The 133033-nt window shown below is 44.0% G+C and overlaps 5 protein-coding genes and 1 pseudogene across 10 annotated transcripts; 4 read left to right on the plus strand and 2 right to left on the minus strand.

Moving 5' to 3' along the window:
• The first annotated feature begins 5280 nt into the window (after positions 1 to 5280).
• On the plus strand, positions 5281 to 51430 carry RTF1 (RTF1 homolog, Paf1/RNA polymerase II complex component). 2 transcript variants are annotated; one of them, XM_072623843.1, is made up of 18 exons: positions 5281 to 5969; positions 18887 to 18997; positions 30444 to 30591; positions 31222 to 31426; positions 33651 to 33765; positions 36115 to 36226; positions 36745 to 36880; positions 37833 to 38010; positions 39216 to 39298; positions 46483 to 46570; positions 46671 to 46778; positions 47361 to 47438; positions 48135 to 48256; positions 48436 to 48493; positions 48709 to 48786; positions 49229 to 49324; positions 49902 to 50013; positions 50434 to 51430. In XM_072623843.1, exons 1-18 carry the CDS (start codon positions 5775 to 5777, stop codon positions 50442 to 50444), a joined length of 2034 nt encoding a protein of 677 aa, XP_072479944.1. In that variant the 5' UTR covers positions 5281 to 5774; the 3' UTR covers positions 50445 to 51430. The 2 variants fall into 2 exon arrangements, with proteins under 2 accessions (XP_072479944.1, XP_072479943.1); XM_072623842.1 differs by having other exon boundaries at positions 50514 to 51430.
• A 4753-nt stretch (positions 51431 to 56183) lies between these two features.
• LOC140514976 (carbohydrate sulfotransferase 8-like) lies at positions 56184 to 61745 on the plus strand. Its single transcript, XM_072625516.1, has 4 exons — positions 56184 to 56371; positions 58633 to 58792; positions 59100 to 59219; positions 59889 to 61745. The coding sequence occupies exons 2-4, from the start codon at positions 58756 to 58758 to the stop codon at positions 60713 to 60715; spliced, it is 984 nt and encodes a 327-aa protein (XP_072481617.1). The 5' UTR covers positions 56184 to 56371; positions 58633 to 58755; the 3' UTR covers positions 60716 to 61745.
• Positions 61746 to 68886: 7141 nt separating this feature from the next.
• On the plus strand, positions 68887 to 80319 carry ITPKA (inositol-trisphosphate 3-kinase A). 2 transcript variants are annotated; one of them, XM_072623874.1, is made up of 8 exons: positions 68887 to 69523; positions 77085 to 77141; positions 78289 to 78385; positions 78526 to 78742; positions 78887 to 79091; positions 79228 to 79329; positions 79468 to 79539; positions 79643 to 80319. In XM_072623874.1, exons 1-8 carry the CDS (start codon positions 69020 to 69022, stop codon positions 79844 to 79846), a joined length of 1458 nt encoding a protein of 485 aa, XP_072479975.1. In that variant the 5' UTR covers positions 68887 to 69019; the 3' UTR covers positions 79847 to 80319. The 2 variants fall into 2 exon arrangements, with proteins under 2 accessions (XP_072479975.1, XP_072479976.1); XM_072623875.1 differs by lacking the exon at positions 77085 to 77141 and having other exon boundaries at positions 68895 to 69523.
• Positions 80320 to 80838: 519 nt separating this feature from the next.
• Positions 80839 to 90976, minus strand: LTK (leukocyte receptor tyrosine kinase). 3 transcript variants are annotated; one of them, XM_072623870.1, is made up of 20 exons: positions 90844 to 90976; positions 89516 to 89659; positions 89088 to 89253; positions 88667 to 88817; positions 88391 to 88537; positions 88072 to 88231; positions 87783 to 87965; positions 86743 to 86841; positions 85785 to 85937; positions 85004 to 85102; positions 84656 to 84851; positions 84214 to 84304; positions 83711 to 83775; positions 83292 to 83421; positions 82990 to 83087; positions 82653 to 82745; positions 82418 to 82519; positions 82065 to 82199; positions 81865 to 81955; positions 80839 to 81499 (listed from the first exon to the last, which is right to left on the minus strand). In XM_072623870.1, the coding sequence occupies exons 1-20, from the start codon at positions 90884 to 90886 to the stop codon at positions 81116 to 81118; spliced, it is 2730 nt and encodes a 909-aa protein (XP_072479971.1). In that variant the 5' UTR covers positions 90887 to 90976; the 3' UTR covers positions 80839 to 81115. The 3 variants fall into 3 exon arrangements, with proteins under 3 accessions (XP_072479971.1, XP_072479974.1, XP_072479972.1); XM_072623873.1 differs by lacking the exon at positions 88391 to 88537; XM_072623871.1 differs by lacking the exon at positions 82065 to 82199.
• Positions 90977 to 95801: 4825 nt separating this feature from the next.
• On the minus strand, positions 95802 to 123548 carry RPAP1 (RNA polymerase II associated protein 1). 2 transcript variants are annotated; one of them, XM_072623869.1, is made up of 25 exons: positions 123445 to 123548; positions 112308 to 112575; positions 111857 to 112005; positions 111540 to 111632; positions 111209 to 111329; positions 109488 to 109655; positions 108943 to 109119; positions 107824 to 107939; positions 107404 to 107505; positions 107106 to 107207; positions 106702 to 106869; positions 105197 to 105367; positions 104896 to 105030; positions 104633 to 104803; positions 103133 to 103290; positions 101893 to 102063; positions 101548 to 101749; positions 101014 to 101123; positions 99432 to 99627; positions 99091 to 99243; positions 98645 to 98787; positions 97735 to 98491; positions 96708 to 96884; positions 96425 to 96484; positions 95802 to 96294 (listed from the first exon to the last, which is right to left on the minus strand). In XM_072623869.1, the coding sequence occupies exons 2-25, from the start codon at positions 112486 to 112488 to the stop codon at positions 96145 to 96147; spliced, it is 4131 nt and encodes a 1376-aa protein (XP_072479970.1). In that variant the 5' UTR covers positions 112489 to 112575; positions 123445 to 123548; the 3' UTR covers positions 95802 to 96144. The 2 variants fall into 2 exon arrangements, with proteins under 2 accessions (XP_072479970.1, XP_072479969.1); XM_072623868.1 differs by having other exon boundaries at positions 96410 to 96484.
• LOC140513896 (ubiquitin-conjugating enzyme E2 N-like) lies at positions 115255 to 115704 on the plus strand (annotated as a pseudogene).
• Positions 123549 to 133033: the final 9485 nt, after the last annotated feature.

Raw genomic sequence — 133033 nt, forward strand, 5'->3', positions numbered from 1 at the left:
GCAGGAACTGATGCTGCTGAGTGAATTGGGCAGAACCAGGAGAATATTGTACTCAGTAACAGCAGTATTGTGAGGGGATCCACCATGACTGATTTAGCTCCTTGGCAATACAACGATCCAAGCCAATTCAAAGACTGGTGATGGAAAATGCTAACCAACTCCAGAGAAAGAACCGTAGAGTCTGAATGCAGATCAAAGAGAAAAATTTGGAACTCAAAATTTTAGAAAAAAATGAATGTTGAAAACTATCTTTATATGTAACTGGAAAAAAAATAAAATATAAGAAGGAGGAGAAGGAAGAGGAGGAGGAGAAAACCATCACTTACCTTTCCAGAACCCTCAGGAAGACTTCCGTTGTTATGCTCCAAAATCCTGTACCACCTTCCCTATCCTAGGTACTATTTCCCTCTTTGCCTAGGATCCAACTCCTCCTAGCCGCAGCACTGACCTTATCCAGGGTAAACTATGGATGTGAATAATTACAATGTGACAATGGCTTTCATATATACGTTTGGGAGGTACAAGCGAAGTTACATGGCAATTCAGAAAAAGAAGGGTTTACCTTCAGCTGGGGAAATCATGGGAGGCTTCATGGAGAAGATGACATCTGAGCCAAAACCCTACCAGATTTTTCTTTGTGTATGCATGCTCCCCCCACATATGGATTCTTCCTTTGCATCTTCAAGAATATTCAGTACAGATGTGAGACAAAGGTCTTCCAGTTGATGTGACAGTCATCTAAGCTACTTGGTTGCCAGTGTTTAGTAAATTTATTGTGCCTTACTGCTATATTATAATTCAAGGTTAACTGTAACTCAAGGCAAGTTTTCCAATATACTTCCAGATACTTGGCACCAGCCTGCAGAGTCAGTTACTTTCTCAGAAGACTATGACAATGACTACAAGAGAAATATTTTGTTGCTGGTCAGTGGTGTCTGACTCTTCATGACCTCATGGACTGTAGCACATAGATTCTTCTATGTCCTGAAGTCTTCCAGACTCATGGTCATTGTTTCCATGACACCATCTCATCCTCTGCCGTCCTTTTTCCTTTTGCCTTCAGTTTTTCCCAACATCAGAAGCTTTTCCACTGAATCTTGTCTTCTCATTTTGTGGCCAAAGTATTTAAGCTTCAACTTCAGTATTTTTCTTTCCAAAGAATAGTTCGAACTCTTTTCTTTAAGTGTTGATTGTTTTGATCTCTTTGCTGTCCAAGGGACTCTCAAAAGTCTTTTGCAGTACCACAACTCAGAAAGTGTTGATTCACCTTTGCCAGTCAGGTGATGTCTCTGCTTTTTAGTAAGCTGAGATTTGCCATGGTTTTCCTTCTAAGGAGCCAAGCATCTTTTAATTTCATCACTGCAGTTGCCATCTGTAGTGATCTTTGATCCTAAAAATACAACATGAATTTAATGCACATAGATGTAGTGACACAGTGGAAAGAGAACTGGATCTACAGTCAAAAGACCTGGATTCAAACCCTAGCTCTATTTATTATATGACTGAGTAAGACCTCTGAATTTCATCTGTAAAATGACTCAGTTAGACTAGATGCCTGCAGGTGACATGTCTTTTTGGGCTTGGACTGGGCAGAATTAGTAGCAACAGCAGAGTATCTATGGGCTAGGGTGACTTTTTCTTGGTGCTCCATACCCAGGCTGACCCTAATACAAAGAGGACTTCCTGGGTCAGTGGGCAATCCTCTACTTTGGCTTCACTTACTGTCTAGACATCTGCCCTGGGGAACTTGAGAAGCTGGCTAAAGTGACAAGGCAGCTATGAGCCAAGCAGGACTGTCCTGCTATTCAATCTTTTTATTATCATGAATCCCAGTTGGGATGTCTTGGCTATCATGTACCTGATTTCTATCCATGGCTGCTGGATCTGACTGGCACACCTTAGCAGATAGACCAGGCTAGATGGGTTGACTATGTCTACCTCAGTGTCCCACTTGGGATGAGGACCAGGTAGCCAGGATTACAGATGTCCACCACTATACCTGGCCTTTTTTAAATATAATTTTTTAACTAATAAAATTTTATATTTTCTCTTTTCTCCCCTCACTCTCCATTGAGGAAAAAAAAAAGAAATACAAAATCCTTGTAACTAATACATATAGTCAAGCAAAACAGAATTCCAGGTTGGTCACATCCAAAAATATAGGTCTTATTCTGCAACTTGGGTTCAACACCTTTCTGTGGAACAGATTTTTCCATAAACCCTGAGTCTACGGTTTGTCCCTGGGAGAACAATGGGGCAAAAACATACCCCTCGATTAGAATACAATAAATATTATTGGCAGAGATATTTGTGTGTATGAAAAGCAATGTCCCTTCTCTTAAGTAGCTACACTGTTGTCTGGTCAACCAAATATATTTATTGTATAAAAACAGTGCCTTACACAACACTGCTCACCATAATTTTGGGAATGGAATGTTCCATAAGTGTATCTGCTACATAATGACATGACAAACTGTCACAGCACAAACAACAAAAAGACTGAATTCATACCTGAACAGGAATCCCTTCTACAATATATAGGGCAAATGTTCAGTCAGTCTGATTGAAGATCTCTAGTGAGAGGGAATCTACTACCTTGTGATGCTGCCCATTCTACTTTTAGATGACTGAATTGTTAGGAAGTTTTCCTTTACCCATCAAACCTCAATCTTGCCTGTTTGTAGTTTCTACTCATTGCTCCAAGAATTGTATGAGGCCAAGAAAAATGAGTTTGATCCCTTGCAAACAGCTGTCAGGTCTCACACCCCTTTTAAACCCACACTCCTTTTAAACCTCTTTTCCTAGCTAAGCCTTCAACTTCTCCTTACATGGCATCATCTTGAGGACCTCCTGGTTGTCCAACTTATGACTTTCTTCCATTTATCGATGTACTGTGATGATCTGTAAGGACTATTTCAACTCTAAATCTGTGATCTTATCATCCTTCCCCCAAGGACCAACTCCCAACTAAATACAATACTCTAGATCTGATCCGTCCAGGACAGAATACAGCAAAACCCTAGCCCTAGAATACAGTAATTGATGTGCAACCATTAGTACCTATTATTCTTTTAAGTCCATTTTCAAATCCATTTATTTGTAGTTGGTCTAACTCAAATTTGTCCTTTTTGCCAATATCATCAAAAGATTTTGCTTTTGTAAATATATGTAAATAATAACAGTTAGCATTTTTGGAGCACTTTTAAGTGTTTTGCAAATATCTCACTTTATTCTTAGCAACAACCCTGTAATGCGAAGGCTACTATTAACCCCATTTTACATATGGGAAATGAAGTGGTTTATGTAGCACCACAAAGTCAGTAAATGCCAGAGGAAGGACATAGCAAGTCTTTCTGAACTGAAGGTCAGCATTCTACCTATTATGCCAATATTTGCTGTTGCTCAGTCCTTCAGACATGTCCAACTCTTTGAGACTATATAATGGGGTTTTCTTGGCAAAGATACTGGGGTGATTTGCCATTTCTTTCTGTAGTAGATTAGGTCAAACAGAGGTTAAGTGACTTGCCCAGGATCACACAGCTGAGTATCTGAGGCCACATTTGAACTCATCTTCCTGACTCCAGGCCCATCACTGAGCCACCTAATTGCCTCTATGCCAACTACTTGCCTATATTTAAGTTATTTTCCTTATTTATGTATCTGGTAACTGGCAATAAAACAAACAAAAAAAAACCAAAAAAGAAAATAAGATGAAATGACCTCTTCTTGATGAAACCATTCTGCTTTCTTTTTCAGATGTTCATTGAACTAAATAAAAGAATAGAAATATTGTGGTGTACTGCCATTTTTCTAGCGTATATGCAAAATACTTCTGAGAAATTTTAGAGTTAGTAGGTGGATGGTATCAGAATTGTATGAGATGTGAGGATATTTATTTATTAGGTTATACATATGTAGTTATGCAAAGTATATTTCCATGTTAGTCATGCAAAAGAAAATACACCAAAAAAAACCCCCAAGAAAAATAAAGTAAAAAAAGTATGCTTTGATCTGTATTCAGACTCTTATCATTTCTTTGTCTGGGGACAGGTAGCATTTTTCATCATGTCCTTCAGAGTTGTCTTGGATCATCATATTACTAAGAGTAGCTAAGCCATTCGCAGTTGATCATCATACAATATTGCAGTAATATTCTTCTGGTTCTGCTGACTTCACTTTGTATCAGTTCATGTAAGTCTTAGCAGGTTTTTCTGAGAGTATCCTGCTCATCACTTCTTAAAGCTCAATAGTATTCCATCATATACCTCAACTTGTTCAGCTGGTCCCCATCAAGGGCATCTGGAGGGAAGGATATTTAGGGTGATACAGTGTATATAGCATATTGAACTTCTAAGCAAAAGGCATAGGTTAGAATCCTACCTCAGATACTTATTTGCATTAGAAAATTTGACCAAACCCTTTTTAGCCTTAGTTTCCCCTTCTGCAAAATAGCACTTTACAGGATTGGTTAGAGGATAAAATGAAACAATTTATGGTATAATAGCTGAAACTGACACGGTGCTTTAAGGTTTACAAAGCTCTTTACATACATATCTCACTGGAAAAGCACTTTGCGAATCTTAAAGGGCTACGGAAACATGAGCTATCATTATCAGTTTGGAGTACAGGGGAATGAATGGGTTAGCATGGAAAAGACTCTAGTGCTGCTTCCTCTGTCTTCCCTCTTTCAGAACCGAAATAGTGGAAAGTACTCAGAAAGATTCTTATTTCAAAATATTTATTGTAGCACTATATTTAATAGGAAAAAAACTGGAAACAACCAATCAACTATTGGAGGATGGCAAAACAAATTGTCATATATGCATATAATGGGATGTTATCATGCCAAAAGAAATAATTAATGGAAAATGATGTTTAGAATGGTGTAGGAAGTGATAAGAATGAAGAAAGCAAAATCAAAACATTTTATAAAAATAGCAGTTGCAGCAAAAAAAACTTTAAAAAACACGCAAAGCACTGTGAGGGAACTTTTTTGAAATAATGCAATTCCCAGTTTCGTGCAGACCCACTGTATTTGTGTATGTTAATTTTTCATTGTCATTAAATTTGGAACAAATTGGCAATCCGTGAGAACACCAGACCAAAGAAGCTGAGTTGAGCCCGGTTCTGAAGATGGTGATGATGATCAGCTACGATACATTTAATTGTGCATATGCCCAGCACCTGTATTTTTGAGGGCAGCCAGCCTTATTCAGCACTCCCCAGCGCAGGCATCGTGGAGAGCACGGGGTGGGAGGCAAGAAAAGCAAACCTGCTCCCCCAGAGTGCGCGTCCTACCGGGGAGGCAGCCCGCACACCACCGCGCACACGCAGGAGACACGCGGGGCAATGCCAAGTCAGCCCGGGGAGGGCACGGGGGGCACCTCGGCTGGCCCACCCGCTCCCCGCCTCACCCCATCCCCGTGCCAACACGTGCACTCAGAGTCAGCTCTGGCAGTCTTCCTGGCTCTTTTCGGGGGTGTGAACTCAAAGGGTCTCCCACGAATAAAAGGCGCCTGCAGCGCGCCCCGCTTGCCATTGCCCTGAAAGTGCCCCGTGCAGCAGCACGCGGGAGCCCGCGGAGCAGGCTCCCCACGCCGCCGGCCCCGCCCCTCGCTCTCCGCGCCTCCTCTCTCCCTCCCGACAGCCCCCCCCCGCCTGTCCCGCCGCGTTCCGTCGGGTAAAGGGGGTGGATCTCACGGCGACAGCGGGGCGGGGCGAACGGCGTGCCTCGGAGGGGAGGGGGCGGGGCCTGGCGGCGGAGAGGAGCGCGCATGCGCGGTCGCCTTTGTGTGGGTCGAGCGGCGGCGGCGGCGGTGGCGGTCGCACTGGCTGGCGGGCAAGAGGGGAGTCCGGGCGGCGGCGTCCGGCGCGGGAGCCGGGGTGCCACCATGGTCAAGAAGCGGAAAGGCCGCGTTGTGATCGACTCGGACACGGAGGACAGCGGCAGTGACGAGAACCTGGATCAGGTAAAGGGGCAGGCCGCGGCGGGGGCGGGAAGGAAAGGGCTGAGCGGGGGGCGGCCGGGCCGGGGCCAGGGCCGGGCCGCGGGGCCTCCACCTCCGGGCGCCCGGCCCTCCCTCCCGTCTGCCGGCTTCCCCTCCTCCCACCCGCCTCAGCCCTTCCTCGGGGCTCCCGGGGCCGGGAGGAGCCCGGCCCGGGCCTGAAGCTGGAGTCCCCGAGTACTTGGCGCCGTGAACCTGGGTGGTGGGGCGGGGACGGGAGCGAAGCGCCCCGGGCACCAGGGGCCGGGGGAGCTGGGGGAGGGGTCTGTGTCCGGGGTACCGGCGGGCTGGGGGCGGCGAGCGGGAGGGGAGGCCGGCCCCCGGCTCCCCCCCGGGGGGCTCGCTCCGGCCAGCCCCGAGGAGAGAGTTAGGAAGTAGCGCTGCGTCTTCCTCCCCGAGGCTGGGAGGTTTCTAGGAGTGAGTGCAGCGTGTGCGCGTAGAGGATCGAGTGGGGCAGGCCGGGGGCCGGGGGCACCGGGGGCACACTCGGGACTGGTTCTGGGCAGGAGATGGCGGGGTCCCTCTGCATGTGCCAGGCAGAGAGATGAGGTGGGCTCGGTTCGGGAGACCAGGGCCATTTGTGGTTGGGAAGGCCCCGAATGGGATGTCAAAACAAAGTTAACAGTAACGAGAGAAGGAGAAGGAAGCAGGTCAGATGCTGTGTACAGCCCTGGGCAGTTTTGTAAGGTGGCATGGAGGGCCTGTGACAGAGGCCTGATGGGAGGACCTTTTTACTCAGGCATCCCAGAATCCTTTCCTACTTGGGGTTTATGCAAGAGAAATGAAAAAAACAACTTTTAGCCTAATGGCTTTCGAGTTACCTGGGCTGGTTCTTTCGTCTTGAAAGTGCTGTGGGGAGAAAGCAGTCACTTAGGCACTTCCATTGCCAGCTGTGATGCCAGAAGCCAAGCTGTAGTGGAAAGAGCATTTTCTGGGTTTTATTAACAAATGCTAGAAAGAAAGAGAAGTTGAAAAGTGAGCTTGGCTAGTGCATTCCCTAGTGTATTCCCACAATGGATTCTATAGAAGCTTAGCCTTAAAGTAGGGGTGGACAGTCTGTCTGTTTTGTTGAGGCCCAAACCCAGGACTAACGCATATTAGGAGAGGAAGCTCTGGGATTACAGGGGCTATTGAAGAGAGGAAAGCAAGGGCTATTTTGGAATTGAAAGTGAAGGAATGCAGGGGGAAAAAAATTTATTTGGTGACATAAATGGAGGGGAATCTCATATTCAAATAGAAAAGAAGTCCTATTTTGTTAGGATTGTCAGCAGAAGTTTGGAAAATGCTGGTAAATAGAACCTTAACTGGGAACCAGGAGGATTAAAGATTCTCCAATTGTAAAATCAAACTGTTTGTTGTAGTGTCTATAAAATATTTGAACCCTTCAGAGGAAACTAGCATACTGAAGAAGATAGTTCTAAGACACCCAAGCTCTTTAATAAACACTTGCTAGATCCTGTCCTTTTGGTGAATGAACATGATACTTACTGTGGGAAGTAGAGGGAGCAGCAGAGGTGTGGAAGGCCAGTTTCTCTCTCTGTCTCTGTCTCTCTCTCTCTGTCTCTCTCTGTCTCTCTCTCTCTCTCTCTGCCTCTCTCTCTCTCGCACGCACACATTTTATTTTGTTATTTTTGCAAAGTTTTGAAAACTTATATGAAAGATTCAAGAATGTGGTAGTGGTACTACTAGTAGAGGCAAGAATTGTCCAGGACATCCGGAAGATGGGCCTCAAGCACAGATAACTTCTGGGTAGGCATTGACATGTAAACTCATAGGATTTAGAAATTTAACCCTCACCCCTGTTTTACAGATGAGGAAACTGAGAAGTAAAATGATATGTCCATTTAATTCAATCTCCTCAGCTTCCACCACTATTAACCTTCTTAAAAATCAGTGATCAGAAGAAAATCAAAATTCCTTTCCCTAGTCCATGTAGCACTAATAGAGGTGCTAATGAGTAGTATATCAGTATGCATTTATTGAGCTCTTTATTGGATACCCAGCAAGAAGCATTCATCAAAAAGGCCTTCAGGAAGGAAAAAGTCTGAATAATCTGCTTGGGGGAGTGCTATAGATTGCAATTTTGAACTGTACTTTCAGTGCTTTCAACAATTTGGTACTTTACCTTATTTTTGTATCTTAGGCATTCTGGGCATTTCATTTGTTAGTGTGATACTTTTATGTCCTGGTGAACTGAACAGTTTGAGTGGCAGTTGTTTTGTGTCCTGGTCCATGTGGAAAAGGCAGTGAACCATGAAGTATTACTAAGTATTTAGTGTCAAGATCAGAAGAAATCTGTGCTTCATGAGGGAGGGCTTGTTCTCTGGGGGAAGAATGACTCCTTTAGGTGAATATTTCTCCAGTCATACTACTTCTGCTTTTCCTATCCTGCTTAATGCTAGGGTCCTCCCTCTCAGATTATCTCCAGTTTTGTCTTGTTTCATTTTTGTCGGTACCTTGTTTGTATATAGTTGTTTGCATATTGTTTTCCCCATAAAACTGTGGACTTCTTGAAGGCAGGGACTGTTTTTTTCTTTCTTTTATCCCCTGGTGGCTAGCATGGTGCCTGGAACTTAGTAGGTGCTTAATAAATGCTTGTTGACTTGACTTTTACCAAAGAACCCTAAGGCCAGTGCTTCCTAAATTCTTTGATCTTGGTGTCTTTTTGTTTGCTCACTCCAACCAGTAGTTGAATAGTTTTTGAAGGTTTTTGTAAGCAAATTGGATTTGAAGGAAACCCATTCAACTTTCTTTTTTTTTGTTTAATTTTCTTCTCAGCTTGTTTGCTTCAAGTCTGTAGGGACATCAAAGTGTAAGTACAGAAGTAACCTGGCAAATTGATGCTTAAGCTTCTATGATTGTTGGTCCTTCTGTGACTACTAGAAGGCCAACTGAAGTTAGAGGAGGTTCTTGTTTGGGTAGACTCAAATCATAAATGTAGGAACTATTTTTTACTTCAGTTTCATCTGTCTCTTTTATCTGTCTCTTCTGTCTATTTCAGAAAGGGCCGGGGTATGAAGCTGAAGTGTAGAGAATTAAACCAGGATAGCTTGAAAATTTTAAGATGGGGGGAGTTAAAATGTTTTTCAGAAATTCCTGCTATATAGCTTGAAAAAACTAAGCATAGGGAACCTTAAACTCTGCCTTAGTAAGCAGTAATCAGATAGACTGCTTATATGGCCATATTTAAAATTAGGCAAATCTGTAAACTCTTTAGTTGGATTCTTTCAAAGAACCTTTGCACTTTGAATAAAAACCCCTGGTCTTCTGGCTTCTAGTTATACCAAAATGGTGTACCTCCCTTTCTGGCTTGGCATTTTGGCTTCATGTCATTATGAAATAAATAGCATCAGAGGGGCTAGGAAAAAAGAAGCCCAAGTTATTTATTTTAGAGATCAGTGCAGTGTCTGGTGGTGTTTTTATAAATATGCTAAAGTCTTTCCCAATATTTTAGAGTATGAGACCTAAAATTTCACAGTTCCAAATATACACATTCTTACACTACTTGCAATAATTACATGATCTCTCTCTCTCCCCTCCCTCCCCCCGCTTCCAGAAGTCTGAAGTCCATAGGATGGGAACCCATCCTGTACTTTTATTTATACATTTCTTGTTCTTTATGGTTTTTCTGTACTCCTTGCTTCTGCTACATGCTAGGCGCTGTTACAGGACTATGGATACAAAATATAAATAGGACCCTTCCCTCAAGGAGTTTATAACTTGCTGTAGCTTCGGTTACGTTTACCTTTGAATAGGCCCATGAGTATTTTTAAGACATTTTCTTGGATAAAAATACAAGAGTCTTCCTGCACTCGAAGAATTTATAATTTCTAATAGTATTAATTACATTTCCTTTAAGAGACTAGGTCCATAAATATTTTAAGTAAAAATTGTTATTTCTATAAACTGGCCAAGAAAATAACCAAAAAGTAATATTATTAAATGTCATTCATGTTTGGGGGAGAACACATTTTGAAGTGCATTCTGAAGATGCTGTGTATGAGAAGTGTCATGGCAAAGTTTTACATTTTAGTCTTAATGTTGCATTAGTGAAGCTTATTTGCTGATTTCATTTGATTTTTTTTTTCCTGGACTAGCAGTGCAAAGGGAGGAGAAAGCTAGTTGGGTTTTGATATATAGGTATTTGGATGGGATAGTGGCTGAATACAGTTTTGTTTTTAATTCATATATAGACCCTATTTTAGTAAATAAGTACTAAACAAATGATTCTTTAATTAGACTGTATATTGGAGAAAGAAGGATAACTAGAAAATATAGTGGAGTCACTTATTTTTGCATTTTTCTCTTGGAGCTCAGTTTCCAACTTGTAGCTTTGCTGAAGAATGTTTCTATGTAAGTTCAATTCAGCATATATGTGTTAAGCATCCACTATGTCGAATATGCTGAACTAGATCCTAGGGATACAAAGACAGAAAGTGAAAAAGACCCCTGCCCTTCTTCTGTTGGGATGCAACATATACCCAGATAAACAAATGTAAATTAATTTCAAGAAAGAGAAAACACTAACAACTGGGCATATCAGAAAAAGCAAGATGGCATGAAGCTATCAGTTCTATCAGGCAGATTCTTATAGGAGATTGTATTGTAGGGGGAGGAGGAAGATTAACCTCCAAACTTAAATGTATATAGTTTATAAATTCCAACAAAAGCTAGCTAATTATACCCTGACACTAGCTGTACTGTCCACCATACTTTCAAATCAGGACAGTTTCTGCTGTAAAGGAAGTAATAGTTGTTCTGTGTTTGCCCTGGTCAGATCAGAGCACATCTGTAAGTATTACTTTCAGATCTGAGAAGCACATTTTAGGAAAGACATTGATAAGCTGGAGGGCTTTCATAAGACAACAACCAGGGTGGTGAGGGCTGAAAGAAATTTAGTTAAAGGAATTGGCAGTGTTTATTCTGGAGAATAGAAGACTTAAGGGCAACATAATAGCTGTCTTCAGGTATTTGAATGGTTTATCTCATGGAAGAGGGATTAGATTTGTTCTGCTTGGCCCCTAATACCTCCCCCACCAGCACATTCCATTTTACTGTAGGGTCAACACTATCCTTCCAAACCCCAAGTCCCATACTCTTCCTCTCATCCTCAATTGTTACCCCCTCCCCACCCCAGGTTGTTACCACAGTCTGTCAATTTCACCTTTGCAACATCTCTGAAATACTCTCCTTTCTCTGCTTTGACACTGCTGTCACTCTAGTGCAGGCCCTTATCACCTCATGCCATAATTATTGAAATAGCCTGCTGGTGGGTCTGCTTCCCTCAAGTCTCTTCCCATTCCAATCCGTCTTCCATTTAGGTACTAAAGTGATTTTCTGAAAATACAGGTTCAGTCATGTCACACACATCCCCACATTCTCCCCACCCCTTTCCTTTCACTCCATAAACTCCAATGGCTTCTTATTGCTTCTAGAATTAAATACAAAATGCTCTGTTTGGAATTCAAAATCTAGCCCCCACCTGTCTTCCTACATCTGGCGTCTTAGCTGTTCCCATTAAAAAACACATTACTATCCCTCCACTTCCCCCTTTCCCCCAGTGCCTGGAATTCTCCCTCTTAGACACTGACTTGTTTCACTGACTTCCTTTAAGACCCAACTAAAATCCCATCTTTTATTGGAAGCCTTCCCCAACCCCTTTTAATTCTAATGCCTTCCCTCTGTTAATTATTTCCTATTTATCCTGTGTGTAGCTTGTTTGTACATATTTTTTTGCTTGTTGTGTCTCATTAAATTGTCAGTTCCTTGAGGACAGGGACTATTTTTTGCCTCTTTTTGTATCCTCTGTGTTTAGCATAGTATCTGGCACATAATAGTTGCTTAATAAATGTTGATTAATTGATTTTCTAATACAAAAAGAACAAAAGGAAAAGATTAGATATGAAACTATAAATGTGAATACACAAAAAAGAGCAAAAGAGAATTGTGCCGGAAATGATAGTAAACTTCTCTTATTTGTCTACAGTTTGTTTTTACAAGTGCATATTAAGTGTGTTCGTCCTTCATTGCCAAAGACCATGCTATCAGGGAAATAATCACATAACTTGCATTTGACTTTGTTTTGAGTGAGGGCTGTGCAGGTCACCAGCCTCACTTCTCCTCCATCTGAATCCAGTGACTAAATATTTATCAGGATGACTGGAGATGACCCAGGATGAGGCTATTGGGGTTAAGTGACTTGCCCAAGGTCACCCAGCTAGTGTGTGTCAAGTGTCTGATGGGAGATTTGAACTCAGGTCCTCCTGAATCCTGTACTGGTGCTCTATCCACTGCACCACCTAGCTCCCCCAATAAGTGCATATATTTTATAAAGTAATAGCAAATTTCTTTTTTGATTCTTACCACCCTGGTTGTTGTCTTATGAAAGCCTTCTAGCTTATCAATGTCTTTCCTAACATGTGCTTCTCAGATCTGAAAGTAATACTTACAGATGTGCTTTGATCTGACCAGGACAAACACAGAACAACTATTACTTCCTTTACTGGGGACAGCAGAAATTGTCCTGATTTGAAAGTAAGGTGGACGGTACTGATAGTGTCAGATTATGAAGGACTTTTAGGGTGTAATTAGCTAGCTGTTGTTGGAATTTATAAACTATATACATTTAAGTTTGGAGGTTTATCTTCCTCCTCCCCCTACACTACAACCTCCTATAAAATATTTGAACTTTATTTTCCCTGTATTTTTTGTCTTTTTTTTTTTTTTTTAAACATCTATCACTTCACACTGACTCAATCTCTACTTCTCTTATTCAACCAAAGAGAACCCTCACTTAGAACAAGTAAGTATGGTAGACAAAACAAATCAGCACACTGATCAACACAAATCAACAAAATGTATGTCTCATGCTGTGGCCTCTGTGCGAAGAGTTGGGAGACATGTTCACCATCAGTGCCTGGCATGTAGTAGGCATTTAATAAATACCTTGTGACTTGATTTCTTAAGTCTTTGCTACTACTGTGATCAGAATTCTGAAGTCTTTCAAAGTTGTTAGAATTGTGCTACTGAATAAATTGTCCTCCTGGTTTCACTTCTTTTGTTCTGTATTCATACAGGTCTTCTCAGGTATTACTAAATTGTTCATACTCATTATTTCTTGCAGTACACTAATATTCCATGACATTTGTATGTCACAGTTTGGCTATTTTCCAGTTGATGGATATGCCTACTTTGTTTCCACTTTGCTGTTGTTTTTTACTTTACCAGCTCCATTAGCTTGAATTCTTTTTCTCTGAATTCCCATTGGTGCTTATATTTACTGAATCACACAATTTAACCCTTAATTATTTACTGTCTTGTATTGTTGCCTACTTATTTCATGTGTGTTCTTTTGACTCACCAACAAGATTGTAAATATTTGAAAGTTCGCAGTTTGTTGAGTGTCAGGTCATGTCTAAATATTCTTGAGAGACCCTGTTTCCATAGAGACATTCATTTTAAATGTATTTTAAAATCCCGTTTTCTTTGGTATTAGAAGTAGTTTGTGTTTAGAATAGCAGGATCCACATCCCACTTTTTTATAGTCAAGGAAGATATACTTGAGAAGATGAAATTTGAAATTCTTTTTGGAGAAAGAGAAATAAATTTTACTAAAGTATGGGAGATTATTTCTAATATTAAATGTTTATTTTTATAAGTTACTTGCAAAGGAAGAATAGAAGACCTTGTAAAGTAAAGGTATTAAAATTTGTTTTCTTCACATGTTGAGACTTGAAGGAAGCTAAGGGTTCTAAAAGGTGATGGTGAGAAAGGAGTGCATTGGCTTTTGTAAAGGTAGAGAAGTGGTAGATGGCAGCCATATAGAAGGTGGTTTGACTGGTGATGGAATATGAGGACAGAGGTGCTATGAAATGAGTTGAGGTGGAATATCACTTTATTGTGAGTAGAATTCTTCAAGGATTTCATTGGTGGTAGAATTCTTGTCTTGCCATTTAATGATAAATATGATTCATTATTGAGTATAACTCCTTGACTACATCTTAGTCCTTGAGCTACCTAGCTAAAAGCTCATATGTTTTATGTAGATCTTCAGTTTTTCTGAATGTTATCCACCTACTTTGCTTGTCTCTTAAAGGCATGTATAGATCTTTGGATAGCCTGGTTGTTGTTGGATAAACCAAAGTGAAGGAAGTGCAGGCACTGGACAGAAGAACCCCTAAAGCACATAAATGATTTTGTCAATGTAGAACCTCCTGATACAGAAACTTCCTCTTCTCATGAGATCCTGACCCATCTATGGCTTAGTAGATAAGTCCTAGGGAGTTACCTGGAGCGCATAGAGGTTGTGATGTGCCTAGGTCACACCTCCTGGTAACTGGGTTTTTAATATTTGAGTAGAACTGTTTTGTAGCATGCAGATGGGATTCATTTCTGTATTACTGACTAACCAGTAACAGAATTTTAGGATATGTTATATTTCAAGGAAAATGATTTGACTGGCATTATACAAATCATTCAAGATCCAACAAGTGTTTCTTAAGAGACTGTTTTGTGCCAAGTTCTGTGCTTGGAGCTGGGAAGAATAAAAGAAGTTTAGATAAGATGAAGAACATCTAGAGCCATCGTAATCATCTGTGTCATGCTAGAGTTTTACTGTGTTTGTATACCTCCTGAAAGGGATTATTTACTGGTTGCTTTTTTCTACTTGCCTCCAAGGTTACAGGAGTTATTTATTTGTCCATATGATTAAAAATTACAGCCATGGCTGAGAAAGTGCTGGACCTGGAGTTAAGAAGATCTGAGTTTAAATTCAGTCTCAGATACTTTGTGATTCTCAGCAAGTCATTTGGTCTGCCTCAGTTTCCTCATCTATAAGATAAGGATAATAATATCACCTACCTCATAAGGTTATTGTGATTACCTTTGTAAGCCCTTTGCAGATTTTAAAGCACTATATAGATGCTAGCTCGCCGATATTATTTGCGGCCTTCCTGAAGAGATTGCATCCTTACATAGAATACGTCAAAGCTTTCAGGTATAGCAAAAGCCATGAACATCCCCGGACACTGCTCTGATTTGGGTTTAGGTGTCTAGGGATGATTTTGTGGTAAGAGAGAGTGGAATATTCTTTGGTCCTGTTTCTTTCCATTGAATTGGTATACCAACTCTGATATTATAGAGGGTAACATTTCAAGGCTTATAAAAAAGGAAAGAGAGAGCCCTTGGTATTGACCTGAGAAGGTCATTTTGTTACCTTTCTCACCAAGAGGAAATGACCTGATAGTTAGGAAACTATGAAGGAGGGAAGAAATAACATTGTCCCAATTTATTATCTTTCATTTTGTGTCATAGAATTTGATATGCCACCTGTATGGATGGGCTCCAGAAAGATATGATAGTTGTGGTGAATGAATTGTGATACTCTTGGCATATCTGCCTCTTTTACAGATGGATAAATTGAGGCAAAAAAGTCAGTCACCTTTCTCCAACCTTGAGTATAACAGAACCAAATTGGAACATGCTTCAGTCGCTTTTTTGGTGCTTATGGAAAGAGAGTGGAGACTACGTAGGTGGTGACATTGTTACTGAAAGTGTCACTCCCCCACTAAACTATATTTCTTCACCTGAATGAATATGGTGAGAATGTTGTTGAGATTGCCAGTTTGGGTCTCAGAAATAGTGATAGGATCATCTTTCAAAATTGAAAGAAACTTCAGAAACCATCTGATCCATCTTATTAAAGAATATTTTTTTACTGATAACTTGTTTTTAACATCACCTTCATTTTAAAATATTAAATATTTTAATATTCATATTAATAAATAAATGAGAGATTTATATCATAAATGCTAAAATTATAGTAAAATATTAAAACTTGAAATGTTAAAATAAATTAAATTAAAATGTTAAAATATTAAAATCTTCCTCTTCTGCCCATAGGGAGAGCCATCTCTATTTTTAACAAAAAATTTAAAAAGAGAAAAAAATAAAACAAAACCACATTGACTGAGACCATTATAAGTAATGTTTCACACCCATTGTATCCCACCTCTGCAGAGAAAGGAGGGAGGTACATTTTCTTAGTACTCTGTGGCCAGGTTTGTTCATAATTACATAGCCTTCAAGTATGTGTACTTTCCATTTTCATAGTTGTGACCATTGTGTATATTATCTTCTTGGTTTTCCTTACCTCATGTATCTTTTGATACCTATTCCGCTTCTTCATAGTTGTTTTTTATAATTAAGTAACATTCCATTAAATTTACGTACCACATTCTGTTTTACCATTATCCAGTTGATAGGCATGTGCTTTGTTCCTACTTCTTTGCACAAAAAAAGGGATGCTATGAATATTTTGATATATATATATGGCACCCTTCTGTCTGGGATACATGGGTCTGTTCTCTGTCTTTGCAAATTACTTTTAGGAACCAATTCATACTTGAAAAGAATCCCCATCACACCATATTTGATAAATGTCTGTCTAGCCTTGGCTCAGAGAGCTCAAGTGAGAAGAAATCCACAAACTTTGAAAGCAGCTCAGTCCATTTTGGAATATTTCTTAATTGTTTGGAACTTTTTCCTTATACCACAACCTCAATTTGCCTCTTTGTAACTTCTGTTACTCTTCTTCATTCTCCCTGTGACCAGACAGAACCAGTACAGTTCCTCTTCCAGCAGAAGGACTTTCTTTCAAGTATTCTAAGACAGATATCACATATCACCTCCATTCCACCCAGCCACCCGCCCCCCTCCCCTTCTCTTCTCCAGGTTAAACTTTCAGTTGTTACTCAAGTGGCATGAACTGAAGGCCCAATGTCTTTGACTGCGTGGTGGCCAGAACTGAATACAAGGTAACTTACATGGTCTGACCTGGGCAGAGTACAATGGTACTATCACCTCCTTATTCCTAGAAGCTGTACATCTCCTGAAGTCACTCAAGATAGGTTTCCCTTTTTTTGGCTGCTATACTATTCTTGATACATATTGGCCTTACAGTCCACTAAACCACCAGGTATTTCTTAGATAAACTACTGTTTAACTTTCCCTCATCTTGTACTTTTGAATTCAGTTTCTTGAATCCAAGTGTAAGGTTTACATATAGGAATAGAAGCTAGACTGTGATTTTAATCGTATGAGGAACTCCTAGGTGAGGAATTACCTTTACCAATGCAGTTTGGCACATTCTCATAACTTTGAGAACAGTGAGAGGTTAAGTGACTTGCCCAGGCTCTTTACATATATTCTTTTTAAATTTGATCTTTCTAGAATTAGCCTAGGTTTCTAGCCTGTCATTGCCTTTTGGCAGCCTAACTGTTCCTCATTATGATAGCTCTCTTTCCCCTCCACCTTTGTACCCCCCAGCTTTATGCCATCTGCAGATTTGATTAAATGCCATCTATGCCTTTATCCAAATCATTCATAAAAATATTAAATAACGGAGTCAATCAGAGATCCCTGAGGAACACCACTGGAAAGAAACCTTAGAAGTTGACATTGAATCATTTCATGAATAATATTTGAGATCTACCATTCAACCATTTCTAAATTCTCATTGTATGAATATCTAACCTATATCTCTTTTACACAGTAATAGTATGAGATATTTTATCAAGCACTTTGCTAAAATCTGGGTAAACTGTATAGCTTTCCCTTGGTCTGACACTTTAGTAACCTTGTCAGAAAAAAAAGGAAATGGGATTAATCTGTTCTTGATAAAGCCTTTTCACCGTCTCTTATTATATTAGATTATATTAGACTTTTCCCAGAAGTGAAAGTCAAACTTTTACTGGCTTATTGTTTGCAGTTTTCATTCTCTTTCTCTTTTGTGCAAATTCATCAAGAGCAACCAAGTTCTCTTTTGCTGTCTCCTTACTTATCTTAGGCATCCATTCCCTGTTGGATGTTTTGTTTTTTGTTTTTCTGTCCTTCATAGTCAAAAATCATTCTCTTTGACAGAAAGAAGCAGAAGCTAAGTAAGAATCAAATAGTCTTGTATCTTCTTTGACTCTTTTCTTCAATATACCTTAAAATAAAACCATGACCAGACACCCCCACTCCCCCTCTGATTCCTTTTCCTTCTCTTCCCTTTCCTTATCTCCTCAGCTTATAATGAAGTTGAGTATCCTGATACTTTTCTTACAGGGTCATGCCATGCTTTATGTTTCTTCTTCTGTTACCTTCCCTTTTATCTTCAGAAACGAACAAATCATGAACACTAGTAAATTAGTAAATTTGTCAGTTTACTAAACACCTAGTATGTGTAACACTGGAAATAAGAGAATCTTGAAGTCCTGAGTCCTAGGCCTCTGATTTTATTACTAGAACAATTAAGTAGCCTCAAACTTCATTAGATTTGTCAGTAAAGACAGTCCATTTGGAATAGAACTGACAAGTTATGAACCCCAAGCAGATGATTACTATATGCCATGGGACTTTTCTGGCACAGGAAAACAAGAATTTGTCTGAAAACTAAAGCTCATCTTTGTGGTTTGCTAAAGTTCCAGGTTGTAATGAGATTAACAGTCATAGAGGTCATGGTAACTGTGCTACTTAGAACAATGAGACCAGTTTTATTGTAAAGCTTGGTCCAGTAAGATGTTGATTCATGCCATTGCCTAGGAGGTCCTCAGAAGAGAGTGACATATTTGGAATAACTTCCAGCTTGGTTTCCCAACTGCTTTTTCTTTTTTAGACACATAAGACATATATAGACATACAAGACCTATGCAAATAATTTAAGAGAAACTTGAGAGCATTTCTGTCCAATCATTTGGAAACCCAGTTATGTAGCAGTTCCTAAGTGGTATTCTTGGATTAGAATATTTAAATATGAATAGTTCAAATAATGCATATATTTTGCCATTTGCAGATAGTTTTCTCTGTTGAACAAAGCTCATTATTCTTTCTGTTCCATCTAGGAGCTCTTGTCCCTAGCCAAACGGAAGCGTAGTGACTCTGAAGAGAAGGAGCAACCTGTTAGTCAGCCTGCAGCTTCTTCAGATTCTGAAACATCGGACAGTGATGATGAGGTAGGTTACAATGGTTATGATGCCAGTGAAGTCCATTAATTTTAATAGGATCCTTACTGTCAGGTTCTCTTTTTTTTTGGTAGTCATGTAGTATGCTTCTAAAGTGGGAAGCACAGTCTTAGAAATAGGACAGTATTTTGGCAGAAAAGTTAAATGACTTGTTAAGCAAACAAGAAGGGATTTGAACCTGTCTTCTTACTCGAAATCCAGTAATCTTTCAAATGCAGATAATAATCATGTCTTTTCTTCAGGTTAAACATCACTTATTCCTTCAGCTTGTCCTCATGTGGGATTATGTCATGATCATTGAGCATCCTGGAATTCTTCCTCTGGACTTTCCAGTTTATTGGTGGCATCAGTACTAGAAATTTTCTATAGTGGGCCCAAGACTCTGCTAATCCTGTTATATACGGTATATCACTAAGAAAAAAATGATAACACTTTTAAAAAATCATCTTTTTACTGAACCTCCTAAATCACTTTGGAGGAAGGAAGGGATAGAGTTGCTTAAACGATCCTCCCTATTTCCCCCCTGTAAAACCGAAAGCATTTCTTTCTTATTAATTGATTCACTGGAAGCTCTGTTTCATCTCTGGGTCCCACAGATTGGGACAGTATACTTTTTTAATTTCAAAAATAATCCATTAAAACAAGGTAATTAGAGTTTGTCATAATGGGATTTTACAATCAATCCTGTGCATATGCAAATAAAGATTGCACTCTGATTAGGTGTAGTGTTCCAGTAATTTTGAATCATTTAACAAACAAAATTGCTTTGCATAGTGATGGATGTTTCCTAAACTTAAATAAGAGATAATTATAGCCCTTCAATTAGCAAAATAATCCCATCTGTTAGGAAGATAATAAGGTTTGAGAAATCAGATACCATTACATTTTAATACTCTGATGATGTTTTTTATCTATACTTTTGTGCAACATGTTTGAAGTCTTTTTTTAAAAGTTATTTTAAAAAATACAGCTTAGCATGCTGTTATATTACCAAAGAGGAAGTGTAAATCCCAAGACAGGGTCTCTATGGGAACTGAGAGGGGGCAAGGTGAAAAATTCAGCCAGGACTCCTTAACCTACCCCACACAAACGATGCCTATGTGTTCTGTTTCTGTGTTAAGTCTCTGTATTGGCCCACTGGTCTTCAGTAGGGTGTGGTGTTTTGTCATTCCTATATGCTATAGGTGAACTAGACAGGATACACAACCTGCTTTGACCTCCACGAAAGCAGAACTCCTGGGGAATGAAACTTCCCCTACTTATTGAGCTAGCCCTTTAGTCTTTTAGGTCCCTGACTTTGCTGAGTTGTTTTTTCTAGTAAAGGTGTTGCCTGACCTAACAGACAAATCACACCCTACACTTTGTCAAATAAGCCCTGATCCCTTACTGCCATTACCAATTCTGACTCTGTTGACTTCCAAACACCCTCCTTTATCCTTCCATCTTTCCTTTCTCTCTCTCCCAACCCACTGAGGCTTCACACACTCATCTGGCTTAACTTTTTGCAAAGTAAAGTTATTAACTATTTATCAGAGATCTACTCTGTGCCAGACTCTGTGCTCAGGATTCAAAGAAAGGCAAAAACAGCTCCACTCCAGGAAACTTTCTAATAGGGAGACCACATGCAAATAACTGTATGCAAATAAGATGTAGACTATAAATGGAAGAAAATCTCAGGGAAGTTACTAGAATTAAAGGGGATGGGAAAAGTTTTCTTGCAGAAGGTGAAATTTTATCAGCCTTGAAAGAGGCCAAGAGACAAAAGTGAGGAGGGAGAGCATTGCAGGCCATGAGGAACATCTAGTGAAAATGCATAGCTGGGAAATGGAGTGACTTGTTGGAGGAACCACAGGGAGACCCATGTCACTAGAACAAGCGAAGGGAAGAAAGATGTAAGACTTGGAAGTATGAGGTGAAGGGACCAGGTTCTAAAGGGCTTTAAAAGCCAAATAGAGGGTTTTATGTTTAATAGTGAAGGCAGTAGGAAGGGAAAGGGGGATGGTGTGTGACTGAGACCTGCATCCTGTACCAGATCCCTCTTGTATGTCGCTTACCCTTCTTCTATGCCATTTACCTGGGATCCAGTAGCTACTGATTTAGCAAAGCATACTTCAGAAATTGAGGATGTGTCCCAGTCTTTTAAGCTATACAGTGAGAAAGACAGCTCAAGAATGACTGTTTTTAAAGCCCTTTATGACCAGTGAGGTGCTAAATTATTTTGTTAACACTAATTCTCCACATCCTTGGAGACTCTGGGAGGGAAAGTTGCTGTCTGAAAGAATCTCAAAAGATTTAGTTACTGGAATCAGGACCCTTTTGTTCCCTTCTCCTTTTTTTGTCAGGCAGGAGCCATGCCTTTTCATGTGGCTGTGGTTGAGCAACTTAAACTCTCTGGGCTTCAGTCTTCTTATATGTAAAATAAAGACTTTGTATTAGATGAGCAGTTACTCAGGTCCTTTGCTAGGATAATTGTCTGTACAGCAGAAACCTGATTTCCAAAAGTGAAAGTAGACAGTTGCATACTGAAGTTCTCCTTTATACCTCTCATTTGTATATTTTAACCCTTCCTCAAGACAGCTTATTAAAGCAGTTAGGTGTTAAAGGGTTAATGAATACTTTATCATATGCTAGAGCAAGAAACCACTAGCTAATGCTTAGAAAGAGCAAAGTAAGGGGGAAAGCAAAAATCGTTTAAAATACTTTTTCTTTGAGGATGAATGGATGCAGAGAGCATCATATACCCAGGTTTAACTAGGAAGCAAATAAGGATATATTTCAAAAGCATTAAGGTTTTAGTGCATATATGTGTAGATATTTTTAAGAAGGAAAGTTTAAGGGTAATTATGTTTATTGTAGTTAGAGAATGATAAATTTTTATGGCTTGTTCTCTAGAGAGGCTCATTGAGTTGTTTTGTTGTTTCTTTTAAACATACCTGAAAATACAAAATAAGAAAGCCCTGAACCTCTTAAAATAAAAGATTGAAATGTTATAGCACTTTGTTTTGTATATTTGATAGAAACATTGTTTATGACTAATAAGATGAGGTCCTGGTGGTCACAGTCACTCTATTAGGCAGTTTGCTTAACTTTTTTATGGGAAGGCTCAGTGGGAGAGTGCTTGGGAAACGATGGTGGCACAACCAAATGTATCAGTAAGAAAGAAGGAGCATAAGTGACACAAGAACAAGTACAGGAGGATGTATACACTCTTGTACCTGGAAGGAAATCTGAGGTCTCCTGGTTCAGACCCCTCCTTTTGTAGAGGCCAGCAGAGGTGGAGTGACTGACCCAAAGAGCCATGCAGTGTGTGGAAACCAAATTTACTTGGCATTAAAATGTAAAACTCTTATGACAACAGGTTTGCAGACATCCAGCCTTTAAAAGGCTGTAGTTATTTGCTTTATGAACTAAAAAAAGTGAATTAAGAGCCAAACCTAGATTCCCCCTTCATGCCCCTGGAACTTTCTATTAGCTGCAACAATTTTAGCTAAATAATGTTTCAAATTGAAAATACAAGTAGGTTGGACTCTAGGAAAAATGGTTAAACATATCTGTCTGTGTTGATTCCCTGGGTTCCCAGCATCTTATTTTAAGGTAAAATTAATGTAAAGAGAAACTTTGATAACGGAATCCTGTGATGGAATAGGATAGTCAGTTCTTTCTAATTCCTCTTCTTTTATGTCTTTGCTTCCTTGTGTCTTGCAGGCCCTTTCTTTTCTTTTCTCTTACTCCTTTGGTAATTTCACTTTCTGCTGGTTGCTCTATAGTTACTTTCCTGTCATCCATATCTGTTCTAGGTGTCCACTAGTAATTGTCTTTGCCCTCTGTTATTGGCCTCAACGTTTTTAGATTCAGTAAATCTTCAATAATTTGACCTAATAGGGGATGGGAGGGAGAGTGGGATGTGTGTAGGAGGTTCCATCTAAATTAGTGGCAATTATGAGTAATAGAACATTATTTTAGCTTTGTTACTTATTAATAACAGCAATGATAATGTTGATATAGGGAATAAGCCCATATGTAGTAAAAGAATCTTCTAAGTACTTTTAACACATTTAACTTTTATATGCATTTATATTTAACACGTTGAAAGCAAATGCTGCTTCTAAAGACTTAACTCTTAATATTTTCCATTCTTCTGTTTATTCAGCTTTTTTATTTGAAAGAAGTATTTACTGTAAGGTAGTACCTTATTTATCCAGTTCCCATGAATGAGATGTCAAATAACATTTTTTTCAATAGCTGATGCCCTTTTAAGTACCTAACTTTTTTTGTTTCCATTGTTTCAGGAGTAAATATTGAGACTATAAAGCTTTTTGCCCCAACCTTGAAGTAGTTATGAATTGTTGTACTTTTTGAGTTCTTACATCTAACTTTGATGTTTTTATTTATGTCCTCTGTCTATTGTCTGTTGGCATGGTTGGCTATTCATTATCACTGCGCCTGCCTCCCCTCAAATTTGTTGTTTCTCATCTGTTTATAGTCTGAAGGAATACATAATGAAGCTTGTTAGAAACTGTTTAAAGGTGAAATAACCTCTAAGTGGGATCTGAGAGGGTCTCTCCTGAGTAAAATATATTGGCTTTTAGTAATGATCATCTAATCTGACTCCCCCTAAAACTTTTACTTGTTGGTTAGTCCTGGATAGTCCAGGTTGCAAGATAAAGGAGGTGCTACTGTATCCACTGACAATCCTATTCTGCATGTTAAGGCTGCTTGCCCGACCTTCCTGCTTAATGCTGTTATTCTTGTTAAAACACATTCTAACGACTGTAGCATATTGATAGTCTAGACTCTGTACCAACCAGTTTAGCATTTAAATGGTAGACTATCCTTCATCACTTGAGTTTCATTTATATTAGTCTTTTTCTCCAACTAGGTTGTACATATCTTTTAAGGGCAAATATCGTTACTTCTGTTTTTCAGCTACCTCTGTGTTTTCTGAGCTCTGACCTATCCCTCCCAGCTATTATTAAAACAATTATTAAATTCTTGTTAAGTGGAATAATCAACGGCACTTCTTTCCTTACTTCCTCTTTTTAGTTAGTACCTTTGTAGGTGTTAAGTAGCATTTATCTATTAATTCCTTGGACCTTTCTCTAATTGACCACCCATTGTGGAGAAAGAAAACATTTTAAAGCACCAGTAATGGACATACAAATCCAGAATGTGAAACAGTAAACCTTTAGGGGTGCTTGTGGAGAGAATGTCTTCAAGGACTTTTCTGTCTCATAAGATGGAGAATCACAATGATTGAAGTGGCCTCATCTGTAAAGTACTTTGCCAAAGCTTAAAGCACTGCATAAATTGAAGTTGTTAAAAGATATGAATGAGATCAATACAGTTTTGTTTAAGAAATTTTGCACTATTCACAGCATGACTGATGTGGAAATATGTTTTCCATGATGGCACGTGTATAACCTGTATCACATTGCTTGCCATCTTATGGAGGAGAGGAGAGCTGAGGGCGGGAGGGAGAAAATTTGGAACTCAGAATTTTTTTTAAAGTGAACGTTAAAATTTGTCTTTATGTGTAATTGGGAAAAAAACTATTTAAAAAAAAGAAATTCTGTACTACTAGGATGCATGCTTTGAAAATGGAAGTTTTAATCCAAAGCGAACTGTCATTAACACTGAAGTTAATAAACTTGAGTTTTTATCATGAGGTAGATAGTTTGAAAATATAGGTATGGAGGTTGAGAGAGGTAGATATATTCATGAAATAAATCCATAACATCTTATTAAGAGATTTTAGGGCATGTTTGAGGAATGCCCTTTTTTGGGCATTGCAAAAGCAGTGCAGCCATGACCTCTCATACACTTCAATCAGTCAGTTAATATTTATGAAGTCCTTACTGTGTTCCAGGTATTACAGTAAGCACTGGGAGTACTCGTGAGTACGTACCAAACATGCAAAATGAATTCAGGGTAGTTGTGAGAGGGAGTGCGCTGGTAGCTAGGGAGTGTAGCAAGAGAACAAGACTCTACAGTTTGCTGATTCATTTGTCTGTGCAGAGGACGTGAGAAGGGATCAGTTGAACCTAAAAAGAACCAAGGCTCAAAAACCCAGAGAAGAGAAGTATCAGAAGGAGAAAGTGGTCGATAGTGCCCAAGTCATATCAAGGAAGATAAGGATTTAGAATAGGCTCTTGATTTTAGTGATTACTATCAGTGATATAATGGACTTTATGCAGAATATTGGTAATATTGATTTGTTTCAGTATATGTTTTATCTCTTCTTATGATTGGCATCTGTTTTTTCCTCCAGTTTTATCTGAGCTCTTCTTTTCATTTGCTAATAATGTACTATTGAGTAGGTAGGCCACTTTCTGTTTCTTTCCAGGTCCTTCAGACTGAGAATGCAATGTCTCTTGCCCAGTGATAGTAGGTTTCTTTCTGGAGAAATTTCCTATCCTCTAACCTAAGACTGTCTTAGGCAACCAAAACCATCAAAATAGTGTTATGCCACATGGCTCGCCTTTTCCATCAGGAGTGAGTAGACAGCTGTTTAGGACCGTCTCATGGTGAGTTCAGGGAGATACTTGTTCTACTGATCCTAATTATGCTTTGGGATTATACCAAACACCAATGGGAGAGGGTGGGGAGAAGGAAGGACAGGAGAGGAGGAAGTTGGCCTTGATAGTATGCACAGGTTACCGCAAACCGTTGTATTTTTACTGTTCTTTCACTTGATCCTGCACTATATTTGAGCTGTCATAGTTTCTGTCTTTCCTGCTTTTTAAATCATAGGCAGATTCTTTGAAAAAAATAGCATATAGTAGCTTTCCCCAGTTCCTTATTACCACTTACTTTTAAACCCCTTCCAATTTGCCTTCCAGAACCACTGCCCTAAAACTGCCTTCTGGTGATCTCTTAAGTGCCAGACCAGGTGATCTTCTCTTTCTCCACTTCCTCTTCTTTATTTTGTACACCTTGGACTACTCTTTTCTCCTCTCTTGGTTTTTGAGACACTGTTCTCTGTTGGTTCTACTTCTGCCTGTATGACCATTTCTTCTCAACCATCCTTGCTAAATAATAATGATAATGATAATGCTAACAGTAATAATAGTGCGCATTGATATAGTGTTTACTGCACCAGGCACTGTGCTAAGCACTTTACAATTATTATTTTACTAACTTGACAAAACAGTAACATGATAAATGCTGGAGAAGATATGGGAGAGTTGAAACACTAATTCATTGTTGGTGGAGCTGTGAGCTGACCCAACCATTCTGGAGAGCAATTTGGAACTATGCTCAAAGGGCTACAAAAATGTGCATACCCTTTGATCCAGCAATACTGCTTCTTTTTATGAAGAGATCATAAAAATGGGAAAGGATCCCACATGTACAAAAATATTTATAGCAGCACTCTTTGTGGTGGCCAAGAGCTGGAAATCAAGGGAATGGCCATCATTTGGGGAATGGCTGAATAAGTTGTGGTATATGAATGTAATGGAACACTATTGTGCTATAAGAAAAGATCAACAGGTGAACTTCAGAGAGGCCTGGAAAGACTTATATGAACTGATGCTGAGTGAAAGGAGCAGAACCAGGAGAACTTTGTACACAGCAGCAACCATAGTGTGTGAGGAATTTTTCTGGTAGACTTAGCCCTTCACAGCAGTGCAAGGACTTTAAAAAATCCCTATGGAATTGGATTGCAGAATGAAGCAGACCATTTTCTCTTGTTATGTTTTGTTTTGTTTTCATGGTTTCTCCCATTCATTTTAATTCTTCTATGCAACATGACTATGGTGAAAATGTATTTAATAAGAATGTATGTGTAGAACCTAAAAAAAAAACCCAACCAATTATTATTTTATTTGGTCCTTACCACAGCCCTGGAATCTTGGTGCTACTATGACTACCATTTTACAGATGAAGAAACTGAGGCTAACAGAGTTTCAGTGACTTGCGCAGGATCACACAGTGTTTGTCTGAGGCAGGATTTTAACTTAGATCTTTTGACTTTAGGTCCAGCATTTTATCCACTATGGCAGCTAGCTGCCACCTAGATCAACACGCATATCTTGCACTCTAAATGTAGGTGTTTCTCAAGGCTCTGTACTGAGGTCCCTTTTCTTCTTTCCTTTTACTCACTCAGTTACTACTCCCCTTTGCCAGGAAAATGACTCCTGTATCTATATATCCAGGTTTAATCTCTTGAATTTAATCTTTAATACTACTTTCTAGACAGATGTCCCATTAGCAGTTGGAACACACAGCATATCCAAAACAGTCATCTTTTTCCCCTAAACCCACCCTTTTCCCAAACTTCCATATTTCTCTTGGTGGTGCCATGATCCTCCCATTCATGTAATTCAGTCATCTTTGTACTTTATCTTCTCCACCCCACATTTAGTCAGTCAGTCATTGCCAAGTTATTCGATAATAGCTCCAGATTTTTCACTCCTGTTGCCTTCTTTTAACTCACATGGTCACAGCCTTAGTTCAGCTTTCTTCACCCATTCCCTGAACTATTCAAATGACTTCTTAGTTGGCCCCTAATCTCCCCTTTCTAACCCTTCCATGAAGTTGCCAAAATAATCTTCTTAAGGCGCAGGAATGACTTTGTAATATTACTGCTCAGAAACCTTCAGTGAACTCACTATTTCCTTGAGGATAATATACAGTTTCTTTCACTTTGCATTAAAGGTCTTCCATAGGTATACCTGTGACTCTTCAATTTCAGCCTTGTTTCACAAACTGTTCTAGCTGAACTGGAGTACTAGCTGTGACCTGATCTCTACATACCATTTTCTATAGTCTGTATTCTTGAATAATAACCCCCAAGAGAGTCCACATCTCTTTCTCAGAATGTTTATCCTTCTTCAAGGATTAGCTCAAGTGCTACCTTGCTTCATGAAGTCCTTCATGATCTTCCCATGTAGAATCATAAGACCTAGAGCTGGATGTGTATTTGTTGTTCAGTAGTGTCTGACTCTCTGTGACCCTGTGGACCATGGCACACAGTACTGTTCATAGGGTTTCCTTGGCAGAGATCCTGGAGCCGTTTGCCACATCCTTCTCCAGTAGATTAAGGCAAACAAAAGTTTGGTAACTTGCCCAGGGGCACACAGCTAGTAAGTGTTACAGCCAGATTTGAGTCCAGGTCTTCCTGACTTCAGGTCCAGTGCTCTATCCACTGCACTATCTAGTTGCCTCTTAGGAGGGGTCCTTAGGTATTGTCTAGTTTAGACATTTGCATTTAATGGTTTTTAGAAAAGTTCGAGACAATGGTCAAAAGGAGTTTAATGCACAAAAAAAAATTTTTGTAGTACCTTAAGCAATAAATAAATGGCCCAGTTATAAATAAATAAATAAATAAATATTCCTCTGTGACAAGAAGCATGTGTCTGTTTTAAGCATTACAGGTTTGCTTCTGCCACAGTTCAGAACCATTATGATCATATGCACAATGATTGTGATATTTGTTCAGTGCTTGCAGCAGACTCGGGTCACTTCTGACCAAGTACAACACGCTCTTGCAGTTTCTCATCATCTGTCATCAAATTGTTTGCAAACTTCCGCAAGGATTCAGTAGTCAAGCACAAACTGATTTCCAACAGATCATAGGATGCGTGCATATACTCTCATTTGTGTTCTGTACGCGGCCCCAGAGTGTGAAATTCTATGATTATATAATATAAATTTTAATTTGTCATTGTAGTTAGTGTAAGCACTTGGTGAATAAATACGAAAGAATATTAAGAATAGTACATCAGGTTATCCAGAGGTTTTCAACATATTTTTTTGTTATTACAAAGGTTCCACTGATCTAGTCTGAACTCCACCCTCACTAATGGTGAAACTGAGACCCAGAGAGGTAAAAATCACTTTCCTAAGCTCCCACAGCTAATAACTAGCAGAGCCCAGACATGAACCCAGTTTCTCTGACTTTCAAGTCTAAGCTTTTTCATATACTATATTTCTCTTAAAGAAGTTTCATGATACAGTAGATAGTAAATCGAAATTCCTTGAATTCAGGGACGATTTGGTTTTAGTTTTTGAGTTCCTGGTGCCTGGTTCATAAATATTTGTAGAATTAAATTCTGAACCAACTTTGAGGTATCAGAATAAGCACTGTACTGGGACTCAGGATCAGGTTTTAGTTATAGTTTTGTCAATTACTGATATTCATCAGTAAACCTTTCTGACCCTCAGTTTTTTCATCTGCAGAATGGAAGTTATCCTTACCTTTTCCTTTTAGGGTTCTTGTCAGAATTAAATCAAGTAATGCATATGAAAGTACTATTCAAATGTAAAGCTGTAGTTGTAGGAGTAGTGGCTGTGATAGAGGTAGTAGTAGGAGTGGTGGTAGTGGTAGTGGTATCCTTGGGGCCTTCTTCACCAGTGGATACCCAGAATATTAATATAGCAGACTTCTTCTGGTTTCTCAGTTAAGAACCTTGCATCCAGTCTGCTGCTTGAGTTGCAAGTTTCATGATTGTTCTTGGTATACACTTGTAAAACATGTCTTATCTCAATGTATTTGGTACTGGCAAATACATAGACACAGTAGGGCTTCTTCTAGGAATATTTCATGAAAATTGTTCCCTCTCACTTTCCCAGGCCAATCTTGAGCAATCCTTATTCAATAATACTCTTCTCTTTTATCCCCTCCCTTTTATTTAGGGTTCAGATATAAGCTGCACACATTGTAATTTTTAAAAAAATTTCACTCCCACTTTACTCATGTTTAATATCTTACAAGTCTTCATTTGGGTTTTATGTTCTCAGGTTAACAATATAAGAAGATGTGTTAAAGGCACAAACCACCTAGGTAGTTTATTTCAGGATTACTGTGACTTCTCCTCATGTCCCCTCCACAATGAGAGATGAACTTCCTTTCAGCCCTGTCCTAGATTCTCCGACTTCTCCACTTAGGCTACTGTTGAATTTTGTTTCACTTCCAGTTAGCAAACCTTTATCATTACTTCCATTTGAGCAGTCTGTGGTACAGCCAATCTAGCCTCGTTAATCCTCACACATGACACTCCATTTGCTTTTGCACATGCTGTCCCCCATGCCTAGAATGCATTTGATTCTCAGCCCTTTCTCTTAGAATTCCTACTTTCCTTCCAAACTCGGCTCAGGTACCATCTTCATCACAAGGCCTGTCCTGATAATGCTCTCCTTCTCTCTTTTCTCCTCCGTCTCTCCTCTTTTCCCTAGCTTTCCTCTCAAAATTACCTTGTATTTATTTTGGATATATTATAGATATTTGTGTACATCATGTCTCCCCCAAAACAGTGTCAGCTTCTTGAGGGAAGAGATCGTTTCATTTCTTTTTGTTGCATCCTGAGTCTAGCACAGTGTTTGGCACAGAGCAGGTACTTAGTTTATGTTTCATTCTCTTGGTGTAAACTATGTATTTTTCTAACTCCTTTGCAAATTTGAATCCTTCTGTCATTTTTTCCTCTTTTCCTTGCAGTGGACAGTTGGAGGCTCAAAAAATAAGAAAAAAGGAAAAACTGGGAAGATAGAGAAGAAGGGAACCATGAAAAAACAGACAAACAAAGCTGCTTCCTCAGGTAGCTCTGACAAAGACAGCTCGGCGGAGAGTTCAGCCCCCGAAGAAGGTAAGACAGGAGTCTCCAATTAGGATTGTGATAAATATTCTTATCTACAGATGCTAAGAAAGTATGTTAGTTGAGCTCCATTTCTTGATTACTGAAGACATGAGAGAGAGAAAAAGTCCTTAAGTGACACACAAACATACGCACAATAACTTTTAGAATTTCTTTCTTGCAAAATCAATTCCAAGAATCATTTGCCATAACTAGATCTTGATATGAAATTGCTAAGCTAGAATAATAAACTTAAAATTTTCTTCAAAATGACTTTGCAACTTATAACTCACCTGGGCACAGACTTCATCTTGATAAATTTCTAATTTAATTTGTGCCTTTTTTAATATCTATACATTGGTTAATTAGGTTCTCTCTTCCTTTTCCATGCCATTCTTCTTATCCTATTCTGTTTTCGTGTCTTTTAACTATGGCTCATTGAGAACTCAGGTTTGTTCTCCTGTGTTTAAACTTTCTTTACTATTTTTCCAATGATCCAGAACTGGTGTTCGAGCTGTGAACCATTTTTATTTTGTATAGTGCTGGACTAAAGGACAGCACATGGACATTCATACAATAGGTGTGATTTCATCAAGTTCATTCAAGTAGGTTCTACTTTTGACATGTAGGATTTCATTCCAGGTGAAGTATCTGACTCGGACAGTAACAGTTCCTCCTCCAGCTCAGATTCGGATTCTTCCTCTGAGGATGAGGAATTCCATGATGGATATGGAGAAGACCTCATGGGAGATGAAGAAGATAGGGCCCGTTTAGAACAAATGACAGAGAAAGAGAGGGAACAGGAACTGTTTAACAGGATAGAAAAGAGAGAGGTGCTGAAGAGAAGGTAAAAGCTATGGTTATATGTCTTTATTCTCTTTTCTTCCTCCTTCTCTCCCCTCTCCCATCAAACCCTACCTCCAAATAGAAACTAGTCCTGGGAAATATGACTGTGGCTATAAAGCATTTAGATTATGTACTAGTTATGCTTTGAGTATTAGCTATATCTTATAGATGAGATGTATTCTGGAACCTGGTCTAACTTTGCTAACCATGTCTCTGGGAGGAAAGGCAAAGTTGCATCCTTTCTGCATGTCAGAGAGTGTGTCATAGCATCTTGTTTTGTTCCTTGTCTTCCTTACTGCTTTTCCTCTATTACAAGTAATGTTCATAAAGATTCTTATGCAGAAAGCCAGTCTTCTGTTTAGAACAGAAATTGGTGGATATATTTGACTCGCTAAAGAAATTTATGAGAAAATAATAAGACATATCTTAATTTTCAGGTATCAAAAAAAAATCTTTAAAACTCAGAACTTATGAGGTGAATATGCAGGCAAACACATCATTATATTCTGGGAATCTGCTTGCCTTTGTGGTATTTCATTTTATCAGTGGCTTTGAGTGAAGATATAGATGGCATGCTTATCAGATTTACAGATAACACAAATAACCAACCAGGAGTTGGTCTGCCAACCCACACAAGTGATGCATGGATAGATTTCAAGAGGTTTGTTAACTTATATGGGAGAAAATAATACATCTTTAATTTTCAATAATCTTTAACTGGAATTTAGCATTTTCTTCTGTTGTGAATGTATGCAATAAGTATCCTTCTGAGAAGGCGTCCATAAGCTTCGCTAGACTGCTAAAAGGGATCCATGACACAAGAAAGGTAAAGAGCCCTTGCTTTAGAGGGATACCTAACATGATAGATGACAGATTTTGACAAGGTAGAGCATTAGACTGAATCTTATCACGGTGAGGTTTAATATTAATAAATGCAAAATTATTCTCTTGGTTTCAAAAAATCAACTTCAGGTACAAAATAGAAGAGACTTGACTGGAAGGTAGCAGTTCTGTCAACGATGAAGTGGGGCAGGCCTTTAGTGAGCCACAAGTTCAGTGTGGGTAGCCCAAAAAAGCTAATATGTTCATAGGCTACATTAAGAGGCATGGTATACAAGACCATGCCATGTAAGAATCTATTGATGTGATTAGGGATATTTAATCCAGAAAAGAGAAGAGAGGACTATTATAGCTGTTTAGGAGCAATTGGCAAAAGTTATAAAAATGCAGATTTCAGCTTGATGTGAGGAGAAACTTCCTATCAGAGCTATCAGAAAATGGAATGACTCAGGAAATGGTAGTAGTTTGTTTGCAAGCAAAGGTTAGACGAAGATGTCAGGTTTATTGTGGAAGGGATTTGCGTTCAGGAACTTTATGGACTGGTGAGATAATTTCCACTTTAGAGAGTTTGTGAAATTATCTTAAAATAAGCAAAACTTCTTTCACAGTATTTGGTTTTACAAATTGGCTTTTGAAGTGCTTGCATTGTAAGTTATAAGTGCATTCTTTCCCAAAATTTAGAGATTTAGCCCTGATGCTTGAATTTAAGATTTGGTAGTTCCCCTTATTGCTTATCTCTGGAATAGTTGACTGCCTTCCTGGCCTACTTTCCAGTGTATTTAAGAGAGAGGATGAAATATTTTTCATATTAATTGAAAATTGATTAGCAAATGCTTAGCTGATTCCCAGGTCCCCTTTTTAAAATTTGAAAGTATTATCTCCTAGAACGATTTTAAGGCAAGACTAGATTTAGGTCTGGTTTCAGTAATAAGGGGATCATAGTGTTAGAATAAATGTGAGGGACTTTAGAAATCATTTAGTTCATTTCACAAATGAGGAAACTAAAGCTCAGAGGAGGTAAGGGACTTGCCCAGGATTTTCTGTGTTGCTTCTTATCTAGTGAAATCCTTTTCTGTGAAATTGAGTTGAAACTGGAAAGAACTGGGTATTATAAAAATCTAAAGACAAGCGCCTCCAGTTTCAGATTGTTTTGTTTGGTTTCCTGGGATTTTTCTCTTCATTCCTTAAGTGACTTTTTAAAGTGACTCCTTTATTCGCTAATTTAGGTAGAGGACAGGTATCTGAAGACCTTTTTCTAAAGGCCAAACCACTTATTAGTATCTCCCTACCATATCAAAATTTGCATTTCAGTTCATGAACATGTTTTATTAGCTTTTATTTATATTTTATAGATTCTTAAAAATTCTTGAATATCTTTTTACTAGGTTTGAAATTAAGAAGAAATTAAAAACAGCCAAGAAAAAAGAAAAGAAAGAAAAAAAGAAAAAACAGGAAGAAGAACAAGAGAAGAAAAAACTCACACAGATTCAAGAGTCCCAGGTAGGAAATTCATGTACCCTCTGTGTCCTCCAAAAGAGTGTCTATATTGTTTTGTAAAGACAGTTGCTGAGAAATTTCCATTAAGAAAGATTAATGTTGTGCCTGTGGTATGTTCCATTTGGACCCTTTAAAGTATTTTACACCATTTTTGTCTTGAGTTTCATTCAGCCCTGGAGTTGTCTGGATTTTTTCTCATTCCCATACAGTGTTAGCTCTGGCTTTGGAACTGTCCTTTAGGATTTCCTAGGATAAATCTAGGACTTGGGACGGTATCGTCTTTTCTTTATGGCCTTTTCTCAGAGTAAGATGGTATAAATTTTTCCTCACTTAACTTGGAAAGATTTTTGTTGTCTTGGCTTAATGACAAAAAAATCAGGAGTCAGCAAATTATAACTTGTGAGACAGATCTACCCTACTGCCTGCTTTTATATGGCCTGAGAACTAAGAATGGTTTTACACTTTGAAGTAGAGTTTTATTGGAACACAGCCATGCTCACTCTTGGTTTGTTGTTGCCTGCTGTTGCACTGCAGTGGCAAAGCTGAGTAGTTGTTACAGATTGTATGTGGGACTTTCATTGTGTCACAATGCTGCTCAGTGCCCTACAAATCCAAGTGACACAATTGTAACTCAACGGTGTTTCAGTGCCATGAGGATTGTCATTGCATGACATTTTATTTTAATTACTCATCCATACCTATCAAGTCAAAACAAGAAAAGAAGTGTGTGTGGAGGGGGAGTTTTATAAATTTTTTTAAGCATTGGGGCAAGATTGATGTTTATATGAATAAGAAGAACCACCCTCAGTCACTATCATTGAATTGATTGGCTTTGGAAATTAGCTTTTGCTTCAGTCTTGATGATGTCTCTTAATGGATTTAACAGTATAGTTACCCCTTGTACATCAGGGCTTTCCCCATTGTGGTTTCAGTGTATCGTGGACTGAAATAAGATTTATTTATTGACATAAATGGGAATTTGGGGAGTTTTGTGGAAGCTGCAGACGACACAGAAAAAGTTTAGAAACTCTGAAATGCATAAAACTTATGTATGGTGTTTTGTAATATCAACACGTAACCTTTTAATACCATAATAATTCAGACTTCTTCTCTGGTACGAAGGGACAAAGCCAAAAATTTTTACGTGAATTTTCCAGATTGTGGGGGCATCACCCCCCTAACCCCCACAATGTGAAAGGGGTAACTGTAACACATGCAAAATTTTTATTGAGGTAAAGTCAATTCTATAAGAACTTACATTTGAATCAAAAGCAGTGTCGAACAGTTTTGTACATTTCTCCTGCTGTCAAAAGTTAAGGCAAGAACAAGCTCTCCATTCCCACAGACACTATCAATGAATATATTTTCTGAGCTCAAACTATAGTTCTAGCAGCAATTTTTAAACCTAAATGCAAGTACAAAAGAAATTTCCACATTCCAAAATACTTTTAACTGTATAACTGAGGATCTTTCACCCAACTTTCAACTGGAAGTTATTAATCTGAAAAGTAATGACTTGATAAGAGGCAAATATCAAGAAAAGAATCTAAGGGCATTCTATAAATGCCTTTCAAACAGTGAATGTGCTTAGTTAAAACCATATGCTTACGGGTTGATACCAATATTTGGCAATACCTTTCTCTGTGGAGAGATATTTTCAAAGTTGAAGTTATGTAAAATCTCATTACAAATCAGCATTGGTAGATGAACTTTTGCAATCAATTTGGATGATAGGGAATGCTGACTTTGAACCACAATTAAGTGAAAAGTTATCCCCAAATAAAGGATTCTGTCCTGATTAGTACCTCCAGTATTAACAAAAATTGTGCATTATAATAATAATGGTTATTATTATATTTTAATTTTGTTAATAAAAACTCTGGAAATTTGTTTTATCTCATTATACAAGTACCTGTATAATATCCTCAGTTTTGCCTCTTGGCCTGCAAAGCCTAAAATATTGACTGTTTGGCCCTTTACACATTGACCCCTGACATAGATTTATTTTTCTATTCACTACAAAGTCTATATTTAACATTATCAGCACTCACCAAGTCACAACTAAGCTGGTTTTCTGATTCAAGTTTCTGTTTCAATCTAGAAGCTGTTTAGAAATTAGGAACACAAAAATGACTTGTGAAACACAACAGAAATCTTTATTATTCTACCTCATTTGTCTATTTGGAGATGTGCTTCCCATTCAGATAAATCTTAAATTAAAAAAATAATAGTAAACTCAGTATGATTTAAAGTAAAGGAATATGACTCAAGCTATGTATGTGGAAATTATCCAGTGAGCTGCTAATGTAAAGGCAGGAGACATTATGCATATTCATCCCATTAATCTCCTAGGTCATGTCCCATAACAAGGAGCGACGTTCCAAGCGGGATGAAAAACTAGACAAAAAATCTCAGGCCATGGAAGAACTGAAAGCAGAGAGAGAAAAACGGAAGAATAGAACAGGTGAGACAGAGTCAGTGATGACTTTGAGCCTGATTTGACTTTGGGTAGGGATGGCATCTTTTTGACTCTTCCATCAGAGCATCATTTCCAGGTCTAGTTAATTTCCCTACTTCAATTCTCCTAGATCTCAAATGAAATTATGATCTTGAGACTTGAAATTTTTTACCTCAACTGATCTATTGGTCAATTTTAAGTGTCTTGAGTCCATCAAAAACAAAGAGAACACCAGTATAAGATGATCAAATTATACTGTGGTCCGCAGAGACTTATTTTCTAGAAATTCGTTAATGTAGATAGTCCTCAGTGCTTAGCAAAATACCAAAGGGTCCTTGCATCATATCTGGAGATAACAGAATTGGAGTGGTTTTGAGAATCTGCCTCTTACTTTAATTGTGACATGCTGACCAAAACAGACATCCCTACTCCCTTCCCCAACTATGAATTTCTGTAAGAATGAATGATATTTCAGCCTCCAGTGTCACTGAGAACCAGGCCAAAGATTCTCCTTTTCGTTTTAGCTGAGCTGCTAGCCAAAAAACAGCCATTGAAAACAAGTGAAGTCTACTCTGATGATGAAGAGGAGGAAGAGGATGATAAATCCAGTGAGAAGACTGATCGCTCATCTAGGACAACATCATCTGATGAAGAAGAGGAGTGAGTGGACAGTATCTTACCTTAATGGGCTCTAGTCAAGTGTGTCTGATCATGAGGGAGACCCAGGATCTTCCCAGTAATGTGAAAAAAATCTCTTTAACCTGTGAACTTCCTGTCTGAGCTTACTTATGTTATTAACTTGGGCTGAGGTCTGCCTCTGTTCCTTGCTAATACACCAAGCCACTTTGCCATCTGGCTACTAGTAGATAAAATAACAGATTCTAAAGCATTTCAACAAGTTTCTGTACTTTTCCTTACTCTATCAGATCATCAGCTCTCTTAGAACAGTCTGCTTTTTCTCTTGTTTTACTGGGGAGCCCCCACTGGGGCAATTTGTGATAATTTGTCCTTTCTTTACATCTCCTAATCAGTGACCATTTTCCTAAAGCTTGCATTTTTGCAAAGAATTACCAGGTTTTTTGATGAGGTTAATTTTGAGTATACATTCTATTAAATTGAATTTATCTATTATCACCTTTTTTTTTAACCTCTTCTATGTACTTAATATAGTTTTCATCTCCCTCATTCAGTGATAAATTCCTTGAGGGCAGGTACTTGGCCTGGTTCAGTCTTGGTCTCTACCATCTAACAGGGTAACTCTGGATAAAGCACTGGACTTGGAGGCAGGAAGACCACAGTTCAAATCCAGTTTCAGACACTACCTGTATGACCCTGAGAAAGTCACCTAACCTCTGCCTGCCTCTTTTTTCTCATGTGTAAAATGGGAATAATAATAACTTGCCTCATAGTAGTGTTACAAGGATCAAATAAGATCATATTTGTAACGTTCTTTGCAAAACTTAAAAGCGTTATGTTGATGCTAGTTAGCTATTATTATTAACATGTTTTTTTAAACATAATAGGAACTTTTTTGTTTGATTAAATTTAGGGAGTTTGTGTAATGCATGATCATAGTGAATATTTCTATCTGCTACTCCTTTATCCATCTCAGAAAGGAAGAAGTCCCTCCAAAGTCACAGCCAGTTTCTCTGCCTGAAGAGTTGAACCGAGTGAGATTGTCACGGCACAAGCTAGAACGGTGGTGTCACATGCCTTTCTTCGCTAAGACAGTTACAGGATGCTTTGTACGAATTGGCATTGGGAACCACAACAGCAAACCTGTCTATCGGGTGAGCATTTGTTTTATTGGCTTTATGGGGTCAAGAAGCAACCCCACAACACTGGAAATGGCTAGGGTTTTTTGCCTGAAGAAAGTTGGGGCATATGCAGTGTGTTAAGATACTGGTTTGAGTTGGTTGGTGACAAATGGTATCCACATCCCACAAAGGTTTTTATTTCCTTCTAAACCAAAGATAGGAAATGAGTTGTTGGTATTTGAATAAAGAACTGTGCAGCATTATCCCAGAGACTTCTCTTTTTTGTTTAGTGCTCAAAAATTACTGGATCAGAAGCTGTTGCTACATTTGTGCCTTAGTTGGGATGGGTCATTTTATCACTTCGTTGTAATTGTAAACTAGATTTCAGAGTTGTTCTAAGCTGCAATGCCTTATGTTCCCTTCTACTGCCCAACCTTACCTGTGAGCACAGTAGAAGAAATTAGCTTTAGATTTGTCCATAAACAAACTAAAGTAATAAAAAAAAAAAATTGAGTACTCAGTAGAAATGCCAGAAGACCTCTTTCTCTCTTGCTTGCTTAACCCATGCAGTTCTTGAGGAAATTCCTTTCTGCTAGCTTAGGTGCCACATAGGCCTCTTAGGATCCAGGGATAATGTCTTTAGTTTTTTATCTTCAGAGCAAGGAGGAGGTATGTCAGAAATGAGCAAAGAGGACTTTGTCCATTTGGAAGGAAATAATGAAATGTTTTTTTCTCACACTGTGCCATAATGTCTAAAGGTCTGACTTTGGAGGCCAGACCTGAGTTCAAGTGTAGCCTTTAACATTTACTAACCTGTCACTATCCAGTCATCTCTCTTAAAACTGAATTTCAGATGAATTGCCAGTCTGTATTAGTGGAGGGAGTTTCTACACAGGGAGCTTCATATCAAAATGAAATCATAGGTCTAGACTTCTTAAAAAATGAAATAATGAAGAATTACCTTATGATATAGATCAGGCATCTGAGACCCCAAATGAATTCCATCAGTGAAATAAAAATCACATTACAGCTGAAATACTCAAGTCCCTGAAATTTGATATATTGGCTTAGATACATTTTCCTTAAGTTTATTTTCTGTTTATAATAATTGAGGGATCCAACTCCATTATGTTCCTGTCAAAATGGAGTCTAGCATCTATTTTCTTACATATATGCTAGGAAAATTGGCTATCTAGGCTTTTACGTATATGTTTTTGACTGTTGTTTCCTTCCTTTAGGTTGCTGAAATCACTGGCGTTGTGGAGACAGCCAAGGTTTACCAGCTGGGTGGCACCAGGACAAACAAAGGATTACAGCTAAGGTAAGAGAAATAGGGTTTGTGAGAATTGTCCTTCTCTTGTCACGTAGTAAGTGCCTTTTGTCATTTGTTTCATTCTTTGTTTAGTGCTGGGAGTTAAAATTCAAGACAGAATAGTGGATAGTATTCACACAGGCACACGTGCATGTGAGTGTGGCGGCAGACAGCTTCCACTTCCTTGTCTACCTTTCCATAGAGGTTTGTGAGAAATTGCTTATTCACAGCTAGGGAAACTGAGGCATAGAGAAAAACTTGACCCATGATGGCACAGCACGCCATTAGTGAAGATTAACAGTAACCCTTCCATTGCTTAGCTCAAACTCTCAATGTTTTCTTGTCTGATTTCCCCATCTGCCTTAAAAGAACTCATGTAGAGTAGGGTAAAGAAAATACAGTAGACTTTAAGGAAGATGGTGGACTAATCTATCTGAAGAGAATCTGGCTCTTCATGCATGATCCCCCTATTAAAATAGCAACAGAAGTGCTGAAAAGAAACAGTTGCTAGAAGTTTTTATAAGAAAATTGAAACTGACCAGAATTATAGTTAGCAAACCAAAAGAAAGCTTTGGTATATTTTAAATTATTGTTTAAGAGAGTAGAAAAGATGTCAGAAGAAGGAATGCTGAGTATTAGTATCAGAAGAGCTTCAGCAGAAAGGAATTCCTAAGAGAGATGCTCAGATGGATAATGCAGTGAAAGAATTAAGAGAAGAATCCAACTTGTCCAAACTAAATGATAAAAAGAATTTTTAAAAAGTGGATTTAGTTAAGAATCTTGGCAAGAGAAAATTTGGCATTTCCATTGGGTGGAACCAAAAAGTGTGGAAAATTATGACGTGCAAGAGGAAAACAAGCTCAGACAATAGCTTTTCTAGCAAAAGATTTAGAAGCAGTGCAGAAAAAAGTTAAATGTTGGAGAGACATATCCATGAAAGGAAACCTCAGAATTCTTGATTCCATAATACTTTTTTTTAAAGAAAATATTGTTACTATTATATTATTGTTAGGAAAAATTTTCCCAGAACCATTAAAAACAAATTATACTTTCCAAAACTCATAAAGAAAAATTAAAATTGAACTTGTCCAAAGTGTATTATCCTGAAACTTGAATGTAGGGACAAGGCAAAAAATTCTTCAAACTGCCAGGAATAAAAAGGTACTGCACATCAGTGAGGATCCATCAGGATCTCACCAGAATTGTCTCTTCAAAAAGCAGAAAATGTTGAAGCATTCTTAAATCAGGAAATGTGGGATTTAATCCTGAGATCACCTTCCCATAAAATTTAATAACCATCCTCTTTGAATGTTAAAGATGTACAGATAACCCGCAAGGACTCCAAAGAATTCATGAACAAAAATTCATACTCTAGAAGTATATCTCTTATTTAGGGATATAAGTACTTGGAACTTTTGATCTTTAGTATTGATTAATCATATTTAAAAGTCTTAATGCAAAAACCTTCATGGTAAAAAATTTGTAAAAAAATATTATTTTGTTTTCTAAATTACAGTTGGACTTTGAAAGGAGAAAAATTTTATAGAAAGGCTAAAGGGAATGAAATTTTTGAGAATACATATGTTTCAGATAAAGAGAAAGGGCAGAAAAAGGAAGTTGTATGTTGGTAGTCCCAGATAGTCAAGTTTAGTTTTGAACACAGCATCAGACAAAGGAATGTGTTTCTTTTGGCTGTAGAAACAGAAAAATATGAAAGTTTATAATAGAAAATGAGTGAAGTCTAACCATCATAAAGTCAATGGGTAAACAGCAATATCAAAGGTGTACCCTTACAGGCAATTTAAAATAATACCTTTAACCCAGGCATTTTGTAATTCAGTGTTCTAGGCTGGCCATCCTCAGGCCAGTTCCCTGGTATTTTTAGATTCTACATGGAACACAGTGAGACACTTGTAGGACATCCAAGCTGTTAACAAGAGGAGATTACTTAGTTGTAGCAACAGAAAGTTAGCCAACAAGGATGGAGAGGTGATACTGAGAACACCTCACCTGGTTCAGCAGAGCATAGCTGTCTAGCCTGAGTTACCCATCAGAGAATTTCCGGAGCTTCTTTGTCCTCTGTCATCAGCACCCTGAACCCTTGAGCTAGCTAAGACTCCATGGTGGTCTCAGTACTCTTTAAAGCCTAATTTGGATGAGGGATGGGGAGGGGTACAGTGTTAGGATATTAGTCCTATTACATTAGGCTGTTTATAAAGGAGAAAGCTAAATACTGCACGTCAGCTTCTACAGCATGCACCCAAAGAAGTACTTCAACACTTAAATTAATCTGGGTTTTTGTTAATGTAGAAGGACCCCCCCTCTGCCTCCTCCCCCCAAATACACACGCTGAGTGCAGAGCTCAGCTCTTCCATGACTTCTCATCTTTTGTGATTTCGGTCTGTGTCTTGCCATCAATCTTCAGTTTTGGGGTGTTCACAACATTTGGGGAACTTCCTCTACATCACATGATGAATGAATATATGAAAGAAAAAGCATTTGTTGTTTGTGCCAGGCTCTGTACTAAGTAAGGGCTGAGAATACAGATTAAAAGAAACCCTTCTCCTCTTAAGGAGTTTACAGTCTGAGGGGATAGTGGTGACCAGGGAAGAGTCTGGGAACATCACAGAGCTACCAGTGCAGAAAGCAGACTATCAGTTATTTCTGTGAACAGCCATGTCATCATCTTCTTGTCTGAAATATCTCTGATGTTCTCTTTTATACCAGTTCTGTGCACTGAAAATATTGGTTATTTTCCAGCTGATGCTGATATTAGCAAATTAACATAGTAAATGAAACCATTCAGCTTGTTTCTGTGACTCCTTTTGGACTTCTTCCTTTTCTGTTCAATTAATGTTGTGGCTTTTTTTTATATTTTGGTTCATGTGGTTCTGCCTTCTTCATGAACTTTATAACAAGTCATTTATTGTAAGATTGTTATTAGTATAGTATTATATTATTATAATGTCATTCTTCTTTGAATCCTTCATATTAGTTGGTTTTTATGGTTAAGTTATATTCTAGAACAGTCACAAACCATAATTTATTTAATCCCAGTTGTTGGGCACTTAATTGTTTTCAGTTTTTTGTTATTATATATAATGCTGCTAGCAGTATTTTTGCACAGAACTAGGATACAAATAGACCAGTCTGAGCAGCAGAGATTAGGAGCGCCATCGCTGAATTACCATGTAACAAGCCATCAAGCTTACCTCGACTGATACATTTTTCTATACCTTTATTACACAGACTTTCATGATAGAGATAGATGCTAGCTATGTCTACGGGACAAATCTTTATTATTATAGATTTAAAACATTGACTAAATAATCCATCAGTGCATATTAAATGCTTAATTTTTTATTCTGTGTAGTTCTTATCCATGTCTTTCCGTAATTCTCCAAAAGAGCCTGTACAAAGATCAGCTTTCCCTCTTTCCCAGTTCCCTCCCCTCAGTCCCTGTTGAGAACACAAGAAAAACAAAAACACATTGCACACATATATAGCCAATCAAAGCAAATTTCCATATTGGACATTTCCTTAAAAATATTTGTATCACTCTCCGCTCTGAGTCCTTCACCTTTCTAAGGGAGGTGGAGAGGATGTGTTTCACCATCAGTTCTCTGGTCATTATGTTGCTAAGAGTTCTGCTTAATAGTATTCCATCACATTTATCTACAAGAACTTTTTCATCCATTCTCCAGTTTATGGGTATCCCCTTAGCTCAAAAAAAAAGTAACAAAATCTTTTTTACATCCTTAGGATTTGTTTTGCTCAAATCTAATCATTCCCTTCATCTAGTCCTGAATATCCTGCCCTCTACCTCCCCACCTGCTCCCCGCCACCTCTTATTTCCCTGTTGAGTAAAATGTGTTTCTGTACTGAAAAAGCTCTCTCTCTCTTTCTCTCTCTCTCTCTCTCTCTCTCTCTCTCTCTCTCTCTCTCTCTCTCTCTCTCTCTCTCTCTCTCTCTCTCCATCCTTCTCCTTGCTTTCTTTTCACCAGTTAAGATGAAAATGAAATTCACATGTCATCAGCTGCTACCCTCTTCATTTGTATAGATGTCTACTTATACATTCTGATTATGTGAGGTTATTTTCTCTAACCTTCCTTCCTTTCCCTTCTCCTAAAGTATATTCCTGTTCCCCTCTCTTTGCGTTTTTAAGATCATCAGAATGTAACACAGTCACTGCTCGGCCTTCTACCCTTACTTAAGATAGAGTTTAGAGGGGAGATATCATCTTCCCACATTTGAATATAAGCACTTTATCTTTCTTTAGTTTCTTAATGTTCATTCATGTTTACCTTTTTATGTGTTTCTTGCTCGCTCTTGTGTTTGGAATTCAGAGTTTCTCTCAGCTCTGGTCTTTTCATTAGGAATGTTAGAAGTCTTCTATTTCATTAAAGATCCATTTTTATCCCCATAATATTAAGCTCAGTTTTGATATGTAAGTTATTTTTGACTAAGCCCATATCCTTTGCCTTCTGGACTATCACAGTCATATTCTCCGTTCCTTTATAGTACTGACCACTGAATCATGTGTGATCTTAACTGTAGTTTCATGGTACTTGAATTCTTTCTTTCTGGATGCTTGCAGTAATTTTCTTTAGACCTGGAAGCTTTGGATTTTGGCTCTGATGTTTTCATTTGAAGATTTCTTTCAGAAGGAACCAGTGGATTCTTTCCATTTTAAGACTTCTTGAAATAGGATGTCTAAACTTTATTTGGTTATGGTGTTCCATTAGTTCAATGATTATGAATTTTTTTCCTCCTTGATCTGTTTTATAGGTTAGTTGTTTTTGTTATGAGAGATATTACATTTTCTCCTGGATTTCTTGTTGCCTCCAGGACTCATTGGCTTCCATTTGACCCATTCTAATTTTCAGGAATTTTACTGCTTGGACAAGATTTTTGTGCCAAGCTACTAATTCCCTTTCCTATTGTTTCATTCATAGCTCTCATTTCTTTTTCAATTTTTTTTTTCCTCAAGCACTTTCATTCCATTTATAAAACATTTTCTAATTCTTTAAAAAAAAAAAAACTAATGTCTCCCAGGAATCCTGCTTGAATATGTGCTCAATCTGTGTTTTTCTCTCATGCTTTGCATGTAGATGTTTTGGAGTCATTCTCTTCTTCTGCATTTGTGTCTTAAGCTTTCCTGCCATCATAATAACTTATTATAATGTGGTTCTTTTTTTGTTTGTCCATTCTTGACTTCCTGACTTTGGATTTGGTATTAAGGCTAGGATCTGGACAACTTCTGGAGGGAAGGTCTGAGCTGGTCCTGGTGCTGCTGCTTTCTTGAATTATTGAGGGATGTGTTATTCCAGGATCTCAGGAACAGGCTGGAGAGCTGAAAGCTTTCAGTGTTCCTGGAGTGATCTCATCCAGGGCAGAGTCTGATTGCTGCTCCCCTGATCTGAGCTCTGCAAGTTCCTGACTTGGGTTTGGGTCCGAGCGAAAGCAGCCTGCTGCTGGATTCAGCCCTTATCAGCCAGCTGGAAATTTGTGTTGATTCATGATGGTAGAAGTGCAGGCTTCCCTTTGGCCTCAGAGTTTTCCATTGGTTATTCTTCTGCAGGCAGGGCTAGTTGCTGGAGGTGATAGCCTGCTTCTCCACTTGGTTCTGTGCCGCATTAACATTGTTGCTGCTGCTGATTTGTATAGTGGAAAGAGGACTGGAATTGGAGTCATGGAACCTGGCTTTCCACTCTAGAATTGACATTTGTCATCTATTGGTAGGTCATAGTCTCTGGACCTTGGTGTCTTTATCCATAAAAGGAGGGGTTGGACTTGAATGTTAGTGACCCTTCCACCTTCAAATTATCTTGCTATGCACCAAATACAGAAGTTCCCTTTGGTAACATGCCTAAACCTACCTATACCCACCATATGTCCGTCTCTCCATTTTCCTTTTGCATTGCCTGTAATTTTGATTCTTTGAAGATCGTGGTATTCCATAATTCACAGCTCTATGGTGTCGCCAGAAAAATAATAGATGTTAAAAAGAGGGATTTTTGTGTTCGGGTATATCTTGCCATCAATCTAATGATAACTGCCCTTGCACTTAATTAAATAGCTTGGTCTTCAGACACAAAGCACATATTTATTCACTTGTCTTACACTTTTCTTTTCAAATTGCTAGAACTTTCCCTTATGGCATGGCCACTAGCCTTCAGGAAACCAGGATCACCTCTTTAACATAAGACTCTGTGTGTTACAACTTTAGTGAAGATAAAAGAAAACTGTCAAGAACAGCTTCATTTCTCTGTCCTCTAGCTGTCTTTGGCTTTCTCTCTATATCTGTCTTTCTCTCTGCTCAGAAACGTATACATATATGATCATACTGGTTATTGAATGAGTGAATAAATTACAATTTATTAATGTAGTGGGGTATTGCTACACTATTAAAAATATTGTAATACTTCGATGGATCTGTGATTTTATCAAAATTATTCAATAATACAAATCATAATCCATCCATTTTTTTTTATCCTATGCAACTCTATCCATGCTCTTTTATAAATCTTCCATTGGAGGGATCCACCCAGCATGCTGAGGTACTCCCTCAATATACCTTGACATTTCGTGAATGTCAGTGGAACATGTAGACTGTCCATTAGTTGTCGTTCATTATAGCTATGTTAGCAGCTCCCCTCTTTTTTCTGGCCCTTCCTCTCTCAGACTTACAAATAGGAAAAATGTATAAAATGTTGAAATAATGCAAACCAAAGAAAGCAGAACTAGAGTAATTACATTGACTAGACCACTTCAGAACTCTGTGTAAAGATAAGAAATTAGGAGAAAATACAAAGTAAACAAGTTCTTGTTCAAGGTATTTCTTTAGTATAAGTGGTTCTTCTTTGGGCTTGATGTCAAGCATCTTTCCTCTATTTGTTGAGATGATCATTTATGATAAACGTTAAAAAAAATCTGTTTTGGATCCTACCCTCAACTGTGAGTCATTTCTCATATGGTTTCCTGGGAATCCACAAGAGAGAGAACTTCTGTCCTCTCTATTGTTCATGCCATTCAGAAGGCAGGAAGGTACCAGGAATGCTTATTCTGGATTGACTGATGGAATTTATTGAAATTTGCATTAGGGCATCACTGGTGAGAATGGTGTGTAACTGTATGGTACCTTCTGCAGTCACCATTTATAGTTTGAATAGTGCTCAATTTTCTTGTCTTAGGCATGGCAGTGACCAGCGAGTGTTCCGCCTGGAGTTTGTCTCAAACCAAGAGTTCACAGAAAGTGAATTCATGAAATGGAAAGAAGCGGTAAGTTGATAGACTTTAGGTAACTGCAGATGTAGCACAGCCCCATTTAGAGCCCTTCTTCACATTTTGTCTTTCTTTTTTTTCTGGGCGGGCTATTCAGATGTTTTCTGCTGGCATGCAGCTGCCTACCTTGGATGAAATCAACAAGAAGGAACTGTCCATTAAAGAAGCTTTGAATTACAAATTCAATGATCAAGATATTGAAGAGGTGAGAAGCTGATAACCCAGGGACTGGCAGTTCATCAGGCCGACGTCTAGTGAGGGTCAGGGTTCTGGGCTCTGCTAGGTTTTGAGGTCTGAGGCCTTTTTAGCCATTTTGTTTTCTTAATGAGTGGGGAAGAAGATTCAAGAAGAAAGTCATAGACAGAGGGTTCGGGGGGTTGAGTGCCTGTTTGCCATGACTTGGTGCTTCAACAGTTTTCCTTCTCCAAAGCGTTTTGCTGAAGTTCATTCTCCATCTTCTGCTCCCTAGAGTTCTGTGGATGTTCTCTTTGTGTTCTTTAGTTTCTGTAGTTTTCTCCTAGGCAGCAGCTAGCATTACAGTCCTAGACCCACAAGCTGCTGCAGAGCTTATTGGTATATACTCCTTTTTCAGACTGTCCCTGAAACTTCTCCATAGTTCAGTCAGCACCAACCTATCCCTTGGAACGAACTCTTTCTGTGGGGCCTGGCTCAGCCCTAGGAAGAGAAGCTGCTTCCAGAAAGGACTTTGTTTATCTCATCTGCAAAGATATTTTTAAAATAACAAGACTCTTACCTCATTCCTGATGTCTCCTCCTCTCCGGTACAGATTGTAAAAGAAAAAGAGAGATTCAGAAAAGCTCCACCCAACTATGCCATGAAAAAAACGCAGCTTCTGAAGGAAAAGGTAAGGGATAGTTCTTAGACTGGGCTTTGGGCTCCCAGTGATGCTTTATTAAGGTGATAGGGAGACTGAAACTGCTGGTGTTTTGTGGAGTGAGTGACTTGGGAAAGGCTCTGAACTCACTTGCTCATCACTTAGCCTACCCTGATTGCAAATGTAGGTTCTTGGTCCTTTTCACTTTCACAAACTAATCAAGATTTTTTTTTTCAAATGTGTTTCTTCTGTTTTGCTCTCCATTGAAATTCCGTACTCTCAAGTTTCATGCCTATAAAACCAACCCCTGAACCAGCAGGAAGTAATGCTGATCATTAGATCTGGCAACATAAGTGGTATTGCTGAGCTGGGATCGATTGGATTTTCTTTATATTTCCCAGTGGTAACATTAAAATCCTATGTATCTCTTGCTGGCATATTTCATCCTTCTTAAGAATTGGCTATAGGGATGTTGTTAACCATCTTGATCACTAGGTGGCCCTGAGGAGCCAAGCAAATAGGTAGGGAGTTTCATCATATTATAATAAAATAATACTTTGAATTTTAACAAACTTTTTCAGAGTACTTCCACTTGTGATTTTTATCTTGAGAACACCTGTCCTCCAATAGGGATCGTTATCTCGACTATTGTGCCTAGAGTAAAAGAATGTCATTCATAACCTTCCATAAACGAAGACTGTCAAATAGATGGCTTTGTGTTTGCAGGCCATGGCAGAAGACTTGGGAGACCAAGACAAGGCAAAACAAATCCAAGACCAATTGAATGAGCTAGAGGAGAGGGCAGAGGCCCTAGATCGGCAACGAACAAAGAACATTTCTGCCATCAGGTGAGTTCATGAATTAGTTGCTTCCTTCCCATGGTCCCTTGGACCTTTGAGCCCAGAATGGAATCATTGAGATAATAATGTCCTCCTTCTCCTGCACATCCCCTGAGCTACTGCTTTCTGGTTCCTTTTTTTGAATCTGACACTTGCCTCTTACTCATTATATTCTGTTTTCTCCACAGTTACATCAACCAACGAAATCGGGAATGGAACATTGTTGAGTCTGAGAAAGCCCTTGTGGTGAGTGTGGCTGAGATAATGAATTTTATTTTTTTTTACGCAGGTTCTTTTTGTCTCCTCTGTATCACTAAATACATTGAGTTGTGAAGTTCAGGAAAATGGGAACCTTGGACACTGGGGAATGTAACTGATATTTCTGACTCATCTCAAACCAACATGAACTTCCTGTGGATAACAAGGGCAGGTAACCAGTGATTCCTTGTTCTCTGTTTCAGGCTGAAAGTCACAACATGAAAAATCAGCAGATGGACCCCTTCACCAGGCGGCAGTGCAAGCCAACCATTGTCTCCAATGTAAGTATAGGAGTCTGAGCCAGAGAAAGCCTTTCTCAGGGCCTGAGCACACCTCGGAGATTAAGGGAGAGATGGCTAGCATTGGCTTTCCTTGGGCTCAGGATCCTTGCACTTTCTAATATCTCTTAAACCAAGGCCTCTGAAAGTGTCATAGAAGCAACAGAGGGGGGATACCTTTTCTGGTGGTTAGTGTGGATTTCTCCCCTGTCCCAGAACTAGAATGACAGCATAGGTTCTGGAAATTCTGTGGATTCAATTACTTAGAACCTGACAGAATGGGTTTTTGACAAAACCAGTGATTCCTGCTGTTTTCTTCCATTGAGGGAAATGCCAGGATGTTGGTGGTGGATCGTTTAGGAAACGGAGCTTAAAAAGGGGCAATCTTTCTGGCAGTTGGAGTTAGTGCCAAAGAGCCTTAAATACCGTTTATTTTTGTTCTCAGTCCAGAGACCCTGCGGTTCAAGCTGCCATCCTGGCTCAGCTGAATGCAAAGTATGGCTCTGGTGCGTTACCAGATGCTCCAAAGGAGATGAGCAAGGCAAGTACCACCCAAAGTGGCCTTCGGAGCCAAGCAGCTAGCTTATATGAATACATTTTTCCCTGGTTCATCATGTCAGTCACTACGTGAGGAAAAGTCACTCTTGTTGAAGCTAAAAATTTGCCCTCCTACCCATTGTTTATGAAGTTAATAAGTAACCTCTCTATCTACTCAATTAGGAAGAAACTGTCTAATTAAAAGCAGCTTTTCTGCTTGAGTACCAGTAAGAATAAAGTCTTGTAAAGTATGTTTTTCACTTGCATTCTCAGTGTAGCCATCCAGATTGAAGGGGGACCCTCTCATGAGACAATTGAAACCCCAAATGTTGAGATGAAGATATTTATAGTACTCATGTGCCTCCTTTTGGGCTTTGGGGAAGTGACTTTCATGTCCCTGTCTCTAAATGCTCTCCTTTGAGAATGGGCAGCTCTCTGGGCAAGCGTGGTTAAGCAGCTTCTCCTCAGTGCTGGAGTTAGAGAGAAGAATCATTCCCAGAAACTGCTGCTTTCCTTCTTGCCAGGGGTTCTCAGTTTTTCTTGAACCCTGTTCGATCTTCAGACATTTGTCTCCATTACAGGGTCAAGGGAAGGACAAAGACATCAACTCTAAGTCAGCCAGTGACCTCTCAGAGGACCTGTTCAAAGTGCATGACTTCGATGTGAAGATTGACTTGCAAGTTCCCAGTTCAGGTAGGCCAGGGTGATGGGCCTGGAGATGGGGGCCCCGGGGGCTTACAGAAGACCTGTATATGGGTACGAGGTTTTGAATGGGTGCTAGTGGCATTCAGAAGGCAGTATAGTATACTTTTCAAGACAGTGATCTGAGACAATTCCAAAGGACCCTTGATAAAAAAAATGTTCTCTCCCCCAGAGAGGGAAGGGACTGACACTGGATGAAGACTGGAGCATACTTTTGTTTACTCTATTTTTATTATTTTATTTTGTTTGTGTTTTCTTTTGCAACTTGGATTTATGTTCTGCATGATCTCACATGTATACATAATCCAAATCAAAGTGCTTGACTTCTCGCAGGAGGAGGGATGGAAGGGGGAGGATTTGGAACTCAAAGCTTAAAAAAATGTTTTAAAATTTTTTTCACCATGTAATTAGGAAATATGTAACAAAGAAAAACTAAAGAAAAAAAGAAAGCTTCCCCATCACTGAAAATTCCCATGATATTCTCCACACAGAATCAAAGACGCTGGCTATCACCTCAAAGGCTCCTCCAGCCAAGGACGGTGCTCCCAGAAGGTCTCTGAACTTAGAAGATTATAAGAAACGGCGAGGACTTATTTGAGCAAGCCCAGCCTGCTGCTCCTGACCCTGCATGCGCCACAATGATGTTCCTCTTCCCTTCTCCCTTGGTTTGCCCTCTTTGGGCTGGAGCAGCAGGGGTGCTGGGAAGAGACTCTTTAAACTGCCAGTCATCTGTAACATAAAACCATTTACTGTATAGATCTCCCTCATCCGCCCACTCTCCTTCCCCTCTTGCTGCCCCACACCTGTGTGGATTCGAGTCTCTTGGGTTTTATCCATGTCTTTCAGTTTGCATTTTACTTTTTATTTTGTCATCACCACAGTCCATTGGGCCACTCTGCCTACATTCAGTATTATAGCAGAGTCAGGATTCCTGCCAGAGCCTGTGGGTGGCAGCAGCAGCAACCCTGGGCAAGCTTCTCCCTGTACCACGTTGGGCATGGCCATCAAGCTTCAGCACCTGTCCCATGTTCACAGGGATGGGGACTGGTCACCTACAGTCTTCCTTCTCTACATCTTTCTCCTCTTTCTCCACCTGTGCAGAAGGGAGTTTTTGAAAACTGGTTTAGTTTCCCAAAGTGTACATTTTAAGAGGGAGGTGTGTATGTGTGTGTGTATGTATGTATGTATGTGTGTGTGTGTGTATGTGTGTGCATATGTGTGTATACATGAGTGTGTGTATGTGTGTGTGTGGATTTTTTCCAGGTGTTTTTTTATCATTTTTAAGATGCAGTACTCTTTGTATCAGTCTGTTATGGTTCTCTACGGCTGTTTCAAATTTCTATCAGCTGTATTTGAGCATCTGAAACTAAAAGAAAGAAACTTATTAAATGTGATTCTTCTTATTAAACAGGCCTGGCTACTATAGCTGTGTGACTCCCTCCCTGATTCCCTGTCACCTCTATGAACTCTGAAAAACTCCCTAGTAAAGTCTCTACCCAGTGGATGGGGAGGGGTTGAGGGTGGGGGCGACAGTCCAGAGCCAGGGTTCAAGGGAGGGCAGTGAGACTTAAGTCCTCACTGATCCACAGAGGCAGAAAGTGGCTTCTCGGCTACAGTGTGGAGCCTCTGCCCTCGGCCCCATGCACATGTCTGCTCTTTCTATGCCCTATAACCTTATGCTCCTAGAAATTGTTTCGCTTTTTGAGCAATTCTAAAGTTAGCTTTTTTTAAAAAAGAAAAAAAAAAGAGAAATTGTTTAACGTGAGTGGAAAGGACATAAAAGGCAAATTGAAAGTTACAAGCATGTGCAGTTGTGTGTGTGCATATATATATACATAAATGATATATATCCGATGTACACATGTGCACATGTATGTGTGTATACGATATATATCACATACATGTGTGTGTATATCTTTATATAGTTGGTGCAGCTAATGTAATGCCAGCACAAAGGTGTGTTTGTGTGCGTGTGTGTGTCTTTATGGAATGTTTGAAAGGAGATAAGCCGACTGCTTGATAATCATTCTCAGGTGTAAAGCTCCAAATGTAAATAAAAGTGACGTTTAACAAATCTTTTCAGAACAAAGTACAGCTAAATATACTAAACCAAGAACTAAGCTAAAGGAACAACTGAGGGCCTGATTTCTTTGGAGGGAAGGGGAACTGGATGTTCTGTGCTGCACCTCTCTAGTTCCTGATGGACAGCAGGGAGTTGGGGGAAGGGGGAGATGAAGAAAAGATCAGGGATAAGTTGTATTTAATCTTAGAAATTAAATGGATAGCTTTCCTGAGTTTATCAGATCCTCAGTGTTGTTTTAACTTAGTTTACATTTTTCCTTTAAAAAAAAAAACCAGAGGATATTTTAAAGAAAGAGTCCATTGTGATGGTGTGAAATCAGCGAATGGACTGTAAAACAGGGCTGCAGCAGCTGCAGCTCTACTCTATTGTGTGAAGGAAAATTGATGGGCTTATTAAAAAAATTTTTTTAAAAACTTATTTACTTGAATAGTCCATTGACTGAAAACCCACCCTTTGTGGACTATTGTGTAAATATGGAATCACAGACTGTTAAACATTTTCTGGACTCTGTGCCTGAGTCACTGAGGCCACCAGGGCCTCTCATCTAACTATGTACTTGGACTTTTTTATTTTTGTTTTTAAAAGAAGTGAATTTACAGAATCAGCCAGAATTGCTGGAGTCACTTTGATCCACCATGTAGATCTGTATTTAGCAACATTTGGATTTGGAGAAGTGCGCCAATGATGTTACAGCTGTGTAATAAAATTTGTATTAAAAAGTAATTGCTATTTGCATCACAGTGTAGCTGGTTTGCCACCACCTTCCCACATACTACAGATGAAACCTTCAGCCTGAGACTATGAAGCACAGAGGGGCTCCCATTTGGACTGACTGCAATAGAGTTAGGGGGAAAAAAATCAACCAAAGAAGACTAAAGGCTGAACTTGACTCATCACCTGAATAGCCCACCTGTGGTTTGGCCTCCCTCCCCAAGACTGCTAACTCTTCTCCAGGCTCGTGCAAAGCAGGTGTATCACTTGGTTCCAAAAAACTGTCATTGTCGCAAAGCTGTAGTCTCTGGGGCTGTGCACAATTGTTTCCATGCCCAGAGTGAGAAGCAAGAGTCCGGCCCAGCTTGCACTGTGGTGCTTCCGTGATGATGGGAACATTGGCTTGAGGGGCTATTACACAAATTTTCTGTTTCTTCCAGGAAAGGTAACCCCTTCCCTTCTGTTCATATGCTGAGCTCATGATGTACAGATCTGAATGTCTGTCGGTCTTGCTTTTCCTCTTCTGACAGGTGTGGGGTGAAGCCTCGTTTCCCTTCAGAAGGGATGATTTTATTTGCTTTTGTTTGTGTGGAGTCCTGACTTGTCACTCAAACTGTACAGATATCTGTAAATAAACTTTATGCCCTGTTTTAACAAGGGGACCAGATTTAATCCGATGACTACATCCCAGATGGCAAAATCTGCCACAGAGCTGTGTCCTAAAAGCCTAAGAATTTATCTCCCTTTTCTCCTATTGCCTTACTTCCTTCTGTTCTTGGGCCAAAGATGAGGGACTCAGAAGCTTTCTCATTTCTCAAACCTTAAGCAACCTGACTTCCTAAGATCCATTGCTGTCATCCTTTCATTTCCCTCAAAACCATAAGGCAGCTAGCTGACTTGGAAAATAGTAATATCCTGCCTTAGATAGAGCAAAGGCTCTTTTCAGTAAAGTGGGAGAGAACATAACATTGCTGCTTTCTCCACCATTTGTATTTAATGGAAGTGATGCCCCCTGACCCCTTCACACCCTGAAGAAAGTCTAAGCTCTCTATTAAACTAAATTATGCTGTCTTCCACCTACTATGAGATGGATCCAGTCCCACCAGTACACTGGTTTGCAGAGCCTACATTTGAAAGAGGACAGTCCTTCCAGCCTTCAGCTCAACTAAGCACCAAGAAAACCCAGATGGGTACCAGAGTCATCACCCGTAGGCTATAGGATTATGAGTGACGTGTAGATTCAAAGGAGGTGTTAACTTGTTCCAAATCCGTTAGAGGGCAGTAGCTCTAGGACGCTATCCTATTGTAATGTGATAGTCCTTAAACAATTTTACAGAATCCACTTAGTCTGAATTCAGCCAGGGAGGGAAATTTGGACATCAGTCCTAGTGCGAGGCAACAATTAAAGTCGCCATCCATGAGTAGCAGGTGGGACCCTGCCTAAGATTGTCTCTATCTCTGTCTCAAGCTAATCTTGAGTTTAATTGATTGCATTTCTTGGGGTCAGGTTTTGTGAGAAAAAGTTTCCAGAGAGCATCCTGCCTTGGGGAAGGGAATCCTTAATCCAGCCTGATACATACGAGCTTGGGAAGCTTTGAGAACTGTCCTGTTCTTTACCACGTTGCTATAAGAAGTGCTTGGGACAATTTCCTAAGTTCCTAAAACCTTACTTTCAAACTCTTTGGAGGACTCCCTCCCTCTCCACTTAGACACACCCACAACAGCCCAAATAAGCTTATGAATATACCAGACTTTGCACTAGTTCATTCTTACCCTCTTCCCATATCATTTTTACTCCCTCAGCCCAAATAGGATAAAGAGGTCCAGACCCATCCCCCTTCTCCCTCTCCTGGAGGGACTTGGCTCAGAAATGGGCACTGCCCCTATTGGTGGGGGAGGAATCTGGCAGAGCTGGGAGCTGCAGGGTGCTTTTCCCAAGCATTGTTTGCAGCAGGGGAGCTGGAAATTGCCAAGGTCAGGTTGGACCGGATTTAACTGATTTGAGGATGGGAGAATGGGGTGAAGATGGGAAGGGAGAAAGCTCCTCAGGACCATGTAGGAAGTAGGCAGGGTCCCAAGGTTAGTAGGTCAGGTATAAACAACATGCATCCCTGCAGCTTAGACAAGAAGGGGAGACTGGTTCTAGACCAGATCCTCTGGATAGACAAGAGACAGCCTGTGTTGCAATCAAATCCAAGGGACCAAAGGTTAAGGTACCGAGAGAATATGTAAGTGCAAAAGGAAGAAAGAAGAAATAGCAAAACGAGTCAAAAATTAAAAACCCCTGGCAAGAATTCCTGTTTCTTCCATGAAGATTAGGATTCCAAGATAAGAAGATAAGGAAAGTCCTCTGATGATGAATAACCTAACATAGAGGCCCTGAGGACCTGAAGGGAGCCACAAGTGGTTGGGGAGGGGCGGGGTTGAAGGAAGAAATGTTGGGTTGAACACCTCCAAAAAGGTTAATAAATGGAAGGGACCTTGGAGGTTGTCTTTTCAGCTCTTGTTTTTACCCCTCAGTTCTAGAGAAGGAAGCAGCTTGCTCAAAGTCACAGGATACTCATAGCTATGCCTAGAACTCAGATGTGGACCTTCATTTGGTTTACTCCCACATCCCACCCCATCCCATTGACCTGGCAAAGGCCACAGGCAGGGAGTGCTTGGAAGTGAGTGGGGTCCAGGTTGAAAGGGCAAGTGCAGTGTACTGGAAAGTGCTGGAGTTGGATTCAAATGACCCATCTGGATTGTATTCCATTTGACCACTTAGTGTGTGACTTCTCTGTCACAACTTCTCTGGGCTACCGTTTCCTCATCTATAAAAGAAAAGTGTTAGGCTACAAGATCGTAGATTTGGACCTAGAATGGACCTTATAGGTTATCTGTCCCAAACCCACCCACCTCATTTTTACAGAGAGGGAAATGGAGGCCTAGACAAATTAAGTGACTTGTCAAAGGTCACAGAGGAGGGAGTTGAAAGCAGATCTCCCTACTCCACTACCTCAGGCTACCCTTTTTTGCCACTTCTATAAAAGAAATAGGCTAGATAATCTCTAAGGAGCAGCTGGACCAGTTATATCTGGGGGGCAGAGGAGGGAGAGCTCTGAGAGACAAGAAACAAATCCAAGAAGTTTCCCTTCATAACCAGATAACTTGAACTGATAAGGTTAAGGATTTGCACACTCCCCCTTCCCCTATATCTGAGAGGGCAGAGAGCCGTCACCCTGACTGGTCCCGGCAGAAGAGCCAGCTTGATGGGGAGGGGAAGCAGAGGGGCTGAACCTCTGGCTAGGGAAGGCGGTGCTCAGCCAGCTCCCAAGGCAGGGCTAGAAGGCAAGGGTGTGTCTGTCCAAAGAAAGGAGGGCTGGGATATTGTGTCCTTTGTGGATCACTGCACTCTGCGGATCTCAGGACCCCTCCCACACCTTTCTCCATACTCCCAGGGAAGGCTTTTTTGTTTTTTTGATCCCCGATCCTTTCTGCTCACTTAGCCCGATCCAAGAGTTACCTCAACTTCTCCCTTAAGAGCTTTCTGCAGCTACTCTGACATCTTTCCAGGTGAGACTTGGGAATGCTCCAGAAACTCATTCCTGGGGATACCTGAACCTAGAGCTATGACTTGGCTTTTTTTCCCCATCTGGGTCAAAACCATTTTGGGGGGAGAGGGATGGGAAAGGAGTCAGAGTACAAAATTAAACTGCCTGTGCAGCTAAGGTGGGAAAGGGGGCATTCTGTTTCCCAACCTTCATCTTCCTCTGGTCTAAAACTTCACTCCTTTACCTTCTCCTGAGTCATCTTCACCCTCAAACTTGCCATCCTCTCCTTCCTCACTCACCTTGGGGGCTGAAGACCTTGAGGACAGAAGCCAAAGCCTCTGGATGCCTCACAAAATGCCCCCTTCACAACCTCCATGTAGGTTGTTGTGTTTGTCCTTCGTTTTTGAAGACTATGACATCAGAGAAATGATGACATGACTTGCACTTGACCTTGTTCTGAGTGAAGGAGAGCTGTGCAAGGTCACCAGCCTCACTTTCTCCTCCTGAGCCATCTGGATCCAGTGACCAGATATTCATCAGGATGATAGGAGATGGCCCAGGATGCAATGGGAGACCTAGGCCTTTTTAGGTGCAGAAGCCCTGGGTCACAGCCCTCCCCCTCCCCCCCACCCTAATTATGATTCTACCTAGGCCCAAGGCTATTTTGACCTCCTTCTTACACTGCTTAGACAAAGCCACCACTGAGGAGCACCTTTACGGGAAGGGAAGTTAATTAAGCCCTTAGGCTGAAACCCAGAAGGATTAGACTTAGCCTAGCCACAACTGCAGGACTTTCTGTCCCTGAACCAATAACTAAGGCCTGAAGACAACCCCAGCAACCTGAAGGACCTGGCTGTCAAGTGGCCAAGAGGAAGGTGAAGTCCCAAGCTAGAAGCAGAGTTGAACCAGGAACCTAATTCTCCCAGGCAGAAAAAGTTCAGCCACAGCAGTGCTTTTTGTCTTCTATGGCTCAGCGTTTACTTCTCTCAGCGAGGTATGCAGGCGCTGGGGAGGAAAGTGTGCACGTGGCAGAGCTTCCCAGAAAAATGTCAGCTCCTTAGGGACAGGGATTCTTCTTCCTTTGGTCCTTATATCTCCAGCACTTAGTATGTAGTAGGTGGTTTGGTTTTTGCTTTTTATTTTCATTCTCTGGAAATCAAGAAAGGCCTGGCTGCATTCATAAATGTTTGTTGATTCATTAATCAAGGCTGGTTGGCTTGGATTGGATGGTGCATCTCCAGCTGCTGGTACTACACTTAGACTCTAGGAGGCTCTGTTCTCTCTACTCTTCCAGGGTTGTGTGTGGTCTAAAAGCTCCTTCTGTCTTCAGATTAATGGGGACAATACTGATATTTTTCAGAAAGAGTTTTATGAGAAAGAGACAGATAGAGAGGAAAGACAAAGAGGCAGAGAGAAGAGGAGGGGAGAAGAGCGAAGGGGAGAGGAGAGAAGGAAATAAAAAAGGGGGAAAAAGGAGAGGAGGGGAGGGGAGGAAAGAGGAGGGGGGAGGAAGAGAAAGATAGAGTAAGGAGAGGGGAGAGGAAGAGGACAAAGAGAATAGGAAGAGGAGAGAAAAGGGAAAGAGGAGAGAGAAGAGATAGAAAAGGGAGAGGAGAAGAGGAGGAGGAGAAGGACAGAAGGAGAGAGAGAAAGAGAAATAGAGAGAAAGAGAGAGAGAATGAACAGTATAATTTTCCAGAGTACCAGAATCTTCTGTTGTGTATTCACAGGTTGTCTTTTGGCAGCCACAATTTGAGGAGGTTGTCCCTTTTAGAATTCATCCCCCCCCCAAAAAAACCCCACTATCCAAGGACTCTACTCTCAATTCCCTCCTCCCCCCCCCCCAAATAAAGAAGGGAGCCCTCACGATAATAAACCTGTTCATAAGGGATCCTGGGTAGCTGTGTGACCCTGGTCAAGTCTGCCTCCGATTCTTCGTCTGTAAAATGCACTTACTTCTCACCTCCCAGACTTGTAAGGATAAAATGAAATGGTAGGGAAGCATTTTACAAACCTTTAAAGAGCTATATAAATACTAGCTATTAGCTATAATAAGTCTATTTTTACCCAGTCCATTATATCACATGCACAGCAAATACTGAGCCAATTTATTTGCTCCCCTCATAGCAAAAGGTTGATTAGACTGCAACTCTGCTCTGTTCCTATAGATAAGCCTTTAAATGGAAGAGTTTAATTTAGCTGTAGTTGGTGGTGGGAGGTGTGGGAAGGAGGGGTAAAAGGAGGGAGAAAGGAAAGTGACGAACTGCATCTATTCTGAGGCAGTGGACAGCTCCAGCCCTCAGAAGAAAAAAAAAGTGAAGCGTCTGGGGTCTGGACCAGTGGAGAAGCGCCTACTGGAGGCATCTGTACCAAGGCGGATTTGGAATCACAAGGGTTTGGGTTCAAATGTCAAATTCACCAGTTAGTCCCTGTGCCACCTCCGGTAAGTCTCCACCCTCTCAGTCTCAATTTCCTTATCTCTAAAATGAGGGAAATTGGACGAGATGAGGCTCTTTTCAGTTCCAAATCTTATGAACTACTCCCACCACCACCAAGAGAAACAAGCCCCTAGACGTCAGCCTAAGTTGACTGGCAGAAACTCTGGGGAGACAGTGGAGAGGAAAGGAAAGGCCTGGAGAGAAGCCTTGGAATCCCTGTGGCCCTGTGGGGGGCGGGGGGGGGGGGAGGAGAGAGAGGAAAAGGCATGGAGCTGACTCCCCATCTCTAGACCTCCTGATTTCATCCTGTAGGCTCCCCAGAGCTCCTGAAAGTCAAAATCGGCCAAGTGCCCTACAAACTGCACTGTCTTTTTGGCTTGTGTCTCCTGTTGCTCTGGATCTATTACCGCCAGTTGGAGCCCCCCGAAACTGGTAAGCAACTCAGGAATCCTTCGATGGAGGGAAACAAGGGCCAAATCAGGTGTACAGCCACATTTCTTTCTTTTCCTTTTTTTTTTGGAGGGAGATGGTGATCGTGTTGGAAATGTTCGGTAATAGAGCTTGTAAGGACATCCCTTCTTCTCTACGTAGTAGATCAACCTAGCAATCAATACTAGGGTCACGGATAAGTTAGTTAAGTGACTTGTCCATCTTTTTTTGGGTCAAAAAAGAAATTTGAACTCACACCTTCCTGACTTTACAGCAGGCTGCACTCCGATGCTTCTCCAGCAAGACTGCTCAGCTGTAAACTCCTTAAAAAGAAGGAGCCGTATCTGATTCCTGAGTTCCTTTTTCTGTAAAAGGAGAAGATTGTGGAGTGACCAAACCTCCTCCTAATAGTGATAGTAATAGCTAGTGTTGTTACAGAGCTTTAAGGCTGGCAAAACGCTTTACTCGCTTGATCATCACAACCGCCCTGAGGCGTAGGTGCTATTATTATCCACATTTTACAGATGGGGAAACTAAGGCACGGAGAGGTTTGGTTTTTTTTTTTTAATCCCTTGCTAACGACAGCATTCGAACCCAGGACTGCCGGATCCCGGCTCCTGGGCTCCCTCCGCGGCGCTCCCTGACGCCACCCCATCTTCCTTCTCCGCACAGATGCCCACAGCCCCTGGCAGCGCACGCAGCAGCTCCGGCAGGCGCAGCTGAGCGCCGCCTGCAAGAGGCATGGACTCTGGAGGTCCGGTAGCCTCCCCGTGCCCAGGCAAGTAGCCCGGCAGCTGCTGGTGGAGCCCAGCCGCCGCCTGCTGTTCTGCGAGGTGCCCAAGGCGGGCTGCTCCAACTGGAGGCGCGTGCTGCTCCTGCTCACCCTCAACCTGAGCCGCTGGGACCCGGCCGAGGTGCAGTCCGGCAGCCTGCACCGCACGCACCTCCTGCAGCGGCTCAGCTCCTTCCAGGCCCCCGAGCGCGACCTCGTGCTGAAGCGCTACACGCCCGTGCTGGTCACCCGCCACCCGCTGGAGCGCCTGGTCTCCGCCTACCGGGACAAGCTCCTGCACTCGGAGCCCTACTACGTGCGCCTAGCAGCCAGGATGCGCACGGCCGTCCGCGGGGCCCGGGAGCCGGCGCCCCAGCGCAACCTCACCTTCCCCGAGTTCGTGACCTTCGTGCTGCGGCAGCCGCCCGCCGAGCTGGACGTGCACTGGAAGCCCACCGCGCTGCTCTGCTCGCCGTGCAGGGTGCGCTACCAGGTGCTGATCCGGCACGAGAGCCTGAGCTCGGAGGCGGGGCACGCGCTGAGCTTCCTAGGAATCTCCGTCCGGGGGCTCTTCCCCTCCATCAAGGAGCACCAGCGCGAGAAGCGCACGGACGGCCAGCTCACTCGGCACTACCTTGGTCAGCTCAGCCCCGCACAGCTGAGCGGCCTCCACAGCCTCTACTTCCTTGACTTTACGCTCTTTGGGTACCATCCACTGCACCCCTGACGACCATCGTGCCCTGGATGGGAGCTGGAGGCTGCCCGACAGCAAGCCTTTATTAAGTTCCTAGGAGTTGGGGGGAGTGCAGAGATAGAATAAAACCGAACAGTACCCTGCCCTCAAGAAGCTTACAGGTACCTGGGTGTAAAGCAATAGGTAACACAGAAATGTGAACGTAAGATAAAAATGAAATAAAGAAAAAGCGAATGTCGTTGGGTCAAAACACTCAAAACTGGGGGGAGCGGGGAGGGCGGAGGGTGTGATCTGGAAAGACCTTTGTAGGAGCAGAATTCGAACCTTAACGATCCTTGAAGGAAGTCAGGGATTCAAAGAAATAAAAAGCAGGAAAGCGGGGCGAGGGGAAGGCCATTCCTCCTGAAGAAAGGCGAGGTGTCGGGAAATGGAGTGTGGTTCAAGAGGGTACCGAGAAGACGCCAGGATGGCTGGAACGTAAAGCCTGAGAGTAAAGAAGTAGGCCCCCAAGTGGACTTCGGAACCTTTCCCCTCGCTTAGGGAAATTGCTTCTCTGTGACTCAGTCAGTGAGTAACTCAGTCACATTAACAGTGGCTTGTAAATCTACTACGGGTGGGGATGGCGGTAGTTTTACAGCCACAACACCCAGGCACACACACCTTTCCTCAGCCCAAGTTATGACTCTGTGTGTTATACATACGTAAGGGAAGTTTATGTATCTTTTATTACAGGAATGCCCTCTGAGAGGAGCAGAAGGTTTCCGTCAGCTTTCTTTCTGTGTCAGCTCCTTCTTCCCTCCTTCCTTCCCTCCCTCCCTCCTACCTTTTTTCCTTCCTTCCTTCCTCCTGTCCTTCCCAAACCCTCGCTTTGGGTTACCAATTATGTCTGAGAGTCCTGCTCCTTTGGTACCTTCTCACCTGAACTTCTGCTAGGACAGCTGATTTTGCCAAAAGTTCTTTCCAGCTCCCAACTCCTTTTGGCTTCTGGGAAACTTGCACCTGAGAGAGTTGGGTTTTTTTGTTTTTTAGACTATGTCATAAGAATAAATGTTCTTGCTCTGCATCCACAGGAGTGGTGACACATTTTGTTCATCATAGGTGAGAGTGACTCAGGAACATTACTTTCAGAGAGATGGATCTCCCTGGATCAAGGCATCCTGCTATCCTGTCCTCCTTCTATCCCATTCTATATGGAGGTCCCTGGAAAACCCATGATTCTGTTTGGGATTGGAAAGGTTAAAGTATTCCAGAGAAGAGAAAAATGGGTTTCAGTGTCAGAGCCTGAGAGACATCTTTACCTCTGAAGCCAGGGAAAGGACATACTTTAGGGCTAAAGCAGAGGTTATACATCTTTTGTGTGTGTTATGGATCCTTTTGGAAGTCAGGAAAAGCCTATGTACCTCCTCCTCAGAAGGTTTTTAAATGCATAAAATGAAACATGTAGAAGTACAAGGGAAACCAATGATATCAAAATACAGTTATAGATACATACATACATACATGTATATACACATGTATATATATGTGTGTATATATAATATATACATACACATATATGTGTGTATATATGTAAAATTCAGAGGTCCCAGGTTAACAACATCAGGCAGGATGCCAGACTCCTTGTCCCTGTGTCCAAGCTCTTTGACTCAAGTCAGTATCAGCATCTTTCCTCACTTTCCTCACACCACTTTCCAAGCCTCATGTCTCTTTGTAGAGATGTACTAAATGACCTGACCTCCCAAAGGAGGGCTGGTTTGATCATGTACATGTATATGAACTTGAACATGGCCTTGAACTTGGACTAAAGAGTGGGAGCAGAGGAGGGAACTACCAGCCAGGCTATAGAAATATCACTTAGGGCCTACAAAGTTAATAGCACCATAGCAGGCACATTTAGAGTTTAGAAGGGTCTTGAGTGGTCTAATCCTGGAAACTCCTCGAACTTTTCCCAGAGAACACAGTTGCCTTGGATCAATAGATTATCCTAGATCCCTGACACAAGGGATGTCCTGCATCAGTGAAGGAAATAGGTCAGTGTCAGGCATCACACAAGCAAGGAAAGTTTACTTCCGTTTTAAAAATTCTGTTTTTTACAGTAGGGAGCAGAAGGTTTCCTTCAGCCTTCTGGGTTAGTTTGCACCTTTCCTTCTCTCCCTCGCAAAGCCTTGCTGCAGGGTAATCAGTTATATCTTTTTCCAAGCCAGAACTAGAATCACATTCCTGGAATGATCCAAGGCTGGGGAGTAGCTGAAAGTGTGCGGCCTGCCAGGAGTATGGAGTCCAGCTGTACTTGGGCTATGCCTGCTTTCTGGTGGCTTTGGAGAAGATATTCATCTCTTCAGTTGCCTCCTCTCCATCACCCACACAACTTAGGTGGGCTAGGTGGCAAAATCAGTAGAGCCTTGGGTCTAGAATCAGGACCTGAATTCAAATCCAGTCCCAGACATTTACTAACTCTGCAATCCTGGACAAGTCACTTAACTTCTGTCTGCCTCAGTTTCCTCATCTGTAAAATGGGGATAATAATAGCAACTACTTCACAGGACTGTTGTGAAAGTCAAATGAGATAATGCTTGTAAAGTGCTTAGCATAGTGCCTGAAACATAGTAGGCACTTAGTAAATGCTTCTTTCCTTCCTCCCTTTACATCCTCCCTACCCCTACCCCATCTACAAGAGAAATAAACTTCAGAAAGGGCTTAGAGACTGATACCCCATTCCCACTTGCAGACTCTCATCCCTTACCCTAAGAATCATAGAATTCAATCATTCAACAAACCTTTATAAGGACTTTGAATGCCAAATTAAGGAGTTTGGACCTTATTCTGTCCAACTGAGGGGTAACCAAAACTTTCTGAGCAGTGATTCAAATGCATTCACACCAGAGCATTAAAGAAATTTTAACCTAGTAATGGATAATAAGATGGAATGGAGGGGAAAGACTGTAGATGGGGACATCAGTTAGGAGGCTACTGCAATAGCTGAACGTGATAAGTGCTAAGGTCCTGAAGTATGAGAGATATTGTGGGATGAATGAAAATGAGAAGACTGAGATGACCCTAAGGCTGCAACAAAGATAGAGATAGGGCAGTCAGGTTTCAGGTGGGAATGTTAATTCAATTTTAGATTTTTTTTTAGCTTGACCCTGTTTATCTTAGTTTTCTCATCTGTAAAATGAACTGGAGAAGAAAATGGCAACTTAACCCTATTTGCCTCAGTTTCCTAATCTGTGAAATGAGCTGGAGAAGGAAATGGCAAACCACTCTCGTAACTCTGCCAAGAAAATCCAGATGAGGTCATGGAGAATCAGACATGACTTAAAAATTATTTAACAACAAACATACAGGTAGATATTTGTATAGCAAGTTGGAGTGTGAATCTTGAACCAGAGTTCTTAGTCCCCAAGGTCGTCAATGGTTAGATTTCAGGGGATCCATGAACTTGGAAGGGATAAAAATTACATCTTTATCTTCACTAACCTCTTACTGAAATTTAGCATTTCCCTTGGCACTTATGACTTCACTAGATTGCCAAATGGGTCCATCACATACGGAAAAAGTGAAGAACACAAGATATAGACCTTGGAAAAAGGGTCTCAGATAAAGACATAGATGTGATCATTTGTGTAGAGGGAATAGTTGAAGTCATGGGAGTGGATAAATGAAGTTGAAGAAGAGGATGTGAAAGGAGAGAAGAAATCCAGTTTTAAAGTCTTAAAGAAAGTCTACAAGATTAGCCAGAGAAAGAAGTGCTAGGAGGGATTAGAGAGGAAGGAGAAGAGCCAGAGGCATCATGTCCTGAGAACCAAGGAAGTTTAAAGTGCAAGTGATATTGCAGGAATACTGAGGAGGATGAGAATTGAACATAAAACAACAACATTGGAGTTGGCCATTGGGAAGTGTGACCTTGGAGAGAGGAATTTCAATAGGGTTATATAGATGGAAACCAAGGTGCATAGGGTTAAATAGCAAGTGAAGGAAGCAAATGCCAAACTTCTCTGACAAGTTTGGTTGTGAAAGAACTTGGAGAGGAGATATACAATGGCATCTCAATGAAATAACAAGGCGAAGGAAATGATTTTTTAGAAGGGAGTGGGGTCTGAATAGATACATAGATAGAGCCAGTATAGAAGTAAACGTGGAAGGTAGGAGAGAAAAGGGATGATTGATGAAGTGAGGTCCTGGAGGAAATGGGTTAGACCAAAGACACAGGTAGAATAGTTAGCCTTAGCCAGAAGGAACCCCATCTCTCCCTTAGATATGGAAAGGAAGGAGGAAATAACAGATAAAAAGAGAGCTTTGAGGTGAGGAGAAAAATTGGGGCCACTTCCATCAGATATGCTGGATGTTCTCATTCCCACACTTTTTCAGAACCCTCTTCCTTCTTTAGGTCTTTAGGTGTAGTTTGCCAACCCTCTCCTGACATGGGCTGCTATCCTGGGTTGGGGTGGTGTTGGAGAGTTTAGCTCAAGTTAACACTTATTAACACCTTGATAAGTATTAGAGAATTCAGGTCTGAGGTCTTCCAAGGAAAAAGTATCCATCCTCTTGAAGGATGGAGTGTCCCATTAGGCCAACCCACCATGAGAAAAAAAAATAATAACTCCTTCCCAATATTTACTGTCCCCCAAATATTTACTTATCAGAGATCACAGTCCAGGGACTGAACTAGTAATCCCTTGGTTTGACTGGAAAGAGCAATGAGCCGGTTAGTTCTCTAGGGGTAGCAGGAACTCTCTGACAAGCATTTTGAGCTATCAGATTCTACCCATGTTATGTTCTGTATTCTACCCTCCTGCTTCCCTTCCTCTTCCTGGAACATAAAGAAAAGGAAAACACAAGAGACCTACCTTTGCCATTCTCTCTTCTCAGGGAATAGCACTGGGGACTCAGTACTTAGCCCTAACTGTTGGCTAGAAGAATGGTTTTCTTAGTTCTTGACTCTCTTTTTTTCATATCTCTTCTATTCCCAGTCCCCAAAGTTTATGAAACCATTCAAAGGTTGTCTGGTCATTTAGCAGCAGAACTGAGGCAGAACCTGAGAACCCATACTCAGAAGGGCATTGCTAATTCATGTCAGTTCCTTTAATGAGGAACTAAACTACCACAAATTAGTGTCAAAAACATTACACTAGGAATCAAGAAGACTATCTATTCAATTCCCCTGCTATTAGTTAACCTCAGAAAATTCAATTTTTATTTGAGAAAGGCATTGCTGAAGTAGGTAGGGGCCACAGTTGGATGGAATGGCTCCCCTAGTCAGAATGCTCCCAAATTTAAATCTTGCCTCTGTTTCTTACTAGTTATGTGACCCCAGACTAGTCACTTAATCTCTTCAGCCTCTTCACTCCAAAAAAAGGCATTACTTAAATGACTTTAAGTAAGATATTTAATCTATCTGAACCTCAGTTTATTTATCTGTAAAATGGAAAAATTGGGTTGATGATCTCTAGGGTCCTTTCCACTTCCAGGATGCTATGCCTAAACAAGGTGAAAAGCTTTTCCTTGGTCCTTCAGAGATTGAATGTGTTTCTGGTGGCTGAACCTAGTGAGTAATTCCTCATAGAGACAGTAAGAGACTCCCATCTTTTCACTTTCTCTTGGCAGGCAAGTTTCCTTCTGTCCTCTTATCTCCCAAAGCAGGCTATTCCAGGTTTTTTTTTTCCAGGTCTTGTCAATTCCAGCCCTTGTTGAGCAACTGATGATCTCCTGATCCATCCGCTTGCCTGTATTAAGGGGTAGCATGAACTCTTTGGGTCAGGGGTGAAACCCAGATTTCCTTTAGCCAAACTAAGAAGAGATCTTAAAACAGGAAACTTGATGTCTCTAGGCTTCCAGCAGGGGACAGCCCCCATTATGCCACAAAATCTTTCTAATAATTAAAAGATATCATTACAATACTTTTATAATATGTAATTCACTGTTTAAAATTCAACCACTGCTGCCCATAATTACACTGTTTTTCAAAGATAGAGTCAAGTGTCAGAATTTTTGTTTCTTTTCTCTTGTTATCTATTCTATCCTGCTCTTGGCTTCTCCAATGCACTAGCTTTTTTTCTCTTCATTTCCTCTATTTTATCCTTCTTCTCCCTCAATATTTCCTTTGCTTTCCCTTCCTATCAATTTTCATTTCTTTCTTTCCTTTCTGTTCTCTTCCTCTCACTCTGAGATTTCATTGTTCACTATGGTTTTACGCTCTCTTTATACAGTTGATAAAATGAGAGAACTTTCCTCTATTTATCTATATCAGTGTCTATCAGGCCTCCTTCCTTAATATAGAGACTGTGTCTCATTTATTTCCTTTAGTTCTGTCCACTTACACAACCAGTTAATCTTTACATGTTGATTGTTGGGGAAGGGGTGTGAAGGGGAAGGGGGAATAAGATAAAAGATGTGGTCTTTGCCCTTTGAACTATAATTTAATTGTATTATGGGGACTGAGTTAGTTACTGTGATTTCACTGGTATTGAGAACTTCCATGTGAGGAAAGTCCCTCTATATCAGTGAAGATTGGCACCTTCTCTGCAATTTCCATTCTTGGGGAGTTTTCTAGAACTCTAAGAGGTTAAGGAACTTGACCAAGGTCTTTATATAGATCCCTATTGAATTTCATCTTACTAGAATCAGCTCAGTTTGGTTGTAATATACACAAGAAAAGACGCAGGACACTTCTAAAATCACAAATCCTTTTCCAACTGTGTGGCCCTAGGAAAATAACTTGCTTCAGATTCTTCGTCTATAAAATAGATGATACTTGTACATCTCACACAGAAAGTGATTTATCAGTAATAAAGCTCTATAAATTTAAGTTGTTGTTGTTGTTACTTTAGAGATGAGGACACTGAGACCCAGAGAGGTCACAACCTCAGTTTCTGCATCTCTAAAATTAGATTCTCTAAGGTCCCTTCCAGCACTCATATTTCATGACATTATATTCTACATAATAACAGCTCACATCTATAGTCTTATAGTCTGCAAATTGGTTTACATTTATCATCTCAACTGATCCTCATAACAATTCTGTGGGATGGGTGAGTGATCCTCATTTTATAGATTAGGAAAAGCTCACAGAGCCTTGCCCAGTGTCACCCACGAAGTATCAGTGGCATGATGTGAACCCTGGTTGAGTTTTCTTTTTGAGGCCTGATGTAACTCCTTCTACTATGCCAAGCATCCCTTAACATTTGCAAGATTTTTTAAAAAAGAGCTTTCATATGCTATCTTGTTTTATCTCACAACAACTCTGTAAAGTAGATGCTGTATATTTTTATTACAATTTACTTGATAGCTGAGGAAACTCGGTTAAGTGACTTGCCTCAGGTGACACAATTAGTTAATGCGAGATCTGGGACAAGAATCTGGTCTTTTAACTCCCAGTCCTGAGTTCCTGGGGCAAGTACTGTACCTATATTGACGGGCTTTGGATTTAAGGAGCAATCAGTGGGACCGCTTATCCCTCCAGGGTCTCCACAACCATGGGCTGTGCTCCCAGGCCACTGTGACGCTCTTGGTACCTGGGGAGGGAAGGTTTCCGCCCCTTGACCTTGTTCTATGCCAAAGGGAGGAGAAACTTAGCTGGAAAAGAGACCTTGGCTTAGGTGGCTCAGCTCCTTCTCCAGGGCAAAGTGCCTAGCTTTCCTTCCCACACCGTTTAGGAGAGCCGGGTGGCAGAGAACTTTGGGCAGAACCTGGAGAAGCATTGGAGACAGCAGCGAGTGGAGAAAAATCTGAGCGAGGCATAGCCAAGGAGTGCAAGAGGGAAGGTGGATGAGGAAGGTCTGGGCTCCTCCTCCTCCTCCGCCCCGCCTCTCCTCCGGTACAGAGGTAAAGGCACATGCTCTGGAGCTGAGGGTCTGGGCAGGAATAAGCCCCCGGACCCCGCCCCCTCCCCGGAATCGCTTCCAGCCCCGAAGCCTTGGAACGCAGGGCTGGGGACTGGGCAGACCTCCAGGTATCCTCAGCCAAACACCCGGAGGCGGAGACTGAGTCGAGGGAAGTGGGCCTCCTCCCCACGGACGCCGCGGGGGGCTGGGCCCCGGGTTTCGCGTCTCCTCCCGGGCCCCGCCCCCGCAGTCCCCCGCGGGGTTTCCCAGAGCGCGGGGCGGAGCTGGGACCCTCTTTTCTGCCCGCCCTCCTCCCCTTCCCCCCCGCCCCGCCCAGCCCAGCCCGAGGGTTTCTCTGAAAATGAAAGGAGCGGGCAGGGGGTGGGGCTGGTGCGGGCTAGCCCCTCCCCCACGCAGCCCCGCCCCCCGGGGCGACCGGAGCTGTGGGCGCCTCGAGTCCCCAGTCCCCGCGGCGCCGCGGGCTGGTGGGCTCGGCTTGTGCTGCTCCGCCCGGGACATGACACTCCCCGGCGGCCCGACGGGCATGGCGCAGCCGGGGGACCCCGGGCAGGGCAGCCCGGGGCTGGCTCGGGCCCCGCGGCGGAGCGTCGGGGAGCTGCGCCAGCTCTTCGAGGCTCGGTGTGCCGCGGCGGCGGCGGCGGCGGCGGCCGGGGGCCCTCGGGCTCCCCGGGGGAAGCGGCGCGGGGGCCGCGTCCCTAACGGGCTGTCGCACCCAGCCCCGGCCCCGGCCCCGGCGCGGGTGATGATCCCGCAGCTGACGGTGACCGCGGAGGAGCCGGACGGGGCTCCGTCGAGCCCCGGGCCGCCGGAGCCGGAGGGAGGCTGGCTCCAGACCGCGGGCTCCACGCACCTGCAGCAGCCCCGCCGCCTCTCCACCTCGTCAGTCTCCTCCACCGGCTCCTCGTCGCTGCCCGAGGACTCCGAGGACGATCTGCTGAGCGACAGCGAGAGCCGGAGCCGCGGGAACGTGCAGCTGGAGCAGACCGAAGAAGTGGTCCAGGTACGGGGCAGGGGGGGGCGGGAGGGGGGGAGGAAGGAGCGGAGACAGGAACCGAGGCGGGGCAGGGGCGATCCTGGGGGCGGCGTAGGGCAAGAAGAGGCGACAGCTCTGGGGGCTGCTCCCAAGGGACTCGTCACCTCCTTGGTAGGTGACTGACAGGCGCACCCCTTGGGAGTAGCGGAGGGGAGACGAGGAAGCCAAACGCCAGGGGATCGCTAAACCTGGGGTCTGGGCTGCATTAGAAGACTTCCCTAGCGCCCTTACCCCTTGGTCCCTATCCCGCTCCCAGGGCAGTTTGCTGCCCATCAGCCCTAGAACGCCTGTTGGTAGTACCAGGAGAAAATTAGAGATGAGCTCCCCCAACCCGGGAGTGGGCGGGCCAGCCTGGGCGGACTGATCCCTCTAGGTTTTGAGGGAGGACCCCAGAGCCCCTGGAAATGGATAAAGTGATATTATGTCTCAGAAACTTCTTCAAGGGATGGGCCACCCTGATAGCGCCTCAACTCCAGGACCGATATCTGGAGAATGAGTAGGTGGTCAGCAGCCCTTGCCCCAAGCCTGATTTCCCCTAATGTGGCTGGAAGCTCTAGCAAAGAAAAGCTTGAATTCGGAGCTACGTTCCCCAGTGCCTAACCCAAGGCCTTGCACACAGTAGGCGTTTAATAAATGTTTTATTGCATTGAATTTAATGGTGAAGCGTGACATAACACTCCACCAGTTCTGGCTCTCAGAGGGAGGGGTCCCAGGTACTGGAGAGGCTCACTTGTCCTATTCTGGAGAAGGGTTCAGTAGCTCTTGGAATGGAGAGTACTACCTCCCCCACCCCAGGACGTCGTATTTCCCATCCTCCGCAGTTGCTACGGTTTCTTTCTCCCCGAGTGGGTGTGGAGTGGCTCTCCTGGCTCCTGCTCTCAAAGCCGCCACCGTCTGCTCTGGGTTCCCGGCAGGCAGCTTATTCCCAGACGTGGGAACAGAGGACCATTTGGGTTGGGGGAGGGCTTAGAACCTGCCTAGCGGGGAATGACCCCACCCTTCCCCTCAGTCCAGGCCTTGGGGCTCGACTTGCGAGTCTACCTGTAGTTCAAAACCCTGTCCCGCTGGAGGGGAGGCGGGTGGTCGTTCTGTAAGGAGGTAAATTGAGGCGGAGCAACTCTTCCTTGCTTCTGCTTTAGCTGGAGTCTACAGGAAATGAGAAAACTCAGGAATCAAAGAAATCCCTTTCCCTGCCACTGCCTGGGACACATTCGACCCTTCCCCACACCCAGATCCACTTTCCTTTGGGTCAGCGGGCCTAGGGATTTGTTCAGTCCTACTCTGCTCTCATGGACTGGTTGGGCGGAGTCCGCCTCCTCCTTGAGTCTATGCGCTTGTATGTGCGTGCCCGACGCTGCACACAAGCGCGTGGACCCCAAACGGGGTATCAGTCTTTTCGGTCCCTTTCTCTTTCTGACCAAAGCACTATAAAATACTTAAAATAGGCGCCTACGTTTCATGACTGAGGCCAGAATGAGAGAGCTGTTCCATCCTCGAGCTTACATAAGAGCCCCAGGGAGTGGCGTGAGGGGCCGGGGGGGGGGGGGGGGGGGAAGAAGAGGAGGAGGGAAGCCAGGAGCACTCACTTTAACTAGGGAGGAGGGAAAGTTAGGATCCTTCAGTTCAAAGCAGCCTTCTTTTTCAGGACCTGGTCTTTCTGGCTTTTCTGGCCCAGGTGGTTCCTGGCCTACCTTCTCTGGCCGCTTGGAAGCAGAAGTAAATGAGCAGGACCGAGGGATAGGACAGGGGTAGAAATAGTGGGGTGCAGAGGCAGAGGACTGCCAGACCTTTCCATGGGGAGATCTATGCTTAAGACACTCCCGGTGCTGGTTCCTGACTTTGCGGCAAACTTGGTATACGTTGTTGGGCAAGTCACGTAATCTCTCCGTGACTCAATTCCCTAACATCTAGAGCTAAAAATACCTGTCTCCTGGGAATTTTGAGGGGGTTAATGACAAAAGAAGGAATAAAAGTCTTTTTAGAGGGACGCGCACGCGCGCGCTCGTGAACACACACGTTCCCTTTCCCAAGGTGTGACTGAGTACAAGATAGGTTGCCCTAAGGACTCAGGCAGGGCCAAAGCCTGGAGAGGCCTCATGTCGCCTAGTCTAGGAGACGGCCGAAGCAATGTGCGTGGGTGGACGACCCCGGAACTGAGGCTATGGGACTCCTTAGGTCTCCTTCCCTCTTAGGCCTTAGTCTCGACTCATCTCCCCTTTCTATTCCCATCCCCCCTACTAGAAAAGCAGTAGCAGCAGTTCGGGGGCGGCCGCTGTGCCACTCAAACCCGACAGCTGAGAGGCAGGCGGGGGCGCAGCCGGTGGGTGCTCGAGGTGTGAGGAGGGTCTCGCGGGGGCAGCCACTCGCTGTTCTCCCTCTCTCGTCTCCTACATCCCTTCCTACCTGGACTTGATACGATACTGGGGAGGCGTGGGTCGTGAGGGAGCCAGAGACCTGAACTAGTGGTGGTGAGGGGGTTGCCCTTGGCTCGGGTCTCTCTCAGTCCTTGGTTAAGTACGGACTGGGTGAGGCAGAGAAAAGCCTATTATGATCCCGGGCCTTGGGAACCCTGGGCTGCTCTCCCCAATCTCTTACCATCCCCCAGCCTTGCAGTGGGCCTCCCCGAAGGCAAACAGCGGCGGCGGGAGATAAGCGAGCTGGGGACTGTTGACCGAAGCTGCCTGGGGGACGGGGGAGGGACACAAGCGGACTTTGCCTCTCCGCCCAGGAGTTTCGAGGCCTTGCTCCTGCTCCCGGCCTGACTCGAGCCTGTGGGGATCCCTTCTGTCTTTTCTTACACCACGCTTTACTCTGGGACCCGATGACACTGAATTCGGCTCAACATCACCCTGGCCACAGGCAGGAAGCGGCACCCGGGGAGGATGCACCTGCCGGGGGAAGGGGCCGGATGCGCTTGGAGGCGGGGCTCCCAGGTTCGGCCCGGCTTCCCCAACACCAGAAGGGCACGGGTTCCCCTGTTGACTCTAGCCCAGTCTTGGTCAGTCTCCCAGCACAGCTATACCTGCTCAGCCTGGTCCAGGCTGGAGCTGGCTTCTGCCCACTCCACTAGGCTATGATTCAGGCATGGGTTACCAACGACAGTCATCTCAGGTCCCCCGCCCCTTCCCAACTTGGGTTGTGCCAGAAAACTACTTTCAGGAGGGCGGGGAGCAGATGGGCAAAGGCGAAGGCTTGCACAGAAACAGGGGTGTAGGTTTGCTTCTTTGCGTATCTGTGCCACCAAGGAGTATACCCCTACCTATACCTAAGGCCCCTGATCCTGGAAGCCAAGTGGTCTGGAACCTGGGCATCTCTGACCTTTTCAATGTAATCTGATCTGAGTGTAAAAGCTAGGACCATGAGAGCAAAGTCAGCTTCCAGCTTAGAAGAGGGGAGATGGGACTTGGCCACTTTGGGGTATATTCCCAAACTTTGTGACTTTGTCTGGAGGCTGTGATGCGGGGCTAGGAACTGAGACTTGGATGGAGGCAGAATGGTAGCTCAAGGATCAAGAGCTGGAAGGAAGACTGGAGATCACATCCTCTAATCCACTCCTTTTATAGATGGGGAATTTAGAGGAAGAGATTTGCAGGAGGTCACATCACCGATAAGTGGCAGAGCAACGACTTGAACTCGGGTCATCTACTCCTAATCTTATGAACATTCCATCTCACCATGCAGTCTCCTGCTTGAACCACTCTTTCCATCCCTACTTGCTTATGGGATAGCAATCAACCTCATGAGGATACTTCAAACTCTTGAGTAGAGCCCCTGAAAAGAACAAGGACTTCTATTTTCACCACACTTTAGAGGCCAGATCCCTCCCCCAAGAGTTACCCAGTCAATCAAAAATATTAAGTGCCTTCTATGTCCCAGGCACAGTGCTAATCACTGAAGATACAGAGAATGATGACAGTCCCTGCCATTGAGGAGCCCAGAAACCATTATGTACTAAGTACTGGACCCAGTCCTTACTTAACCAAGGACTGAGAGTGACCCGAGCCAAGGGCAACCCCCTCACCACCATTAGTCCAGGTCTCTGACTCCCTCACGACCCCGCCTCCGCAGCATGGTATCAAGTCCAAGTAGGAAGCGAGGTAGGAGACGAGAGAGGGAGAACAGCAAGTGGCTGCCCCCGAGAGACCCTCCTCACATCTCGAGCACCCACTGGCTGTGCCCCCACCTGCCTCTCATCATACTCCTGTATGCTTCTGTTCTGTCCTAGGTTGGGATGGGTTGGGGGAGCACAGAGCTTGTGAGAGGCAGAGAGGGTAGGGAGGGGGCTTTCAGGGATCAAAAATATCTCCCATATTCTCCCCCCCGCTCCCTTTTGGGGGGAGGCAGTTGGGGTTAAGTGACTTGCCCAGGGTCACATAGGTAGTAAGTGTCTGAGACTGGATTTGAACTGAGGTCCTCTTGACTTCAGGGCTGGTGCTCTCTATCCATTGAACCACATAGCTGCCCCCCCCCTCTTTTTTTTTTTTTAAGGAAGGAAGCTCCTTCCAATAAATGCAGAAAGTGGCCTGGGGCACTAAAAGGTTAAGTGACTTGCCCAAGGTCACATCACCTTTTTGCGCTGTGGCACGACTCTAAAATTCACGTCTTCCTGACTGCACTACAGGCTTTTGTAGCCTGCAGGCCATACTGAGTCTCCACACTTTCTCCACTTCCCAACAATTAGAGATTCATCTGGATAGTCCACAAGCTACTTTTTTCAAATGCAAATACCCTCAAGGGAGGGTTAGGTCTGTGAAAAGTGAATTACTTGATCTGATTAGGCAAATTGCTTTCTCCTTACCTGTGGGAATGGAGATTTTGATTTGATGGTGCAGTGGAAGCGCAGGTAATTTTAGAGTGGGGGGTGGGGAGGAGAGGGGGAAGGGCTGGCCCTGGTGGAGGCCTGGATGGCCAATAAAGTCACTGGGGAGGCTGCAAAGGGGAAGATATCCAGAGAGGTGGGATAGGACAAACTTCATCCATTTTGCTGAGGGTGGGGAGGAAATCCCAGACTTGCAGTCATCTCCTTCTGTGTCTTAAAATTCTCTCCAGGCAAAAGTGAAATACCTGACCCACATAATTGAGGGAGCACTTAGAAGGGGGTTCATTTTTATCTGATGACAATGGAGTTAACCTAACTGGGATTTTTCTCGCGATATTTCTTTTGATCACCCTAAGCATGTATGATAGGTGAGCCAGGTGTGTTGTTAACGCCATTTTGCAGGTGAGGAAATCAAAGTAGCCTCTGAGAGATTGTCACTTGTGTCCAAGGTCACAGATTAGTAATTAAAAGGATGAGGAGTCGAAGCTAATTCTTAAGATCATAAATTTAGAGATAAGATAGACTTTAAGAGGTAATGTAGCCCAGCCTCCTCGTTTTACAGATGAGGAATCTCTGAGGCCCAGAAAAGATAAGAGACTTGCCCAGGGTCACACAGAGAGCAAGTGAGTTGATTAAGGATTGGAACTCTGCTCCTCTGAACCTAAAGCTATCCACCATGATTCCCACTGACTTCTATGTGTTTTTATGTTATGCCATGCTACGTAATACTGCAAATTGAAGTGCGATCTCTGTATTTCCCAGCCCTGGAAGGCATCACTGATCATCACAGGTAGGTTGAGTAGAGCCCCTGAAAAGGACAAGGACTTCTATTTTCACCACACTTTAGTGGCCAGATCCCTCCCCCAGGAGTTACCCAGTCAGTCAAAAATATTAAGTGCCTTCTATGTGCCAGGCACAGTGATAGCCAAAGGATTTTTTTTTTTTAATATTTGATCCTGGGGATGATAGGGAGCCATGGGGGTTGTGACCTGGGGAGACTTGCACTTTAGGAAAATCTCTGGTGGCTAAGTGGAGAGAGGATGGATGGACTGGAATGGGGAGAGCTTTGTAGCACAGACCAACCAGCAGGCTATTTCAGTAGCCCAGGCTTGAGAAAATGAGGACCTGAGGCAGGGTGGTGGCAGTATAAGAGGAGACAAAGGGCTGTGTTGGGGAAGGATTGCAAAGGTGAAATCATCAATGTCTTAGTTTAGAGACTGTGAGGAATGGCTAGGTTGCTAACTCCCTGGGCAGGTAATAGAGATTTTCCTGCTCAAAAGCCTATTGAGACTGTTCCTACCCCACCCCAGATCCTGGAGTAGCCATTCGGTGCTCTCCTCATCAGAAACACATTCCTCTATGTTTTGCATGATTTCATATGTATAATTGCTATCATTTTGCTTCTCCATGGGTGGTGGTGGGTGGGAAGAGACTGGAGGAAGGGAGAGAATTTGAAAAGCAAATTTTTGTTTAAATGAATGCTAAAAGCACTACATTTACTTTTTTTTTAAAAAAAAGGAAATACATTTCTTTAGACGAAGCAGTGATCCCTAGCAAGTACACTGATAGTTCATCTCCCTTTGATCTCAAAGCATTATTTGATAGATCTCTGTCTGGACTGATGACTGAGGCCATGGGAGGGGATGGAACCTCCTCCCCTAAACACCTCTGCCAGGTTCTATTTCCCACCTCTCAACACTGACATATAATCGTAGGATTTAGAGCTGTATGAGACCTTACTCCCATCTCTAGTCCAACTCCATTATTTTACAGATAAGGAAACAGAGGCTCAGAAGCTTTTAAGTGACTTACCCATGGTTACATAGGTAGCTAATGGTAGAATGGAGATGAGAACCCAGGTCTTCTGACTCCAGGTCATAAATGACACTTTAAGGTCTATAAAACACTTGACATAATCATTTCATTTGATCTTTTCAACAGTATGTAAGATAGTTTCTTGTTGTTCAGTGGTGTCTAACTTTTGTTGACCTCCTTTTCAGTTTTCTTGTCAATGATACTGGAGTGGGTTGCCATTTCTTTCTTCTGTCGACTAAGTCAAAGGTTAAGTGACTTGCCCAGAGTCACACAGGTAGCGAGTGTCTGAGGCTGCATTAGAACTCAGATCTTCCTGCCTCCAAACCAGAGCTCTATCCACTAAGCCAACTAGATGCCTGTAAAATAGCTACTAGAGGTATATGGTAATTGTTTAAGGTTCATAAAGCACATGATTATGTCAAGACTGGGTAACTTGGGGGGAGGGATCTGACTGCTAAGACAGTCATGTAAGATAGTGGTATTGTTATCTCCTCATCATTTCACAGATGAGAAGACCAAATTCATACAGCTAATGCCCGGAGTCTGGTTCGAATTCTGGTCTCCCTGGGCTGCTGATCCAGCACTCCTTTCCATATCTGAAAAGGCTGCTGATAAAGCATAGCACTCACACCTCATTTTCTTGCCCTAGGCTCACTGCTCTGAGGAAGTGAAGGGAGGTCTCCCTCTCAAAAAGCTCGAGGATTCCCTGGGTTGAGGAACTGCCCCATCCTCAAAGATCTTCTTTTAAAAGCTATAGATCAGTGGAAGAGAACATGGGAACAAGCCATTTACCTTCATGACTTCTACTTTTCAAGTTAGGCTGGCCTACTTACTATTGCTTGTAAATGACATGCCATCTCCCCTTTCCCTGTTTTTGTACTGTCTGTACACCAGGCCAGGAATGCACTCCTTCCTCCCTTCCGATCCTCAGAATCCCAGCTTCCTTCAAAGGTTAGCCCAAGAGCTAAAGATATATTATACATGCATATATCTTTGCAAATCTTATGCTCTATATAATGCTAGCAGCCATTATCAGTGGCCAGGCAGCTCTCTAGGACTACAATGGAGAGAGGAGGCCAGTCTGTATCCATGTAGGAAATTCTTCCTACACAGACGAAATCACAGGTCTGTCACATATGTGTGTGTGTTTGCCTATCTTTCTATATATGTATAGTATTTACCTGTCTGTCTTTACTTGTCGTTCCCCTCCCTGCTTGCCTCTCTCCCTATGTAAGCTCCTGGAAGGAAAAGACTGTTTTTGTCTTTCTATCCTTAGTGCCTAGCACTGTGTCTGACTGTTGAAGGAGCTTCATAAATGTTTGTTAATTGATTAATTAGTTGATTGAATTAAATGGTTAACACCGGTGCCGGGCATGGGTTTAAGTTAGCAGTCTGATAACTTTAAAAATGTCCTTTGCGAACCGGGACACCACGTTTTTATAGAGGGAGAAGAAGCAGAGGTGTGGTGGGTGGGGTGGGTGTGGAGAAGAAGACTGATAACTAGGGAGCGAAGATCTGGGGCGGGGTGAATGGAGAGGGCAGGGGTAGGGGAGAAGGACAAATGAAGCTGGTCAGAATACTGGCACCGGGAGAGTTTGTCCACAAACGTCCCCTCTCCTTAATTTTACTCAATCTCTGGGGTTGCTCCTGCTCTGATAGCAATCCCATCTAGGTTGGGTATGGCAGGCCGGATACTTTGATCTCCGTTACTTCCCTAAGGTCCCTAGCCACGTGGCAGAGCTCCAGTGCCCACGACTGCTGTCAGATAAGAATGAGGCAAGGCTTTTAGCTGGATACTAAAACAGAAGAGAAGACACCATGAGAGTAGGACCCAGTACTCACGGTGTAGTTGTGCCAGGGTACTGCTTCCCTCCTAATCGCCCACCCCCACCCCCAAGGCGGGTACCCTAGACCTTGTGTCCCTGTCTCCCGCTCCTAGCTTGAGAGTTCTCTGACTTGTGGACTGAAGGCGGCGGGAAGTAGACCTCAAGGCGAGGGGCCGTGGGACGTAGCACTTAAGTTTGTGAGGCTGAGAGCCCCACCCAGAACAGGAGAGTTCACTAGAACCCACTCCTGTCCCCTTATCTTTCTTCCTCAGAAAAACCCCTGGCAGAAGATCCGAACCATGGTGAACCTGCCGGTTATCAGCCCTTTCAAAAAGCGCTACGCCTGGGTGCAGCTGGCTGGTCACACGGGTGAGCAGCCGAACCGGGTCAGACGTGCGGGCTGAGTAGAGGAGGGCACCGGCCTCCCCCGGGCGCTGAAGGAGGGAACGAGGAAGGGGACAATCCTGGCTGGGGCAGGGGGGCTGATCGAGGGCCCTGTCACTCCTCAGGAAGTTTCAAGGCGGCAGGAACCAACGGGATGATCTTGAAGCGCTGTTCCGAGCCCGAGCGTAGCTGCCTAACGCGGCTGATGGGCGACGCGCTTCGGGGCTGTGTGCCCACCTTCCACGGCGTGGTGGAGCGCGACGGCGAAAGCTACCTGCAGCTTCAGGACCTGCTGGCCGGCTTCGACGGGCCCTGCGTGCTTGACTGCAAGATGGGGGTCAGGTGAGCGCCCCGCGGAGTGGCCGGGGAAGGGGCTGAGGGAGGAGGGCCACGGATGGCACCCGGCCTTAGTCTCAGACCTAGAGCTACCCGTCTTCCCTCACCCCACCGTCTCCCGCCCGTGGTCTCATGGCACCTTTACGGCAGGACTTACCTGGAAGAAGAGCTGACCAAGGCGCGGGAGCGGCCCAAGCTTCGCAAGGACATGTATAAGAAGATGGTGGCCGTGGACCCCTCCGCCCCGACGGACGAAGAACACGCGCAGCGCGCCGTGACCAAGCCGCGTTACATGCAGTGGCGGGAGGGGATCAGCTCCAGCACCACGCTGGGCTTCCGCATCGAGGGCATCAAGGTGAGCGCCTTGCCTCCGGCCGCGTTTCCACGCAGCCTTCTCAATAGCCATCCAAGGCCCCCAGCCTCTGCCAGCCTGCGCCCATTCACCCCTTTCCCTTCTGTCAGTCCGCTCATTCCCTGCCCGCTTTCTTTAGAAAGCTGATGGGTCCTGCAGCACCGACTTCAAGACCACCCGAAGTCGCGAGCAGGTGCTTCGGGTGTTCGCCGAGTTTGTAGAAGAGGATGTCGAGGTGTTGGTGAGAGCCGGGGATGGCAGTGGGGCTGGGAATGGGGATGTTCAGAATCTGGGATCCCAAGTCATAACCTGGAGCAGACCCTCTGCTCTCCCTTTTCTGCCCTTTTTCTGACCCTGTCCCTTCCTTTCCCCTGTCCAGAAGAAATATCTGAACCGACTCCAACAGATCAGAGACACCCTAAGCGTGTCAGAGTTCTTCCGGAGACACGAGGTGAGAAGAGCCCCGGGTAGGGTGGGCTGGGGCGGGGCGGGGGCCCAGACCTCGTGGAGCACGGTCTGCTACCCTAGTGGCCGCTGAGCTTGCTCCGTTTCAGGTCATCGGCAGCTCCCTTCTCTTCGTGCACGACCAAAGCCGTCGCACGGGCGTGTGGCTCATTGACTTCGGCAAGACCACTCAGCTGCCTGATGGGCAGACCCTGGACCACAGGCGGCCCTGGGAAGAAGGCAACCGAGAGGACGGCTACCTCCTGGGGCTGGACAATCTCATCAGCATCCTGGCGAGCCTGGCTGAGAGATGAGGCTAATCCCATCCCCACCCCGGAGTTCCTCGGGCCGCCATAGGATAGACCTTGGGCTGCGGCTGCCCGCTGGTCTTGCATGCACAAGACTTAAGGAATCCAGGCTTGCAAATCCCGAGGATTCCGAGACAGAGCCTGCAGTACTCCCGGCCTCCTCTGGGAAGGGGGGGCCTGCAGATTGACTGACGGCTAGGAGTGTACATATGCCAGAGCTCCGGCCCTCCCAAAGAGGAATGACACTAATCCAGAGGAAGGCGCAACAGTTTCTTTCTTCCTCCTTCCCCTTGCCTAGCCCTGGGAGAGAGGGACTGCTGCCGAGCCCTTTGGGCATGGGGAGGGGGGAGGAAAGGATCTGATTTGGGAGTTTTATTTCCTAACTGACCTGTATGGTCTGGCCTTTCAACACTAGCGGGGAGGGGCAGGTGCCTCTCTTCCCTCCCTTCCCTCTCCAATAAAACTAACTGATGCAGGATCCTGTGTCTCCGTGCCCCATTCCCCTCCCGTAGAATCCAACAATTTGGGATTTGAAAGGAACCTTGGCTATTACTAAGGCCTGGCCTGACCAGCTGCGTGGTGTAATACAAAGACTAACTGTGGTGGAGATATGGGTTCAGCCCTGTCTCAGACACATTAGCTGTGTGACCCTGAACAAGTTTCTTAACGTCTCTGGGTCTCAGTTTCCTCATCTGTAAACTGAGGGAGGGAGCTCTGTGACCTCTGTGACTTCTGAGACCATCCAACATAATCTGTAATCCTATCACCCCTTTCTCTCCCAGCCAGCAGTACTGTCTGTCCAAGCCCAGGAGCGAGGGTGAAGCTTTGGAAGGAAGAGAAGGATGGTGAGGGCTAAAGTCAGCCTTGAAGCAGCCAGATGGGAACAGAAACTGTAGTGCCAGCTGTGCACTTAGACTTGTCTTTCCTGGTCGGGCCTGTAGCCATTCACTTGGGCAGCAGCCTGGACAATGGAGCCTAGCTGATAAGGTGGCTCTACCTTTCCAACACAATAACCTAGCTTTTTATTCCGGTGCACTATAGATACAAGTTCAGAGGGCAGAATCAACAAAGGTAAAGGAAGCCCCATTTTGAAATCCCAGGCCTGACACAACTTCAGGAAACAGCTACAGGGGGTCAAGCTGAGATGACTGTGCTGGCTTATGATGAGCTAGGTGCCTCCAGGTCAGCCTGAGACACTCCCCTTTTGTTTCCCAGCTCTCACCCTGACAAGCAGCATAACCCATCATCGCATGTTGAGGGAGGAGGAAGGGGGAGTCAGGGGCAGGAGGGAAGTGGGGTTTGGAGACCAGCGTAGCTAGGAAAGGTAGGGGAGGGGCTGGGGGAGGAAGTGCTGCTCTCTTCAATGCCTGAGTCTTCACCTTCAGCACCTGGGGAGGCCCAGGACCCATATGTGGGATTCCATAGACTCTGCCTCTTGTCCAGCAGCTGGAGCCCCCTAGACTTAGGAGGCTTGGAGCCAGGGGAACTCACTCCCCAAGTCTCAAGATTGTCAACCCGTAGCTCTTGAGGCTGGGGAATGTTCATGCAGCCAGTAGCTAGCAGGGGCTGTGAGACACCATTTCCCAGCACAGAGATGCCCTCTTCCTCCAAGGCTGGCCCTAGGTCCACGGGCAGAGGTGTGGTCAGCACATCCGGGTCCTGGAATGGGAGAGGATGGTTGTGCCTAACTTCATTGTTATTGAGAAATTCAGTTCTGAGAAAGGGGATGAGTGTTACTCAGAGATCTGAGGAGGTCTCTTAGACCTCTCTTTTTTTCATAGTTTCCATTGTGTGTGACCTGAGACCTCCTCAGGAGAAGCATTCATTGACTTGGGAATCAGGGACTGGGTTCAAATCCCACTTGTGTAATGAGCAAGTCCTATGACCTTCCTGAGTCTTGGTTTCCTTCTGTAATATGCGGGGGTTGGACTGCATGGTTTCTTTCTGAGGTCTCTTCAGGCTCTAGGTCTATGATCCTAGGACCCCAGATATAAACAGTATGAAGCTTCCTTGTGCCAACCCACCTGGATACAATACTGGAGCCGTTCCAGGATACTAGCAAAGTTGGGTCGGTGGTCAGGCTGATGTTGCCAGCACTGGGTCATGATCTGGTACCTGCAGTGAATCTAGGTATTACTGTCCTGAGGCAGTGGCTGGCTAAGTGCTCCCACCCCCAAACTCCCACCTCTCTGGGCATCATCCACCAGATGCACCCATTACTCACACAGGAGCAGGGCAGCTTCGAGGTGGGTCCATCCTGCCTCCTCCAATGACAAAGTCCAGCACCTCCTGGTTGGTGCGACCAGGATAAGGCATGTAGCCCAGTGAAAAGATCTCCCATAACAGGACCCCAAAAGACCTGTGCCACAGCCAGGAATCAGCCTGACACCACCTTCAGGCTTTCCTCCTCAAGCTATTGGATCACGTGCCTCCCCCAGACCCCCTCACTCCAGGCCATGTTCAGGTCCTAGAGGGACACCAGCTAGGGCTGCATTGCAATGAGCCCATGTTTGAAGCAAAGGAAAAGCCCAGCCCAGAATGCCTCTCCTTAGGGTTGGGCTGATAGGATACGGTTACCAGCAGTCAGTCTTAGAGGTGAATATGCCCTCCAGGAAAGCCTCAGGGGGCATCCACTTGACAGGTAGCATAGCACGGCCTCCCTTTCGATAATAACTTGCTCTATAAAAAGGAAGCATGAAATTGGTGTCAACACATCCTCCGCAGGACATGTGATCCCCTCTGTTCTTGCTATTCCAACCATTTATAGGTACATTCTCCTTCCCTCCTTTAGGTATCATCCAGCTCCCCTCACCGGTAGATGTCCCGAGCCATCCCGAAGTCACCAATCTTAGCTATTCGGCCAGGCCCACTGCAAGTCAGGAGGCAGTTCCGGGCTGCAATATCCCTGTAGAGCCATTGCTTCAGTTCCCAGGACAGGAGGTACCTGATAGATATCCCCAACCTCCCTGCCCATTATTAGCCCCTGGACACAAGGACTTTTTGTTTCTCCTTCCTAAGATATTTCTTTCCTCTTTATCTGTCTTCCCCAACCTGTGATGTACACAGTCAGACTTAAAGATTCCATGGGGTATGGGGCTAAGGTGCTGTGTCCCCCTGAGACCATATTCCCTCCCCCTAGTCTTCCCAACCTGTGGATAAAGTGATTTTCTTCCAGGTAGTGACAGCCCTGGGCCACATCACGGGCAAGGTGAAGTAGATCTTGTGTGGTCAGAGGGGAAGGCTGGCCCTGGGAACCAAAGGAGGATGGAGGATCATTCCATCTAAGGGCCCAAAGGCCAGAGAGATGGGGACTTGGGATGGAGCCAAAGATGAATCAGAGGTTTTTTAGGCTGGATGGGGAACTTGGCATCTCCAGGTAGGAGCAAGGGAGCACTCAGAAGGTGACTCAGAAGATTTCATGGATACAGGTATTTTGGGGAGGGCTGCTCACCAGGTGAGGTCGGCTGTGCCTCAGGAAGCTCTTCATGTCCCCACCAGTCATCAGCTCCAGCAGGATGAGACGAGGTGTAGCCCGGAGGCTAAGTCCAACACACCGCACAATGTTCTGGTGGCTGAACTTACTGAGGGCACATACAAACCCACACACCAGTGTGCAAAAAAAACCCAACACCACATAACCAGACACAAAAATACAGTCACAGAGAAAGAGATGTGCACACTAGCGCACACGCATGTGCCACTATCTAGGTGCTAGAGAAGATGGAATGAGAGATGTCCCTTCTGTTCACTCCCTCCACCCCAGATACTGGGAATCAGCCATGAAACCAGGGGAGTCTGCAGGTACCACTGCCTCCCCTTAGATCTTCCTCTCTCAGTCAGGCATCCAATCCCCCAAGCCCTAAAGGATACCTGATGATGAGAGCTTCCATTAGGAAATCCATTTCATCTTGTTGGGAGCAGAGTTCAGGAAGGGTCTAAGGGGAAGGTGAAAGAGGAAAAAGATTGGATGAGGGAGAGACACCATCACTCTTCTGGGGAAGAGACAGGGTCAACATCCTGAGAGGAGCTAGTCCCCCTAACTAGTCCCCCTAATCCCCCTTTCTAGATCCTAGTAGCCATATATGGCATCCCTTTCCTCCAGCATCATTATCATCAAATGCTATAATATTGGTAAAGCTTGGCACAGTGCCTAACACATAGTAGGTGCTTAATAAATGCTTGTTTCAGTCCTCCCTTATATAATAAAGTGTGTAGAAGACAGAGTGCTATTCAAACACTAGCTGTGTGACACTGGGTCAACTTGGGCTTCAGTTTCCTAAAACATAAAATGATGGGGGTGGCTTTGAAAGCTTCTAACGTTCCTTCCAACTCTAAGTCTATTGTCTTATGATCATCTTAAGCATCCTTCTCACCTTGATAGCCACCTGAAGTGGAGTGGGGCCACCAGCAATGCCTACCACCAACCCCTCATACACCTCACCAAAGGCACCATGTCCCAGTGCTCTGTAGGAAAACAAGGCAAAATCAGGGGAAAGGCCAGGGATCTGGGAAGAATTGCAAAGGAGTGGCAATTGCATAGCTTGAACAAGAACCTGTATTTAACTTATTCACACATTTACTGAGCACCTGCTGCATACTCAGCTGAGTTCAGTCCACCAACCTGGAGTGGCTAAGTTCTTAGTGGCCCCCTGAAACCTTCCCACTCCTTAAAACCCAAGTCCTGGAAAATAATGATTGTGTCTGTCGAGGAACAAGAGCAGTGGAGGGTGTGAAGGAAGGAAAGGGGGATGGGGAGGAGGATTGTGTGGGGTGAGGTAGTACTGGCCTTAGGGGAACAGCTTTGAGGAGTCTCACCTGAGTAGAGTGATATTGCCTCTGGGAACCTCAAGAAGCCCTGGTGGGAGGGGCAAGGGTAGGGGTGGACAAAGCCCAGTCTGGCAGTAGTTGGGGTTGGGGGCAGTTCTGATGGCTGAGGTTCGAAGTTTGCTGAGAGAGAACTCGTTGCGTGGCAGCCTTGATCCCCACAAGCCCCACCACTTCTGATGGTGTGCTGTAGACAGCAAGCATGGGATTTTACATGGTATAAATATTACAAAACCCATCTTCCAGGCTCTTCTCTCCTCCCCCAAGAATGCCCTGCCTCCCTGGGCTTGGCTCCCCTAGCACAGTACAGCCTCTGATGGAATCTTAGGTGCTCCTTACCTACTATCAGACCTCCACAGATCAGCAGTAGGCTCAAGCCTGAAGTCACCACCACCACCACCATGGTCAGAATCATAGGACTCAGAGGAGTGGGCAGTTCTGTGAAAAGAAGGCCAATTATGGCTAGACCCCTAACCATATCTATATGAGAAATATCCCAGAAAGGAAAAGTTTCCTTCCCAGGAAACTGAACTTAAATCCTTCCAACCTAGAAGGTTATTCAAGGTAAGGTACCCTTATAGCCATAACCAGAAATTTCTAGCACTTGGGGGCAATTGGCACAAAATGTTTCCTAGGATTGTGTGGGGGTAGGGTGGAGAACATGGCAGAGATCCTTGAACACTGTAAAGCCACTTCAAATCAAGGCAGGGCCAGGTTGGAGAAGAGCTCACCTGGCATGCCTGAGGGGTGGGACAAAGCTGCCATCTGGTATCTTTCTATTTTAACTAATTATTCTTGGCAGCTAGGTTCTAAGCATGCTTGTTTCCATGTTGCTGAACGACTAAAAATGTTATCAGCACCTTTTTTTCAAAATTTTGGTAGCTTGGGACAAAGTCCCAGTCACCCTGCCATAGTTAAGGTTCTGGAGTGTCTAATCATTAATGGATTGTGCCTCACCCCAACTGGAAGGAGATGAGGAAATGTAGCTTCTTTGTTCATCTTTGCTGTATCTTAGCCCTACCCTGCCTTGGACTTTGTGTGATCTTGTCTGAAAGTGCTGCAAGAGGGATTGAGGTGAGATCATATACTTTGAGGAGAGGTAGTGAGGGGACAGTGGTACCTGTGCAGGTAACGTTATCTCCAATCAACATGGTGCCTTCTGGGCACATGCAAACAGCCTCTCTGAGCTCAGCCTTCCAAAGACATTCTTTCAGAGGACAGTGGCTGCAGTTAGGGTGCAGCTTGATATGGACTTCACCATGGTTCTCTGTGACTGTTGAGCACCAGAATAAGAAATGTCAAGGTAATATGGAATCAAGGGAGAGATTCTGGGGGAGCCTCGCCACAAAGCAGGGGGAAAGCAGAGAGAGCCCTTCTTGCCATTCCATTAGGGATACTCATGAGCCTAGAGCTGTACCAGGTTTCTGTCAAAGTTGCAGACGGAAGAAGGGATTATCAAGTAGCCTTGAAGGTCCCATCAGTGAAGCATTGCTCAGATCAAAACAGACATATGCTCCCTTTGGACCTCAGACCCAATATATCTGATGGAAGTACGGTGTGGCATAAGGGACAGAGCACCTGAAGTCAATCAAATCTGTCTTAGGTGCATATCCAAAGAATGACCCAAGACAAGTCACTTAATTTTTTTCTGTAAAAATGGGGACAGTAATAGAACCAGTCTCAAAGGTAGGGCTATTGTGATGATCAAATTAGACAACGTATGTAAAGCTTTTTAAATGCAGTATAAATGCAGCTGGGGCATCTAGGTAATGCAGAGGATAAAGCACTAGGCCTGGAATCAGGAAGACCTGAGTTCAAATCTAGCCTTAGACACTTACTAGCTCTGTGACCTTGGGCAAGTCACTTAACCCTGTTTGCCTCAATTTCCTCATCTGTAAAAATGATCTGGAGAAGAAAATGTCAAAACACTGCAGTATCTTTGCCAAGAAAACCCCAAAAGGAGTCACAGAGTCAAACAGGACTGAACAACAAGTGCAGATGTTATTACGTTGCGAATGCAAAGGGCTTCCGAGGTTAAGGGTAAAGGTTAGGAATATGAGGAGAGTGAAGGCTTTCACCTGTCAAAGGGTGCAGGTAGAGCTCACTGCTGGGATGTACAAAGGAAACACCATCTTCCCCATCTGTCCAGAGATCATCTGTCTCTGAAGTATCACCCCCTGTGGTGGGAGGGAGGAAGGGATGGAGGTACAGACTCTGACATATGATATATGACAGTCATAGGACCTTAGATGCTACAGAGTCCAACCTCCTCATTTTATAAATAAGGACACTCAGACTCAGGGAGTTTAAGTAACAATCGCAGCGTTACACAGATGGAATTCCAACCCAGGTCATTTAACTGCAAATCCATTGAAATAACACAGTGGTCACAAAATTCCAGGATCCCAAAGGCTAGGGCTCTTTCTATCTAGCACACATTTTTTTGCAAATCTGAGGAAAGAGAGCAGAGATATTGGGCAATGGAGAACTGAGGGGTTTCTAGAGGAAAGTAGGAAGTGAATGTTGTAACAATTCCATTGTCTGTGTATGAAGGGAGAAAGCCACTCACATGGGTCTCAACTCTAACATTTTCAGAGATGTTTGTTTATGAAACAAAGGATTTCTTGGCAGCCCTGAAATCACATTATGCATACTAATAAGTTTTTCCTTCGGATGCCTCTCTCCTACTTCTAAAAAATGGGTTCCTTTTTACTGGGCTTATAATGTAACAAGATGTGTGATTTTAGGGGTGCCAGGAAAAACCCTGTCATACTCAAATGAACATCGACGGTAGAGATAAAGATAAACTGAAGGGTCGTACATCAGGATTCTTTGGGCTGCTGGAGGGGAGTCCATTTGCCTGGTAGATCCCAGAGCAGGGTCCTCAAAGGGAAAGTAGGGGAAATGAGAGTTTAAAAGCTAAAGACAATATTTTGCTGTTTGGTTGCTGTCTCCTCCTCTCACCCTGCAGCCCTAAATCATTAGCTCTTGATTCCTTAATCCCACAAATCATAGCTACGCCTGTGGTGCCCAACGATAGGGCGAGCTACGGATTTTCCTCACTCCCTTAACTCAGGGAGACCTCTCTTCGTGTCAGCCTTGTTGGGAAGTCACCTACCCCGGTAGCCTCCGCCGCCGCCTCCCGCGGTGCAGGGCCCGCCCCCGCCCCCAAAGCCGCCGGTAGGAGCCCAGCGGAGCGCAGCCCAAGCTCCGGGACAGCCTTGGCCTCCCTCCGCTCCTTCCAGCAGCGAGCGACCGCCCTGTGCCGAGGGAGCCCCCGATTTCCATCCGCCTCCTCCACCTGCAGAACGGACCAGAGCCTGAGCCGGGGCGGGCAGCCCCAAGGAAGTTTTGGGGAGCGACGCCACACTCCAGCCGGTCATTTAGGGTCCCGGGCTCCCTCTCACCTGCGGCCCCGCCCCTCCCGCCTCTCCCAGGAGCAGAGGTCCGGTTCTCCAGCTTCTCTTGGGTCGCCCTCAGCGAGCCTCTCTGTAGTCTTCTAAGATAGGCTCGGCCCCCGCCGCCTGCAGCCACCAGCAGAGGCTCCAGTTCTCCGGACTGCAGCTGCTGAGAAAGTTATGGGTACTGTCAGGGGTGCTCCCAAGGGCCCTCCTTCACGGGGGCCGGGAGGATGAAGGAGGGCCCTCGGGGCCTGGGGATGGAGACACAGCCAGGAAGAAGGATCCAGGGAGCCCTGGGGACGGCGGGGGAATAGAGGGGACCTACCCGGAAGACGTAGGAGGCGCCCCCCCCGCCCCCGCCCCCTCCAGCCCAGCGTCTGGGACCCAGGAACCCTGGGGCTCCAGCCGCCTTCTCTTCCTCCTCCGCTGCTGAGGACGTCCCGAGACAGACGTCTTGGCTCTCCGGGCTCCCCTGCCAGCACAGAGTGGGACAGAACAGACAGTGGGTTCCGACAGCTCCCCGTTTCCTAGCCCGCTTCCTAAACACTCCAGGCGGTCTCCGTCCCCGCGCCCGCCCTTTCCCATACCCCCCACTGCTTACTCCGGGACAGGCATCCCCTCCCTGCTGCCCCACCAGGATGTAGAGCAGCTCCCCTTGGCGCAGGGTGAAGACGGACGAGACGAAGACCCCGTGGGCGCGGGAGTTGTGGTTCTTGGCGCCTTTGCCTCCAGCGGCCCCGTAGGCAGAGATCCTGGGGGAAGCCAGCCCTGGCTCCTTAGCCATCCCCACCCGGGGCTCAGATCCCTCCCACGGTGACCGCTCTCCAGACCTATCTCCAGCTCCATAAAGGTTTGGTGTTTTGTTTTGGTTTTTCGTGGCGCAGGGAGGAGAAGGGGGCGAGGTCAGGCCACGGCGGGCTGGGGTCCTAGGCTTGACGGGCGGAATCCGTGCTCCTTTGCTTCACCTCTACATCCCTATCGTTTCCTAACGCAGTGGGGGCAGTCCCTGGACGAGCACTTACAGATAACGGTCGAGGGCTGGCACCTTCCAGAGCTGCACCCCTCGGAGGGAGCCCTCTGCTCCCACGGTCACCGCCACGTTGCCGCCCTCGTACGCCCCGTCGCACTGAGCCTGCGTGGGGCCGCGCCTCCCGCTAGCTCCGCAGGTGGAGAATTGCCACTGGCCGTCTAGTCCGGGGGACAGAGGGGAGGGGGACGGTCACTGAGGACCCACCCACGTCCTGTTCAGCTGCTCATAGCTGAGGTCTCGAAAGGCTTGCAAAAGCGAGCCCAACGTGGCTTCTTTTGGGGGGGCCCAGGAGTTACAGCAGTGAGACGTCGGTGGGGCTAGAAATGTCTGCGCGTGAGTCAGGATTGTGAGACTAGGAGAACCGGAGGAGGGGAGTTGTGGGGTTTGGGAGGGAGCAGCCAGGGACACCCGAAGTCTCACCGGAAAGGCCATGGGAAGCTGCTGGCTCCTGAGTGCCACTCTGGGAGGCGACACCAGTCCTCTGGAGTCTGGGGACAGGAGGCGTCAGAGAAGGAGGCAGGGAAGGGACCGGAGACTCGGAACTCGAAGAGCAGACAATGACACCTGCAGAAGAAATCCAGACATGACAGGCGGGGATTAGAAAGGTGTGGCAAATGGCTTTGGCTGGAGTTTCAGCCCTGCCACAAACGGCTGTGTGACCCTGGGCAAGGAAATGGGCCTCAGTTTCCTGGTCTGTAAAATTAGGCCTAGGTCAGATACGCTTAGCCATTTTTGTCATAAACCTTCTGGCAGTCTCATGAGGTCTATGGATGCCTTCTCAGAATAAAATAAAATACAGGGGATTACAAAGAAAATCAATGATAATTAAATAAAGATGTAATTTTCCCTCCTTCAGGTCAAGAACCCCGGTCTAGATGATCTCAGGTTCTTTCTCGCTCTAAAATTCTATAATCCCTGTGATTTGACGGTATTAGTGGTGGGCACAGAAACTCGTCAAAACCTGCTTCCTAACCTTGGGTTAAAGAGCTCTCTACCTTCAAAGTAAGGTGAGGAGTAGGGAGAGATAGAGATGATTCACTGAGCATGAAAAGAAGAATAAGGAAGACCTCGGAAGAACCCCCTTGACGCTTTGCCTTGGCAAAACCATGCAGACCCTCACCACAAGTGCACAAGGAGATACCCATCAGTATGGCCACTCCCTCTCCCGAGCGCTTGACACCCCCCCCTCCCCCCCCCCCCCCCCCCCCCCCGCTGTTGTTCCTGGTGGGCAGAATCCAGAGCTCGGAGAGGTACTGATCCTGCCTCCCCATCAGCTCAGTGACCTACTGGGCTGGGCCCCTTCCCTACCTCACATCATTCTCCCCTGGCTCCCCCCAAACCGAGTCTCCCCCTGCTTCCCCAGGGTCTCAAATTTATTCCGAAAGGACCGGAGCCAGGAGTGCCCCTGATCTCCTGGGACTTGGATCCAGTGCACTACTCAGGGAGAGGGCCCCTGGAGAAGAGACATCGCAGAAAAAGTGGAGGGGTCATCTGGGCCATACTACCCGCCCTGGCCACTGTGAGACGACCTATTGTGGACCTAAGAGGTGCAGGTTTCCGGGTCCCTCCCAACGACCCTGCCTACCCCCATCCACCCTGACAGGTTGCAGGAGAGTAGGAGCTTCTGGGCTTGCATGCCAGAAGACTCAGCTTGTCTTCACTCCTGTCCCAACCTCCCTAACACGGGACGAGGCTGGGTGGGGCCCCTCGGGTGCTGAATACGAGCGGTCGGTGGCTATGACGCTTACCTCCAGAGCTGAGCCACAGCAGCAAGTGGACCAGGCCTCCCATCACCCCACCCGCAGGGGCCAGCCAGGTGCGGGCAAGGACTCCGCAGACGCTGTGCTGGACTGTCAGACGGCCTGAGGCTTATAGGAGTGTCCAGCAGCCCCAGGGTACCTCAGGGTCCTAGAGCCCGCCCCAGCCACACCCGTTTCAGACCCGTGGTCAGAGCAGCTCAGGAACCAGGGAAGCGGAGGGGGCACAGTGAGTCGGCACCAAGTTCCAGCATATGACTAGCCAAATCCTCAAAGAACCAATTCCAATTTTGACCAAAAATCACCTTGGCCTCTGACCAATGACAGGTTAAGAATGGGGAGAAGCCAAGCAGCCCCTCATAATGCCCTGGGTTTTTGGGCCCCAGCTACATGGATGCCCTAGGGAGCTAAGGAGGAAATTCGGAGGCAGAGAAGTCGGACAACGAAGTCGGTCCTTCCCTGGGCTTCATTGATAGCAAGTTGTCAGGTGTGATGTCAGCTAGTTTTATCCTGGGAGAGATGGAGTGTGGGGTTTTGTATGACTCTTGAGGTGTAATTTTTAAACTTTGTGATTATTCTATCCAGTCTCTGGATTAGAGGTCTGTTAGCCCAGAAACTAACACTGCATATTACACCCTCTTACATACCCACCTTACATACTACACACCCATGCCATAAATCCCTTTTCTCACATTCATTTCATGTACAAGGATGTGCACTGGGGGGGGGGGAGGGGGGAGCACTGGACTAACTAGGCAGTCAGGCGACCTGAGTTCTACCTTCTGGTGTGAACTTGGGCAAATTCTTACTCTCTCTGAGTCTTTTTTCCTCAGCTATAAAGTAGGGTCATTACCTGCCCTGCTTATCTCTCAAGCTTGTGTGTTTGAGTTTTTTAAGACACAAATCTAAGGCATGAAGTGGGGTAATGCATGGAATGCAGGACTTGGAATCAAGAAGAATTCCAATCCTGCCTCAGACACTTACTCGCTACAACCCTGAGCAAGTCACATAACCTCTCTCAGCTTCAGTTTCCTTTTCTGTAATGGCATAATAGATAATAATAGTACCTCCCTCACAGAGGTGTCCTGAGAATCCAATGAGACAACACATGCACAGTGCTATGCAAACCTTAGAGTGCTATAAAAATGCTATTAGCAATTAGCTAATTGTTGGTATTGTAATATGTCCCAAAGTGTTAAGGTTTGTTGGGTGCACTTTAGAAAGTCAAAATATTCAGATAATATAGGCCTTGTCACTGTTCACAAAATGTGGGGAGGAGTAATCTGATTAAATGGGAAGGGCAGCTAGCCACTGGCTGCGTAGAGATGGGCCACATCCCTGGAAGACTTAAAAAGTTAATCCTGAATCATATAAAAAAACTTGCTCCAAATCACTATTAGAGAAATTTACATTTTAAAGCAACTCTGAGATTCCATCTCATACCCATCAGATTGGCAAAACTGACCCCAAAATGACAACTGTTGAATGGGCTTTGGGAAAACAGAGACATTAATGTGTGTTGTTGGTGTCAAAATGGTATGGGCCATTCTGGAACAAAATTTGGAACTAGGTCCAGAAGGTTACTAAGCTCTGCATGCTCTTTCACCTAGTGATACCATATCAGGCTTCTGCTCAAGGAAATCAAGGAAGGAAGCAAAGCATTCATATGTACACAGGGACAGCTCTATTTAAAGTGGCAAAAAATTGCAAGTTTAAGGTGTGCTCATCATTTGGGAAATTACGATATTTGAATATAATTATGATATTTGAATATAATGGAAGACCATTACGTCATAATAAAAGATAAAAGGGATGGTTTTGGAGAATCTGTGGAAGGATTTGTGTGAACTGATGCAGAGTGAACAAAACCAGGAAAAACAACTTATATAACAAATGTAAGGACAAGTATCTTTCAAGACTTAAAAATTCTGATGGAGTCAAGTTGCAGAATGACATATTCTTGGACAGAGCCAATGTGGAATTAGTTTTGCTTTTTCTATGTGTGTTAAAAGGATTTTGCTTTTTCTTTTAAATGAAGGAGGGAAAAATAAATGTTTAACAGAAAAAATAAAATAATTTTTAAAAAAGACTAAGTCTCCCAAGCCCTGAGGACAGTTTGATTTAGCATGAAGTCTTGCGGGCAGGAAGCAGCTGTGTGTAATATGGCTTTCAGCTCCTATCAGAGGTCAGTCAGGGATTGTGTTTTCCTCCCCAGACTCATTATCATCCTTGTCTTCTAGCATTGGAGCTACTCAATCAATAGGACCCACTAAAGGAAGAGGCAGCTCAGAATTCAGTGTGCTCAAGGCAGAAAACAAAAATACATACACTCCAGCAGGGACAAGAATTAGCTTTAAAATGCATGATCTCTGAGAGCAGAGAGCTGATTTTTTGATTCAATCAAGAACTATCCCTGGGAGTTGAGAGCAGAGCTTTGGAAGGCAGCAGACCTAGGGATCCCAACGGAACATCTTAACCCAGAAGAGATACTGTGCCTGGGATGGAGGAGGACTCCATGAAATGATATCAGGACTCTGCAGTCCCGGAGGGCATAAGACGCCCTGGTCACACAGGTCCTGATGGCGGTACCTCAGGACCAGCGTACTCTAATGAATGTGTTCCCCCTCTTTCCAGAGACATGTCTATGCGGGAAATTGTCCCCAGTCTTCCTGGAGGGAGAATACTCTGTAGCTGCAGTTCTTACCATGGCAAATAGTTTGCTTTGAATTGTGCCTAACGGCTATTAAACTCACCAGACTGGAGTTTGGGGAGGCCTGGACCCTTCCGCTACCCTGAGAATCTGGGAGTGGAGACCCAGTCTACAAGCTTGAGGGGGCTGAGTTTGAAAGGCAGCCCAGGGACCCTGGAAAGAATGTGTCAGTGGTGATTTCCTTATAGTCCCAGGCACTCAGACCAAGACATCCCTCTTATAGATACTGTCTCCCCCTGTTAGAAATAGAATGGGAACTCCTTTTTGTGTTCTTATCTCCAGAACTGACCTTGGCATAGAACAAGTGCTTAATATTTTCTCATGGATTTACTCATTTGTTCTAAGTTTTTTTACGCCTCAAAGCAATCATTTGAAGCAAATGCTAGTACCACAGGCATTACCCCCTTTTACACAGAAGAGAAATGAGGTACAGAAAGATGACCAGACCTGGTGGTTTCTTGGAGGAAGAGGACAAGCATTTATTGTCTGTTCTGTGTCCAGTACAGCGCTAAAAATCTTATTTCATTTGATCTTTACAACAACCTGGGGAGGTTAGGTGCCATTATTCCCCTCATTTGACAGTTGAGGAAACTGAGGCAGGTAGAGGTTAAGTGACTTGCCTAGGGTTACATAGCTAGGAAGTATCTCAGGTCTTCATAACTCCAGACCCAATGCTCTATGCACTGCAGGTACATATACTGTTAGCATCAGACCAACCCAAGTCTGCTCTTCCTGACTATAAACCCAACACTCCACCTACTTATGTGCTCATAATCATAACTCAATTCATCATGGTGTGGCTGGAGGTGATCTCAGAGAGACAGCACTTAGGGTCAAGTCCTCCCTCAAATTACTAGCTAGGTGGCCATGAGTAAGTTACTCAGATACCTCTCTAAGGTTAGAAGTTATAGTGAAAGGAATTGCCTATCAGGGGTGGGGAACTTTTGGCCTTGAGGCCACATGTGGCCTTCTAGGTCCTTGGGTGCAGCCTTTTGACTGAGTCCAAATTTTATAGAACAAATCCTTCTATTAAGGGGATGTGTTCCGTGAAGTTTGGATTCAGTCAAAGGGCCACACTTGAGGATCTAGAGGGCCACATCTGGCCTTGAGGCCAGAGGTTCCCTTCCCCTGGCCCTACACTGATGAAATTAAACATCTCTTTAACCACCAAAGCCCCCTTAAAGAACTTAAAAAAATCTTAAACAGGGTGATTTGGGGTATCTTGTCCAAAGGCACAAGACGGATGGGAAAGGCATGTTGTTTCTGCAAATGTGCCCAGGAAAAGGAATGTATGTTGTTCAGCACTCTGATATTATCACAGCTGTACAAGGAGAGGGCTTTGCTTTACACTGTATTTATTGTTTTTGTTAACAAACCATTGGGTGTCTTAAGCCTTAGTTTTACAGGACAGAAAGTTCAAAGTCAAAATGGAAACTGAAGGAAGGATATGAAAAACCTGAGAACACTGTATCTCTATCTGTACATGCAGATGGTGTGATACCTCCCATTACTGCCTTTGAACCAATTTCCTTCCCTCCACTCCCAATCTCTAGACTACAGGTGGATGCACACTGGTGTTGATCAATTGTTACTAAGGAGACTGTTGATGACTCCAATTGGGCTGCTGAGACAGCTAATTTCACCTAGGACTGGAAAAGATCCAGAAGTGATTCACACTTAAGATATCAGCACTCCTCAGGACCGGCTTCCAATCCCGAGGGTGGGCTAATAGGGGAAACCAATCTGCCACATGTTCTCTCTCTCCTCATTCCAGACCTGGTCCAAGTAACCCCATATCCCACTTCCTGAGCAGTCCAGAACCTTCACTTATGTGATTCCTAATGGTAGCCCAAATGCTTCTCAGCACAACTTCTCCCTTACTGCTCATTACAACCTCCCACCGCTTGCTTTTACTCATCTATGACCTTCTTCCTAGGAAGAAACAGGTCCTGGTAAGGTATCTACATGGAAAGGATGTGGGTGGAGATGAGCAACAACAGGAAATCTAAAACAGGGGTGCGAATAGATGGGCTGTCTCCAAACCCAGACTCCATGGCACTTAATTATCAATAAAAAAGTGGTCTGATCTGAGAATGCAGGGCCAGAGATGGGCCTATCCAAGCATGGGCTCCAGCTGTGGTTGACTGAGCACTGTAGCCATCTCTAACTCTGAAATTATGCCACACACCATGGGCACCACTGATCGACAGAAGAGGAAGTCATGTGGCCAAACAGAGTATAAAGGAACAAACTATTTATTTCAGTGCATAAACACAGCCATTGAATTATTAGACTCTGATTTTAGAGGAGGCACAGACAGGCTGGCCTAAGGGCAGGGAACATGGCTCAGTCATCCTCAGAGAAAAGGATGTCTGAGACCCAAGCCCAGGAAAAGGAGTCCATCTGGCTCTCTGCAGGGCTTAAGGGAGACCTCTTGCTCTTGTCTCTACAGGAGAAGTTTTCCTTTTGAATTGACTCTTGGAGATGATCCCATCTCTCTAGGACATCAAGGACATCTGTACATACTTAGAAGAGTGATTCCCAGGAGAACATGGTCATCTATCCATTTGCTGGCTGTGGCACTAAGACCCTGGCACTCCATCCTTGAGTAGTCCATTGGTTACATCCTGAAGGCGGTTTTGTCGCAAGGGAGGCAGCTGAGGGTACAACTCAAAGCCCTCTGGTAGGGCCACATTGGGAAGTTTGTAGTAGAGAAGGTGCTGCTTGAGACACTGAGGAAAATGACAGAGGCAGCCACATGAGCAGAAGGAAACAGTTACCTTCCCGCCCCTACCTCCTAAAACCCTGCTCTCCCTCTGCAATACTTCCAGGTTCTCCTGCCCCCACCTTTGCCTCACACACCTCATTGGCCAGCAACCAAGTCTTCTGGAGCATCCACTTGCTGGCAGCTACCACCACATCCTAGAAGCATAAATACGAGGACAGAGCTGTGGAAGACCCCACTAGGATCCAGGAAGGGAAATCTCCTCCCACTACCAAAGACCAAATCCTTCTTAACCCCCTAGAACTGCTCATCCCCTTTGGAGCTGGACCCAATGCCTTCCTCAAAGGATCTGGAGATTGAGTCACAATGGCCAAGTCATCAGTTCCTTCCCCATCATACTGAAATGGGGGTATAACCTACTGAGCTCTTTGGGTCCTGGGAGAAGATGAAGCTATTGATGTGGGCCACAGCCACAGCATAGAGCACAGGACACCAGTGTGGGCACAGAGTACCCATCACCAGGGCTTGGAAATAGAGTTTCAGGAGCTCCAGGTTGTCTTCAGGAGGTGCTGTGTAGTTTTCCAGGGACACAGGCAACTGTAAGAGGCAAGAGAGATGCTTAGCAATGAAGCTCCCTCTCTGCGGCTGACCTTGATTCCTTCTCCCCTTCTGAAGGAAGACCTTTCAGGGTCAGGGGCAAGTATTCAAAATCAGGAAAGGGAACTATACTTCTAACAAGAAAGCTAAAATGGCCATAAGAAATCCCATCCACAGGGACTATGGCTCTGAGATGGATTAAGACTGTGGTCAGAATAGGTACTGGCATATAGGTGGTTCCAAGAGAAGCAGCTATAAATTCCTTCTGTACGCCACTAGAACCCTCTTCCTAAAAGAAATACTTCCATGCCTGGGGACATACAGTTGGGTCCCTTGCTGTGTACAGGAGGAAGTAACTCCATTCAAGGCCCTTCAGAACCTGGGCCTCATTCCTTACTAGTCCCCAACCTTGGAATTTTGTTCTGGTCAGGCCAGGCACTTTACTGTGCTCCCCTGTACATCTATCCCTTTCACCTTTCTCAGGCCTAATCATCCTTCAAGGCCCAGATCAAGGCGTCCCAAAAGTCATGGTGCCGTTTTTGTTTTTTGTATTAAAGCTTTAGCAGCTTAAGTCTGCACCAAGACTTCTGGGACACTACAAAGCCTTCCTTGCCTCCTCCAGCCTCCATCCATATCTCTTACTCTGCAATCCTAAAGCACTGAGAGAAAGAACCACGTAATTCAGTGGCACTGGATTATACAGTGTATTCCACTGGTCTTTGCGTACTGTGTCCAGGTCAGTTGTAAGGTCTGCATGGGCAGGACTGTGGGTTTTGTGCTTCTTGGGACCTCCTACAATGTTCAAAAGGGTTCAAGCACGAGAGGAGCTCAAACTGTTGTCAGTGACTACCTGGGCAAGGGGCAATCCAAGGGCTCGAAGGGCTCCCACGTGTTCCCCAAAAAGTGAAAGGCGTAAGGTGACACTGTATCGGCGTTGCAAGGGAAGCAGAACCAGCATGCCAAAGAGAGAGTCCCCAAAGGAGACAGCTTCAAAATGCTCGAGGAAGCTGGTGTAGAGGTCTGGGAACGAGGCCAGGCCAGGCAAGGGACAGTCCAGCTTTAGGAGAGACAGCGCCTGGGGCTGGCAAAGTTGGGCGAGCAGGGCCGTGACGTAGTGCTGGATGGGGGCCTCACGGAAGAGGTCACTATCCATCAGGAATACACACATGAGTCTTGCCAGGCGGGCAGCAGGAGGCACCGCCCGGAGGTTGGAAGGGCGCCAGCTCTCCAGGACCAGCACCCACTGTAGGGTGCGGGTGGCTGTGCCCAAGGAGCTGGAGGGGAGGGCCTTAGAGACAGGGCCAGAGGCTTGATGGTAGAGGTGGATAAGAGGGAGGAAGGGCCAGTCTGCAGGCAGCAGAGGCTCCTTTGGCACAGGGAGTAGCAACGAAGGAATGTGAAGGGGTTCTCCCTGGTACAGGGCCTGGGAATGTAGCAGGGCAGGGCAGGGCAGTGTGCAATGTGCCAGGTAGCAGCCTCGAATGCTGGGGAGGTCCCGGCATGCTTCTGCCAGCAGGGCCCCTCGTCCTGATCCAGGCGTCCCACTGCTGCCCAGGTTTAGCTTGTCAGAAAAGTCAGCAGCCTCTGGCCCCCCTGAAGTTCCTTCCCTGCAGTACGACGGAACAAGAAGAGAAGATCAGGGTGGCTACTGCCGCTCTATCAGCAGACCATCCTTGAGATAGGACTCAGAGGCACAACTTTCTCAAAGCTCCCCAGCTCCATCCCTAGCCATGCTCCTCCTCAGCAAGCCCCAGACTTACGGGAGAAATTCTGGCCGGAAGACACAGCCCAGCAACAGCTCATGGGCCAGGTACTCACTGCCTGGCAGTAGGTGACTCACTAGGGTCAGTGCCAAGGTGTGATAGACAATGGCATCTGGGGTTGGATCCTGCCTGAGCCCAGCCTGCAGAGCAGAGGACACAAGGAAGGAGACGGCTGGGTGGTAATGGTGGAAGCAGAGAGAGGGCCAAGGCAGAATTCCAGGAGAAAGGAAAGGCTGATAAAACTTGGATAGAGGACAGAGAAAGGTTCGACTGGGCTGGAGCAGGGTAGGCAGAAGGATTCTGATAGGGCTGGGGAGGGGGAAGGCTAGCAAGAGGGACTGATGGAAATAGGAAAGTAAGTAGAGGTAGTAGGAAGGTTAAAACCATAGGTGAGATGAAGCTAAGAAAGGGCAAAGAATAAGGGGAAGAAAACCTAGACTTACCATTCTCTGTGCCAGGGTAAGCACCAGGTATTGTAGGTGGTATTCATGTCTCAGAGCCCAAGCCAAGAATGGGGTGAGTCGGGGGGCATGAGAGGGTGCTCCACAATGAAGCAAGTAATCTTGGAGCCCTGGGGTAGCCAACACTGAAGCAAGCTGTGGAGGAAATGTGCTCAGCCTCCCAGCTTCCATGCCTCCCCAAGGCCTCCTGGTATACACCACTCCCTCTAATCCCATGGGAAAGCAAGACACCTGCCCACCTGCCCTCTTCTCTTCCCCTTACTTTCATCTACTGAGTTTGAGAGACAAACGGTCATCCAGAAACTCACTGTCCAAGGACTTACCTGGCCACAGAGCCCCTTGTGAATTCGGGTCAGGGTATTGAGAAAAGAGAGGAGGGAGGTGAGGAAAGGGAAGGCTGAAGATGACCCAGCCAGACTGAGTGGGGGACAGCCTCCCCCACAACCCAGGGAGACGAGGTTAGGGATGGACTCTGGAGCTGGGGCACAGGACAGTGGATTGCAGAGGGGAGAGCAGTGCCTGCAGCAAGCAGAACAAAGGCCAAAATTAGACTCCACCAAAGTATTCCAAATGAGCGTCCCTGAAGTTCTATACTGGACTTACTCCTCTCTCCAGGGTCATCCCCTTCCCCGCCTCATGACCTGTCAGCTTCCATATGTACATGACTCTCAATTCTCCATCCTAGCCTAACCACTCTCCTGAACCCTAGTCTGGTATAACCAGCGCCTGTTCGGCATCCCCTGTAATGGTGGTGCAGACATCTCAATGCTTCCCATGTCCAAAAGGAAACTGATTTCTCTTCCTCCTCCCAATCCCAGGATGTGACTCCTTAACTGTCCTCTCTCTCACACCCTACACTGATCCTATTACCAAGCTGTGCTCATGCTGTCTTCGTAGCCCTCTCTCCACGCATACGTCCCCTCACCACCTGTCACCCAGACCATTACTGCATCAGTTTTCCAACTCTTCTCCCTGATTCCAGTTTCTCCCCTCTCTAATCCATCCTTCACACAACTCCCCAAAAAGCCTTCCTCAGGCCCACATCTAACCACGTTACTCTCCTGACCCAGAAATCCTCAGTGGTTCTCAATGTTCTCCCAAAAGGCCTTTTAAGGCCTTTCCCAGGCTAGCCGTTAACTATCTGACCAACCAACTTCACATTATTCCCTATATTAAAAGTAACCTGAATTACAGGTTGTCCCCCAAACTAGACATTCTCTCTCCTCCCCATCTTTCTGTGTCCTTCATGCCTGGAAAGTACTTTCTCCTCCTCCTCATCTCTGCCTTCAGGATCCTTCTCTTCCAGGCTCAGCTCAATGCCACCTTCATACCATCCTCGCAGCCCCCCGACCACGTTAGTATTCTCTTTTCCCTCTTCTAATGGTCTTTTCTCTACCCATCCAAACACCTATTCTACTCCTGTCTTTGAGAGCAGAGATTCATATGTTCTCAATGCTGTATTCCCAGCACCTAGCATGGCACCTTGGTGCTTAATAAATGTGTGTGTAATGAACTGAACTGGAAATGCAGAGATGAGAAAAGAAAGGGTTTTGTTTTGTCTCTCCTGGCATCTTCCCTTGAGAAGGGATGGACCTGGGACCAAGGCTGAAGCAGAAGCTTCTGGGAAGGAGGGCCATTCCTTCTTGGACTTGTGGCTAAGATCTGTTTGGGGCCATGTGGGCTCTGCTGAGACACACAAGGACCTAAAGTCTAGGCCTGCCCTCCAAAGCACACCCAGCTCCCTAGAGCAGGAGCTCTTCAGGGAGCATCTGTGGGCATAGTGAATATGTAGCCATGTTTCATCTGCCTTCACTTAGATTTCTTCCCAGAAGGTCTCAGGACTCAGAGGCAGCACAGATGAGACAGGTGAGATGCCAGAAGGGGTCTTGCTCCAGATGATTATACCTGAGTGAATCCCACAGGTCCTGAAAGGGGGGCTGACTCAGCAGAGGCAATACCAACTCCTTTGAAAGTCGCTCCATATCCTGAAGACACTCTCCAGGGCACAGCTTTGGCTGGAAGGAACCAAGAGATACTAAAACTAGCTGAAAAGAGAGGAAGTCATCAACCCTGCTAGAAACATTGGTGTCCAAAGTTCCTTCTTCATCCTCAGTTCTACTCCCTGGATTAGTTGGTTGAGAGGACAGGAATCAACCCTATTCTACCAACAGAACAAAATAAAGTAGGGAAGAGTTCCAGGCTTTTCACTGTGAGAATGAAACAACTAGGGGCCTCCTTTGGCTCCAGGCCCCAAACATTCATGGGACCTATGAGAGGGGTAAATAGTTAGGAAATTGAGAAGATGACTGGTCTGCCATGAATACCCAACAGGCTCCTTTGGAGTTCATCTGGTATAGGGGAGACAGAAAAAGGCAAGAGGAAAAAGAAGGTGAACTATTGGCAAGTGCGACATGGAGTTCAGGACCAGGAGGGGCTCACCTGCTGACTCCAGGCCTGATAGTGGGCTGCTAGGTAGAGCAGGCAAGCAGTGGGCAGTGGGGCCAGGGCCCGCCAGGAGTCAGGCTGAGGCAGCTCCTTCAGGACTTGCCGAAGAATTGGTTCTACCAGAGGACGGAGCCCAGACACTTGCACCCACGTGATTGAGGGAGGGACAGGTGACAGAGTGGACTCGTTAGGATTACTGTAAGGACAAAAAGAATCAGGGCTTACACTTCTTTCCTTCATCATCTCTGCTCAAGTGCTCCAGGCATCTGGAAACACTGGAGAGAAGCAGGCTCAGGGTGGAGCCATGGTTTCCCTGAAGCAAGCAGGGAGGAGACTCACTTCCTGGCTGGGGCATGGAGCTCTGTATGGCTGCTGCTTGATGCCTGAGTCAATTGGGTGAGCAGGGTGATTAAGGCTGAGATGCGCAGCATGGCCAGCTGGCTGTGGGGCCGAATGCTCAACTCCTGGGGCAGGGCCTGAAGGGTCCGAATCAGCACTGGGTAGAGTTCTCTGTTAAAAAAAGATGGGGAGAAGAAACCACTCAATATTTATCAAATGCCTATTGTAAAGGGCCCTGTGCTTGGCTCTGGAAATACAAACTGGCAAAAAAAAAAAGCCAACATTTGCCTTCAAAAGGCTCCCTATCCAGCTGCAGGGACGTGAGGTGTAATCACTCCAGCACAGATTAAGCACCAAGTGAGTGGGACAGAGTAAGCTCCGAAGGGATTCAAAGAAGCAACAGGGAGGAAGACTTCAGGAAGTAGGTCTAAGCTGGCCCTGAAGGGCAGGAATTAACTGGAGAGAAGATGAGGCACTACAGAGGGACCACACACCTCAGGCTGGATGTATCCTTTTCTTTGATTTCCTTCCCAAGGTTTCCCCTCAATTTGATCTGACAAACATGTACTCAGCACTTACTACACGCAAATAAAAAAGGCATCATGCCTTCATGCTGGAATATTGCACCCACAGACTGTGTACAGGGGTGGTGCCAGGGCAGGATCCCCACAGTGCAGGGTGCACTGGTTCTGGAGTCAGGAGACCTGGCCCAAATCCTGGCTCTCCTGGGGGACGTAGAAGAAGTTATTTCACTTCTCTGGGACTCCTTTTCCTCACCTGTAAACGGGGATGAACTAACAATAATAGCTAGCATTTGTAGAGTGCTTTAAAGCGAGCTAAGCATGTTATTACAAAGATTATCTCTTGGTCTTCACCATAGTCCTGCGAGGGAGGTGCTGTTATTATCCCCATTTTACAGGTGGGGAAACCAAGTCAAAAGGAGGTGAAGCCTAGGGTCACACAGCTAGTAGGTGTCTAAGGTTGAATTTGAACTCAGGTCTTCCCATCCACTGCACTACCTAGCCAATCTCTACCTTTTCCAGCTCTGATTTCCATGATCCCCACCATATGTATGCAAATAGCTTCCCCAAATCTTATTCACACCCTTGAAGCAATACTTGAGCATGGTACAGACAGAGAAACTGGCTGGGGTCCCCACTACTGATGCCAGATGTATATGGGAGCAGCCAAAGAAGATGGTCGCTGCCTGAAGCAGAATACTTCTCAAACCCTTTCTCACCTGTACAGGTCTCCACCTTGGCCATAGGTAGCAGCTACTGCCCAGAGCCTAAAGGACTCGGTGTTCAGTTGCTCAGCCTCCTGGATGGGCAGGGCCAATTCCTGGGGAGCCTCAGATACAAAGCGACATAGGCGACTTCGAAGATCGAAACCACTCATCTAGGAAACAGCACCAGAGACCAGAAGGCAGATCAGAACTCCAATTCCCCCATATCTCTGGATTATACACCCCTTGTACTATGGGGAATACAACATTTATGACTCAAAGGGGCCAAAAAAGCTTAATTTCATGGATTTTCTGTCCAGGTCCATAGGAAAGCCTTGACCTTTCCTTTCTACACTCTGGTGTGACATTTTAGGTGTAAGGGGCAAGGAATGAATTGAATAATTCATTCACTCATTCACATTTTTAGGGTTCCAATTATATGTAAAGCCCTTTATATGAGGAGTATAAGGATCTGTGGAAAGGAGTCCAGTAGCAGGGGAAGGACATTGGCAGCACTTGACAAAGACAAAAATTTTTAGCTCCAGGTGAGGGATGAGTATATATTTATATGTGCCTGACTGAACAGCAAAGAATTGGAAACAAAATAGACGACCGTCAGCTGGTAGATGGACAAACAAATTGTGGTACATGAATGCTACTGTGCTGTAAGAAATTATGAGTGTAATTAATACAGAGACACCTGGAAAGATCTACATAAACTAATAAAGAAGGAAGTAAGCGGAGCCAAGAAAACAATATACATAGTGACTACAACAACGTAAATGAGAGAACATACCAAAAAATCAAAAGTAAGTATAAAATTATAGAGATTAAGCAGGATTTGAAGAGATAAGACAGGACACTTCCAAACAGGTCCACAGGTGTTAGACACAGCACTTTTTGGGCCTTTTTCAGTGTATTGATCAATTGTGCTGGTAAAAAAATCTATCATATGGGATGGTCCTCTGGGAGGAGGAGGAAGGATACTGGAGATAACTATGATGACTGAAAAAAATAGAAGACATCAATAAAAACTTATTTAAAAAAATAAGAAGTGCCTGCTCTCTTCTGGCGTTGAACTCTATAAGCCCACAAGGTACCCAGTGGTCTTCTCATGAACAGCCTCTTAGATCTAATGTAGTTAGACTGAAACACACTTGAATTCTGACAATTAGAAGATGGGACGGGCCTGAAAAAACCTTTACAATCTACTCAATATGGTTCCTATTCAGTGGATCTTTTCAAGTTTTCTAAGTAGTAAGAAAAGAGCAGGAAGGGAACAGGGGAGAGAGGGAAAGGGAAAAGGAAAGGGAGAGGGAGAGGGGGAGAGAGAGGAGACAGAGAGAGAAAGAGGGAGGGAGGGAGAGAGAGAGAGAGAATAGGTTCTGAACTCTAGCTTAAATGGCAGGAATGACTCTTACATTTGAATTGTCACACTCAGATGGGCTTTCTCAGGCTTGTTTTTTCAGTGACCCTACTGGATGTTCTGAGTTTTGACCTTCATGAACTGCTTACCAGACGGGCAGAAATATTTCTGCCAGCTGATGCCAAGACACGGAGCAGCTTCATGGCAGCACCACAGGGCACGCCATGTAGGCGGGAAATTGGTCCTTCTTCCACTGGTGACCAACTTGTGGGCAAGAACTCTCGGACCAGGGTGTCTATCAGCCGAGGGCAATCTAAGACCTAGAGAAGGGAGGATTTGGACACTGAGGATCTGGGTATAGATTCTGATCACATCCCTCCTTCTACCCCTTCACCCCTCACCTTTTCATTACCTTTGTGGCTGACTCTAGAGAGTGCCGGGCCACTCGGATCAGCACAGCAAGAATGTCCTGGACCACAGCTGGTGAAGGGTAGGTCACCTCAAGTAGGTACCGAAGTCTAGGCAGCAGCTGAGTAGCCAGGAGACCCTTGGTGGGGTCAAAGGAGACAGAAATACTGACAAAAACAGTAATTCAAAGCAGCCAAAGCTTCCTACCCCTATCCATCTCCTCAGCTCTTTACTGACGTATGTACCCCTAGATCCTCAGGCCCACTGTTTGCACAGACACCAGTCTGGCCCCCAGGAACCCATACCTTGATAACATCATTTCGGGCCAGGTCTGGTGGGGGCCGGGTCTCTTGAGGGTTCTTCTTTCTTTTTTCTGCTGGGGTTTCTTCATCCTCCTCCTCTTCTTCTTCTTGGCATGGCATCAAGGGAAATATAGCTGCCCCTTGATACCAGGAGAAGGTGCTGTCCAGGAGTTCCTGCCACAAGAGGAAGTGTCTGGAGATGAGAGCAGTCCTTCTAATCTGGGCTCCAGAGAAAGGCTACTGTCCTGGGCTTCCCAAGGATATCTGCACTCAATGACTATTGTGTACAGGACTACCTACAAAGAAAGGGAAGGACAAGGCAGGGGACCTGGAATGAGGCAAATACATTATGGAAAGAGTTTTGGTCATTCCCCAATTGATAAATGGTCAAAGGATATGAACGGGCAGTTTTCAGAGGAAGAAATCAAAGCTATCTATAGTCATATGAAAAAATGTTCTAAACCACTACTGATTAGAGAGATGCAAATCAAAACAACCCTGAGATACCACATCACACCTATCAGATTGGCTAACATGACAAAACAGGATGACGATAAATATTGGAGAAGATGTGGGAGAGTTGGAACACTAATTCATTGTTGGTGGAGCTATGAGCTGATCCAACCATTCTGGAGAGCAATTTGGAACTATGCCCAAAGGGCTACAAAAATGTGCATACCCTTTGACCCAGCAATATAGCGTCTAGGACTGTATCCCCAAGAGATCATAAAAATGGGAAAGGGTCCCACATGTACAAAAATATTTATAGCAGCTCTCTTTGTGGTGGCCAAAGACTGGAAATGAAGGAGATGCTCATCAATTGGGGAATGGCTGAATAAACTGTGATATATGAATGTAATGGAATACTATTGTGCTGTCAGAAATGATGCACAGGTGGACTTCAGAAAAACCTGGAAAGATTTATATGAACTGAGGCTGAGTGAAATAAGCAGAACCAGGAGAACTTTATACACAGAAACAACCACAGTGTGTGAGGATTTTTTTCTGGTAGACTTGGAACTTCACTGCAATGCAAGGACTTAAAAAATTCCCAGTGGTCTCTTAAAACAAAATGCCTTCCACATGCAGAGAAAGAACAATGGAATTCAATCGCAGAATGTAGCAGATCATTTTCTTTTGTATTATATTTTGGTTTGTTTTATGATTTCTCCCATTCATTTTAATTCTTCCATGCAACATGACTAAGCTGAAAACGTATTTAATAGGAATGTATGTGTAGAACCTATATAAAATTGTATGCCATCTCAGGGAGGGAAGGGGAAAAAAAAATCTAAGTTATATGGAAGTGATTGTAGAACACTGAAAACAAGAATATATAAAAAAAAGAGTTCTGTTCCACTGACATGATAGAGGGGCTCAACCCAGCTCTTCATCCCCAGGACCATAGGAGGAGAAAAGAACATGTGTATCTCCTTGCTACCTGACACCTACATCTGACTCTTTCCTGCATCAAGTGAGGAGGAAGTGTTCCCATAACCCAAGGTTACCTCGTCTCCAGGAGCCACCAAAAGGGCCCGGAGTGCCCACACAGCAGCCGCAATAACGCTGTCCACACTGTCATCCAGTGAAAAACGCAACAGGAAGAGGAAACCAGCATCCAACAGGAGGCGCAAGACACTGTCTGTCAACTGACTCCCAAATTCGCCTCCCTGGGCCTGGAAAGAGTTGGGAAGGGGAGGAGAATTCTCAGAGGGGACAATGAGCTCAACAGGTCTTCAGTCTTTCCATTCAGCACACTGAGCCCTGCTTTCCTCATTTCTCATGCTAACTCATATGAAGGAATGTTTCTGAATTAGTGACTTAGGATAAAAAGAGGCAGGATACTAGGGAGAGAAAAGAACTGAGACAGAAAGGAAATTGTAGCAGGGGGCGGGAGAGAAGGCTCACTCACTTTAGAGATGATTCGGGCCAACACCTGCAGGGCCAATGCTCTCTGCTGAGAGATCTGGCTTCGGGCCAGATGGAATATCTCTTGAAGGGAGTATCCTGCTCTCTGGGAGGAAATGAATTGATGAGATTGATGCTCAGGCCCAGCCTGGGGCTTTTTGGCATCCCTTGATCCACCATGGCAAAGAACCAGAGGGTGCTTTCCCCTTACACTATCAATGTTAAAAACCCTTGGCAAGGCTTCCCTAGGCACACCACCAACATAGTTCCCATGACTCCACATCTCTGGGTGCAGGCTTTACCTCTGCCTCCTCGCCGTGATGATGCAGGCCTAGATGAGTGGGCAGGTCAGCATCAGGGGCCAGCAGCTCTCCCTGAAGACTGAAGCGTGCTTGCTGCATCCCCTGAGAGAAAGGAAGGAAGGAAGGAAGAAAGAAAGGAAGGAAGGAAGAAAGGAAGAAAGAAAGAAGGAAAAAAAGAAAGAAAGAAAAGTTAGCGGCCCTAGCTACTAGCACCCTCCTCCTCCTCCTCACACCAGATACATTCTAATCCTCCACCTGCAACCTTTCAGGAAGTTAGGGTTCAAACTTCTCTTTTTGGCTAGAGGTCCAAGCTAGGATGGTGACAGAAGAGATAAGAAACTAACCTCTGGCCAAAAAGAAGCAGAAACTGTCACTATAGTCTCGCCTTCTTGGGAGACCTCTCGGGCCCACCCTCCTTACCTCCTGGGTTTTCTGCCGCCGGAGTGGGGGCAGATCCTGAGTCCACTGAAGTTTTTCACACTCCACAGAATCCATGTGAAGCCACTCCTTGTGAGGGGTGACAGGCAATTCTGGAGCTGGAGAGGAGCACAGGGTTAGAGCATCTCTTTAGGGTGTTGGAGGCCAGACTCCAAGGCTTTTCCTTACTCAAGGGAATTGAATCAAAAGTACAACACTGTTTCCCAACTCAGATACAGACAGCTAGCGTTGACCACTGGTCTCACTGGAGCCCTTGGCACTTTGAGATGGCCTCACAGGACAGCAAGCACCAGGCTGACTGGCACTTCTTGTTGACCTCACTCTACAGAGAGATCTAGCAATCTTTTGAGAAGAAGAGGAATAAAATGGTGCTTGGAGAAGCAGGCTCTCATTCTCCCTGTGCCAAATGATCCAAGTCCCTCCCCAGGAGTCAGAATACAATATAGACACCATGTGTGTATTAGGGTTGGGGATGGTGAGGAAGTAAGACATTGTACCTTATAGGAGCAAGATAGCCACTCCCCTCCTCCACTCCCAAACCCGCAGAGACAGAATCTCTGGCTTCTCTCCATCCCTCAAGCTCCTGCCAGTCCTGCCCAGCTGCCCTTGAGCAGTGCTTGGGGCAGGAGGTTCCCAGCGCCAGTAATTAGGTTTGTTCCTTTGTTAATCACTAATGAAATCATCCTGTTCCTGGAAAATGATTGCTTCCATTGGCCCCTCTGCTTCTGGTCCAGCATACATGCACAGATCCAAGAGAGGCTCATGATGGCAACATCCTTTCCCCACCCCCACCAAAAGTAAGGGCAGAAGGGACCCCAGGGATGGAACCAGTTCAGGCAACCAGTTTTAATGAGGATTAAAGACATCCCAAAACACTGAATCCCTGGTCAGTGTCTGGGCTCTTATGCTATGGTGAATCATCCCAAGAAACCAGAGAGGGTAAAGCAGGAGAGATCTAGTAAGAGGCAAAACGAAAAGAAGAGCATGTACACCTACTAAGGGCATTCTGTGGTGGGGCTGGACACCCATGATAGGCATGTTTTCTTTTTGCCCTCTAACAGACTTGGGATATGGGGCGCTCCTTCCCTTACTCCTCCAAACCTGAGGTGGCCAGCTCTGGCTGCTTCCACTTGTACCCACGGGGAGGTGGTGGCTCCATTGGCTCCTTTTCAGGGGTCTCTTGAACAACAGTGTCCGACTTCTGTTCTTCCATACTTTCCACTCCCGCCTGACCATCGGTGCTACGTCGAGACTTCAGGAAAGCAATCAGGCTGGGATCTGGGAGGCACAGGGAAGGGCAGGCAGGGAGAATGAAGACAGCACACACCTCAAGCTGACTTCTCCTAGATGACATGGGCTCTTGTGTTTCTACCCTTGAGTGCTGAGAATAAAATCATTCCCCAAACAGCAGCAGCCCCAGCTTTCTTGTATTGTGTGTGCTCCCTGTTCTTTCCCCATTCAGCCACCAACCCTACACAGCTCATTAGCTGCAGGGACAAAGAGAAGGGCTTTATGGAAGAAGTCATCATTAGGAGGATGAACGTCCCTCTCACTTCCTCCCAAGTAAGCAATGTGACCAGTCTTTCAACATTATGAAAGGTGAGTTTCTGGGAAAGCTCCAGGCAAAAGGGCCCTGATTCCCCCACCTAGCTGGGCCAACAGCTTCTGTTGCTCTTGAAGGATCTCCTCTGGGCCCAAGGCATGAAGCTTTGCCAAGTTCTCCTCATGGATGGTCTGGACCTCATGTCTGGCATCCTGACTCCGGAGTCCCTCTCCAGTGATGAGCTGGGGCCCCTGGGAACTCTTGGCCGTCTCTGGAACACACAAGCCCTGTTTCCTAAGTCCTAGTGCCTCGGATGTCAGGGATCCTAAAAAACGCTGACAGTTGGATTCAATTCAGTAAGCATTTAATCAGCACCTACTGTGTGCCAGATACTATACTAGGCAATGGGGCCACCAGGACAAAAATAGGAACAATCCCTACCTTTGAAAAAGCTTGCGTCCTACTAGGAGGAAACAACATGTAAAATAAATACGAATCGCTCTGGGTGGAGGGGCAGCTAAGAATGATAACCAGAACACCCTCTGCGAGAGGCGGCGCGTGCCCTGAGTCTAGAAAGGGCATCAGGGGTTCTAAGAGGCTTCAGCGAGGAGCACGGTGTGACCCCACCGCTTCTGTGAAGCGGGCGGGTCCTCGTACTTGTTCAGCAGCTCCTCTCCCTCTCACCCTGATGTGTCTCAGCAGACACAGGGCTAGGACCACATAACAGCTGTCTTTTATAAAGTGCACAAAAAGGTGCTTAGAAAGCATCTCTTAAACATTCTCTCTCAAGGGATCCTCACACAATACCCAGTGAGGTAAGTACTGCACACACTCACAAATAAGGGACTGAGAACTTAAGTGATGCCGAGGGGCACAGAGCTATTGGTGCCACCTCAAAGTCCCATACATATTTCTTTCTTTAAAAAAAATTTAACTGATGCCTTTTGACTTAACATCTTGTTCATCTTTGAATCTTTACCCTTCTTTCAAGGGGTACAAGCCCTGCCTTGTGGCAAAGATTTAAAAAGAAGAGAAAAACAGTTCAGGAAATCCAACAACCATGCCCACTGTGTTTGACAGTCTCATTTGCACTATTCCATGCCCATCTTCTGGGTCGTTCTGTGTCAGGATCAATCACAGTACTCGGTTTTACCTTATTGTGCTTACATTGGCATAACTGGCTTACTTCACTTTCCTTTAGCTCTCTTCACTCAGTCAAACCACTGCCTCTTGGCTCCACCTGTTTTTGAAGGTTTCTCCCCCACCTTCTGGGCTACAATCTGACCCCAATCGCTGCCAGCAGTTTAGGGGATGAAGGAAGGGGTCTTTCAGATCACTGTCATTACAGCTGTTGAAAGGGGTTCACTTATTCCCTTAGCCTTCTCCAACAGCTAGATAATCTCTTGCCTCTTCTCCTTCGGGACCCAACACTGAATCCAAACCCAGAGTTATGATCTCTCTTGTGCATGGGAGTTTAAGCAGGGGCATAGAGACAATTCCTACCAAGATCCAACCCCTGTCCGAGGGCCTGGGCAGAGTCACCCCTCCTTAAGTGGCCTGGTAGCCCTCTGCTCCCAGTATACACCATATCTGTGTCAACATAGTGCAGAAATCTGATCTGCTGTAGCCCTACTAGAGCTCAGCTCTTCCAAATTCAAGTGATCCACCTGCCTCAGTCACCCCAATAGTAAAGATTTAAGGCATATATCACAATATTGAGGCATAAGCCTCAAAGCACTTCTCAAATGCAGAGGGAAAAGAGTATAGCCACAAATATATCCCTGAAAGTTCTCCTCCTTAAGAGCCTCAAAGATAGAAACTCACCTTCCTGTTGGCCCTGGATAGGTACAGACATCCCCATCGGTGTGCTCTGTGCCTCAGCCTTCCTTCTTGCTGCAATCTCCTGGGCAAAAATGCTTCTCTTTCCAGATGCTGCCATTTTCCCCTGAGGAACAGAGGGAAAAAAAAGCTGGGTTAACAGTGACTACCATGCTTCCACTAAGTATAAGAAGCCACACTCAGCATAAGAGGACCAAACTATAGCCCTTGGGGAAGGCAGGGAAGTCTGAAGAAAGGTCTTCCTAGCTTCCCATAGAGGTTCAACCATCTCACCTACCTATTCACACCATCTGCCTGGGATCCCACCTTTGTTTACCTGGGTGCCTTTCTGTGAGCGATGGAAAACTTGGGGGAAAGCAACTCCACTGGGAAGAGGCATGGTCACAGCCATTGCACTGGTATCACGTTCCTGGGGAAGCAAAATGAAAAAAGAAGTATACACTGGTGATCTCTGATTCCACTGAAAAGCAGGCCCACAGACGAGAAGCAAATTCTCACCCTTCATCCTTGCAAACAGAGTGGTGGCTACCCTGTGTCCTGCCTGACTCTTCCCTCCCTCCCTCCAACAAGTCCTTATAGCCTTGCCTCCAGCCTACATTCTTTTTTCCCAACCAAGGCAGGGGCAAGACGCACAATAATTTTGGTGAAGACAGCTGTGATGTGCCGGTCATGCTGATCTAGCCTCTCCTCAGGGTCCTGGTCCTCAGGCAGTTTGAAGTGCGGACTGGGCCTGGCCCTCTTTGGAGGAGCAGGCACTAGAGTGGGGGGTAAATCTGGAAGCTCTGACAAGACAAAAACCAAATAAACATGAGGACTCCTAACCCTTCCCAAGAAGTCAGGGGTGAGAGGAGACCATAATGCAAATTAACAAACTAAGAGTTTGGAGCCAGAAAAAGGAGAGCTGACTATAGCAGTTAGAGGCACTATGGGACCCAGAGGATGTGGTGAGTCTGATGGAAGAGGGTGAGAGAAGAGGAAAGGAAAAAGAGAGAGAGGAGATCCTGGGAGAAGAGAAAGGATGCAGGAAACAGAGTCTCAAGGGCTGAATGCTCTCCCCATCCCTGTCTTCTTTATCCCGACTTACCGTCTAATGTCACCACATCCCGCTGATCCTGCAGAATGGGCAGCTCCTCATCAGCACGTCGGTCCTTCTTGTTAGCTTTCTTCACTATTCGCACAGCCGGGGGAGCCCCTGAAGAGAGGAACTGATTCTGGAATCGCAACAGGTCTACCTCGGATTCTCCTGGCTTTGGTCTGGACAGCATTTTGTCAGTGCAGAGTCCTCCCACTGAGATCTGTTCCAGGCTATGGGGTTCTCTTCTTATTCACATGCAGGAGCCACAAAAGAGTCTCTGTGAGGATTTTGGCACAATGGATATAATTTAGCCGGCCTCCTCGAGGTTCACATCACTTGACCCTTGCTTTTTTGCATACTACTTTGGGCATGCGGTCCCAACATGGATTTGTGTCAACTAAATCCTTCCTGTGTCACTTTCTTTTCACTCCGTTCTATTCCAACCTTCCCTAACTATGTTTGCACATTTACATAGGATTTATTAGTGTGAAAAGTGTTTTCTCCCTAAAAAACTGTGAGACAGCTAACAGATGTCTTATTCCCATTTCCCAGAGCTTCAAGGCCTTGCCCACGGCTGTAGGGCTCCTTCTCACTTGAGCTGGGATTGGACTCTTCTGCTCATTTATGTTTGTTATGTTAACTTGTTATTTTGCCTTACCATCATTTAACAAGTATTTACTGAACCCCTTATGTCCTCAGAACTATGCTAACTCTACTATGATTATAAGAGAAACATAAGCCACAGTTTTCATGGTTAAGAAGTTGAAAATCTGAAAAGATAAAACTAGTATACATGAAACAACTGGAGAACAATTGTATGGTGGTGAATAGGGGTGTAACAGGTAAAATAACCATATTTTCCAATACCCAAAAATTGGGACGCAGAACCTAACAAAGGATCTTCCTCTTGCAAAGCATCACTAAAAGTACACTTTCTTTTCAGAATTAGGTCAGTCCTGGAAAATCCAGGGCATGTGGCTGCTAAAGATAGAAATTCAAAGAAGGAAGAGATCAGAGCAAGTTCAGAGCAGAAGGTGTGTGTTCGTCCTTCGTTTCCCAAGAAGACCACGCTATCAGAGAAATAATGACATGACTTGCACTTGACTTTGCTTTGAGTGAGGGAGGGCTGTGCAGGTCACCAGCCTCACTTCTCCTCCAGAGCCATCTGAATCCAGTGGCCAGATATTCATCAGGATAACTGGAGATGACCCAGGATGAGGCAGTTGGGGTTAAGTGACTTGCCCAAGGTCACACAGCTAGTGAGTGTCAAGTGTCTGAGGTGAGATTTGAACTCAGGTCCTCCTGACTCCTGCACTGGTGCTCTATCCACTGCACCACCTAGCTGACCCCAGAGCAGAAGGTGCTTCTTGGAGGATGGAGGAGACGTGAGACAATGAAGAACCATCGAAGGAAATACTAGAGAAAGTATTTTGTAATTTCTTTGCAGATGATAATAATAATAGTTAACATTTACATAGCATTTACTATGTAAAAGGCACTGTGCAGTACTTTACAATTATTATCTCTGATCCTCACAAAAACCTTTTGATAGATAACTTTCAAATCTAAAGACAGTCATAATCTCTCCCCTGGACACCAATCTCCCATCACTTACTGCCTGTTAGACACCTTGGACTGGACATCCCATAGGCATCTCAAATTAACATGTTCAAAACAGAACTTCTAATTTTGTTATTTCAGTTGAGGGCACTGCCATCCTTTTCGTTACATGGATTTGCAAACATCTATATCCTCTCCTCTCTAGGTCTGATTTCATGATACTGCTGTTTCTTGACTCTCCCATCTGCCTTACCTTACCACACCTTCTTAGTCTCTTTTGCTAGCTCTCCATACACACCATGTTCATTAACAGCGTGTATCCCCAATTTGGAACTATGCCCAAAGGACTATAAAGCTATGCATACCCTTTGATTCAGCAACACCACTACTAGGTCTGTACCCCAAAGAGATCATAAAAAAAGGAAAAGGACCTACCTATACAAAAATACTTATAGCAGCTCTTTTTGTGGTGGTAAAGAATTAGAAATTGAGAGCATGCCCATCAATTGGGGAATGGCTGAACAAGTTGTGGTATATGAAGGTAATAGAATACTACTGTGCTACAGGAATTGACAAGCAGGTGGATTTCGGAAAAACCTGGAAAGACTTACATGAACGGATGCGGAGTGAAGTGAGCAGAACCAGAGAACATTGTACCCAGTAACAGCAACATTATTCAATGGTAAGCTATGGCTGACTCAGCTCTTCTCAACAATACAATGATTTAAGACAATTCCAAAAGACTCATGATGGAAAATGCTATTCATACCCAGGGAAAGGGATATGGAGTCCGAATGCAGATCTAAGTATCCTATTTTTACTTTTTTCTTGTGGCTTTCCTTTTTGTTCTGTTTCTTCTTTCACATGACTAATGTGGAAATATGTTTACATGTTTGCACATGTAGAATCTATATCAGATTGCTTGCCATCTTGAGAAGGGAGAAAAAAATAAAAAACTCAAAATCTTATAAAAAAGGGAATACTGAAAACTCTTTACATGTAATTGGGGAAAAAATAAAATACTATTTACAAAAAAAAAAATTGTGAGCATCCCCAAAGCTCTTTTTGCCCTATATTTTCTCACTTATCTCATCAGTTCCAATGGGTCCAATCTTTATACAGATGACCCCCAGATCTATATATCCAACCCTAGTCTTTCTCTTGAATTATAATCTCATATCACCACCTCCATTTAAGACATCTTAAAATGGATGAAATGGCTGTCCCCTAAACAGCTCAAACTCAACATCTGGTTCAAAACCAAATTTGTCTATTCCTCAAACTCTCCCCTCTTCTGAACTTTCCTATAACTGTCAAAAGTATCACTATCTGACTCATTCATGACGCAAGCAAAGCTGAAGCCAAAACCCTGAGGATGAATTCCAGATCAGACAAGATGGCTGAGCTGTCCCAAAGGATTATTAGGGAAACCTAGCATTTGCTGGCAGAATGAGTTCCTGGGATAAAAGCAGAACTGGACAAAAGTAGCCCACATTACTTTCATGTGGTTTTACAGGCCCACAAGATTCCTTCTTCAAGGAAGGCATTTTTAAATATGAACTACTTCTTCCAAAAGAATACCCAATGGTAGCTCCTAAAGTACATTTTATGACCAAAATTTATCTGTCTAATGTAAACTAGCTGAGAAGAGTATGTTTAGATATTTTGGAATATAAATGGTTTCCATCCACTGCAGATCCATACAGCACTGCTCTCAACCCAAGCTTTGTTAAGTGCTCACAATCCAGAAGATCCATTAGCAAATGATGCCGCAAAGTAATGGAAGAGCAAAGAAGTCCAAGCCATAGAACTAGCTACTAGGCCACATGCCATAAAAAACATTTAAATTCAATCTCAGCATCAAGTGTTCATTGCATCACTTCTCCCATTCTGTCCAGACTTCTGCCTTTTTTGTTTGCATTTAATGGACAGTCTAGAAGACATTTTATAGAACAAAAATGTAGACCATCTTCAGTCCTTCAGGGATTAAATGTACAGGAGCAAATCTATGTCTTGTCTAGATTCACTGTTGCAACACGCAAGAGGCTAGAAGCATCATCTGGACTGCTGTGAAATTATTTAAGAACAGTGACACAGCTCTCCTTTACTCACTTCTAACATGACTTAAGTATAAATACTGTGAATGAACAAAGTTGTCAGTTAGCTTCCGGGCCTCTTTTTCTTCCAGTTTTGTGGACTCCTCCCTTTTCATAGTGATGCTAATTGCCCTGGTTACAGCAGGTAACAGCTGTACTTCAGAATCTGCCCTCTAGCCAAGCCTAACTCCTTAAATGCTACAGATGGACAAGCTTGGTTGTTTGAACAAAAAAAAAAAAAGGAACATTAAACATCACAGCCCTTACTAATATCATGATTCTATGTCAAGTGTAGAAACCTCCCTTCATGAAAAGTTTGTGACCATTTTGGAAATTTTGGTAAATCTTGCATTTTGTAAAATATTTTTTGTTATTTAAAAAAAAAAAAACAAACTACTCCCAGTTACTCAGGCTTTCCAACTGGATATCATCCTCAAGTCCTTAGTCCCCAATTATCCCACACATCTATTGCCTGATTTTGTCATTTCTACTTTTACAACATCTCACACAGACATAACATAGCCTCTACTCACACAGCTACCACTCTAGCTCAGGCCATAAACGTCTTACATCTGCCTCAAACCAGCAATCCATCTTCCACTCAGCTGCCAAAGTGAATTTCCTAAAATGCAGCTGTGACCACATCACCCCCATAATCAATAAATTCCATTGGCTCCCAATTACCTCTAGAAGTCCTCTGTTTGGCATTTCAAGTTCTTTGTAACTGTTCCTTTCCTACTTTTCTGGCCTTTTTATACTTTACTCCCCTCCATGCATTCTACAGTCCACGTACACTGAACTGCTCGCTTGCTGTTCCTTGACCATGCTGGTTTGGTTCCAAAACACCTTAATATAAAACAAAAAAAACCTTCTATCCACTCCCACAGCTACTAACCTAATTTAGGGCCTCACAGCCTCTTGCCTAGATTATTATAAAAGCCTCTCAGCCTCTACTCTTTGCCATTACCAATACATCCTTCACACAGCCATCAAAATATCTTCCTAAACAAAGAATAAGCTTGACCATGTCAATAACTTTTTCAATATTTTCAGTGGTTCCTGTTCCTTTTAGAATAAAATGCAAACTCTCTGACTGGAATTTAAAATCTTTCACAATCATGCTTTAACTTGCTTTTCTGGGCTTATGTCACATTACTTCATTTTTATACTCTTTGTTTCAGTCGAATTGGACTTGCTTTTACCTGAACTTAGCATCTGGTTCTCCCACTTCAATGCCTTTGCATAATGTGTTATAAGACTGGGCCTAATGGTCTTGAGACCACCATGACAGTCTCCCCTTGAGGAAGGCTGTAAGCTTATAGAACACTCATGGAAAAATACTGACAATAACATTTTTCGAAGGTTGATATATAGCTATGTCCTTCAAAAATACTTCATCGACCACCAGCATGTTTTCCTCCCTGAGAGCCTCCCAAAATAATTTTGTCCACTACCTGCTTGTTTTTTCTCTCTAATAACAAACCTTCTGAAATGATACTTTGCCTTGAGCCCAGGAGGGCCACCCAAAATGAGAGTATAAGAACCTCCCTCCTGCTGAAGCATACCTTCCTGCTGGAACACCCCCTTCCTGCTCAATAGACCCTAGTCTCTATGCTCCCTAATGCTGAGCTGCCCTTACAAGAGTCATGCTCTATGTCAATGTGTGTATGTGTTATGTGTCGGGTCTCCCCTTCCCCTCTCCCCCACTGATGCAATAAAGCTCTCCATTGGACTGACTCCCACTGTTTTTACATGCTATTCTCAGCACCCAAACTCATTAAAGGATAGTTGCCCCCGATGTCTCTGCCTGGCCCATGTGCCTTTCCTTAGAAATAAACTGGGTATCCAGAGAAGGACTTAACCTACTGGCAGCAGCACCTCTACTGGGGGAAGAGGGGCACTGAGAAACCAATTAGAGAAAGCAAGGGTCAACTGGGGAATCTTACACCTTCCCAGGAGGGACTCCCTTAGGCCAGAGGACAAGGCATCTTCTATAGCTCTACCTCTCTAGCTTCATTCAAGGCTCACATCACGTGCTACTGCCTACCCCTAGCTATTACTGCCTTTTCTCTCCTCAAATTATCATCTATGTATCTATACAAGTTGTTTTCCTCTGTAGACTGTTTTTCTTCTTGACTTTACATCCTCAGCAACTGACCCAGGGCTTTGCACATGGCTGGCACTTAATACACCCTGGATTAGACTGAATACAGAATGAATAAAGGTATACAGACAGGAGTGAACGCGACTGATTTATGAGTAAGGAGACTTGCCTTACTATAATTGGGAAGGATTTAGGAAACACTGCTGGATAAGTAGGCTGGAGGGTATAGGAGACTGAGAAAGCCAGGCAGAGGATATTAACGTTTTTTCACAATGCCTAATCCTTATTAATTCTGTTCTCCATAAAACCGAAGCCAGAACCGGAAAGAATCTACAAAAATTTTAAAAGGGGGGAAAAATACCAAACAAATTCAGGGGGTGAGAGGAAAAAAGGTTTTACAATCAAGGAGGATGGAAAATGATGAGCTGGACTGCCTCAAAAAGCAAGGAAAACAGCGAAGATTAAAATTATTTTAAAGAAAGCTTTGCAAGAGACAAAACTAAGCAGTTATTCAGGGGAATTTAAAGACAAAAAATGCAGGACAACAAACAAAAATAAAAATGGAAAAGAATGGCAAAGATTTTTATAACAAACTTTTCTGTTTGTTATAAAGGATATTACACCTAGAGGCGACCACAGTCAGCCTCTAACATCACAGTCTCAGATGAGCTTAGAGAGAAGGTAGAAATAACACTGTAAGAGAACAAAGCTGAGAAAACGAGCCAAGTCTGATCAAGCGCTCGTAAAGGAGAGCTGAGCTGAACGTGATGTACTGTGAAGGTACTGACGGAACCATAAGGCATCTGAAGGAGGAGATCCCAATGGTGTGGAAAAAAATCTTGTTAATGAGGAAAAAAAAAAGACAAGAGTTCACTGACAGCCATGAACCTGTCTGTCCTACTTTCCTTTCTATATAAAATTGTTATGAGGATCATCTTCACATACACTGAAGACATGTTCAATAAGGGCATTAACGCAAAAAGTCAGTTTGTCACAAGTGGTAGAGCACATCTTTTACCACTACAATTGCCCAAAAGACCCAGGGCATACAAGATCCCTCTGCTGGTACTGAAATCTATTTTGCCCTACAGGAAAACAGAGGAAAGAGGGATGGAAAAAGGAGGGAGTGATTGAAGGGAGGAAGGGGCGGATGGGTGCATGTGTCCTGGGGTGGAGGGTGAGGAGAGATGGGGAGAAAATTTGGAATATAAATTCTTGTGGAAATGAATGTGGAAAACTGAAAAATAAATAATGTTTTTTATAAATACACACACATATATAAAAAAAAACAAGCTATGAATGTTCATTATTTTAAAGGCATTTCATTCAGGAGAGCAAGATGCCACCCTTTACTTTCATCCCTCAAACTTGTTTTTGGCATTTTTACCCCTTTAAAAATTTTTTTTAGGTTGTTTCCATTTCTGGCTTTGGTTTTATGGAGAACAGAATTAAGAAGGATAAGGCATTCTAGAAAACAGTTCTGTTCTCCTTTGCCTGGACTTCAAAATGGACAGGTTCTCTTCCTACCCATACAACAAAATCACTTAAGATTTCTTGAAAGACATAAAAATAGAGACAACCATGTTCAATAACTCTCTCATCATTAGTATATCAATAACAGGGAGATTATGAAAGTCAAAGGTATGATGAAGAAGGCCAGCACAGAGTCCATGGTAAAGAACAGTGAGGCTTTCTCAGAACAGAGGTTATAAACTTGGGGGACTATGAGAAATACACACACAAGTAAATATATACATACATATATCTATACTCAGACACACACTATTCTTCTGTACAATTGGTTTCCTTTGTCACCCTACATATTTGATTTTATGTACTTAACATTTTTCTGAGAAGGGGTCCATAGGCTTCACTAGACTGCCAAAGGTGTCTATGAAACAAAAAAAGATAAGAAACCTGTGTTCTAGAGGTTCCTGCTTTTTGGCTGGTTGCATCAAGCTTCAGAACAATGCAGAGCCTCCTGGAAGAGACACTAAAACGTGCCAGGTCTGACCATCTAGAAAAGACTTCAAAACCAGGCAGCTAGGGAGGAAGGCTGGAAGAACAGGTAATTAGCAACAGATTTCACAAGGCCTTAAAGGCCAGAGGAAAAAAAGTCTGACTACTCTGATCTACCCATTTGGTTCAAATCTGTAGAGTTTGGGATTCTAAATTATCATTTGGTAGGGACCATGTCTTTTTAGGGCTTGTATTTTGTAAAGCAGCTTGCACGCTGTAAGCATTAAGCGAATATTTATAGATTAACTGAACAAAACACCCACAGGTAGGTAGGCTGCTTACTTCAGAAAAGGCAGGCATTCCAAGCTGGTCCTGCATGAAGTGGGAAAAAAGGCACTGTTTTCTATTATGTAACTGCAAGGTACCATGAAAAGAACACCTACTTTCTAGCCATCTTCATACCATGCCTCCTTGCCTCTGATCTGGCTCTCCAATTTGCACCATGGGGCCTTTCCATCTTGATTGGTCAAAGTTCTCCATAGCTACACAGACCCATAATGCTGCTGCTCACTTGGATATCTTCCCAGAATTCAGCCTGGTGGTTCTCCCCATCCCCATCCCCTTTACAATTAACATTCCACGTCAACCAACTGCTCCAAGGCTCCATTCCACAGCCCTCTGACTTCCCTAACCAAAACAACCATACAGGCCACAACTCCCAGATTAGAATACAAGCAACTTGAGGGCAGGGTCTTTCTTTTTGTATCTGTATCCCCAGCAGCCAGGGGGCCCAGTGGGCCTGGAGTCAGGAAGACTCTTCCCCAGTTCAAATTCTACCTCATACTCTAGCTGTGTGTCCCAGTGCAAGTGACTTAACCCTTTGCCTCAGTTTCTTCATAGGTTGGAGAAGGAAATGACAAACCATTCCAATATCTTTGCCAAGAAAATGCCAAATGACTCTTACCAAGGGCCGGCCAGGAATGAAACAACATAGCTACAACAAAACCCAGTATTTAGCATGGTGCTTGCCACACAGTAAACACAACCAATTCTTATTGTTGGGGAAAAAGTACAAATGTAAACACAAAATATATACTACTACAACAAAAACCCAAGTGCTGGCAAGTCTTGGGTGTATACTCCCCCATAAAAGTACAAATCTAACTGGGGAAATTTAAATCAGAAGAAATGATCACATTCCCCTCCACTCTGCTGAGAAACTGCAGGTCAGACAAGTAAGGGACTAGACTAGCCTAAGATCCCAGAGGCCAGAGCCAAGGCTTGAATCTCACCCCAGTAATCCAATACCCATTACACCACATTGCAATAACATAAACTATTTTCCTTAATCTCCAAAGGAGCTAAGTGATCTGAAATTCAGTTCCAACTGTTTTAATAGAGACTGTCCAGACAGCACTTTGCAAATTACAAGCTGCCCACAAATTCTAACACTAAGATTTGGCTCAAGAAAACCTCCAGAATAAAGAGAATTACAATCTACTCCTTGAGGTTGGAGACTTTCACTATATATGTGTGTATATATGTATATATGTGTATATATATATATATATATATATATGGAGAGAGAGATATCCATATGTCTATATAAAGAGATAGATATATACATATATAGAGATCCATGGATATATCCACATATCTACATACAGATATGTAGAGATCCATGGATATATCCATATATCTATATATAGATATGTAGAGATCGATGGATATATCCATATACCTATATATAGAGATAGATATATACACATATAGAGATCCATGGATATAGCCATATATCTACATATAGATATGTAGAGATCGATGGATATATCCATATACCTATATATATAGATATATACATATATAGAGATCCACGGATATATCCACATATCTATATGTAGATATGTAGAGATCCATGGATATATCCATATATCTATATATAGATAGGTAGAGATCGATGGATATATCCATATACCTATATACAGAGATATATACATACATAGAGATCCATGGATATAGCCATATATCTATATGTAGATATGTAGAGATCCATGGATATATCCATATATCTACATATAGATATGTAGAGATCAATGGATATATCCATATACCTATATACAGATATATATACATACATAGAGATCCATGGATATAGCCATATATCTATATGTAGAGATAGATATATACGTATATAGAGATCCATGGATATATCCGTATACCTATATACAGAGATAGACATATACCTATACAGAGATCCATCGATATATCCACATATCTATATATAGATATGTAGAGATCCATGGATATATCCCCATACCTATATAGAGAGACAGATATATACCTATACAGAGATCCATCGACATATCCACATATCTATATATAGATATGTAGAGATCCATGGATATATCCGTATACCTATATAGAGAGACAGATATATACCTATACAGAGATCCATCGATATATCCACATATCTATATATAGATACGTAGAGATCCATGGATATATCCCCATACCTATATATACCTATACAGAGATCCATCGACATATCCACATACCTATATATACCTATACAGAGATCCACGGATATGCCCACAAACCTACACAGATACACAGAACACCCCTATCTGTATCTTGTCGCCCAGCCCAGCGCTGGCACACGACAGGCTCAGCACAGGCAGGTCTTCAGTCCGAAGACTTTCCCGGACTTCAGACGAGGACTGCCTACGTCCGCCTGACTCCTGAGCTGTAAAACTGGGGATGACGGAAGGGCCCAACGCGATCCACGTCTGTAAAGCCCTTAGCACAGCACTGGCACAAGGTGACACGTTAATAAAGGCTTCCTTCTTAATCAATGCTTGTGGACCGAGTGTTAAAAATCGTTTGTCTGAGTTTCCTTTTGCAATGAAATCAGGGCTCTTCGGACCAGCCCCTGCCTGTTCTGTTTTTATGCCAACAACAGACATTCACGAACCGTTTCCCACGGGGCAGGCACCCTGCCAAGAGCTGGGGCAGAAACAACAGACATAAACCCAGCGCCGCGGACGCGCGTGTATGCAGTAGGCGCTCACTAATGGCTTGCTGAACTGAACTGGGGCTTTCTCTTGGGAAAGGTTAACTGTCGGCGGTGTAGACCAGAGAACGCGAAGGGAAATAACGGGATTAATGCAAATCCCAGAAGGCCACGAGCCGTCGGGGGAGCTCCCGGGCCTGGACTTCGTCCCAGCCGGAGCCCCCCGGAGGTCTCCGCCGGCTCTCCGCGCACGCCGGCCGGGGAAGGCGGTCTCACACCCCCTCTCCCACGTGGACTCGTGGGTCTCCCAAAGAGAAGGCACCAGAATCGGGCAAATGGGTAGGAAAGTGGACCCCCAGCTCTGCCCCCGGGCCGGGGCACCCGCGAAACACACCGCTCGAAACCCCCCCCCCTAACCTGCTTTAAGCCCCGCTGGGTGCCGCCATCTTTCCCCGCAGTAGCGATCACTTCCGCTGCCAAGAAAGTACTTCCGCCCCGCAGGTCCAGGCTCCTCCCCTCTCTGAAACAGGATCCGCCCAGGGGCCGGGCGAGGTGAGCGATATTGACATGTGGGCGGGGCCGGGAGTTGTGGTCTCTGAGCAACGCGGGAGTGGGCGGTGTTCGTGCTCTAGTTCTAGTTCTGAGAATGAATCTGGAGGGACCGGGACACACACACACACGTGCGTGCGCCCATCACACACGAGTTTACATCTGTAATATAATAATGTAATAACCCCTTGATGTACATGTGCATTCTCGTCAGTACCTATGAATTCCCATGGATAATACCTTCGGTTATACCGAATCTCAGATTCAGACATCCACCCCCTTTTCCAAATCTACATTTCTACTCTCATTCCCCCCCAATATAAATAACCTTGACCATCAACAAGTCACCTTATTCACATAGACCCACCTGAGTTTTTATGAAGATTTTTGTAACTTGAAAAGCATTGTATAAAGGTGATCTATGTAATGCTTTCCATAATATTATTGAGTGTGAAAGGGGACAGGTGAGAGGGAAGTTGGGGAAATAGGGCAGTTCATATCAGTTAATCTGCCTCCCTAAAGTCAAGGTGTGTAGATCCAAGGAGAGATGACTGTGGGCATTGGAAGTATTTCAGAGGTACCTTAGATAAGTTCAAGGCTTTCCTTAAGATCTGGGTATAGTCTGATCCTACCTTCAAGGTGACCCCAAGTTCTATTTTTCACAGAAATGAAGCAGAACCAGTTCTTCAAAACCCTACAAGACAAATCCTCAGGCCCACAGAGATGAGGAGCCCGGACAAATGTATACGTGATATGCAAAATAACTACATTTTCATATGTGAGTGAATTATTCAGCACCTCTAGTACTCTCTTTCTTCCTCTCTGTAAAGCTCCATCTACCCAGATGCCAGGAAAAAAAAAAATCAACCGGTAGCTACAAAATGTCCCAAAAGTCTTAGAATAGTTATAGGCTTTGAAACTGCATTAAGACTTTTAGAACATTACCTACATATACTCAGGTTGTCATATACTCACATGGGACCTGAGATTACTGAATTTAAATCCAGCATCCAACACAAACTAGCTGTGTGGCCCTAGGCAAGTCACTTTCTTTCTGTCTGTATCAGTTTCCTTATCTGTAAAATAGGGATAATAATAGCACCTACCTCCCAGGGCTGTTGTGAGGATCAAATAAGAGAACAGGAAAGCATCTTGGAAAGCTTAGAGTACTATATAAATATTATTTAGTTTTTTGTCTTTGCATTTCCAGATACTATCACAGTACCTGGCACCTATTAAGTAATTCATAAATGATTAATTGATTGGAACACATCCGGTCTCAGTCACTCGAGTCCCCAGGAGTATTTGCATTTTAAGTCTTAACCTTAGTTGTGAAATGAAGTCAAGTCAAGTCAATAATCATCTTTTTGATGTTACTGTTCGGTCATTTTTCAATCGTGTCCAACCCTTCATGGTCACTCACTCACTCTTATGCCACTTATCCAGTTAGTTGCCAAGACCAGTTGATTGTACCTTCACAACATCTCTCATATATGCCTCCTTCTCCTCTCTGGCACTGCCACCACTCTGGCTCAGGCCCTTATCACCTGGGAATGGTTTGCCATTCCTTCTCCAATTTATTTTACAGGGGAGAAACTGAGACAAACAGAGTGAAGTGACTTGCCTAGGGTCACACAGCTAGTAAAGTGCCTACTATGTTCCAGACACTGTACTAAGCACTGATGATACAAAGAAAGACAAAAGACGCTCCTTGTTCTCTAGGAGCTCGGGGGAGACAACATGCAAATATCTATGTACAAACAGGCCACATACAGAATAAATTGGAGTTAATCAACAGAGGGAAAGCACATAGTAGGTGGAATTTTAGCCTGGACTTGATGGAAGCCAGAGACTTCTGACCATGAGAGACATCAGTGAAAATGCACAGTCAGAAGGTAGAGTGTTGTGTGAGGAAAACAGCAAAAAGTTTAATGCCACTGGATCATAAAACAAATGGAAGGGAATGAAGTAGAAGACTAGAAAGTTATAAATGGCTGGGAAAGTTTAAAAGCAGATTTTATAATCGATCCTGGAGGTAACAGGAAGTCACTGGAGTTTAATGAATTAGAGTCAGGCTTTAGCTTTATTTGTTGTTGTTTGTCCTTCATTTTTGAAGAGGACCAACGACATCAAGATGCTGGGGTCAGAGTACAGAAAGCGGTGGATGATGGGTATTGTCTTGATTATTGAATGAACTGGATTTGAGAGGAAGAGTTGCACAAAGTCATCAGCCGCTCACCTCTTCCTGAGACACCAAAGTTCGGTGGCAAGACAAAAGTCAGGACAACTGGTGATGACCTAGGATGCAGGGGATGACCTTGGCTTCTTCAATGTCTAGCCAAGCTCTAAGCTCACCACAGTGGCTACTTTAGCCTTCTTCATGGCCACCATTGGAGCAAATTGTTTTCATCCACCCACTCTTCTAGGAGATGTCTTCCTATGCTTGGGGTAGACATCTCCTTAACTCACTGACAGGTTTGGGGTCTGTCAGCTACTCTCAATTTGGTTTACCCATCTGCTGAGATGGGTTTACCAGGGTGGCATGCTACAGCATCTTGGAGTCACAGGTGAGAGTTGAGTGACAGGTAGACACCAAAGGTGAATGAGCAGTCCTGAAAAAGGTGCTCAGGAAGGACTAGGGACTCTGGTATAAGCTTTAGTAGGATCAATTTGATATCTGAGGGGAAGATGCATTGGAGTGGAGAGAGACTTGAGGTAGGGAGAACAACCAGCAGGTTATTGCAATAGTCCAGGTGTAAGGTGATGAGTGCTTGAGCCAGCGAGGAGAAGGAGGAGTATATGAGAAATGTTGTGAAGGTAGAATCGACTGGTCTTGGTAACTGACTGGATAAGTGGAAAAAGAGTGAGTGAGGCATCAAGGATGATGTCTAAGTTGTACACTTGGAGGATGGGGAGGATGACTCGACAGTAATAAGAAAGTTGGGAAATGGAGAAGATTTGGGGATTCGGTTCTTGGATAATTTAAAAACATCCAGTTCAAGATGTCCAGTAGGCACTTTGGAGATTTGAAACTAAAGGTCAGAAGAGAGGTTAGGGTTGGATAAGAACTGAGAATCATCTTGTAGAGAAATGATCATTGGATTCACAGGAACAGATAAGTTCACCAAGCAAAATAGTATAGATGGAGAAGAGAATGAAAAGTTTGGTCTCTTATTTTGCAGTTTCATCAATGAGCTGGTGAAAGCTTCAGATTCTAAAATCACAGAATGGGTGGCTGTTGACTGTGACTAGTTTTGCCATGAGCGTAGGTTTCATTGTTGTTTGGTTGTTTTTCAATTGTGTTTGACTCTTCATGACCCCATTTGGGGCTTTCTTAGCAAAGATACTGGAATGGTTTGCCATGACCTTCTCCAGTTCATTCTATAGATGAGGAAACTGAAGCAAACAGGATTAAGTGACTTGTCCAGGGTCACACAGTTAGTAGATGTTTGAAACCAGGTTTGAATTCAGGAAGATTAGTCTTCCTGACTCCAGCCTGGCACTGTATCCACTGCACCACCTAGCTGCTTTCTGAGAAAAGATGCCCCACATTATGAGAACCTATCCTCCCAAACAGGGAAGTTCTTAATTCTCACTCTTTTTTTTTTTTTTAACTTTTAACATTTATTTTCACAGAATTTTGGGTTATAAATTTTCTCCCCTTTTATCCCCTCCCCCCCCAAACACCAAGCGTTCTAATTGCCCCTATGACCAATCTGCTCTCTCTTCTATCATCCCTCTCTGCCCTTGTCTCCGTCTTCTCTTTTGTCCTGTAGGGCCAGATAGCTTTCTATACCCCTTTACCTGTATTTCTTATTTCCTAGTGGCAAGAACATTACTCGACAGTTGATCCTAACACTTTGAGTTCCAACTTCTTTACCTCCCTCCCTCTCCACCCCTTCCCTTTGGAAGGCAAGCAATTCAATATAGGCCAAATCTGTGTAGTTATGCAAATGACTTCCATAATAGTTGTGTTGGATAAGACTAACTATATTTCCCTCCATCCTATCCTGTCCCCCATTACTTCTATTCTCTTTTAATCCTATCCCTCCCCATGAGTGTCTACCTCGAATTGCACTCTCCTCCACATGCCCTCCCTTCTATCATCCCCTCCACCCTGCTTGTCCCCATATCCCCCACTTTCCTGTATTGTGAGATAGGTTTTCCTACCAAAATGAGTGTGCATATTATTCTTTCCTTTAGTGGAATGTGATGAGAGTACACTTCATGTTTTTCTCTCACCTCCCCTCTTTATCCCTCCACTAATAAGTCTTTTGCTTGCCTCTTTTATGAGAGATAATTTGCCCCATTCAATTTCTCCCTTTCTCCTCCCAATATATTTCTCTCTCACTGCTTGATTTCATTTTTTTTTAAGATATGATCCCATCCTCTTCAATTCACTCTGTGCACTCTGTCTCTATGTATGTGTGCGTGTGTGCATGTGTGTGTGTGTAATCCCACCCAGTACCCAGATACTGAAATGTTTCAAGAGTTACAAATATTGTCTTTCCACGTAGGAATGTAAACAGTTCAACTTTAGTAAGTCCTTATGACTTCTCTTTGCTGTTCACCTTTTCATGGTTCTCTTCATTCTTGTGTTTGAAAGTCAAATTTTCTTTTCAGCTCTGGTCTTGTCATCAAGAATGCTTGAAAGTCCTCGATTTCATTGAAAGACCAATTTTTCCCCTGAAGTATTATACTCAGTTTTGCTGGGTAGGTGATTCTTGGTTTTAGTCCTAGTTCCTTTGACTTCTGGAATATCCTATTCCATGCCCTTCGATTCCTTAATGTAGAGGCTGCTAGATCTTGTGTTATCCTGATTGTATTTCCACAATACTTGAATTGTTTCTTTCTAGCTGCTTGCAATATTTTCTCCTTGACCTGGGAACTCTGGAATTTGGCCACAATGTTCCTAGGAGTTTCTCTTTTTGGATCTCTTTCAGGCGGTGTTCTGTGGATTCCTTGAATATTTATTTTGCCCTCTGGTTCTAGAATCTCAGGGCAGTTTTCCTTGATAATTTCATGAAAGATGATGTCTAGGCTCTTCTTTTGATCATGGCTTTCAGGTAGTCCCATAATTTTTAAATTGTCTCTCCTGGATCTATTTTCCAGGTCAGTTGTTTTTCCAATGAGATATTTCACATTATCTTCCATTTTTCCATTCTTCTCGCTTTGTTCTGTGATTTCTTGCTTTCTCATAAAGTCCTTAGCCTCCATCTGTGCCATTCTAATTTTGAAAGAACTATTTTCTTCAGTGAGCTTTTGAATCTCCTTTTCCATTTGGCTAATTCTGCTTTTGAAAGCATTCTTCTCCTCATTGGCTTTTTGAACCTCTTTTGCCAATTGAGTTAGCCTAGTTTTCAAGGTGTTATTTTCTTCAACATTTTTTTGGGTCTCCTTTAGCAGGGAGCTGATCTGCTGTTCATGCTTTGATTTCATGTCTCTCATTTCTCTTCCCAGCTTTTCCTCTACCTCTCTAACTTGATCTTCAAAATTCTTTTTGACCTCTTCCATGGCCTGAGCCCATTGGGTGGGCTGGGACACAGAAGCCTTGATTTCTGTGTCTTTGCCTGATGGTAACCATTGTTCTTCCTCATCAGAAAGGAAGGGAGGAAATGCCTGTTCACCAAGAAAGTAACCTTCTATAGTCTTATTTCTTTTCCCTTTTCTGGGCATTTTCCCAGCCAGTGACTTGACCTCTGAATATTCTCCTCACACCCACCTGGCCTCCTGATCCTCCCAGCCAGTGTTTGGGTCTGAGATTCAAATGCTGCTTCCAGCCTTAGGGCTTTTGGCGGGGGCAGGGCTGCTATTCAGTATGAGATTAAGTTTCAGTGCTGAGGTCGGGGCAGGGCCACCTCTCAGGCTCAGGTCCCTCAGGGGGTTTATGCACAGACCTTCCACAATGGATTCAGGCTCCCGCCCGCTTGGGGAGCCCCTGTCTGCAGCCGCCTCTCAGCTTCTACCTCCCGGGGGGGCCTGAGTTATGGGGGCACCCCACTCCCCTCTCGACCCGCCAAAGAGACTCTCTCACCGACCCCCATCACCTGTGGGTGGAGGGACTTGTGCGGCCGCTGGAGATCTCATCCCTGAAGCCTGCTCGGATCTGTTTCTCTCGGTGCTGTGGCTGCGGCCGCAGCAGGTCTGGGCTGGGCTCCACGTCTGCAGTGCGATGGACCTTTTGCGAGAGGTTTGCAGGTCCCTCTGTGGGTGGAGGGACCCGCGTGGCGGCTGGAGATCCCGTCCCTGAAGCCCGCTCGGATCTTTTCCTCTCGGTGCTGTGGCCGCGGCAGGGCTGCACTCAGCTCCCAGTCCCAGCACTCAGCTCCCAGTCCCGGCACCCAGTTCGCAGCACGAAGGACCCCCCTGCGAGAGGTTTGCAGGTCTCTCTGGAACAGAAATCTCCCTTGCTCCAATGTTCCGTGGCCTCTGGGTGCAAAATTCACTGTGAGTTACTTCCCTGTAGCCGTTCTATGGGTTGTGGGTTCGGAGCTATGTGTATGTGCATCTTTCTACTCTGCCATCTTGGCTCCCTTAATTCTCACTCTTTAGTCCTGGGTAGATAGGGCAAGATAAATGTGGAGTGAGGCTAACCCAAATTCCAATGGAGAACATATTCTCTCTTGACCGATAGGGTGTGATTTCTTCACTGACATGGCAGCTGAAGGGTAGACATTAACATTGAGAACATTAAACAGATGCCCTGGTACCTGCTGAAAGCTTGTCATTAGAAAACCAGCAAACCCTGCTATCCTGAAATGTTGGTTCCTGTGTCCAACCTTTTCCCTGTTTCTTTCAGAGCCCTATATTAACTGAGGCACAAACTGTTCCATTCTAGGACAAAAATTCAGCAGAGCAGTGGATGGAGAGAAGAGCAAGTAACTAGGGTGGGACACCAGGTCCTTTATCCCAGAGCCCCTGTTTAGAGGGAGACAAGATTAGAGGATACTGGTGGCATTTGCAGTCCTTCAGCACATAGGAATGATGGAGCTTAGCAGTTAATTAGAAAAATTAGCTAAAATAGGAAGTCTTACTCCTTCATAAGATAAGCAGAGGATCATATATGGACAGACTCAAAGTGAAGGAGAAAGAAGAAATAATTCACACAATGACTGCATCAGTGTAAATGGAAAGAAACACCAATGACAATAAACATCAAAACCAAATTCTGTAACTATAATGGCCAATCTTGGACTCAAAGAAGAGATAAGAAAATGTAACTCCCTCCCTTCTTTCTAGAGGTGGGGACTATGGGTGTGGAACAATGTGTACACTGTTAGACTCATATTTTTTACTGATTTTTCTTTCCTTTTTTTTTCTTGATGTAAGAATGAGGGCTGGCTCTCTGCAAAGGGAGAAGAAAGGATTACATTAGGAAATACAGATGATGTAAAAACCAAAGATATCAAGAACACTTTGAGAAATAAAATATGAAGCTACCCGCCTTGCTCTGTCCTCTTCTATATGATCTCTCCAGTGACCCAGGGCCTCTATTCTCCCCTTCCCTTATGGGACAATATTCTCCCTGACCCCCAGCTAAAGTTCCTTATGACTTGACTCAGTAGCTGTTTGTGGTCACTGTCCCAGATATAGAATTTCCTAGTAAGACCTGCGGCAGTCAGAACCCCTTGGATTAGAAAGGAGAGACATAGAGGAGCCCAGCACAGTACAGGATGGTCTCTGAGTTTGGTTCAAAGATTCATTAGGGATTGTTCCTGCCCCTGCCCACTCACACAGCCCTCCATGGTATCTCCATGTTCCCCTGGGATTATCCAAGTCTGGCTCTGGACTATGTTCTAAAGACAGGAACTCCTAGGACAGCTGCTACTGCTGCTACATTTGGCCAAATACATTTCCTGTTGATTTGATTAGACTCCTTCGAAGCAATGAATTTCTGAAGTTAAGGGAGCATTTATAGGCATATATTATACAAGCAACCTCCCCCAGTCACGTACATATAAATTTTCTCCTATACATCCAAAAAACCTAACAGAATTATTTCATACATAATGCCCACAAAAATAGGCATTTTCCCTCACACTCATACCCACCTCAAAAGGATATTATATATATATATGTATATATATATATACATATATATATACACATCCCCTCACACATAAGATCATCATTTTTACGATCCTATGACCTACTAGGGACCTTAGAGACTAATAATAATAACTGACATTACATTGTATGACAGACCTCAAATTTATCTATGATCTCATTAATTTGAATTCCAGTGGAAACCCATTTATGAAAAAAATGAAAATAATACAATTAAAATAACAATAATAAAAAAGAAACCCAGCTATGCCTGCCCATCCTGCTAGACTATTGTCTACATCCTCTCATACAATATCCATAGTCAGTAAATGTTTTCCTTTTCTGTAGAATTTCTCCTGACATCCTTGAGTATACCAGTGGAGCATTCTGGGAGTCTGTGTCATCCTTCACTCTCAATATGTGACTAGACCACTTAAGAAAAATAATTCTTTCTCTACTAGGCTTGTACTCTAAGGAGGCCGTTGATAAGAAGAAATATCATATACATCAAAAATATTTATAGTGGCACTTGTTTGTGATAACAAAGAAATGAAAACAAAGTTGATACCCATCAATTGGGGAATGGGTAAACAAATTGTGGTACATGAATGTCATGGAATGCTATTGTGCTGTAAGAAATGGTGTGTGAGATGAATACAGAAAAACAAGGAAAGATCTACATGAATGGATGTAGACCGAAGTGAGAGGAACTAAGAAAACAACATATACAATGACTATAACTATGTGAGTCCAAAAAACAACCAAAAAAAAGCAAAAGTGATTGTTATACAAATAAAATCAGATCTAAATAACTGGGAAAATGTCAGTTGCTCATGGGTAGGCTGATAATAAAAATGAAAGTTCTACCCCAATTAATTTACATATTTGGTACCATACCAATCAAACTACCAAAAATATTTTATAAAGCTAGAAAAAATAATAATAAAACTCATCTTGAAGAACAAAAGGTCTAGATTATCAAGGGAATTAATGAAAAGAAATGCAAGAGAAGGTGGCCTAACTGTACCAGATCTAAAACTGTATTATAAAGCTAAGAAATAGAGTGGTGGATCAGTGGAATAGGTTAGGTACACAAGACACGGTAGTCAATGACTATAGTAATCTACTGTTTGATAAACCCAAAGACTCTAGTTTCTGGAATAAGAACTCATTATTTAACAAAAATTGCTGGGAAAGCTGGAAAATAGCATGACAGAAACTAAGTATAGGCCAAGTATAAACTAAGTATATTACACTGTATACCAATAGGTATACCATAAGGTCAAAATGAGTAAATGATTTAGACGTAAAGGGTGATGCTATAAGCAAATTAGGAAAGCAAGGAATAGTTTATCTGTTAGATATATGGGGAATGGGAGGGTTTATGACCAAATGAGATAAAGAACATTAT

This window comes from Notamacropus eugenii, chromosome 7, assembly GCF_028372415.1.
Source record: "Notamacropus eugenii isolate mMacEug1 chromosome 7, mMacEug1.pri_v2, whole genome shotgun sequence".
Lineage (NCBI taxonomy): Eukaryota > Metazoa > Chordata > Mammalia > Diprotodontia > Macropodidae > Notamacropus > Notamacropus eugenii.

Bases quoted from the DNA above. Each gene is read 5' to 3' on its own strand.
- RPAP1 (XM_072623868.1), bottom strand. From the start codon at position 112,488: ATGCTGTCCAGACCAAAGCCAGGAGAATCCGAGGTAGACCTGTTGCGA. The intron at 109,656-111,208 runs GTGAGTTTCTAT...TGTGTGTTCCAG, and splicing joins TATCCAGGGCCAACAGGAAG to AGACGGCCAAGAGTTCCCAG. The intron at 105,368-106,701 runs GTAACCTTGGGT...CTCTTGTGGCAG, and splicing joins TGGTGGCTCCTGGAGACGAG to GAACTCCTGGACAGCACCTT.
- ITPKA (XM_072623874.1), top strand. From the start codon at position 69,020: ATGACACTCCCCGGCGGCCCGACGGGCATGGCGCAGCCGGGGGACCCC. The intron at 77,142-78,288 runs GTTAGCCCAAGA...TTTCTTCCTCAG, and splicing joins AATCCCAGCTTCCTTCAAAG to AAAAACCCCTGGCAGAAGAT. The intron at 78,743-78,886 runs GTGAGCGCCCCG...CCTTTACGGCAG, and splicing joins GACTGCAAGATGGGGGTCAG to GACTTACCTGGAAGAAGAGC.
- RTF1 (XM_072623842.1), top strand. From the start codon at position 5,775: ATGCGCGGTCGCCTTTGTGTGGGTCGAGCGGCGGCGGCGGCGGTGGCG. The intron at 36,881-37,832 runs GTGAGTGGACAG...TATCCATCTCAG, and splicing joins TCATCTGATGAAGAAGAGGA to AAAGGAAGAAGTCCCTCCAA. The intron at 48,787-49,228 runs GTAAGTATAGGA...TTTTGTTCTCAG, and splicing joins AGCCAACCATTGTCTCCAAT to TCCAGAGACCCTGCGGTTCA.
- LTK (XM_072623870.1), bottom strand. From the start codon at position 90,886: ATGGGAGGCCTGGTCCACTTGCTGCTGTGGCTCAGCTCTGGAG. The intron at 88,538-88,666 runs GTAAGCAGTGGG...CTGTGCTGGCAG, and splicing joins GAGGGGATGCCTGTCCCGGA to GGGAGCCCGGAGAGCCAAGA. The intron at 81,500-81,864 runs GTGGGTTGGCAC...CTCCCATTCCAG, and splicing joins GGCTCCAGTATTGTATCCAG to GACCCGGATGTGCTGACCAC.
- LOC140514976 (XM_072625516.1), top strand. From the start codon at position 58,756: ATGTCAAATTCACCAGTTAGTCCCTGTGCCACCTCCG. The intron at 58,793-59,099 runs GTAAGTCTCCAC...TTCATCCTGTAG, and splicing joins TAGTCCCTGTGCCACCTCCG to GCTCCCCAGAGCTCCTGAAA. The intron at 59,220-59,888 runs GTAAGCAACTCA...TTCTCCGCACAG, and splicing joins GTTGGAGCCCCCCGAAACTG to ATGCCCACAGCCCCTGGCAG.